The following is a 144,179-nucleotide window of genomic DNA, read 5'->3' on the forward strand; positions in this document are numbered from 1 at the left end:
TTTGAGATTAAATTTTGAATAATTTCAATTATATTTTTTTAAATATAAATTAATTTTAAAAATGATTAACAATTACAATTTTTTTAATATTTTCAACGTAAAAGGAGTTGGAGGTTCTAAGTTCAAACTTGAGCATAATCTAACAAACTATTTACTAACATTTGTCATTTTAAAAAAATCGAATTTAGTTTAATCTTATATGTTTTTGGTGAGTAAAAGAAAGTGGAACACTATCCTTATTTTATATCTTCTATATAAAAATCATTCGCAAGACAAATACATGCCTTTTAAGAATCACTAAAATTATTTTTTTTAAATTATTTTTGGTGAGTAATTCTTTTTTTCTTCCTAAAAAAAAAGAATTACTAAAAATAAGTGTGTTTTTTAATATCTTTGACATAAAAAGAAGAACAATTATAATACACAGATTATAATTTTCACATACTTTATTATTTCCACTAAAGCATTACTAAAAATTGTTTTTTTTTTTATATTAATCAATGGAAATATATATATATATATATATATATATATATATATATATATATCACATATTTCCTTATTTATCAATTACAAATAGTTTTTAGTACGAGATAAATATATTTGTCACATATTTTCTTATTTATCAATTACAAATAGTTTTTAGTACGTGAAAAAATATATACCACATATTTGTCATCGATAAATATAAATATTTAGCTTCTTAAAGAAATATTTAAAAAACAAGTCTTCTATTTTTAATTTCGACTATATGAAGAAAAAAAATTAGCTGAATTAAGATGAGGACATGCATTAGGTAGGACCGCAGACATCCTAACTAGTTTGGCACCCTTGAGAAACCCCCATCCTTTGCCGCTAGGCCTGACCCTCAAAACAAAAGAAAAGAAAACAAGAAAAACTAAGGTAAACCATACATGGGCAATCCAAAATGGTCCCTAAAGAAGTCCTTCCTAAGGAAATCGGGTAAGCTAGTTGACCACCAAGAGCCTTGAACAGAGTGACCACGGTTGGCAAGCTTGTTTGTGCACCCATTGCCTTCACGAAAAATATGCGATGAAATGACTTGAACACCAGAATGAAGACAATTATGCCATCTGTTACGGAGACGAACAAGAACAGAGTTAAATGCAGAAAAATCTTAGATCAGGTTCTAGGAAACCGCCAAAAATAATCATCTTAGCTAAATGAGAAAAACAGGTTGCACAATATTGCTTGATGTTTGCTGAACTCTGCAAATAATACAAGACAGAAATCTCAACAATGGCTGGGAGGCGACTACTACGTGATGCAGTGAAGACGCTACGAAGTAGTCACAAAGATTTTGAAAACATTCATGTTGTTATAGCAGTGTTGAGCAATGCTTATTCTCAGCGCACGTCTACATATGAAGAATACCAGGTGATATGAGGTCATTTCTACTATATCTTTTCTCTGTCATGTAACTTTCTTAATTTTCTTGTTTTCAGGGAGCTTCCACACTATGCGGCCCGCACATGCTAAGCGCATACATTGAAGAGTTTAAGAAGCTTGCAAAGGCTCTAATCAGCGGGCAGACAGTAGAATCCGGTCCGCTACCCCCTGATTTTCTGGATAAGCAAGTAAACTTACATGATTTCATTCTCCTAACAAATCACCCAAATCCTATCAATCCAAGTAACCAACACAACTTAATGGATTAAATTTAACTTGAGAGAATTGTACCAATTGGTTTTTTGGATTCTGGTTTATAGAAAATGATTTTAGTGCTGAAATTGGCTTAAAACCAACATTTTGTCTAGAAAAACTAGTTTTAGTTCTATAAAATTGCCTAATAAACCAGTCTCTAAACAAGTATAACATTATGAAGAATTTAGATACCATAATCACATTAATTATTCAAAGAATTTAGATGATCAAACTATGAAGCAATTGGTTATACCGTTAAAATTCAAACCCTATGGAAATTGTAAACTAAATGGTAGGTTTAACAAAATGATGCAGATGCTACATTTGATTGACAGCACAACAAACCCACTCCCCATTGTATTTTACTAAGACTTAAAAGCTAAAATGAAACAACAATATCATTATGTGGACTTCCAGCGTCATCAAAACAATTAAATAGCTGAATGTTTATATGAAACTTTATTAGTGAATTGAAGATCCATGATCTGCATACTCAACCTCATAATAGTCACACTGGTCGTCTGGTGTAGCAGAGTGATGGTCTTAATGTAAATGCACTCCTGCACACAACTGGTCAGTATAGTATTCACACCTCATAAGAATAAGGCTTATTTTAAGTTTGACTATACTTTGGTGCAATCTTTGCATGGTGAATCACACTGAACCCAAGTGAGGTCACTCCCTGAGACAATGTAAGGTCATGAAGCTTTGGGGGTGAGTGGGGGGATAGCACCTGTTGAGAGACACGGTACAATACCTGCATAAAAGGAACTCCAGATCATTTTTTTCATAGAATCAATATAATTTTAAACTTGACAATAAAAACTGATTCACTTCAGAAATTCATCAATCATGTTTCTTTTTCTTCCAAAGCTTGTATAATAAAAAGAGTGACTGATCATGTGAGAAAAAAGTATCCAATTTGTGAAGCTTAAGAATGAGAAATAGCCAAGAAGGACCCAAACAAACAGTTCAAAGGCTTAGAATAACAACTTGGATAGGAGCTACTGCTAAAATTCATCAAGGAAAATAATCAGTAGTTGTTTTTGCAAAGGTGTAGTATTGACCCTTTTTCTTGCATTGAGCTAAAATTTAAATGAAGAGAAAGGAGAATCCTCAAGTTTCTACCTTAATTTGAAGTTGTAAAAACTTTACATATTGGACACCTTCCTCAACCATGATGCTGATATCCACCTGCAGTTCACCAAGGAAGCAAAAAACTTGTGAGTTTTTACTTCAGCATATTAAAAAGTGTAAATGCCATCGAAAAAGAAAGCTGTGTTAGTTCCATTGGGAACAAGTTTTAGTAGAAATCTCAACCTTTCATTTATTCTTTCTCTTGTTTTCTATACAATGCAAAATGAAAACATGGTAAGAGCTAATCCTTCACAATCACATTGCATGGACAAGAACAGAATATCCTTCACAAAACATAAACTGTGCAGGGAAAGGAAATGCATAATTAAAAACTTCAACTCATGCACAAATGTCATGGAGAAATATCACACCTCGAATAATTATTTTTTACAAACATAATTGGAGCATGGCTGTCAGCCTAAAGATTAAAAAACTCTTAATCTTTCCAGAAAGAAATACTAAAGCAAGTGGAAATGTGAAAAACAACATTAACACATGCAGAAGGAAAATCTGAAAACTAATCATCAATGGAACAAACAAAAGAAAAATCCTTGCTAATTTCAGATATGGGAGCTTGTACAAGTTGAAAAGACAAAGCTATGTGCAGAAAAATCTAACAGTGCCTATGTGCAGAAAAATCTAACAATAAGTGCAAGGAGACCTCCAAAAAGAATCATCTCGGCGATATGAGAAAAACAGGTTGCATAATGTGGCTTCAGGTTTGCTGAACTCTGCAAATAATACATGTATTAACTACCATTTTTTGAAACAGTTGCAATGAATTGTAAATTCTCCACGCTCCTTAAGTACAATCATAAACAAGTTATTAAATCCCTAAATAGTGAGAAAAGAAAAACATGAGTTGCCAAAAATACATGAAAAATGACCAGATAAGTGAATGAGAAGCAGGTAAAAGGAATGATTTAGTCCTAAAATTGTAGGTTTCAGACAAATCTAGTCTCTTAAATTACCGAAATTCAAAAATGAGATTAGCCTTAAGATAATTGAAAATCTAGTCCTGGTAATTGACAATCATTGACACCGTAAGGCCTTTTGGATCGGTCAATCTAGTAATCGATATCTAATATGGTTGAGAATTTTTAATTTCAGGGATATATCGAAATTTTGTTAATTGCAGGACAAATCTTCCTAATCCCTTGCCATTTCGTGAAATCCATATTGGTTTTACGAGGTGTATGGACTTTGATGACATATTAGTCTAATAGCAACGGGAAATCCACACATGTTAAGTAAAAGTGATGTGTTTTTTAATTGAACACTAATGACGCTACTGTTCATCATATCATAGAGTTCGCCCACAAAATTAAAAGTAGGCATAGTGGTTATGGTCTTCACTGGATCTTTTAGTTGTTGCATTGAAATTAATTAGATTCCATTTAATTCTAAAGAAGGATTCGTTCGCTGTGTATCATCTGTGATCAACTCCATCCTCTTTACAACAAATTCCTAAGCTAAGATTTGATTCTAATTGTGTTTTTTTTTTTTCCCCTATTGAGATCAACTTTAGCAACAAGATAGTAAGTAAGTAAGTAAGTAAGTAAGTAATTGTTTGAGATTTCCTGCAGTAGATGTGATATGGCATAGACAATTATCATGTCACCCTCAGGTAGCTTGCATTGTAAGATTTTGCTTCTTTGAATCGAAAGATGATAGCAAAATCACAAAGCCCAAAATTTTGTCAATTATTACACATATACACCCCCTATGTCCCTTTTTCAATGTTGTGTCCTCGAACTTACTCTATTTGGATGGACAGAAGTAATTAAGAAGAAACGGAAATGTACAAACTCAACTAACCCAAACCACATGAATGTTAGACCTGAGATGCTTCCTGTGGTTCCGAATTTGGAGGCGGGGGAACAATAGCAGAGTTTGAATGTTTAGAAAGGAAGGAGAGGTCTTTCTGAATTAATATATTATATAATTTAAAGAAGAGGTCTAGTGTACGGCATGAAAGTTTACGAACCAACTTGATGCCGTTGGTGTGACAGACAAAAGTAACCACTAAAATGAATGAGTTGATGATACACCAATTCGAGAACTGAGAGAGGATAATCCACAAAAGTGTCTCGACCCCAACAACACCAGAAATGTGAAATATATATATAGTAGTTGGGAAGCTCATATCAGCTGTGGATGAAACTGCGTGACAACATAGAGATGTCAAAAACAGCAACATAGTTGGGGATAGTGGTTGAAATGGGTTAGTGTTTAAAGCTTCATACTTAGTTGAAGCTAAAGTCACCAACAAACCCATCAGAATAAAATAAGCTTTGTAATTATGCGTAATCATTCTGTTTTGATTGAACAAATAACAAAAAGAGCAAAGAATGATTAACAAAAAGATATGAAAATAGTATCTATATGTAGGAGATCCGATGCACCGCTTTCCATTGGTCCCGGCAGTTAAGAGAACTTTCTCTGCTCTGCTAAATCTAATATACATTTTTTTTTTTTTTTTTTTGCATTCACCACTAACGATGACACGTTTAGTGTGGGAAGGTTTGATAAAAGCACAAAGAAAGATGAAGTCAGTTAATTATTTGAATAATCATCATGGTCATGGTTGGTTGGTTGACATGAGCCGAGGATATTAATGTCATCATCATGCATTGGATTGAGAATAAACACATAAAAATATATATGTTAAACGTGGTTCTTTGCAAGGACTCAAGCGGCACAGTTATCTATTATCCAATAGATAGAAACTAGTTATATAACCCCAGTGTTGCACGGGTTTGATAAAGAGATCGAGTGAGGAAGGGGCTTCAATTTCAGAGTTATAAAGAAACAAAGAAATAAATAGGTAACACATTCGGGTTCGGTTGGCCACACACGGAGTATTAAATATCCTAGTGTAATTTAGTGTACACTATACTGCAACCACTCACTCTTCTCACTCAAGTTTGTCAATATATTTAGAGGAGTGATATTTGTACAACCAATTGTTGTACAACTTTTGCGACAACCACTTTTTCTCTCTTCTTATTGGATAAAGAATAGAGAGAGAATGAAGAAGAGAGAATAAAAACACATGTGAGTATGAGAGAGAGAGGGTTGTCACAAAAGTTGTCAAAAATTGGTCGTACATATATCATTTCTCATATTTATTCAGATAAAAATGTTTACTAATATACTAACAATGTTATTTTTTTCTAAATATATATGAAAAGTGAAACTGTAAAAATGGGGGGTGAACGCCCTTTTATACTTCGACTGAGTCCGGAATATGTAATCCGGACCGGAAGTTAATATTCCGGAATATGTATTCCGGAGGGTAATTTAGTCATTTTTCCAGGGCGCGTGAGAAGGGCACAGGGTGGGAAAAGTAAATCTCTAAAAAGAGTGACTTATCATGGCAGAAAAAAGTATCCAAATTGTGAAGCTTAAGAATGAGAAATAGCCAAGAAGGACCCAAACAAACGTTCAAAGGCTTAGAATAACAACTTGGATAGGAGCTACTGCTACAAATTCATCAAGGAAAATAATTAGTAGTTCTTTTTTCAAAAATGTAGTATTGACCTTTTTTCTTGCATTGAGCTAAAATTTAAATGAAGAGAAAGGAGAATCCTCAAGTTTCTACCTTAAATTGAAGTTGTAAAAAATTTACATATTGGACACCTTCCTCAACCATGGTGGTGATATCCTCTGCAGTTCACCAAGGAAGTAAAAAACTAGTGAATTTTTAGCATATTAAACAGTGTAAATGCCATCGAAAAAGAAAGCTATGTTAGTTCCATTGGGGACATGTTTTAGTAGAAATCTCGACCTTTCATTTAATCTTTCTCTTGTTTTCTATACAATGCAAAATGAAAACATGGTTAGAGCTAATCCTTCACAATCATAGAATATCATAATAAATTACTAGAAACTATAACTTGATTAAGTTCTTTTCTTCCAAAAAGGACTTACTCTTGCATAGAGGCTCTGTGGATCAGTAGCAGAACCTCTACTAGATATTGATTTTCCGCTTAACTTCAAAACTGTAGAATTGTTCTAACTCAAACTTGAAGATGCCCCTCTGCATAGCTCATGGGAAGAATATGATTCATCCTTTGAACAACAACTGCTTATAGAATCACATCCCATATTCGTCCTACATTTAACATTCCTCATGTTACTTGGAACCTATAAAATTAAATAACCAGGAGAATCACTCAAACACAAAACATAAACTGTGCAAGGAAAGGAAATGCATAATTAAAAACTTCAACTCATGCATAAATGTCATGGAGAAATATCACACCCCGAATAATTATTTTTTACAAACATAATTGGAGCATGTTCTGGAGAAAGCTTTAGGAAACCTTGTTTGATGTCACTACAGTCATTCATAACGAGGCTGCCCAGCTCCAATATTTAGCTTTATCTTTATAGAAGGAAATATGTATAAGCATGAGTCTAAAGTTAACAGAAGCAGAAAGAGATGTGTTTATCTTGATAGATGGAAAGATCTATGAACATGAGACGATTATTTAGCTTCATCCTAAAAGCCATGAGCTTAAAATCTACAGAAGAATAACTGATTGGCAAGTCACACAGGTTCACCGTAAAGTTCAGCAAAAATGAACAAGATGATGTTTTTTCTTAAAAAAGTGAATGAAACTGAATGCGATCACTTATAACATTTATATTAAGTGAGAAGAAATGCCTTAGAGAAAAAACTTAGCAGCATGGTTGTCAGCCTAACCACCCAATATGTATCTGTTGCTTGCACACTTAATTACCATTCCACGGCAAGTGTTTCCAAAATGTGTTAATAATCATAAAAAAAAAACTCTTGATCTTTCCAGAAATAAATACTAAAGCAAGTGGAAACATGAAAAACAACATTAAGATATGCAGAAGGAAAACCTGGAAACTAATCATAAATGGAACAAACAACAAGAAAAATTCTTGCTAATTTCAGATATGAGAGCTTGTACAAGTTGAAAAGACAGCTAAGTGCATAAAAATCTTACAATTACTGCAAGTGCAAGGAGACCTCTAAAAAGAATCATCCCAGCGATATGACAAAAACAGGTTGCATAATGCGGCTTCAGGTTTGCCAAATTCTGCAAATAATACAAGTATTAACTACCATATTTCTTCGTCAAAAAAAAAAAAACTACCATATTTCGAAGCAGTTGCAATGAATTGTAATTTCTCCACGCTCCTTAAGTACAATGACAAACATTGTATTAAATCCCTAAATTGTGAGAAAAGAAAAACATGAATTGCAAAATATACATGAAAAATGACCAGATAAGTGAATGAGAAGCAGGTAAAAGGAATGATTTAGTACTAAAATTGTAGGTTTCAGACAAATCTAGTCTCTTAAATTACCGAAATTCAAAAGTGAGATTAGCCTTAAGGTAATTGAAAATCTAGTCCTGGTAATTGAAAATCATCGATGCCGTAAGGCATTTTGGATCTGTCAATCTAGTCATTGATATCTAACATGATCGAAAAATTTTAATTTCACGATATATCAAAATCTTGTTAGTTGCAGAACAAATCTTCTTAATCCCTTGCCATTTCGTGAAATCCATATTGGTTTTACGAGGTGCATGGACTTTGATGACATCTTGGTCTAATAGCATGGGAAATTCACGCATGTTAAGTAAAAGTGATGTGTTTTTTAATTGAACACTAATGACGCTACTGGCTGTCAAATTTATATGTATAGAATCTTCTTATCACACTTCCCTCTCTCCCATCTTTTGTGAGCCGTCGGCTGAAACCCTAATTTCTTCTCCTTCATCAACCAAAGAGGGGTGGTTTAGGGTCAAATTTTGACCCCAAATCACCCCTCTAAATCGTTTTTCTCCTTCCCTTCTATTTAAATAAGTGATTTTCACATCGAATTAGGTTTTCCTTTTGTGATTTTGTCGTCTTAGTGCGACACTGTTTTGTTTGTCGTCTTTGTGCGACGTTGTTTGTCTCTTCCCTTGTTCAGGTATTTGTTCGATTCAGATTGTCAGATCAACTTTGATCCAGTGCAGATCCAACCAATGACTTTGGCGTCATCAACGTTGCAGATCCGGAGACATGATTATTCCGGAGATTTTAATATAGTCATATTTGTAGGCTTATGTACTTTGCCGTTTTATGCTATTAACATGGATGTCGTGAGTTTGTTCACGGATTCATCCTTTTTGTTTTTAGCGAATTTGTATTGCATCGATGTACTCTATCAATTTAGATGAATGAATGTCGTTTGTTTTGTGTCAAAAAAAAAAAAAAAACTAATGACGCTACTGTTCATCGTATCATAGAGTTCGCCCACATGATTAAAAGTAGGCATAGTGGTCATGTTCTTCACTGGATTATTTATTTGTGGCATTGAACTTATCAGATTCCATTTAATTCTAAAGAAGGATTTGTTCGCTATGTATCATATGTGATCAATCCATCCTCTTCCCAACAAATTCCTAAGCTAAGACTTGATTCTACTTGTTTTTTTCCCTATTGAGATTAGCTTTAGCAACAAGAAATCACAACCATAGTCACATAATTCGCGGTTCGTTCCGGTACGCGGTACGGGTACGACCATAGTCACATAATTCGCGGTTCGTTCCGGTACGCGGTACGGGTACGGGTTCGCGGTACGCGACAGGAGAAGAATTCGGTACGTATAGGGGTATACAGCTTCGGTACGCTCCGGTTCGTAGTAGTAATAATACCTAAATAAATATAGTGAGCTATAAAAAAAAAGTATTTTTTTTACCTAATTTTTTCTACCAAGTTTCTCACTCTCCACTCTTTGTTCATGTTCTTCTCACTCAGTCCTCAACTCATGGTGATTCATTTTATATTTACTTTGTAGTCTAAACCTTTTTTTCAACCAATCAGCGGTAACCATGCTTTGGTATGCTTGGTTCGCTGGTTTGTGTGTACCAATACGCCGAAGTACCCGAATTCGGTACTCACGTACCAATTCGCAATTCTCCCTTGATTACACGAATTATGTGACTATGATCACAACTAGCAAATAAGTAATTGTTTGAGATTTCCTGCAGTAGATGCGATATGGCATAGACAATTATCATATCACTCTGAGGTAGCTTTTTTTGTTGAGTTAGGCTCAAACTCAAATTCAAAAGTAAAAATAAAATCTTGCATTGATTTTCCATATATAAATAAACCGTTGAAACATACACAGCATTCAGCTGAATTAATAAGGAAAAGTCAACAGAATTGCATTATATTTTTAGGCAAAGTAATAAAATTTAGGCTTGTATTCCTTTTTCAATTTTAATGCCTATAGATTTAATTTATTTTGGTGGATCAAGTACCCCTTGTAAGGTTGTCAGAATCAATTTTGCTTCTTTGAATCAAAAGATGATAGCAAAATCACAAAGCCCAATATTTTGTCAATTATTACAGATATACACTATGTCCATTTTTCAATATTGTGTCCTCGAACTTGCTCTGTTTGGATGAACAATTGTTATACGTGTACTACTACTAAACACCAAAATAAGGAGAAACATAAATGTACAATGTCAACTAAACCAAACCACATGAATGTTAGACCTGAGATGCTTCCTGTGGTTCGGAATTTGGAGGCGGGGGAACAATAGCAGAGTTTGAATGTTTAGAAAGGAAGAAGAGGTCTTTCTCAATTAATATATTATATAATTTAAAGAAGAGGTCTAGTGTACGGCATGAAAGTTTACGAACCAACTTGATGCCGTTGGTGTGACAGACAAAAGTAACCACTAAAATGAATGAGTTGATGATACACCAATTCGAGAACTGAGAGATGATAATCCACAAAAGCGTCTCACATCCAACAACACCAGAAATGTGAAAGATATATATAGTAGCTGGCAAGCTCATATCAGCTGTGGATGAAACTGCGTGACAACATAGAGATGTCGAAAACAGCAACATAGTTGGGGATAGATGTTGAAATGGGTTAGTGTTTAAAGCTTCATACTTAGTTGAAGCTAAAGTCACCAACAAACCCATCAGAATAAAGTAAGCTTTGTAATTATGTGTAATCATTCTGTTTTGATTGAACAAAAAACAAAAGGAGCAAAGAATGATGAACAAAAAGGTATGAAAATAGTAGTATTTAAAGAAAGATAAATAGTAGTATTTAAAGAAAGATACTAAATGTCGACCGTCGACAAGTAAAAAAAAAGGAAGATACTAGGGAAATTAATTAATAGCTGATAAGTTGGATGGACCCACGTAACTTCTCAACAATGAGAAATTCTAATTGTCGTACCATTCAGTATTTTCCTAATTTTTATATGACTAAAAATGATTCATTCATGTCCTGGTTTATTTTTTTACTAGAAATTACAAGTTACAAATAACTAGTTTGTGTTTTCTCTTGCAACTAGTTACAAACCCGTGCTTCGCACGGGGTGGATTGCTTTTTTTTTCGGGATAATTTTGTTTGCAGACACATATTTGTTAACGCTTAAAAGTAAACTGATTGCAAATATAAATATTACATGCATATAGATATAAAAAACCATGATCCATAACATATCAAATCCTAGACAGGTCTATCATAAACGAAACCAAAACAGAAGTTATACAACATAGATTCTAAAGTAGTTGTGTTTGATGGATTACAAAGTTAAATTTCCAAAACGGCCCCATTATCTTCAATCCCAAAAGTAACCACTACCTTTCGTTGTTTACTGGTCGCGGATGTGTCTGACATACATTTTGGTTGGTGGATCTTCCAAATCAAAGATCAACCTGTCACTCTCTTGTAAGTCGCGGTCTCTGACGAAGTTAAACCATTCACCACCCAAAGATTTCTCAGCATTCCCCCTGCCAGCAGTTGTTACCTTGCAATTATATGTCTTGTGTGTCTCTACATCCTCTAAAGTCATACTTAGATACTTCCTCTTCAAGACTCTCTTGGATATTTGATTAGGAAAATGCTATTTGAAATCAAAAATGACTTATCCACATGTACCAGCTATACTATTATGCTTATACACATCAACTTAGTTGTAAATAGAATACTACTAATACAGTAGTAACATTATAATAACTTACCAAATTTAAGATGGGTCCACCATGATGGTTAATTTTGAGTACAAAATATGGTTGGAAACTAAACCAAATTATCCAGATTTTGTGATCAAAACACAAGCTCTACAATACAGATTTTAAAGTACTCATGCACTATGGTTGAATTACGTACTTTTTAAAAAATTTACTCTAAAGGAGAGATGTTTAAATAACGAAATATTGTCATTCTTCGTGAATTTGAGAATGAAGGTCGCATTATCCGAATATTTGTGATGCATGGTCTAAAGCATGACATAAAAGATAACATAACAATCATTGTCATTACAAACATAATTTAGTCTAAACTTAAATTTAGTCTAAACTTATCATTCTCATTACAAAGCGCATGACACCAAAATTTAAATAAAAAAATCCAATGACACCAAAACTTAAAATTGAGTTTTAAACTTCAGGGAACAAATTTATACATTATAGGAACCTTTATAACTTCAAAGAATAATTGATGAAGCAGAAAGGGTTAACAATCAATCGTATTTCACTTCTAGAGTGACTATTTCTACGTGCTTTTCTAAAGGATAGCCTGCTGGAGATATATTAAAGCTTTCCGATAATTAAAGAAACCCATAAACCAGAAGTTGAAACCATCCACAGTGACCATTTCTATGTACTTTTCTGAAGCTTTCTTCACATTTTGACTTAGGTTGACTTGCTGAATCTTTTCGTGTGGAATAGAGACCTAAAATAGTTATAAAAAAATAAAAATAAATAACGTTTAAGCAAAGTAAGTGTGGAGAAATAGAGAGCGTTAACATGAACATTTAAGCAAAAAAAATCACTTATAGTGGACTCTTCTGATTTCTCACTACAAAAAGCAACTTTGTAAGTGGAAATGAAAAGCATGCCAGCAATAGGACCTGATGTTTTTGAAATACTTTGTTACACATGAAAAATGAGCAGATTAAGAAAAATAGCTGTATTTTTCAAAGAAATAGCTGCATTTTTCACATTCTAACAAATTAAGGGAAAGAGCATAATAGGAGTGAAAATGCAAACTGCCACAACAAAATTGGCTCATATACATATGTAAAAGGATTCTATAGAGACGAAACTACTGAGGAGCTGGCAACCAAACCAAAGAGGAGAGCAACCAAAAGTGCAATACTGTAAGTGGTAGATTCAGCCAGCATTGAGTTGTTCCTGAAATCATTATGTCTCATTGAAGAAGGGGCCACCTACTATAACTCCAAATGCCACATTAGGATTTGGTTGAGGTGATAAATTTGTTCTATACAAGTGTTTAACATTGAATGCACGGGTTGAAATAACATTCGGTAATAAATTTGTTCGAAATGATAAATGTCCAAATTACGGAATATTGCTATTCGTCCTTGATGTTACTTGATGCTATTCGCTTTTATTTGCTTAAGTTGTTGTTATTGTTGTTGTTATACTATTGCACATTCTCTTGCTCAAGTGTTATGAATGAAACACTTTTAAATCAAGAAAGGGTTTCTATGAGCTCATTTCTTCATTGAATGAATCAATCGACCTTTCATACCAGCTTCCCTTACTGTTGTTGGTAATCACCTATATATTATTTGAAAAATCCCTCATCTTTTTTTTTTTCTTCTAAAGCGGTGAAGTTCAAACTCACCGTAAATATATAAAATTGAATGGTTGGAATTAGAAACATGACCCCGCATTTCTTTTCCAACATGATATAATCAAGTTAGAGAGTACCAGCAAAATAAAATAAGATAGTGCTTTATTTAGAAAACTCCTATATTTGGGTGGAGACATTAGATAACCTTTCTTAAAAAGATGTGGATCCTCTACTGGTGTTTTTCTATACCAATGTCTACAATGCCACTCTCACCTGTCCAATCCAGTAGTAGTAACATACGAACATAAATTTTTTGACATTGTATACATACACTATATAAAAGTACACTCAACACCATGTTAGTTTGATTAAAAGAGAGAGAAAAAAATTGGATTTGAATTAGATGAAGGTTTACAACCTAATCATCAACATTGCTAGTAGAGTCAAGCCTTACAAAAAATAATCTTATATCATCTTAAAACAAATGGTAGGGAATTGTATATGAATACAAAAGATAAAGAAAAAACTATTGGCAGTCACTTGTATAATTAAGGGAACAATATTTTATGCGCTCATCCTTACCGCCCTTGCAAAAGAAAGAAAAACAGGCAATTGCAGTAGAAAAACAGGCAGCAGAGGATCTCTTGCCCCCCTGCAATACTAACATCCATGAGCTTAAATTATGTTGTCCTCACAAACTCCTACTGACGTAGCAAAACACATCTGATCTATTATTGTCTTTTATCCAATGTTTAATGGCAGTAAATTAATATAATGACTTTCTGATGCATCAAAACATCAGAACTTTACTTCCAACATATCTAGTTTTATTTCATGTTAAAATAGTATATGTGCTAAAATAAAAATAAAATAAAAAATATGATTGTTATCTGGAAATCAGCTATATATACAGGGACCTGTTACATATTTTTGCTATGTATTGTTAAAATTTGAAATATTATCATCAAGAAGAAGCAACATGAGGCCTCATCTTAAACTTTCTAATAGTTTATAATTACCACATATGAAATAACTCAAATTCCATATCCTGTGAAAAATCTTCCTATATCAATTGAGTAAGGATCCTGCATTAAAAAGAATAACACAAGTGAGTAATGTAATAATTCTTTTGCATTTTGTAACATTCTATTTTTCTTAGGTAAATATTGTGTAGAAGATATGGACCTTAAAGTGTGTGAGATTAAGAGTTCAAAGCAAAAAGTTTTTATAAGTTTAAAATCGTTAATAGCAGGATGACATTTGACTATCCAAAAAAATTGATGGCAGGATGAGGATCCCACAATGACTCTAGGTGTATGTATATTAGCCTACCAGTCACTTCTACACAAATAAAACTTTGACAGTATAAACATCCAATTCTTGCACAAAACTAACATTTTTCGTTTTATCATAAATTCGTAGTCATAGGGCACCTATGATTAAAACATGCATGTTGATTGCACAATTAAGGATGGACTTTGAATTTTAAAAAATAAATAAACAGTACACATACCCTCATCTGCCCTCTGATCAAAGGTTGGCTTTCCAATCCAAAGTAGCGACGATTCTCACCGCCATCTAGCAAATGGCGTCCCGTCCAAGCGGGCATATCTTTGATCAGTTCAATCACCACATCTGTAAATTCAAAACACAAAGGGAATGGAATTAAAGAAAAACCCTTCCTTTCACAAATCCCTAAATGGAACAAAACCAACCTCCAAATCTGTTGTTTAAAAATTAAGAAACTGTAGAGCAAGACAAAAGTTATTGAAAACATACTCTTTTTCTTTTTCTTAATGGTCCCAGCAACATGCGTACTCTTCATTTTTAGAGTAACCTTCACATAAAGAATTTTGAAAGGTAAATATAAATATTGTAAGATAGCAAAGTTATGCATTCACCTTATCATACTAAAGGTGCCCCCACTTCATAACTGTTTCATGATCAAATTTACACTTGTGATTAACGCTAATTGATGCCCAAATAATTAAGTGACTGATTATTGAGTACTAAAGGTGCATAAAAGCACAATGTTATTATGGAATAGATTAAAAAGAACACACCTGATTCCTTTTGTTTATATATACAAATACAACTTTGAAATAAAAAGTAGTATAACATTTGCTCAAACTCTAATCTATATTATTAAAAATATCAAGTAACTCATCATGGAATTCTCCATCTTACCGTTCAAGACATTGCTCAAAGATCCCCTAAATATATTTTAACATCACACTGCCTCAATGATAGGAATATGGACTACTCTTCATTTCTTAATTGATTTAAAATTGGATTTTGAGGAATGAGGAGGGGAGATTTTATTATACATCTCACATTTGAGATGAAAATGGACAAACATGAATGCATGCACCCTATATTTGGAAGCCTTTAAAAACTCAGTACCGAATAGCAATGGACAAATACGATGTTTAGCAGAAAATAACTGTGATTAGATAACAGGAAGATAGCCAATACAACCGACCAACTCGATCAGACCTTTCTAGCCTTTTATTAAGAGCAGCTAGCTACACATATACAAATATACATATACTATATGATTAACTTAGCATTAATTGGAAGAAGAGGTTGCAGAAGGGTGCTGCAGCGGCCATTCATTGGAATACACTAAAACTTTCGACATAAAAATCACGTTTTAGCTTATAATCATGTTAAGAATTATAGCCTTAACCACACACACTATAACTTTACACTATAACTTGTAATTTTCTTAATTACAATAGAACTAATTGACTATTGGTGACACAAAAAATTAAGATATGACTTTCCATTTAATCTAAAACCATCAATTAGTAAGTATTGATATCTGGCTAAGGAAAGAAAGAATAAGTGAAGTTTTACATAGAACAAAATTTTATTTAGAAGAACGAAGACAGAAATGGTTAAAAGCGATTTATTAGAATTCGGACTAGTGCAAAACAGATGATGAAATAAATGGACACTCACACAATTTTAATTTCCGCAATTTCAGAAAGATTTAAAGAGTTTGCTTTTGATAGGTATCTAGAGTGAAGAGAATATTCTTCGGCAGCAGACAATGGAGGCCCGTCAATGTCGCCATATCCAAGTAATTTAGCACAATTAAAGCCTCTTTGTGCTTCAGCAGTTTTCTCCCACTGTTCCAGACGCCTTTGATCAGGGTCTTTAATCAAGGACATGAAGGCAGGATCCAAAAATGAATCTAAATTTGATGAATTCCTATAACACATGGATCAAGAAATTTTTACCAGAAGTAAGATTGAAAAAAGTGTGATGTTCTATTCAGTCAAATACAACAAAAACACTTAAGCGCCATACAACTAAATTGCAAGCAAATGAATCTTAGTATGCTCATACACATTCTCAAAGGCTTGTAAACTTGTAATAGAAACTGTTAAATATATTATCTGGACATGTAAACCAACATTTATATATATGCTTGGATTGATGATGCATCCTGACTCTCTGGACTCCTAGTATATATTTTCACAATGAAACATGCTGAGAAATAAAAAAAATGAAAATTAAAAAAAAATTACTGACTTTCGAACCAGGCTAATATCGCTGACAGGAATATCAACTGCAGCATCAGGTGATCTTGAAACACTCTTTTTAGGTAAAGGCTTTATTCTGATTTTACGCTCATCTATGATGGTCTCACCATTTTCATCCGCAAATCTGCAGGAAGTTTTGACAAAGCAACTTGCTCCTCATGTTTATCCTGAGGAAAGTAAAGTGGAAGCAGCCTACATGAAACAACTTGCATGGTAAAAATAAATAACACCAAGTCCAAAGCCATGTTGAAAAGAATATCAACCATACTTGTATAACGATAAGAAAGTTTGTGTCAACAAAGAAAATTGCAGATATCAAATAAAGGAAAATAATGCTGAAAATACCTTTTATATATTTCAGTGACCAAATCACATTGTTATTAAGAATTTTATGGAGCGGCATGCTGAATTTTATGGAGACATGAAATGTTACATTTTTTAATTAAAATCAAAGGCATCTATATTCAGGTCAACTGGAGCAAACACTAATCTACAATGGTGTGCAGTAGGGAGATTGAAATTAAACAGGATAGTAATAAAAGCAAATGCAGCCTAGCTGAAAAAACATAGTCCAGCACATGGGTGAAGAAATGAGGAGTAGAAAAACTAAACCTTGAAGGAGGAACTCTCAAATATGTGATAGGTGAAATCTTCCACACCAAGATTAAGAAGAGGTAAGCCAACCTGCACACACAACAAATGTTCATATATAATTAAATGTCAATAAATTTTCAAAATAGATGAAAATGCAGGGAAATTTCATGGCACAAAAGGCAAAATCCAAAGTATATTCAGAAATGCACATGTAGCAAACAAAATCTGATTGAAGCGTTGGTTCATGACACAAAACACAACCACAAAATTCACAATCACTTACTTTAAAGACCAAAATCGAACCGTCACAGTTACATTCTCTTTAGTTTTATGAGAATCCAATGGCACAACCTCTAGATAAAACTGTTACGGCTTCCTACGCATTGACGAAGACGTATTTTGTTCCAAAGGACTGTACTTCCCTTAGTTTATTTCCACCCTTCTTCAATAGTTTTGTACCTCTTATCTTGAAGAACCTTCTTTATAGCCACAGTTTCTCCAGTCTCCAAACACTTTGCCTGTCACAGCAAAAGCAGAAAAACAAATCAAAATCAAAGCAGAGTATACACAAAAAAACATCAAACCTACTCAAAATCAAAGATACCAAATAGGGATTACATAAAAGACTAACCTGAAAAACTACTCCAAAAGATCCATGTCCAACAACACGCTCAACAATGCTACCATATAAGTTTATAGATTCTATAGCTGTCCAATAATTATCAGAAATGATAAATCAAACACACACACCTGCTTTGGCTGGCCATTTTTACCACCAATGGTTGTGACAATTATATGTCCGGTTTCGGTACCATTTCCATCTACAATGCTAGCGGCTTTCATTTCCTGCATATAGATTTAGATCAGCAATTTTGACATAAATAGGCTGCAAATTTATTCAACCAAAATGCTTATTCAAGATCAAGAACAAAAATTGCAGAAAAAGTATACACAAAGTTAAAAAAAATAAACGAAAAAAATTGTTGACTTATCATCCCTAATTTTCATGTCATTAATATCTTCAGGCAACTTTTCAATACCAACTGAACTTGCATTCTTGTCTATAAATCCAGAAGCAGGCGCAACACCACCTGATGCCATCATCTCTTCTTAAAAAAAGTACAAAACACTTTACTTAACTATTTCCTTTCAGATCATACACGACTTCAAAACTGGAATAAATTGTAGTCAAATAGTTCCAATGAATAATATTTCAAAGTAAATTCACTCAAAGGTAATTATCTCTGCAGTTTCATTGTACCAGGATCAGACCTGAAGTCAATCAAGTGTACACATACTGAGTCCAAATATGAAATATGTTGTTCCACCAAAACTATGCTATTGGTATTATGATTACTACTATCACTGTCACTGCCAACACTACCATCACTACTACTTCTCAGTAGTTATTGCTAAATCCAAAATTTGTGATTTTGCGATAAGTGGTAGTAACAATTACTGCCAGATGAAGTTATTAACAGCTTCGAGTTCAATCAAAGAAAGCTTCTCAAAAGGAAAATTGTGAAGGAAAGGAAACTCAATATACTGTATTAACAAAAAACAATTTCTTAATCTCTAACCTGTTTTTTGATGTCTCAACCATAGGAGCAACACTCTCTGATCCCATATCAACAAAACCAGCTATCCTTGTCATCCTCATGAAAGATCAAAGTTAGCAATCTAGATGAAATATTTTCCCAAGTAACATAATTTCCACCTCATTAAAAATCGAAATTTTTGGCCACACCCTCATAAAGAATCTCATATCTGGTCTCATCTAAATTTTGAAGATTCATCAACCAAAGTCACCAAAATCCAAGATAACTTATCACTAACAAAACCAGTCAATCAACATTCTTAAATCTTTCAAACTGTAATTGTCACAACACATATACAAAACATGTATTTTAACCAAGCATAAAAACTTGTTTTGAACACTTTTGAAGCAAAGCAGATTCCTAGCACCACCTTATTTTATAGACTACAAAAAGATAAACTTGTTTGGAATTTGAAAATTCATCTCTTGGGAGATAACAGGCACAAATTTGAAGAAATCTCTATAGCATAAAGAAAACTTCTATATCAAAACCATTTCACCAACTCATAAAAAGATATCTTAAATGGACATTATATTTAATCTCAAACCAGCTATGAAAAACAACTTTCTTCCCAAACCAAACCTATTAAAAATAAACATATCAAGATGTATTTAATCCTAAACCAGCTAATGATAACAAATTTCTCATGATTTTAACATTGTTATCAAAATTAGCCAAAATGATCATGACTTTACCAACATTCATCCAACTTCATAGAAAAACCAAACCTTTTAGAATGACCTCACAACATCATAAATTATACTAAACATGAATACCAGAAAATCAAGATATTAGAATTTCAAGTCATTTTCCACCAATGATTCACCCAAACACTATCTTTCACCCAAATTTTGTATCAAACACTATCATTATAACCTCATTCTGAGACAAACTTTATCTTTCACCAAAATTTTATATCAACAGACTATATCAGTTTTTAACAACTTAGACACATCATGCAGAATCCTTATCAGCAGATTTTCCAAAATAGCTTAATCACAACTTATTGCTTTTGTCTCAAGATTTTGCAATTGTCTCAAACATGCAACCAAAATCAAATAAAAAAAGACTCAAAAACACCATAATACAATTTTAAAAAACATTATCAGAATCACACACATAGCAGAATCACACAAACATAGCAGAATCACACAAAAACAAAACAAAACATCAATAAGCAATTAACATAAACAGCATCAACTCCCAGGATCACAAACCTTTGTGCTTGATGACCAAGAAACCTGCAGAAGAACAATCAAAAGCAAAGATATCAACATTCATTAAAAAAAAAGAACAAAATCACAGAAAAATTTAAAAAATCTAACAAAAAAAGGACATGCAAAGCAATTAAAAGCAAAACACAAACCTTTATGCTTGATGACAAAAAAACCTGAAGAAGAAGAAGAAAAACAAACTTAGAACAAAACCAAAACAAAGAGAAATGAAAAAAAAAAAAAAACAGAGACATGCAAAACAGGAGAAGAAACAGATTTTTTTTTTTTTTTTTATATATACAGGAGAAGAAGAAACCGGAGAGGAAAGGGAAAAGCAACGATGAAGTGAGAAGAAGGAGGTAGTGGAAATGAGGAAGAGAATTGAAATCATATGCCTCCATATATATAGAGAAACACTCCCCAATTACCAAATGACAAAAATACCCCCACAAGGGCAAAATGGTAAAAAAAATGGACATGGATTTTTCTATATAGTTTAGTAGACTTCTCCAAATCCATCCTGTTTGTGTTTATTCTTGTCTCATATTTGTATTATAGTAACTAGTACTGTTTTAGCATGTGAGCTTCAGCATGTGATTATGATAAGTAGACAATCCAATAATTAATGGAGTTAGTTTTGAGTTGGAGTTAGAGAGTTTTGACCATTACATGTTGAAATATTTTATTATTTAATTATATTCTAATATTATGTGAGCAAATATTGTAATAATAATTATATTAGTTATTTATCAATTGTGAGCTTTACTTGATTAGTTATCAAATTAAGCGATATGACTATTAGATTTCTAATTCGATAATTAATTAAAATATTTAATTAATTGATATATGGACTCAATGAGTAGATGTATGGATGACTCATTAACGGAATAATGGAAACCCTAATGATCGTCCGTAAAAAGAGGATATGGTCCCTAAAACACCGTATATGGCAAAACTCTCTCTTCTGCCCATAAGAGAAATTGAGGCAGGTACCGGTTGAGGAAGAACCAAATCAACCGCCGCTAACTTTGTTGTTTGTTTCAGATCACCTCATCTCTGTTTATGTTGTTGTTGAGAGGGCTGTCATCAAAGCTTCAATTCAGGTATTCCTAATACCTAATTATTACTATCTTGATAAATCAAACATGTCGTATGTTCAATGTTTTGTTTTCTTCCGTCATTAATTCATAATTTTTAAACATGTTTCATGAAATCTGTTTTTTATTAAGACCTAAATTTCTAACATTACAGTCTTTGATTTTCTTTTTATGAGCAAATTGCATGTTGATCAAGCATTCGTGCATATTTTTGTGTCATATCATATGTGTCGCGCTATATACAGGGATGGATTCATTCATATAGGCTATGTGTGGCTAAAGCCACACATCCAACTTCACTGTTTTTTAATTATGAATAGGGGTAATAGTTATTTTAGTCCCTAAATGTGTAACGAGTAGTTACAATTGTCTTTTAATGTATTAAAATTTTAAAATAGTATGTGATTTTACACTTTGATAAGCAAAATAGTCCATGATGTGACAATAAGTAAGTATATTGAATGACTAATATGACAATATTAACTAAGTATTTTAATGTTAGAGACTACTTTGATTAACGAAGTGCACAATCAGGGACTATTTTGAAATTTTGATACATTGAGTGACTATTATAGCCACTCTTTACACATTCAGGGATCAAAATGACTATTACTCCTTATAAATAAAACACAATGTTTCTTTGAAATTTTAGTCCCACATACCAAAAGTCTAGATCCGCCCCTGTCTATATAGCATATCTCTAAAAATCAAAAGAGAAGCAGATTAGTAGTGTCATACAAGAAAAAGATTACCATATCATTCAATATTTTCCTTTCTTGATTATATCTCTCTTTTCTCCTTTCCAAACCTTAGTCGTCACCTCTTTCTTCTTCTTGTTTATTGAAGAGGGGTGATTTAGAGTCAATTTTGACCCAAAATCACCCTTTCGAATTGTTTTTCCTTCTTTTCTAATTGAATACGTGATTTTCTCGTATTTTTAGTTTTCTTTCTTTTGTTTTTGTGATTTCGTCATCTCTGCACGACTCTGTTTGTTTTGATTTTCCATCTTTGTGCAGAGTGTTTTTTATTTCTCGACTGTGTTTTGATTTCCCGTCTTTGTGTTGTGTGTTTTTTATTTCTCGTCTTAGCGCGGTGTTTATTTGATTCAGATTGAAAGATTAGCTTGTTTTGGAGACTTAAATATAGTCATATTTATAGGTATGTGTACTTTGACGTGTTATGCTGTTAACATTGATGATGTGAGTTTGTTCCCAGATTCGTTCTTTTTGCTTTTAACGATTTTGAATTTGTATTGAATTGATTTACTATCTCAATTTTAATGAATTGATAACATTTAATTTTTTTTAAAAAAAAAAGAAAAGTTGAGTAGACCCACAGCCACAACTCTTTCACTTCAAAAAAAAAAAAAAAACTTAAATGAACCCATAAACAGTTTTGTTCTCAAGAAGTTGATGCTTTTTTTAGTTTGGTCAACGAGAAGTTGATGCTTTTACCCCTTATAAAAATCAACAATTATTTAAGAACCATCCATGCACAATAGAAAAATTCATTTTTAATATGTAAATAGGTCATTTATTTAATATTTTTTTATAGTAATATATGATAAGTACTTAATTATTTCAATTCAAATCTTATACAAATTTCTTAAACAAGATTTAGTTAATCACCTACCAATAATTCCATATCATTACATTATAATTTTTTAATATTAGAAAAGTGTGGAGCCTACAAATAAGGAGAGTGCTTATTTGAGACTTAACTCATTTGGCACAAAAAACAAAAACAAAAATCCCCAATGGTGGTACATAATATGTACTAATACTTATGGTGATAGCTAGAGTAAATATATAGACAAATATATTTCCGAAATTCTAAAATCATGAAACACCCCACTAAAATTTTATATTTATGTGCAAAATCTCGCTTAAAATTGATAATAATCAAGCAAATTGGTCTATGTGACAAACATTTTTTCTTGTGTTCTCTTGGAAGATTTTTCTGGTATATATAATTTAATTTCAATTAAAAAAAAACCATCACGGATGGGATGTTGGAGAAGAAGTCACAGGAAGATGGAGAAGTGAGATATGAAGGTGAGAACTAATAAAGTAGTAAGTTTATCGTTCTCCACAGGGATTGTCATTCAACTTATCAATTAGCCAAGCTTATTTTAACGAGTGAAATTAAAAGAGATTTGAATAGGTTTGTAGGGTTTAATTGTCTTGTCTAATGTAAGATTAGGTTTGTGATTCAGATGATTAACGACGATTAGGGAATCTCTCTTCGTCTTTGTTTGAATTAACTTAGAAAACAATCAGTTATGTGGTGTCTAGTTATGATTTAAGAAACTAAATTTAGAAGTCCTATTAACCATAACAATAACATGTCTGGTAAGATAACCTAATTATAATTATGGCATTACCGAAGGAAGATTTAGAAATTATGAAGTTTCTTACCTAATTTCATTAATTATAATTAAGAATTAAGCAATTGGAACTGACATGAACAAAGTAAATTTGGGTTTTCAGTCCTACTAATTCCTTACGGATCAATTTTCAAGATTACCGATACAGATTCTCAATTGAAAAAGCATTAAGAACATGCAAGAACATATTAAATCGGACACAAGAAAAATCATAACTGAATATAAACTTTATTAATTTAATCCAACAAATAAGAAGGGGTGAATCTTAGAATCCTAATCAAAGAGGTTTAGTGGCTCGTCGCAAGATACATCTTAACAAAACAGTAGAAAAACATACCCCAGAGAGAACAAGAGGATGATGGAGATCCTCTGCCTTGGAGCTTTGTTGCTAGACCTTTGTCTTGAACCGCTAGCTTTATGAATGAATAATAATGTGTGCAAGAGTCTCTATTTATAGAAAATAATTACTTACGGTTTAATACAAGGAAATTGCGCTTTTTCCATAGTAAAATTGAAGGTTTACTATGCAATGTTAAGCATGAGTCAGTATTCACACTTTAGAATTACGCCTAATTTAAGTTTGACTTTACCTTGGTGAATCACATTGAACTTAAACTAGTGTGGTCACAAACTGAATCAATGTCAAGGTCATAAAGCTTGGGAGCATAGCCAATGATGAGAGGCACTGCATAAAAATGAACAAATAATTCATGTATTAACTAATGTTTTTCGAAACCCTTGCAATGAATTGTAAATTCTTCATGCTTGTGGAGAACAATGATAAACCAATTATTAAATCCTTAAATTGTGGGTAAAGAAAAATATGAATAGGCAACAAAAATGAAGAGATAAGATAAAAAAAGTGTAAAAGAAACCCAGCCGGCCCTAGTTGTCGAGTGAGAGAAACTCTAACTTCTCTCTAAACTTTCTTTCTCCTCCGTTCATCGAAGAGGGGTGGTTTTAGGTCATTTTTTGACCTAGAATCACCCCTCTACATCTTTTTTTTCCCTTTTCTTTCAATCTAAATAAATGGTTTTCACATATATCAAGTTTTTCCTGTTGTGTTTTTTGTGATTTTGTCGTCTAAGTGCGGCGTTGTATTGTTCGTCGTCTTGTGCGGCTTTTGATTTTGCGTCTTGTCGCGGTGTTCGTTTATTTTCTATTGAAAGATCTACATCAGTCAATTACAAATTCAACGTTGCAGATCTGGAAGCATAGGTATTTCGGTGACTTAGGTTTTATCATATTATTTGTAGGCATTTTGCCGTTGTATGCTATTAACTTGGGTGTTGTGAGTTTGTTCGCAGATTCACCCTTTACGTTTTTAGCAATGTTTATATATGATGTACTCTATCGATTTGAATGAATGAATATCGTTTTGTTCTTATAAAAAAAATGAAGAGATAAGTGAATGAGAAGAAGATAAATATTTTTAAGGAAAACAAAAGGAATGAATAATCAACTTTCATCCTAAAATTGCAGTTTTCATACAATCTAGTCCTAATATTACCGAAATTTCAAAATGACTTGTGAAATTGAAAATCCTCAACAGTGTAAGGCCTTATGTGATATGAGATCCCAATCTCATATCCATTTAGATTGGCGTATGTAGTCTCTGATATCTAATGTTCTAAAGAATTTTCATATGATGGAATTTTCTAATTGCAGGACCAAATTTCCTACATTGGTGATTTGTGTCATTAAACTTTAGCGGAGTCCATAGTCATATGTGGACCAACTCATCTGGTATCAACTAAATCCTCTTCTCTTTTCAACAAATTCACAATCTAACATTTGATTCTAATTGTGCTTTCCCCCTATTGAGATTAGCTTTAGTATAAGTTCTTTAAGGCCATTGTTTAAGCAATCTATTAAAAGAAAATTTGTCATAGAAATATAAGTGAAAATTTGTCAAAGTCATAAATACACTACTTTAAAAAAAAGTTACCTATTTTGATTACTTAAACAATGTTTGTGCGCCTGTTTGGAACAACTTATAAAAACAGCTGATGAAATTTTTCTTCACCTTTTTTCAACTTATTTTCATAAAACAATTTATTATAGTTTTTATCCTTTGCTATCTAAATAGTTTATTTTAACTTATACACAAGTGTTTGTCCAAAAGCTCTAATAAGTTGTTTATCCAAAAAGAGTCTAAATCTGTGATTCAGTCAAAACCAAAGTCACTATTGAGTTCCAGTACCATGTGGAAGCAAAGCAGATAACCATATCCAATGCCACACCTTGTAAGAAATCTGTTATAAATTCCATAGTCCATCCGCTTAACCCCGACAAATTCCCCAAGTTAATCTTTTATTTTATTTTTCATTGAGATTAGTTTTAGCAACAATAAAAAAATCCAATCAGTTAATTAAGTTTTTATTAAAAATTAGGACAACATTCAGAAAGATGTGAAGAAAAGAAAGATAGAGGGAATAATCATATTCAACAGAGGAATTGAACTACTTAATACTCGTCTACAGTGTACTACAAGCGATGGAAAGACTTCTATACTAAGGTTAGAGAATATGAACTATAAATACCCTATGTATGCAATAAATAGTGTAGAAACACAAATCAAATCAAAACCTACTCTACGAAGTATCAATACATACACTGAGACTAACACGTCAACACTCATCGTTACTAGGTAGTTGTCTGACACTAGACACGCCTTCATCTAATCAAGCCTTACGCCTGAACTTCTCGTGGTTCCAAATCTGGATTTCAAAGTGTTCCACGGAAGAGTCTAATGATATTATCCATAGCCATCATGAAGTTTAAGAAGCACAATGAGGTGACCACTAAAAGGAACATGTTGAAGAAATACCACTTCCAAAACTCAGGGAGGAGAATCCACAATAGTGTCTCACATCCAACTACACCAGATAAGTGGAATACGATTATCGTAGTTAGGAAGCTCAAGCCAGGCATGGTTGCAACTGCATGACAAAACAAAGCAGTCAAAAACATGAAGAATGTTGGGGAGGATTGTTGGAATAGGTTGTTAGTGTTTGAATCTTTATCCTTAATCCCAATTGAAGCCAACTCCAAACTCATGAGAATAAAATAAGCTTTATGCATAATCATTTTGTGTTTGTGATTGGAGAATAACAAGTTTTTGAAATTCTAAGCGCTGAGGGCTAGTGTTCCAAATGGTGGGGCCCCTTCTCGGACCCTGCGGAGGGCTAGTGTTTAGGACGGTAGAGGTCTAGTGTACGACATGAGAGTTGATACGCCAATTCAATGCAGCTGGTGTGGCAGATTAACGTAGTCACTACAACAAATCAGTTGATAATACACCATTTCGAGAACTGCGAGAGGATAATCCACAAAAGCAAGGTTGTCAAAATCGGGACTTTTCTTCAAGTCGAAAGAGAGTAGCAAAATCGGGACTCGTAAAATCGCAATAAAAATCGAAGGATTTTACCCAAGGACTTTTGTAGAATCGATATAGGATAGCAAAGTCGGGACTCGTAAAATCGCAATCAAAGTCGAGGATTCTACCAAAACAAAATAATGCTAAATATATGTTATGACTAAAGTCCACACACACACACACGCACACGCACGCACGCATGCACGCGCACACACACACACACAACCTAGACAAAATACTTAAAGGCAAATCCTAGATGCCTGGCAAAATACTTGAGCACAAGTGAGTAAGGCTATCAGTGTGAAGAAGAAATGGAAAAGATGACGGATGATGGATTGAAGATGAAACAATGATGGATTGAAGGAAAGGATGATGGATTGAAGGAAGAAGGAAAACTAGTTAGGTTTAGTTCATCTTTAACTAGATGAACGTGTAACTATTGAGGAAGTGTGGGGGAAGTAAAAGAATGGAAATTATTGGCCTTTTGAGTATTTATAGAACCGGGTCATGGATTCAATCGGGTCAATTCACAAATTGGATAAAACAAAATTGATCCTTTTCAAAAAATGAACAAAATCCTTCAAAATCCATCAAAATCCTGCGATTTTGAACGGATTTCACGATTTTGTGTGATTTCGTGCGATTTTGATAGGATTTTGCCTGTGTTTGGGACTTTGCTAGGGATTTGAGTCGTTGAGGCTATGCAAAGTCGCAGAAACCTGGATTTTGGGACTTAAGTCGCGTTTTTTATAACAATGCACAAAAGTGTGTCGACCCCAACAACACCGAAAATACAAAAGATATATATAGTTGTTGGGAAGCTCATGTCAGCTGTGAATGCAACTGCATGACAAAATAGAGATGTCAAAAACAGTAACATTGTTATGGGTGGTGGTTGGAATGGGTTAGTGTTTAAACCTTGATATTTCATTGCAGCTAAAGGCACTAACAAACCCATCAGAATAAAATAAGATTTGTAATTATGCGTGGTCATTATGTATTGATTGGAGAAAACAAAAAGAGAAGAAAAGTGTATAGTATTTTATTTTTTGTGGTCATTATGTCTTGATTGGAGAAAAGAAAAAGAGAAGAAAAGTGTATTGTATTTTATTTTTTGGAAAGAAACCGGATCAAGATCAAGATCATAAACAACAGAAAAGAATAGGGTAAAGAGAGTGTAGGGTGTTTGGGAGTTTATATAGATTGGTCGATTATTGGTCGTTATTAGGATTGGTAAGTTGCTTACATGTTTTCTTGGGGATACTTTTTTTTCGAAATAAAAAAAAAAGTATCCCCAAGGAAATATTTCAAAAAAAAATTATCCCCAAGAAAACATGTAAGCAACTTACCAATCCTAATAACTACCAATAATCAACCAATCCTTGGGATACTATTGGTTGCTACTTTTGTAAAATGGGCCAAAATATTATTAGTTGCGACCAAAATATTATTGGTTTGTTACTTTTGTAAAAAAAAAGGTTTGTTACTTTTGTTTAATTCATTAATTCAAAATAAAAATAATAATGTATTGTTTGTCAATTTTGCATTCTTTTTGATATGTCACTTCATTGTTTTCACATTATGGAATGAGTCACTAAAGAGTATCATTAAAATCAGGGTAAGCAATTTAGAGACCTCGTTATAATTTAAGATATTGGCCCCCAAAAAGAAGCACACAAAAAATTGATGGTCTAAAAAAAAATTGGGGTACAAAAAACAAAGGGTTTGGATTTGGCTATATTATTATATTATATAGGAAAATATTATATTATTATATTATATAGGAAAATATGAAAATATTATATTATTATATTATATAGGAAAATATAAGACTAAATTTATTTTTATTAAAGAGGAGCCTGCTGGGGCTTGAACCCAGGTCAAAAAACCCAAGTCAAAGAAGCTAAAATTCACGGAGTAAGCCGCTGAACTGTGGCACTTGTTTGGTATTTTACCCAACATTTAACCTATTAACTCATTTTTCATGGCCTTGTATATAAAAAAAAAACATTTTGGGCCCAAAAAAAAATCACAGATCTAGGTAGAGTAGATTGAGGGCAACTATTCCCACTACTCTTCCGGTTATATTTGTTAAACCTTTGATATTTTAATGATTGCCTCCTCTTAAAATAACATGTTGCCTTTATTAAATAGAAATTTATACTATAAAAAAGAGTTTTGCTCATTAATTTTATAAACTCAAATGTGTAAATGCATTTGAGATGAAATTTTGAATATAAAAATATTTTTTTTAAATATAAATACACATAAAGAACAATTTTAATTTGTAGATGTTAGCGAGTCTTTAATTTTTCTAATATATAATAAGATAATGTTTATAATCTCGAGTATTTTTCTCAATAATAATGATGTTATTATTATATCACTTTTTTGCATCGCTAAAAATTTCTATAAATATCTATTGTACAAAATTTTACCCCTGCAAGTCAACATTTCTGAATCCGTCACCGCATGCACAAGGCAATTTTTTGTCACTAACTAATTAATTATATTTAATTTTTTATATCTTTTAATTAAATACGTTAATAATTATACTACAGAAATTATAATTCACTATTACAATCATGCACGGGCCACATGCATATGTCATTTAAAAATGATTAACAATTACAATTTTTTTAATATTTTCAACGTAAAAGGAGTTGGAGGTCCTAAGTTCAAACTTGAGCATAATCTAACAAACTAATTACTAACATTTGTCATTTAAAAAAAAATCGAATTTAGTTTAATCTTATATGTTTTTGGTGAGTAAAAGAAAGTGGAACATTATCCTTATTTTTATATCTTCTATATAAAAATCATTAGCGAGACAAATACATGCCTTTTAAGAATTAATCTTGTCTTGTCAAAAAAATTACTAAAATTACTTTTCTTAAAATTATTTTTGGTGAGTAATTATTTTTTTCTTCCTAAAAAAAAATTACTAAAAATAAGTGTTTTTTTTAATATCTTTGACATAAAAAGAAGAACAAATATAATACACAGATTATAATTTTCACATACTCTATTATTTCCATATTGTTTTTCTCTAAATGAAACATACATATACCACTAAAGCATTACTAAAAATTGTTTTTTTTTTTTATATTAATCAATGGAAAATATATATCACATAGTTTTCAGTACGAGATAAATATATTTGTCACATATTTTCTTATTTATCAATTACAAATAGTTTTTAGTACGTGAAAAAATATATACCACATATTTGTCATCGATAAATATAATTATTTAGCTTCTTAAAGAAATATTTAAAAATCACGGGATTAATATTTGTCACTTATACATAAGAAAAACAAGATACAAATATTTGAACCACGAATTTGTAAAAACTAATCATGACAATTTGGTAGACGTATCAAAACACAAGTCTTCTATTTTTAATTTCGACTATATGAAGAAAAAAAAATTAGCTGAATTAAGATGAGGACATGCATTAGGGAGGACCGCAGACATCCTAACTAGGTTGGCACCCTTGAGAAACCCCCATCCTTTGCCACTAGGCCTGACCCTCAAAACAAAAGAAAAGAAAACAAGAAAAACTAAGAAAAACGATACATGGGCAATCCAAAATGGTGCCTAAAGAAGTCCTTCCTAAGGAAATCGGGTAAGCTAGGTGACCACCAAGAGCCTTGAACAAAGTGACCATGGTTGGCAAGCTTGTTTGTGCTCCCATTACCATCACGAAAAATATGCGATGAAATGACTTGAACACCAGAATGAAGACAATTATGCCATCTGTTACGGAGATGAACAAGAACCGAGTTAAATGCAGAAAAATCTTAGATCGGGTTAAATAATCATCTTAGCGAAATGAGAAAAACAGATCGCATAATATTGCTTGATGTTTGCTGAACTCTGCAAATAATCAAGACAGAAATCTCAACAATGGCTGGGAGGTGACTACTACGTGATGCAGTGAAGACGCTACGAAGTAGTCACAAAGATTTTGAAAACATTCATGTTGTTACAGCAGTGTTGAGCAATGCTTATTCTCAGCGCACGTCTACATATGAAGAATACTAGGTGCAAAGATATGAGGTCATTTCTACTATATCTTTTCTCTGTCATGTAACTTTCTTAATTTTCTTGTTTTCAGGGAGCTTCCACACTATGCTGCCCGCACATGCTAAGCGCATACATTGAAGAGTTTAAGAAGCTTGCAAAGGCTCTAATCAGCTGGAAGACAGTAGAATCCGGTCCGCTACCCCCGGATTTTCTGGATAAGCAAGTAAACTTGCTACAACCTGTTGTGCTGTATGGAACTCCTTTTGAAGTAAATTTTGGCGATGTTTGCTCTGACATACCTCAGAACTCCACCTTTAAGAGTGGTGACAATGTGACAGTTTTATTCTGGTCTGCATGCCTTCAAAATGACCTTATGACGGAACACACCTTTGCCTTGGTAGAGTTTCTCAAAGGAAAAGATAAGTGGTCAGGGAGTTTAAAACTCAGTCCTACAAGTAAAGCAACCACGGAATGGAGGATACCACAGGGTGTGACTCCTGGTTGGTACAGAATAAGTCATTTTGGTGCTGCAAAGGGCTTGTTTGGATCGATAAATAACTTTGCAGATTCATCCAATGCATTTGTTGTAGTAGCATGAATTCATTAGTCCACAGGCCACAGCCATTACTATATTAATGATTTGTGGTGCTGAACCTTTCCAAATTCATTCCATCCTAAAGAAGGATGTTTCCAATACCTAGGGAAGCTTGAATTTTGTGATATATGGTTGTGTCTTACAATTTAAGGGATTGTAATCAATCATTGTGTTCATATTATTATTACTAATTTTTAGAGATGATAACTATTTACATATAGGAATTGTCTATTATTTGTTTACTTTAAATTTCTCTATTTGCCGTACGTATGCACAGCTAGATTAGATAAATAACAAGTAGAGTAGAAATAATTTTCATTACTATAATCTTATGGTATCAAAGTCAACCCTTCATCTTCGAAGTCACAGTTGATGCGAAATCGGTTTTTTGGATTCTGGTTTATAGAAAATGATTTTAGTGCTGAAATTAGTTTAAAACCAACATTTTGTCTAGAAAAACTAGTTTTAGTTCTATAAAATTGCCTAATAAACCAGTCTCTAAACAAATATAACATTATGAAGAATTTAGATACCATAATCACATTAATTATTCAAAGAATTTAGATGATCAAACTATGAAGCAATTGGTTATACCATTAAAATTCAAACCCTATGGAAATTGTAAACTAAATGGTAGGTTTAACAAAATGATGCAGATGCTACATTTGATTGACAGCACAACAAACCCACTCGCCATTGTATTTTAGTAAGACTTAAAAGCTAAAATGAAACAACAATATCATTATGTGGACTTCCAGCGTCATCAAAACAATTAAATAGCTGAATTTTTATAAGAAACTTTATTAGTGAATTGAAGATCCATGATCTGCATAATCAACCTCATAATAGTCACACTGGTCGTCTGGTGTCGCAGAGTGATGGTGGATTTGCTCCTGTACACAACTGGTCAGTATAGTATTCACACCTCATAAGAATAAGGCTTATTTTAAGTTTGACTATACTTTGGTGCAATCTTTGCATGGTGAATCACACTGAACCCAAGTGAGGTCACTACCCGAGACAATGTGAGTTCATGAAGCTTTGGGGGTGGATGGCAAGATAGCACCCGTTAGGAGACCCTAATACCTGCATAAAAGGAACTCCAGATCACTTTTTTCATGGAATTAATATAATTTAAACTTGACAGTAATTGACTTCAGATATTCAACAATCATGTTTCTTTTTCTTCCTAAGCTTGTATTATAAAAAGTTACTTATTGTATGAGAAAAAAGTATCGAATTTGTAAAGCTTAAGAATGAGAAACAGCCAAAAAGGACCCAAAATTACAGTTCAAATGTTTCAAACAAATAGTTCAAAGGGTTAAAATAACAACTTGGATAGGAGCTAATGCTACAAATTCATCAAGGAAAATGATCAGTAATTGTCTTTGCAAAGGTGTCGTACATTGGAATTTCGCTAATGCAAGGACGGAATTGCATAAACTCTTATCATTTGGTGAAATCCATATTGCATTTTACAAGGTGCGTGGGATTTGATCGGGTTATTTGTTTCGCTTCCACATACCACTCAAACTCAAGCATCATGTATTAGTCTTATCTACCAAATACATGGCCAATTGATAAATGCTTAGTAAAAAGGGCGTGCTAAAAAAACAGTTTAATTGAACACTAATGACAACCTGATAAGGCAAGTGGCTTTGGCATTTGGAAGTTTCATAATTGCTAATTGCAAGGATAGCGGGGAATATACGGACCAATTCATCATTTTTACAGGTTTCATCCATAGGATTAAAAGTAGGCACAGTAAACATAGCCACTACTAGATTTGTGATTTGTGACAGTGAACTTTAGCAGAGTCCATTCAATTCTAAAGAAGGATATGTTGGCTATGATTCATCTGTGATCAACTCCATCCTCTTCCCAATAAATTCCCAAGCTAATATTTGTTTCTAACTGTGTTTTTCCCCTATATATTGAGATTAGTTGTAGCAACAATAAATCACAACCAAAAATTAAGTCTTTACATGGCTGACAATTACTATTACCAAAAAATCTCACTTTCTAACATATAATTAAAACTTTGACAATTTTAGGCGTTTGAGATTCTCAATATAGCTGTGATATAGCCTAGACAATTATTTGAAAAATGCTATTGCTCGTGAATAGAAAGCTCTCAAATTCATGGCGACTGTGTATTTTGGTCAACATTTTATCATTGACTTTGCCTTTTCTCCCAAAACCCCCCATGATTTCCGGCAAAAGCTTACTGTTCATTGGTTAGTTGGTGTTTCGCGATAGATTCTTGATGATTTGTACGCTATATATAGCATAACTGAATTATTAGATGGGGTAGCTTTTGGTTCATTAAGGTTCACACTAAAATTCTAAAATAAAAATAAACACAAGTCACTAAGGTTTTTTTCAATTACTTGGCAGGCAGCCTTAAAAACAATATGTTGCCGATTGCGGATAGAAGAAAATACCGGTCTGTATTCTGTACAAATTTTGACAACATTTTGCACTAAATTATGTATCACAGACAATAGTGGTTTGTTAAAATTCAGATACGTACTATAGTGCTATATGACACCACTATTTGACAACACTGATTATAAAGCAGACTATTTTACGTTGACTTTCCATCATATAAATTAACTATGGAAATATACATACCCTAAATTCCTTTTAAAACTTTAGACCCTGGAGCTTTATTTGGATGAACATTTACATATATACAACAAATTATGAAGAAATGCAAACAAAAAACAAAAAATTTCCAAACTAAGCCATATGGCATGTACTTTATAATGTTTTCATTGCAGGTTAAAATCTTAGGCTTGAGCTTCCTGTGGTTCTAGATTTGGAAGCTTAGTAGCACTTGAATGTGTAGGAAGGTAGAACATGGTTATATTATGGATGCAGTTGAAGAAACAGAATGAAGTGGCCACTAAAAGGAATAGGTTGATGATGTACCACTTCCAGAACTCAGGGAGAAGGATCCAGAGAAGTGTCTCACATCCAACTAAACCGGAAAAGTGGAATATGATGATAGTAGCTGGCAAGCTCATGTCAGCTGCGGATGCAACGACATGACAAAATAGAGCAGTAAAAAACAGCAACATAACTGGGGATGATTGTTGGAAGGGGTTGGTGTTTAAACCTTGATACTTTATTCCAATTGAAGCTAACTCTAAGGTCATAAGAATAGTATATGCTTTATGAATTTTCATTTGGTTAATGATTTTGAGAGCTAGTTTTACACAATGTCAAGTAAATCCTGGTGGCGCTATTTTTCTGCTGTGATATATTTATATATACAAGTTTGGATGAGTCCATATCGGAACCATACTTTTATTTTAGGAAAAGATAGTACAAACGGTAGGGTGTTTGAAGTCGCTCAGTTCCGTCCAAAAAAGCCAACCATGATCTTTGGAATTGTTTGTAGTCGAATAAACAAAGGGATGAAAGTGCAACAATTATCAGCAGTGGCTCTTAGGTAGAAACTTACCTATTTCTTTTAAAAAAAGAAAACATTATAAATTTTTAATTAAAACAATCTAGTACTAATCCACTTGCCTCGTACTGTACGAATTAAGTATGAATTTGCTCAAATATTTTTTTTTTTTTTGAAGAAAAAATTTGCTCAAATATTTGAAAATCTATTTCGGAAAGAGACAAAGGCCGGCCAAGAGGTGTTGGAAACGTATACAAGGCTTAGGTCTCCTTTTGTTTTACTAGTCGTATTATTACTAATTAATTGTCAAAAAAAATAATGTTTGCTGAAAAAATAGACTTTATGTTTGTGCGTGTAACCGTTGAAAAAATGCCTCATTGACAATCAAGTTTTACTGTTCTAACATTTTTCTATTTAGTCTTGATTGCTTTTTTTTTTTTAAGGGAAATCTTGATTGATATTATTTTAATACTTTATCTTCATCTTTGGTAAAAAAAATATATTTTATCTTCATCTACTGTCACTGTCAAATATGTTTAAAGGTTTTAGATCAATCGTGTTTTAATAAATATTAAATTAATTAACTTTTTTATTATTATTGATTGAAATACAAAAGTTAAACAAAATAAATCACAATATATAATATATTAACAGATTTTGCATCCAAAAAATTCAAAAAATGATAAATTTTAAATATTTGTTTTGCAACAAATAAGGAGAGTGTTTATTTGAGACTTTTAACTCATTAAGCACAAAAAACAAAAACAAAAATCCCCAATGGTGGTACATATTATGTACTAATACTTATGGTGATAACTAGAGTAAATAGACAAATATCGTTCCGAAATTGTAAAATCATGAAACAGGTATTGTAATTTCAAAAAAGAAATCGAAAATTTTGTCAAAAAGAAATAGAATACCTTGGATTTATATTAAAAGAAAATGGCGAACTCAATTTAGCTCCACATACTCAAGAAAAGATCTAAGCTTTTCCTGATCAACTAATGGACAGAAAACAAATTCAAAGATTCTTGGGATTTTGAATTATATTACTAATGAAGGATTTTTCAAAGATTTAGCAAAAGGAAGAAATTTTTTATAGAAGAAGATATCTGAAAAGGTCCCTTGGAAATGGACTGAGGCAGATACTGAAGTTGTTAAAAGTATTAAAGAAAAAACAAAAGTTTTGCCCAGCTTATACAATCCAACAGAAAAAGTTTTTTTATTTGTTGAGATTGATGCTGATAAAACCACCTCGGGTGGATGCATGAGAGCTTTACCTAATGGGAGTATTACCCCTGACCTATTTTGACACCGCATACAATCTTCCTATATATAAAAGTTAACCCGGGTGATTATTTTAGCCCTAATTTTAACCTAAAACCTAAGCTAACTTTTACTGTATTACCCCTGACCTATTTTGAGACCCCATACATCTTCTTATATATAAAAGTTAACCCTGGTGATTATTTTAGCCCTAATTTTAACCTAAAACATAAGCTAACTTTTACTGTATTACCACTGACCTATTTTGAGACCCCATACAATCTTCCTATATATAAAAGTTAACCCGGATGATTATTTTAGCCCTAATTTTAACCTAAAACCTAAACTAACTTTTAGTGTATTACCCTTGACCTATTTTGAGACCCCATACAATCTTCTTATATATAAAAGTTAACCCGGGTGATTATTTTAGCCCTAATTTTAACCAAAAATCTAAGCTAACTTTTACTGTATTACCCCTGACCTATTTTGAGACCACATACAATCTTCTTATATATAAAAGTTAAGCCGGGTGATTATTTTAGCCCTAATTTTAACCTAAAACCTAAGCTAACTTTTACAGTATTGCCCCTGACCTATTTTGAGACCACATACAATCTTCGTATATATAAAAGTTAACCCGGGTGATTATTTTAGCCCTAATTTTAAACTAAAACCTAAGCTAACTTTTACTGTATTGCCCCTGACCTATTTTGAGACCCCATACAATCTTCGTATATATAAAAGTTAACCCGAGTGATTATTTTAGCCCTAATTTTAATCTAAAACCTAAGCTAACTTTTACTGTATTACCCCTGACCTATTTTGAGACCCCATATAATCTTCCTATATATAAAAGTTAACCCGGGTGATTATTTTAGTCTTAATTTTAATCTAAAACTTAAGCTAACTTTTACTGTATTACCCCTGACCTATTTTGAGACCCCATACAATCTTCTTATATATAAAAGTTAACCCGGGTGATTATTTTAGCCCTAATTTTAACCTAAAATCTAAGCTAACTTTTACTGTACTACCCCTGACCTATTTTGAGACCCCATACATCTTCTTATATATAAAAGTTAACCCGAGTGATTATTTTAGCCCTAATTTTAACCGAAACCCTATTGCTTAGATTTACTATTTTAACTCTAATGCTTATTTTCTAATTTAACCTTATCTGCTTCCTTATATATCTTCTTATATCTTCTTATATATAAAAGTTAACCCGGGTGAATATTTTAGCTCTAATTTTAACCTAAAACATAAGCTAACTTTTACTGTATTAACCCCTGACCTATTTTGAGACCCCATACAATCTTCCTATATATAAAAGTTAACCCGGGTGATTATTTTAGCCCTAATTTTAACCTAAAACCTAAGCTAACTTTTACTGTATTAACCCTGACCTATTTTGAGACCCCATACAATCTTCCTATATATAAAAGTTAATCATAAAAGTTAAGCCGGGTGATTATTTTAGCCCTAATTTTAACCTAAAACCTAAGCTAACTTTTACAGTATTGCCCCTGACCTATTTTGAGACCACATACAATCTTCGTATATATAAAAGTTAACCCGGGTGATTATTTTAGCCCTAATTTTAAACTAAAACCTAAGCTAACTTTTACTGTATTGCCCCTGACCTATTTTGAGACCCCATACAATCTTCGTATATATAAAAGTTAACCCGAGTGATTATTTTAGCCCTAATTTTAATCTAAAACCTAAGCTAACTTTTACTGTATTACCCCTGACCTATTTTGAGACCCCATATAATCTTCCTATATATAAAAGTTAACCCGGGTGATTATTTTAGTCTTAATTTTAATCTAAAACTTAAGCTAACTTTTACTGTATTACCCCTGACCTATTTTGAGACCCCATACAATCTTCTTATATATAAAAGTTAACCCGGGTGATTATTTTAGCCCTAATTTTAACCTAAAATCTAAGCTAACTTTTATTGTACTACCCCCGACCTATTTTGAGACCCCATACATCTTCTTATATATAAAAGTTAACCCGAGTGATTATTTTAGCCCTAATTTTAACCGAAACCCTATTGCTTAGATTTACTATTTTAACTCTAATGCTTATTTTCTAATTTAACCTTATCTGCTTCCTTATATATCTTCTTATATCTTCTTATATATAAAAGTTAACCCGGGTGAATATTTTAGCTCTAATTTTAACCTAAAACATAAGCTAACTTTTACTGTATTAACCCCTGACCTATTTTGAGACCCCATACAATCTTCCTATATATAAAAGTTAACCCGGGTGATTATTTTAGCCTTAATTTTAACCTAAAACCTAAGCTAACTTTTACTGTATTAACCCTGACCTGTTTTGAGACCCCATACAATCTTCCTATATATAAAAGTTTATCATAAAAGTTAAGCCGGGTGATTATTTTAGCCCTAATTTTAACCTAAAACCTAAGCTAACTTTTACAGTATTGCCCCTGACCTATTTTGAGACCACATACAATCTTCGTATATATAAAAGTTAACCCGGGTGATTATTTTAGCCCTAATTTTAAACTAAAACCTAAGCTAACTTTTACTGTATTGCCCCTGACCTATTTTGAGACCCCATACAATCTTCGTATATATAAAAGTTAACCCGAGTGATTATTTTAGCCCTAATTTTAATCTAAAACCTAAGCTAACTTTTACTGTATTACCCCTGACCTATTTTGAGACCCCATATAATCTTCCTATATATAAAAGTTAACCCGGGTGATTATTTTAGTCTTAATTTTAATCTAAAACTTAAGCTAACTTTTACTGTATTACCCCTGACCTATTTTGAGACCTCATACAATCTTCTTATATATAAAAGTTAACCCGGGTGATTATTTTAGCCCTAATTTTAACCTAAAATCTAAGCTAACTTTTACTGTACTACCCCTGACCTATTTTGAGACCCCATACATCTTCTTATATATAAAAGTTAACCCGAGTGATTATTTTAGCCCTAATTTTAACCGAAACCCTATTGCTTAGATTTACTATTTTAACTCTAATGCTTATTTTCTAATTTAACCTTATCTGCTTCCTTATATATCTTCTTATATCTTCTTATATATAAAAGTTAACCCGGGTGAATATTTTAGCCCTAATTTTAACCTAAAACATAAGCTAACTTTTACTGTATTAACCCCTGACCTATTTTGAGACCCCATACAATCTTCCTATATATAAAAGTTAACCCGAGTGATTATTTTAGCCCTAATTTTAACCTAAAACCTAAGCTAACTTTTACTGTATTAACCCTGACCTATTTTGAGACCCCATACAATCTTCCTATATATAAAAGTTAATCGGGGTGATTATTTTAGCCCTAATTTTAACCTAAAACCTAAGCTAACTTTTACTGTATTACCCCTGACCTATTTTGAGACCCCATACAATCTTCTTATATATAAAAGTTAACCCGGGTGATTATTTTAGCCCTAATTTTAACCTAAAACCTAAGCTAACTTTTACTGTATTACCCCTGACCTATTTTGAGACCCCATACAATCTTCCTATATGTAAAAGTTAACCCAGGTGATTATTTTAGCCTTAATTTTAACCTAAAACTTAAGCTAACTTTTACTGTATTACCCCTGACCTATTTTGAGACCCCATACAATCTTCTTATATATAAAAGTTAACCCGGGTGATTATTTTAGCCCTAATTTTAACCTAAAACCTAAGCTAACTTTTACTGTACTACCCCTAACTTATTTTGAGACCCCATACATCTTCTTATATATAAAAGTTAACCCGGGTGATTATTTTAGCCCTAATTTTAACCTAAAACCTAAGCTAACTTTTACTGTATTACCCCTGACCTATTTTGAGACCCCATACAATCTTCTTATATATAAAAGTTATCCCGGGTGATTATTTTAGCCCTAATTTTAACCTAAAACCTAAATACAATCTTCTTATATATAAAAGTTAGCCCGGGTGATTATTTTAGCCCTAATTTTAACCTAAAACCTAAGCTAACTTTTACTGTATTACCCCTGACCTATTTTGAGACCCCATACAATCTTCTTATATATAAAAGTTATCCCGGGTGATTATTTTAGCCCTAATTTTAACCTAAAACCTAAATACAATCTTCTTATATATAAAAGTTAACCCGGGTGATTATTTAAGCCCTAATTTTAACCTAAAATCTAAGCTAACTTTTACTGGGAGGAAAGAGAACGTGGTGAAAGAGAAGGAGAAGGATAGGAAGGTCAAAGAAGCTAAAATTGAGGAATATGTTGATGCTGATCAAGAACACCGTTCATCCTAGCATGAGGTTGAAAATAATGGTATGAATTTGATAACTTGGATTCATTCATTTGTGGTATTTTTGTGATCATTGTTCTTGAATTTATTGTATCATAATTTGATTGTTTTGAACTGAAATTCAGCATATTTTGCATTCTTATTAAAAATGATTATAATCACCATAGAATTGGTACCAAGTTGAATAGGAATAAACACCAAGTTTTTAAGAGTTCTGCAATTGTTTGTGGCCGATTTGTGTTGCCGCTACTTTCAATATCAAATACCAATTTTTGATGATGACTTGAGTAACATACCTTTTGATATACATGTTGTATAAGCTGATTGAATTTCCCAACCACGTTTTTCAATCTATTACTCCTTACTCCTCTGCTTCTTCCCTAACTGCCGTAACTGCACTTTTTTCTTTGGATCTATATCGTACCATCACAGGAAAATTGCCGGCAAGTGGAAACGAAAGATAGTTGTGCGCTGAATTTGTGAAGCTGCACAAATCAAGTTGGGTGCTCTGATGGTTGGCCGAAAAACAAAGTGACAACAACTAATCCACACACCCGCAAAAACACAAAATCAGCCGATCCTAACAAAAGCACGACTCTGCTACACAGAAACAGCAGCAAAAATGCTGTCAAAACAGAAAAATGTAGACAGAAAAAACCCAGCCAGCAAAACTGTTGCAAAACTTGCATTGATATAACTTGCTTCTATTACGACATATAAGATAAAGTGTAATCATTGTTCATCTGTGGTATAACAGGACTCTCTTTTGAAGGAATTGGTCTCAACTTGCTCCAATCAAAGAGGATATGAAGTGTTCAAACATCTTAGTTAGGAGCGTTTTTGTCTCTCTATTTTTACTCAAATGCGGAAATGATCCCCCATTCAAAAATACTCACTTTTAGTCGTTCTTAAAGATTTTTAAACTTAAAAAATGGTACGACTTATATGTGAACTATCTTTTATTTTGGAATAATATGTTTTTCTTGACAAGTATTAAAAACAGACGAATTGGTGTCTAGTTATGTACTAATACTTATGGTGATAACTAGAGTAAATAGACAAATATCTTTCCGAAATTGTAAAATCATGAAACAGGTATTGTAATATCAAAAAAGAAATCGAAAATTTTGTCAAAAAGAAATAGAATACCTTGGATTTATATTAAAAGAAAATGGCGAACTCAATTTAGCTCCACATACTCAAGAAAAGATCTAAGCTTTTCCTGATCAAATAATGGACAGAAAACAAATTCAAAGATTCTTGGGATGTTTGAATTATATTACTAATGAAGGATTTTTCAAAGATTTAGCAAAAGGAAGAAATTTTTTATAGAAGAAGATATCTGAAAAGGTCCGTTGGAAGAAGAAAATTTTTATAGAAGAAGATATCTGAAAAGGTCCCTTGGAAGAAATTTTTTATAGAAGAAGATATCTGAAGCTGTTAAAAGTATTAAAGAAAAAACAAAAGTTTTGCCCAGCTTATACAATCCAACAGAAAAAGTTTTTTTAGTTGTTGAGATTGATGCTGATAAAACCACCTGGGTGGATGCATGAGAGCTTTACCTAATGGTAAAGAAAAACTAGGTCTTAATGACTCTGGTTACGTTGTCAGCGAAACCTAGCAGCAAAAGTCTGATATCTCTAAAGAGCGATCGGATATATCTGATTTATCAGATAATAAATTGGTCTCGACAGATTCCAAGCTAGACTATTCTAGCACAAAAATCCATATTGTGGATAAAGAGTTATTACTCTGTAAATACATTTCAGGTTCCTTTACGGATACTTAAACAAGATACCATATTTCTGAACTTGAAACACTATCCTGTGTAAAAATATTAGAAAAATGGAAAATTGAATTACTTCCATCAAGATTTTTATTACGAACAGATTCCAAGTATCTTACAGGTTTCTGGAAATACAAAATTAAAGCTGACCATAGACAAGGCAGACTAATTAGATGACAAATGAAGTAACAACTATTCCAGCCATACATTCAATACATAAAATCTGAACAAAACAGTTTTGCAGATACACTCACTCAAGAATGGAGCAAACAATAAGGATGCTTCAAAACAACTTAAAACAGAAGGACTAACAGATCCTGGTTGCAGATTTAAAGCTCAAAACTCTCACTAATGAGAGGGGAGAGATGGTAAAAATGATCGAAAGTCTGACAAAGATCATGAAAAGCGAAATTTCATCAGAAGAAACAACTGATTCCAGTTTATCAAAATCCTGGGCAGATAAAGTAGAAGAAGATGATTCAAAAAACAAATCAGAAGATCAAAACGTTGTCGTCGATCCTATTGATGAACAACTTGGTAAAAGGGTATATGTTATCTTTGATGGTCCACTGGCAGGTATCTACCAAAAATGGGCAATAGCAAAAACTTTCATTGAAGGAAAGAAAGTTAAACACAAATCCTACTCAACAATGGAGGAACCAAAAGCAGCATTCAGGGCAGCATACAAAGAGGTCACCATGGCCAAAAATATTCAAAAGTCACCAAGCATGGAGACTAAGAAAAAAGTATCAGTTGATACAATCCTCAATCTAGAACGAATGAGAAAGAAAGAAAGAACATTTGTTGACTTCATCAACAAATGGAAATGGCTAAACAACTATTCCAAAGAATTTGCTAAGGAATGTTTTTACCCAGTAAACAACAACCAGTGTGCAAAAGCAATAATTGTGCCTGGAATTTCAAAAGAACTCATGAAAGACTTCTATGACAATGGATTGTTAAAAACAATCTATCTTGAAGAACGAGAAGGAAAAGATTTGAAGAACTCAGTCTTTTACCTAAAGAAATTGGTGATATTGCTAAAAGATTCAACGATATCTATGCTAAAGAAAAGAGATCTTTTTACAAATAGATCAAACATATCCTTGGTTTGATATAGAAAACAATTCTATGGCAACAAAGCCAAGAACAGTCATAAAGATGGGAACATCCAACAAAACCTATGTTGGAACAAAATGTGTTTAACAATGAACCTTAAAGAGTTTTGATGATAACAAGGTATTAAAAATTGTAAATTGGACTAGCTAATATTTGTTCAAGTGTACAGTGTAACACCCCATTCTCCCAACTTCGTAATATTAAATATAATATACATCAGAGTCAACAAATAATGAGGTATTACACTACATATCAAAATTTCATGCATAAATAGAAATAGTACTATTTATTTAAACAACCATCAATCTCATAATTATCGCAGCGGAATTAATTCTTTTTAACATAATCCAACGTCAACATAACTTGGCACAAGGGCCTCAACAAAATCATAATATTCCTCAGCATTATTCTTCAACATTAATAAACCTCCAACAATAAGATACTTGCATAAGTACGATACATAAAGAATAAGGAAAACATTTTCGACGATCCCCATCCTAATATGTATCAGAGCCCTAGACACTTGAGCCAACCAACCTACAAGCCATCATTACCTGCAAGTTACCCATACGAAGGGCAACATTTTCAAGCAGAAGGGATGAGAAACTTATCCAATAATAATAATATATAATTCATCAAATTAATGAAAACAACAACGTATCACAACAGGCATCACTTATTAATGAAACTTGTCTTCTAACTGCACAATGTCGTATATTGGAGGGGCAGATCATGAGAGATACATTTGAAAAGGACCTTCTTCGGTTTTTACCTCATAGATTTGATTTTTGTATAGAAGGGCATAAGAGTGACACTTTTGATTGTTATGTCCCACCACCAGAAGGTGAAGATCTATTGGTTTTGGAAGCACAAGATGAGTTTCTCACGGAAAAAATTAATTGGGAGCAAATGCTACCTATTCAAATTCTTCCCAACGAATCATATGACAGGAAATTTCACATCAAGAATATTTTGATTGAATTCATGAATAATAATCAAGGTTCAATTGAAAGATTTGAGAGTCAATGTGAAAGGTTATATGTGTTGGAACAAAATGTGTTTAACAATGAACCTTAAAGAGTTTTGATGATAACAAGGTATTAAAAATTGTAAATTGGACTAGCTAATATTTGTTCAAGTGTACAGGACCATAATTATAAAGTTACATCATCATTGGTTCTGAATGAGCAAATAAAGAGCAAAAGAAAATGAAGCTTAGATGATTCTGAAGGCAAAGCGCTCCTGAAGTAAGCTGCTCCTGAAGAATAGTGCTTCTGAAGACAAGAGGTCCAGAAGCCACATCATCAGAAGCTGCGTCATCAGAAGCGGCAGAAGTCATATCATCAGAAGCTGCATCATCAGAAGCTGCCTCATCAGAAGCTATTTCACCAGAAGCTGAATCTCAACTGGATTTGCAAAAGATTCAAGAATTGAAGAATTATCAATGCAAAAGCTGTCTATTGGATTCGAAAACACAAACAAAGGATTAGTGGAATTTTGCAACGGTCATTTCAAAGGTGTTTGAAGGTGTATGTTTGCAATTTGGACGAAAGCGTTGACATTGTACCCTGTACGAATTGTACAACCACGTTCTCCACTACTCTGTTTTGTGTCCGCGCTTCAAGACAAGAAAAACAGCTCCAGAATACGGTCTCGCCTGCATATATGTTCCTTTGGATAAGGAATGGATTTCAAATTGGTTCTTCATAGGACAACAACCAAATCAGGCAAAAGATCATTGGTGAAAGATCAAGCTTCAACTAACGACTCTTTGGTGTGCTGGCAATTTCACAACGTCTCTTTCACACCTCTATATAAAGGAGTGAAGACCTAGAGAATTTGTAATGCAAGAACGCTGAACGAAAGACTCACAAGATTTTCACAAGTACCAAACCTCTGCTGAAATTGTTCTGCATTCACTTAGAATTTCTGTGTCTTAAAGTCATATCTTAGAAATTCTTAAGTCCATTGAGTCTGTATCTGATTTGTATTGTGAGCACCTCTGATTGTATATCAAGTGTTCAAACTTAAACAATTTTCTGTGTAATTTTGTTTAGTTAGGAAGTCTCTTGCAATTGTGCTTGAGCAGGAAGTCTCTTGATTGTGTTCTTGAGCAAAGGAAGTCTCTTGCTTGTGTGCTTGAGCATTGGAAGTCTCTTGCTTGTGTGCTTGAGCATTTGTAATCAGATATTACTCATAGTGAAATCTCCTTGGAAGTGCAAGGGGGACTGGACTACTTCCGGATTGTGGAAGGAACCAGTATAATTGCTTTGTGTCGTTCTTCTTCTCTCTCTCTGTTTTATTCCGCTGCATTTAGATTCTGATTATCACTTCAGAAGCTGTCTCACCTAGCTTCTGATCAGTGTGTTCAGTTTTTAGGAGAAACGAAGAATTTTTCAAAACACAATTCAACCCCCCTTCTTGTGTTTTTCTCACCTTCAATTGGTATCCAGAGCCTGGGTCTGTTGTGTAACACTTAACCGTGCAACAGTTAAAGATCTGAGAAAAACATGACTACTCCTCCTCCAAATGGTTCTGGTTCTAGTGATACTAGCTATAAAAATGTCTCACATGATTATAGTGATAGTAAGAAAACCAGTGTTGGAAAAGTTCCAAAGTTCAATGGAGATGCTGAAGAGTTCTCTTGGTGGAAGACCAATTTTTACAGTTACATCATGAGCCTGGATGAAGAATTATGGGATATTCTGGAAGATGGTGTTGGTGATTTAGTCCTTGATGAAGAAGGAGCTGCTGTGGATAGAAAGAAACATACTCCAGAACTGAGGAAACTCTACAAGAAGCATCATATTATCAGAGGAGCTCTTGTCACTGCCATACCCAAAGCAGAGTACATGAAGATGAGTGACAAATCCACTGCTAAAGCTATGTTTGCTTCTCTCTGTTCAAATTATGAAGGGAGCAAGAAGGTCAAAGAAGCAAAGGCTCTTCTGCTTGTACATCAGTATGAGCTATTCAAGATGAAGGATGATGAAACTATTGAGGATATGTACTCAAGGTTTCAAACCTTAGTTTCTGGGCTACAGATTCTAAAGAAGAGCTATGTTGCTTCTGATCATGTAAGCAAGATTCTCAGAAGCTTACCTGCCAGATGGAGACCCAAGGTGACTGCCATTGAGGAAGTTAAAGATTTAAACACTTTAAGTGTCGAAGATCTTGTTAGTTCTCTCAAAGTTCATGAGTTAAGTCTTAATGAACATGAGTCTACTAAGAAGAGTAAATCAATAGCTCTTCCATCCAAAGGCAAGTCATCAAAAGCTCTCAAAGTGGTTGAATCTGAAGAGGAAGAACAGTCAAGTTCAGATTCTGAACCAGATGCTGCTGAAATGGCCATGCTCTCAAACAGACTTCAATATCTGGCCAAGAAGAACAGAAAGTTTCTCGCCAAAAGGGGTAACTCCAGAAGCTCAAGGAAAGAAGATCAGAAGGGATGCTTCAACTGTAAGAAGCCTGGACACTTCATTGCTGAATGCCCTGATCTTCAAAGAGAAAAGTCAAAGGACAAATCAAAGAGGTCTACATTTAAACCAAGCAAATTCAAGAAGCAGATTAAGCAGAGTTTAATGGCAACCTGGGATGACTTGGGTAGTGAATCTGGATCTGATAAAGAGGAAGCTGATGAAGATGCAAAGGTAGCTGTTGGGTTGGTAGCAACAGCAACTTCAGAAGCTGGATCAGATTCAGACTCAGAAGATGAAAACGAGGTATATTCCAAAATTCCCAGAGATGAACTTGTTGAGTCACTTAAAGAACTTCTTACACATTTTGAAGTAAGAACCAATGAGTTGAAGGATTTAAAAGAAAAATATGCTGATTTGGTACAACAGCAAAAATCAACTCTATTGGATCTGAAAGCTTCTGAACAAGGACTTAGGGGCTTTGACTTCATGTGTAAAACATATGAAGATCAGCTCAGGTTCTTATGTCAGAAGCTACAAGAAAAGTGTAATGAAAAACCTTTAAGTAATCATGAAATTGCTCTTGAAGATTTCATTATATCTGGCATTGACAGAAGCAGAGTAGCTTCTATGATTTATAGCATTTACAAGAACAATGGCAGAGGAATTGGTTTTCCAGAAGTGAAACTTGATAAAACCAATCTAAAGTCTTGTTGTGAATGCATCAAGGAAGGTCTGAAAACATTCTTTGTACCAGAAGGGGCTGAGTTGGAAACTGTTGTTCAATCAGAACCTGAAGCTTCTAGTTCTAAGGCTAAGATTACTTCAAAGCCAAAGAACTCTAAGTCAAAGGCTATGATCAAATCTGATTCCAAGACTTCAAAGGTTAGGATCCTGAAAAGATCAGAACCTATTCCTCAGAGTCTGGTGAAACCAAAATCTGGGGTTCTGAAGTCTAAGTTTCAGAAGAAGACAGTTACTGCTTCTGAAGTACCAAAACCTAAGGTGATGGTTAATCAGAAGCAACCCAACTCACAGCACAAGGTACAAGAAGTGAAGAGTAAAGCCTTAAGTACTAACCTTCCAGGACCCATAGAACAATGGGTACCTAAAACTAAAAATGTCAATGATGCAGGTATGTCTAAGAGCAGTGCCAAAGCAAAGATCATGGTACCTAGACAGCAGTTGCTCAAGACACATGACAGGAGACAAAACCTCAGAAAAGGCCTCTGAAACAACTCCAGAAGCAGCTGCTTCTGAAAATGTTGTTTCAGAAAACCCTCATCAACAAACACCTGAACCACATAAACCCACAACACCCCCACAATCACCAATAGCTACCATTGACCCCCAACTCAACACTCAAACAACAAATTCACCACAACAACCACCAACTGAAACTGAATTTCAACCTTTACCTGAACACTCTCCAGAACCAACTCCCATGGATGTTGACATCTCTCTAGTCAATGTTCAAGCCTCAACCTCCACCACACACATTGTTTCTGACCAGCCTTCATCTTCACACACACAGACACACCTTACCATTCCAGTTCCTAACCCAGTTCAAGACTTGGAAATCAGTGATTCTGATCTTGAAACCCTTGAACAACCACCCACAAACATCCTGGAATCTGGATATATTAATTCTGAGCTTCTGACAATCCTGAGTCAGATGCATAATCTTGTGGATCAACGAAGGACAATTGATCTCACAAGTGCATATGAAGACTCCTGGGCATCTCTTCAGAACCGGGCAACTGAGCTTATCGAAGAAATCAAGGCTAAATGCATCAGAGTCAAGCAAGCATCAGTCAGAAGGCTAATGGAGCATGTGAATCAGAGTCTTAGAGTAAGAAGTTCTACACTGCTCCTGGCAAACCAGCCTTTCTTCTTTGAAACGGATTACTTGACCAGAGAAGCCAGGTTGTGTAAGCTTCTGAAGAAACAGATGGCAGAACAGCAGCAAGAAGCTAAGGAAAGGGAACAAGCTCTTCTCCAGAGGCAACAACAACTTGAAGAACTGTTGCAGAAGAAGATTGAAGAAATGGAGGAGATGAAGAAACAACAACAAACCAACCCTTAGTTGCACACCCTTGTGTTTTACTTTTTGTTTGTTGTTTGTTTTATTTTCTTAGTCCTTGCTTCTGAAACCATCTTGTCTTATTTCTCTTGCTTCTGAATGCTTACTGATTCTGACTGTTTAGCTGCTTCTGACAATTGAATATACATGTTCATATATTTTGCTCTGATTTATTTAGTTCATTGCTTAGTATACTCTCTCATGTTTGAGTTTTTCTCATATCTTTTTGTCTTTTATGCTTATATATATTTCAATTTTTTTGATAATGACAAAAGGGGGAGTATATGTGACAAGTATTTAAAGGCTCTGAGCCCCATTAATGGCATTTGAAATTTTTTGAAAAACTTCTATCATTTTTTTTACCTTATTGGTATAAGCTATGAACGAACGAAGGAGTATCAAAATTCAAGTAAAATTAATTGAACCATTCTTCTTATCTATAAGTTAATTCTTTCAATGATTCAATTTTGTTTTTAAGCTCTGATAATATTATTGTGCGAAAAATGAATTTAATTAACCTGGATAGAACTTAGGGGGAGCTTACAAACCTCACCTTAAAGACTATCAGACTCAGGGGGAGTTTAAGCTTACAAACCTCAGATTCTGAGCTTACAAACCTCAGAACCCCAAAGTCAACTTGTTAATTAGATTAACAACAATTGATCAATTTTAAATACTTTTGTTTGTCATCATCAAAAAGGGGGAGATTGTTGGAACAAAATGTGTTTAACAATGAACCTTAAAGAGTTTTGATGATAACAAGGTATTAAAAATTGTAAATTGGACTAGCTAATATTTGTTCAAGTGTACAGGACCATAATTATAAAGTTACATCATCATTGGTTCTGAATGAGCAAATAAAGAGCAAAAGAAAATGAAGCTTAGATGATTCTGAAGGCAAAGCGCTCCTGAAGTCAAGCTGCTCCTGAAGAAATAGCGCTCCTGAAGTAAGCTGCTCCTGAAGAATAGTGCTTCTGAAGACAAGAGGTCCAGAAGCCACATCATCAGAAGCTGCGTCATCAGAAGCGGCAGAAGTCATATCATCAGAAGCTGCATCATCAGAAGCTGCCTCATCAGAAGCTATTTAGCCAGAAGCTGAATCTCAACTGGATTTGCAAAAGATTCAAGAATTGAAGAATTATCAATGCAAAAGCTGTCTATTGGATTCGAAAACACAAACAAAGGATTAGTGGAATTTTGCAACGGTCATTTCAAAGGTGTTTGAAGGTGTATGTTTGCAATTTGGACGAAAGCGTTGACATTGTACCCTGTACGAATTGTACAACCACGTTCTCCACTACTCTGTTTTGTGTTCGCGCTTCAAGACAAGAAAAACAGCTCCAGAATACGGTCTCGCCTGCATATATGTTCCTTTGGATAAGGAATGGATTTCAAATTGGTTCTTCATAGGACAACAACCAAATCAGGCAAAAGATCATTGGTGAAAGATCAAGCTTCAACTAACGACTCTTTGGTGTGCTGGCAATTTCACAACGTCTCTTTCACACCTCTATATAAAGGAGTGAAGACCTAGAGAATTTGTAATGCAAGAACGCTGAACGAAAGACTCACAAGATTTTCACAAGTACCAAACCTCTGCTGAAATTGTTCTGCATTCACTTAGAATTTCTGTGTCTTAAAGTCATATCTTAGAAATTCTTAAGTCCATTGAGTCTGTATCTGATTTGTATTGTGAGCACCTCTGATTGTATATCAAGTGTTCAAACTTAAACAATTTTTTGTGTAATTTTGTTTAGTTAGGAAGTCTCTTGCAATTGTGCTTGAGCAGGAAGTCTCTTGATTGTGTTCTTGAGCAAAGGAAGTCTCTTGCTTGTGTGCTTGAGCATTGGAAGTCTCTTGCTTGTGTGCTTGAGCATTTGTAATCAGATATTACTCATAGTGAAATCTCCTTGGAAGTGCAAGGGGGACTGGACTACTTCCGGATTGTGGAAGGAACCAGTATAATTGCTTTGTGTCGTTCTTCTTCTCTCTCTCTGTTTTATTCCGCTGCATTTAGATTCTGATTATCACTTCAGAAGCTGTCTCACCTAGCTTCTGATCAGTGTGTTCAGTTTTTAGGAGAAACGAAGAATTTTTCAAAACACAATTCAACCCCCCTTCTTGTGTTTTTCTCACCTTCAATTGGTATCCAGAGCCTGGGTCTGTTGTGTAACACTTAACCGTGCAACAGTTAAAGATCTGAGAAAAACATGACTACTCCTCCTCCAAATGGTTCTGGTTCTAGTGATACTAGCTATAAAAATGTCTCACATGATTATAGTGATAGTAAGAAAACCAGTGTTGGAAAAGTTCCAAAGTTCAATGGAGATGCTGAAGAGTTCTCTTGGTGGAAGACCAATTTTTACAGTTACATCATGAGCCTGGATGAAGAATTATGGGATATTCTGGAAGATGGTGTTGGTGATTTAGTCCTTGATGAAGAAGGAGCTGCTGTGGATAGAAAGAAACATACTCCAGAACTGAGGAAACTCTACAAGAAGCATCATATTATCAGAGGAGCTCTTGTCACTGCCATACCCAAAGCAGAGTACATGAAGATGAGTGACAAATCCACTGCTAAAGCTATGTTTGCTTCTCTCTGTTCAAATTATGAAGGGAGCAAGAAGGTCAAAGAAGCAAAGGCTCTTCTGCTTGTACATCAGTATGAGCTATTCAAGATGAAGGATGATGAAACTATTGAGGATATGTACTCAAGGTTTCAAACCTTAGTTTCTGGGCTACAGATTCTAAAGAAGAGCTATGTTGCTTCTGATCATGTAAGCAAGATTCTCAGAAGCTTACCTGCCAGATGGAGACCCAAGGTGACTGCCATTGAGGAAGTTAAAGATTTAAACACTTTAAGTGTCGAAGATCTTGTTAGTTCTCTCAAAGTTCATGAGTTAAGTCTTAATGAACATGAGTCTACTAAGAAGAGTAAATCAATAGCTCTTCCATCCAAAGGCAAGTCATCAAAAGCTCTCAAAGTGGTTGAATCTGAAGAGGAAGAACAGTCAAGTTCAGATTCTGAACCAGATGCTGCTGAAATGGCCATGCTCTCAAACAGACTTCAATATCTGGCCAAGAAGAACAGAAAGTTTCTCGCCAAAAGGGGTAACTCCAGAAGCTCAAGGAAAGAAGATCAGAAGGGATGCTTCAACTGTAAGAAGCCTGGACACTTCATTGCTGAATGCCCTGATCTTCAAAGAGAAAAGTCAAAGGACAAATCAAAGAGGTCTACATTTAAACCAAGCAAATTCAAGAAGCAGATTAAGCAGAGTTTAATGGCAACCTGGGATGACTTGGGTAGTGAATCTGGATCTGATAAAGAGGAAGCTGATGAAGATGCAAAGGTAGCTGTTGGGTTGGTAGCAACAGCAACTTCAGAAGCTGGATCAGATTCAGACTCAGAAGATGAAAACGAGGTATATTCCAAAATTCCCAGAGATGAACTTGTTGAGTCACTTAAAGAACTTCTTACACATTTTGAAGTAAGAACCAATGAGTTGAAGGATTTAAAAGAAAAATATGCTGATTTGGTACAACAGCAAAAATCAACTCTATTGGATCTGAAAGCTTCTGAACAAGGACTTAGGGGCTTTGACTTCATGTGTAAAACATATGAAGATCAGCTCAGGTTCTTATGTCAGAAGCTACAAGAAAAGTGTAATGAAAAACCTTTAAGTAATCATGAAATTGCTCTTGAAGATTTCATTATATCTGGCATTGACAGAAGCAGAGTAGCTTCTATGATTTATAGCATTTACAAGAACAATGGCAGAGGAATTGGTTTTCCAGAAGTGAAACTTGATAAAACCAATCTAAAGTCTTGTTGTGAATGCATCAAGGAAGGTCTGAAAACATTCTTTGTACCAGAAGGGGCTGAGTTGGAAACTGTTGTTCAATCAGAACCTGAAGCTTCTAGTTCTAAGGCTAAGATTACTTCAAAGCCAAAGAACTCTAAGTCAAAGGCTATGATCAAATCTGATTCCAAGACTTCAAAGGTTAGGATCCTGAAAAGATCAGAACCTATTCCTCAGAGTCTGGTGAAACCAAAATCTGGGGTTCTGAAGTCTAAGTTTCAGAAGAAGACAGTTACTGCTTCTGAAGTACCAAAACCTAAGGTGATGGTTAATCAGAAGCAACCCAACTCACAGCACAAGGTACAAGAAGTGAAGAGTAAAGCCTTAAGTACTAACCTTCCAGGACCCATAGAACAATGGGTACCTAAAACTAAAAATGTCAATGATGCAGGTATGTCTAAGAGCAGTGCCAAAGCAAAGATCATGGTACCTAGACAGCAGTTGCTCAAGACACATGACAGGAGACAAAACCTCAGAAAAGGCCTCTGAAACAACTCCAGAAGCAGCTGCTTCTGAAAATGTTGTTTCAGAAAACCCTCATCAACAAACACCTGAACCACATAAACCCACAACACCCCCACAATCACCAATAGCTACCATTGACCCCCAACTCAACACTCAAACAACAAATTCACCACAACAACCACCAACTGAAACTGAATTTCAACCTTTACCTGAACACTCTCCAGAACCAACTCCCATGGATGTTGACATCTCTCTAGTCAATGTTCAAGCCTCAACCTCCACCACACACATTGTTTCTGACCAGCCTTCATCTTCACACACACAGACACACCTTACCATTCCAGTTCCTAACCCAGTTCAAGACTTGGAAATCAGTGATTCTGATCTTGAAACCCTTGAACAACCACCCACAAACATCCTGGAATCTGGATATATTAATTCTGAGCTTCTGACAATCCTGAGTCAGATGCATAATCTTGTGGATCAACGAAGGACAATTGATCTCACAAGTGCATATGAAGACTCCTGGGCATCTCTTCAGAACCGGGCAACTGAGCTTATCGAAGAAATCAAGGCTAAATGCATCAGAGTCAAGCAAGCATCAGTCAGAAGGCTAATGGAGCATGTGAATCAGAGTCTTAGAGTAAGAAGTTCTACACTGCTCCTGGCAAACCAGCCTTTCTTCTTTGAAACGGATTACTTGACCAGAGAAGCCAGGTTGTGTAAGCTTCTGAAGAAACAGATGGCAGAACAGCAGCAAGAAGCTAAGGAAAGGGAACAAGCTCTTCTCCAGAGGCAACAACAACTTGAAGAACTGTTGCAGAAGAAGATTGAAGAAATGGAGGAGATGAAGAAACAACAACAAACCAACCCTTAGTTGCACACCCTTGTGTTTTACTTTTTGTTTGTTGTTTGTTTTATTTTCTTAGTCCTTGCTTCTGAAACCATCTTGTCTTATTTCTCTTGCTTCTGAATGCTTACTGATTCTGACTGTTTAGCTGCTTCTGACAATTGAATATACATGTTCATATATTTTGCTCTGATTTATTTAGTTCATTGCTTAGTATACTCTCTCATGTTTGAGTTTTTCTCATATCTTTTTGTCTTTTATGCTTATATATATTTCAATTTTTTTGATAATGACAAAAGGGGGAGTATATGTGACAAGTATTTAAAGGCTCTGAGCCCCATTAATGGCATTTGAAATTTTTTGAAAAACTTCTATCATTTTTTTTACCTTATTGGTATAAGCTATGAACGAACGAAGGAGTATCAAAATTCAAGTAAAATTAATTGAACCATTCTTCTTATCTATAAGTTAATTCTTTCAATGATTCAATTTTGTTTTTAAGCTCTGATAATATTATTGTGCGAAAAATGAATTTAATTAACCTGGATAGAACTTAGGGGGAGCTTACAAACCTCACCTTAAAGACTATCAGACTCAGGGGGAGTTTAAGCTTACAAACCTCAGATTCTGAGCTTACAAACCTCAGAACCCCAAAGTCAACTTGTTAATTAGATTAACAACAATTGATCAATTTTAAATACTTTTGTTTGTCATCATCAAAAAGGGGGAGATTGTTGGAACAAAATGTGTTTAACAATGAACCTTAAAGAGTTTTGATGATAACAAGGTATTAAAAATTGTAAATTGGACTAGCTAATATTTGTTCAAGTGTACAGGACCATAATTATAAAGTTACATCATCATTGGTTCTGAATGAGCAAATAAAGAGCAAAAGAAAATGAAGCTTAGATGATTCTGAAGGCAAAGCGCTCCTGAAGTCAAGCTGCTCCTGAAGAAATAGCGCTCCTGAAGTAAGCTGCTCCTGAAGAATAGTGCTTCTGAAGACAAGAGGTCCAGAAGCCACATCATCAGAAGCTGCGTCATCAGAAGCGGCAGAAGTCATATCATCAGAAGCTGCATCATCAGAAGCTGCCTCATCAGAAGCTATTTAGCCAGAAGCTGAATCTCAACTGGATTTGCAAAAGATTCAAGAATTGAAGAATTATCAATGCAAAAGCTGTCTATTGGATTCGAAAACACAAACAAAGGATTAGTGGAATTTTGCAACGGTCATTTCAAAGGTGTTTGAAGGTGTATGTTTGCAATTTGGACGAAAGCGTTGACATTGTACCCTGTACGAATTGTACAACCACGTTCTCCACTACTCTGTTTTGTGTTCGCGCTTCAAGACAAGAAAAACAGCTCCAGAATACGGTCTCGCCTGCATATATGTTCCTTTGGATAAGGAATGGATTTCAAATTGGTTCTTCATAGGACAACAACCAAATCAGGCAAAAGATCATTGGTGAAAGATCAAGCTTCAACTAACGACTCTTTGGTGTGCTGGCAATTTCACAACGTCTCTTTCACACCTCTATATAAAGGAGTGAAGACCTAGAGAATTTGTAATGCAAGAACGCTGAACGAAAGACTCACAAGATTTTCACAAGTACCAAACCTCTGCTGAAATTGTTCTGCATTCACTTAGAATTTCTGTGTCTTAAAGTCATATCTTAGAAATTCTTAAGTCCATTGAGTCTGTATCTGATTTGTATTGTGAGCACCTCTGATTGTATATCAAGTGTTCAAACTTAAACAATTTTTTGTGTAATTTTGTTTAGTTAGGAAGTCTCTTGCAATTGTGCTTGAGCAGGAAGTCTCTTGATTGTGTTCTTGAGCAAAGGAAGTCTCTTGCTTGTGTGCTTGAGCATTGGAAGTCTCTTGCTTGTGTGCTTGAGCATTTGTAATCAGATATTACTCATAGTGAAATCTCCTTGGAAGTGCAAGGGGGACTGGACTACTTCCGGATTGTGGAAGGAACCAGTATAATTGCTTTGTGTCGTTCTTCTTCTCTCTCTCTGTTTTATTCCGCTGCATTTAGATTCTGATTATCACTTCAGAAGCTGTCTCACCTAGCTTCTGATCAGTGTGTTCAGTTTTTAGGAGAAACGAAGAATTTTTCAAAACACAATTCAACCCCCCTTCTTGTGTTTTTCTCACCTTCAATATGAGCAAGTGGTTGAGTTTGAGAAGCTGAAGATTGAAGATAAATTCAGTGTTGTGGAAAAGAAAGAAGATGAGGGGGAATCGGTAAACATTAAGGATGATCTTGTTGGTAAGGAAACTCAAAAGTCCCAACTTTGGAGAGATTTAGGTGTCCAACCAAAAATTCCTCAACAAAACATTTCTCCAATTTTTTTTAGCAACAAGGCAGGGAAAAAGGAAGAGATTGATGAAGTCCTAGATGCCATTTATGCCTTGTTCATTGTTCTCCACTTGAAAATGATATGGAAGCAACATCATCTATTGCTCACGTTCATGGAGTTCTTACCCAACAAAAGGAAGAAGAATGATGATGTGTACTTTGTATCATATATGCCACCTTAACAGTGGTTGATGCGTCAAGCTAATGACATTAAAAAAGCGCTTTGTGGGAGGCAACCCACGTCAGTAAGCAATTTTCTAGTATTTTTTTTGTTATGTCAGTTATTTGCTTCTGTACGTTGCTTCAGTTGTATTTGAGTCAAACTTGAGTAGTGTCCCTTATTTGTACTTGTTCTTGAACTTGTTTATTATCAATGAATTTGTTTGTTTCAGGTGACCTATTCCAGTTTAGTAACAGTGAGTTGATGAAATGATATTCTGAAAGTTCAAAAAGGAGGAGTGACTTGGTTCTTCAAAGGCGAAGTGTACGGCGTTGCTAGGTAGTCACAACTCCCAGAAATCTCAGCCATAAGGTTCATTGCCAAACTTTGTTTTCCAATTTACTTATATGTTAGATTAGATTTCCATGCAACTACATTTCTAGAACTTGCATTGTTTCTCTACTATTGATTGGTCTTTGTCATTTACACACTGAGGCAAAAGTGCTTGGTCTTGTGAGCCTTTTTGAAGCCTACCCTATTTTGTTTACTTTTGCTTTATCCATTTTAAGCCAATTTGAGCCAGTAGGTTTAGAACTTTTCGTTCGGTAACAAACTACAAATGAAGCCTAGAGCCTTTTAGGATGATTAACCCGAAGTTTTATTTTTGAGTTAGGCTATGTAGAATGTTGCTAAATGATAAGTTTGGGGTTGCCTTTGGAATTTGCAACCCAATAAGTTTGGGGTGGGGGTACTAGAGAACAAGAAAGAAAGAAAAAGAAAGAAAAATACACACAAAATGGTGTATCAAAAAAATTTGAAAAAAAAAAGAATGAAAAAAAAAAGGGACACACATTGCTATATCCGAGTAAAACTTCAAACTCGAAGTGTCCCAAGTTTTGAAAATGTTCTCTAGGTACCTAGAATTATTTCAAAGGGGAATTGGGGGATTGAATTTTGTTTATCACTTGTAGGAATGCCTAACTCAAATTTTGTGTAGCCTACTTATCCAAATATATCCCACCTTTTACCTAAGCCCCGTTACAACCCTAAAGACCTCAAAAGTGTGTAATGACTTTGACTTTGATTGATGTTTAGAAACTTTTCAAGCGTATGGTAATATGTAGACCTGCATGTCAACTGGTAAAACACTATTTCATATGTTTGCGTGGAGTTGTGAATCGGTGGATGCGAACAAGTCAAACTAGCTCATCTTTAGCTAGAGGAGATTGAACTTTTAGGTACTATCATTTCATCAGGTACCTGTTATTTTACTGTCGTTTGTCACTGTTGCAAGTAAATTCCTTGAGGACAAGGAATAGTTCAAGTTTGGGGTTGTGATGACACTCTGTCATCCTAGTTTTTCTTAGGCATTTTTATGTCATTTTGGGTCATATTCATTGCAATGCATGGAGTTATAAGCTACAAAAGGAAAGAAATTGAAGATTTTGAAAACTGGAAATTGGCCACCGATTTGTAAAATCGGCCACCGATTTTTGCTGCAGTTTTAGGCCATCAGCTAAGGAAAAAATCGGCCACCGATAAGGGAAAATCGGCCACCGATTTTGGCACTTCTGGCACGCGTTTTGGAAAATCGGCCACCGATTTCTGGAGCACGGTGGCCGATTTTTAGCTTCTTATAAATAGAAAAGAGGTGTTTCTGAATGAATATACGATTTTTGGAGATCAAAAGGCCTAGAAACACATAGGAGAGCGATTTGGAGCAACTTGGAACATCATTGAAGGAGTTTTAACAAGGTTTATTCATGAATTCATCTTGTAATTCTTCTTTTATTGTTTATTGCTCAATTATGTGTAACTAAACCCTCCTTTGTTGGGGATGAATAGACCTAGATGAACATGTTTGTTATGACCTAGTTTATATTATTGATTGAAATTCATATGATTGTTTCTCTTATTTCCGTTCTTAATGCTTTTTATTGTGTCGGCCGCCTTTAAATTGATTTACGGTTTATTTTGTGATACGGAAGTGGAATTGATAAACGCTTTGAAATAAGAGATCCTTGCCTTTGTAATCTAGGAATAGATACAAACCCTTGGAATCATTAAGAGAATTCTCGTTCGTTAATGCTTAACCCTAATCTTCAAATTCACTAAGGAATTAGGGATTATTTTTAGGATTAAAGATTTTGTCACTAAGGAATTAGGGCAAGAATAAATTAGATAATTCGGTAACAATCATATGAGTCGATTCAATAGTTGAGACTAAGTTATTAGCTTTTCATGGTTATCTAGTGAAATTCATCCCTAGCATCTTTCTCCAATTAATCTTAATCACTTTATTTTCCGTTATTTTCATTATTGCACTAAAAACAAATCTCGTACCTTTTTGTTCAATTAAGTCTTAAATATAATTCAATAGTATAACGCGATCCTCGAGTTCGACACTCGGTCTTACCGTTTTAACTTTACTACTTGAACGGTTTCGTACACTTGCGAAATACGCCATCACTTCTCTAACCCTAACCTCAAGAACAACAATTCACCAATTTTCAGAATTACATATCAAGATTATTGAAAGGAATCCCACCCTTACCTTAGTTTAGATGAATCAAAAGCTTACAGAATTGTTCCTCCTCTTCTCTTTGCCTCTTCTAGGTTTTCCCTTCTTCTCCCAAAAACTTATGTTTTCTTTTGTACGTGAAAAATGTTTCTGCCTTCTCTCTATTCTATTTCCCAATAAACATAACATCTCCTTTATTTTTCTTAACTCCCTTAAACTAACATAATTACTAATTAACTCCCATTAACCAAAATATTAATTTTTTACTCCTATTTTTATTTCTCCTAATATTTCCACAAATAATAAAGTCATATTCATTTAAATAATATACAACTACATAAATCATATATTTCACATAAAATCACATATAGATATAACAAATAAAATCATATAAAAATACTCACACATCTACTAAAATATTAGAACAAAAATGGGGCGTTACATACAGGACCATAGTTAAAAAGTTACATCATTTATTGGTTCTGAATGAGCAAATAAAGAGCAAAAGGAATCAACAAAATTGAAGCTTAGTGCTCCTGAAGGCAAAGCGCTCCTGAAGTAAAGCCGCTTCTGAAGTTAGTAAAGTGCTCCTGAAGAATAGTGCTCCTGAAGAAAAGAGGTCCAGAAGTGCCACATCATCAGAAGTTGTGTTATCAGAAGCTGCATCATCAAAAGCTGCGTTATCAGAAGCTGCCTCATCAGAAGCCATTTCACCAGAAGCTGAAGATCAACTGAATTTGAGGAATTCAAGGATTCAAGAGTTGTGTCATGGATCTAAATTCATCAAAGGACAACAAAAGATCAGTGGAATTTTGCAACGGTCATTTCAAAGGTGTTTGAAGACATGTGCTTGCAATTTTGGACGAAAGCGTTGACATTGTACTTTGTACGAACTGTACAACCACCTTCTCCACTACTCTGTTTTGTGTCCACGCTACAAGACAAGAAAACAGCTCCAGAATACAGCTTCGCCTGCATAGATGTTCCTTTGGATAAGGAATGGATTTCAAATTGGTTCTTCATAGGACAACAACCAAATCAAGCAAAAGATCATTGGTGAAAGATCAAGCTTCAACAACGACTCTTTGATGTGCTGGCAATTTCACAACGTCTCTTTCACACCTCTATATAAAGGAATGAAGACTTAGAGATTTGGCAATGCAAGAACGCAAATGTTGAACAACAGACTCTCAACATTTGTACAAGTGCCAAACCTCTGCTGAAATTGTTCTGCATTCACTTAGAATTTCTGTGTCTCAAAGTCATATCTTAGAAATTCTTAAGTCATTGAGTCTGTATCTGATTTGTATTGTGAGTACCTCTGATTGTATATCAAGTGTTCAACCTTAAACAATTTTCTGTGTAATTTTGTTTAGTTAGAAGTCTCTTGCAGTTGTGCTTGAGCAGGAAGTCTCTTGATTGTGTTCTTGAGCAAAGGAAGTCTCTTGATTGTGTTCTTGAGCAAAGGAAGTCTCTTGCTTGTGTGCTTGAGCAAAGGAAGTCTCTTGCTTGTGTGCTTGAGCAATTGTAATCAGATATTACTCTTAGTGAAAGGGGGACTGGACTACTTCCGGTTGTGTAAGGGGGACTGGACTACTTCCGGTTGTGGAAGGAACCAGTATAATTGCTTTGTGTCGTTCTTCTTCTCTCTCTCTCTCTCTTTTATTCCGCTGCATTTAGATTCTGATTACCACTTCAGAAGCTGTCTCAATTAGCTTCTGACCAGTGTGTTCAGTTTGTAGGATACACGAAGAATTTTCCAAAACACAATTCAACACCCCTTCTTGTGTTTTTCTCACCTTCAATTGGTATCTAGAGCCTTGGTCTGTTGTGTAACACTTAACCGTGCAACAGTCAAAGATCTGAGAAAAACATGTCTGGTCTTATTCCTACACCTCCTCCTGGTCAAACTAGCTATAATAATGTCTCACATGATTATAGTGATAGTAAAAGATCCAGTGTTGGAAAAGTTCCAAAGTTCAATGGAGATGTTGAAGAATTTTCTTGGTGGAAAACCAACTTCTATAGTTATATCATGAGCTTAGATGAAGAATTATGGGATATACTAGAAGATGGTGTTGGTGACTTAGTCCTTGATGAAGAAGGAGCTGATGTGGATAGAAAGAAACATACCCCTGAGCTGAAGAAACTCTACAAGAAGCATCATATTATCAGAGGAGCTCTTGTCACTGCTATTCCTAAAGCAGAGTACATGAAGATGAGTGACAAATCCACTGCTAAAGCTATGTTTGCTTCTCTCTGTTCAAACTACGAAGGCAGCAAGAAGGTCAAAGAAGCAAAGGCTCTCATGCTTGTATATCAGTATGAGTTATTCAAGATGAAGGATGATGAAACTATTGAGGAGATGTACTCAAGGTTTCAAACCTTAGTCTCTGGGCTACAGATTCTAAAGAAGAGTTATGTTGCTTCTGACCATGTGAGCAAGATACTCAGAAGCTTGCCTGCCAGATGGAGACCAAAGGTGACTGCCATTGAGGAAGCTAAAGATTTAAACACTTTAAGTGTCGAAGATCTTGTTAGTTCTCTAAAAGTTCATGAGTTAAGTCTTAATTAACATGAGTCTACTAAGAAGAGTAAATCAATAGCTCTTCCATCCAAAGGCAAGTCATCAAAAGCTCTCAAAGTGGTTGAATCTGAAGAAGAAGAAGAAGAACAGTCAAGTTCAAATTCTGAACCAGATGCTGCTGAGATGGCTATGCTCTCCAACAGGCTTCAGTATCTGGCCAAGAAGAACAGGAAGTTTCTTGCCAGAAAGGGAAACTCCAGAAGCTCAAGGAAAGAAGATCAGAAGGGATGCTTCAACTGTAAGAAGCCTGGACACTTCATTGCTGAATGCCCTGATCTTCAGAAGGAGAAATCTAAGGACAAGTCAAAGAAGTCAACATTTAAACCAAGCAAATACAAGAAGCAGATTAAGCAGAGTTTAATGGCAACCTGGGATGATTTGGGAAGTGAATCTGGATCTGATAAAGAGGAAGCTGATGAAGATGCAAAGGTAGCTGTTGGGTTGGTAGCAACAGCAACTTCAGAAGCTGGATCAGATTCAGACTCAGAAGATGAAAACGAGGTATATTCCAAAATTCCCAGAGATGAACTTGTTGAGTCACTTAAAGAACTTCTTACACATTTTGAAGTAAGAACCAATGAGTTGAAGGATTTAAAAGAAAAATATGCTGATTTGGTAAAACAGCAAAAATCAACTCTATTGGATCTGAAAGCTTCTGAACAAGGACTTAGGGGCTTTGACTTCATGTGTAAAACGTATGAAGATCAGTTCAGGTTCTTATGTCAGAAGCTACAAAAAAAGTGTAATGAAAAACCTTTAAGTAACCATGAAATTGCTCTTGAAGATTTTATTATATCTGGCATTGACAGAAGCATAGTGGCTTCTATGATTTATAGCATTTACAAGAACAATGGCAGAGGAATTGGTTTTCCAGAAGTGAAACTTGAGAAAACCAATCTAAAATCTTGTTGTGAATGCATCAAGGAAGGTCTGAAAACCTTCTTTGTAGCAGAAGGTGCTGAGTTGGAAACTGTTGTTCAATCAGAACCTGAAGCTTCTAGTTCTAAGGCTAAGATTACTTCAAAGTCAAAGAACTCTAAGTCAAAGGCTATGATCAAATCAACTTCCAAGACTTCAAGGGTTAGGATCCTGAAAAGATCAGAACCTATTCCTCAGAGTCTGGTGAAACCAAAATCTGAGGTTCTAAATTCTAAGTTTCAGAAGAAGACAGTTACTGCTTCTGAAGTACCAAAACCTAAGGTGATGGTTAATCAGAAGCAACCCAACTCACAGCACAAGGTACAAGAAGTGAAGAGTAAAGCCTTAAGTACTAACCTTCCAGGACCCATAGGACAATGGGTACCTAAATCTAAAAATGTCAATAATGCAGGTATGTCTAAGAGCAGTGCCAAAGCAAAGATCATGGTACCTAGACAGCGGTTGCTCAAGACACATGACAGGAGAGAAGTCCAGTTTCCTCAGCCTAACAATGAAAGATGGAGGAAATGTGAAATTTGGAGGCAACCAGTCAGGCAAGATCATAGGTACAGGAACTATTGGTAATTCCTCTACCTCAATTAATAATGTATGGTTGGTAGATGGTCTTGAACATAACCTTTTGAGCATTAGTCAATTTTGTGATAATGGTTATGATGTGCTTTTTGAGAAAACCAACTGTATTGTAATCAACAAGGAAGATAAATCCATTGTGTTCAAGGGAAAGAGAGTTGACAATGTTTACAAAATCAATTTTTCTGAACTGGTTGATCAGAAGGTGATTTGCCTTCTATCAGTGAATGATAAGAAGTGGATGTGGCACAGAAGGTTGGGACATGCTAACTGGAGATTAATCTCTAAGCTTAGTAAGTTACAACTTGTCAAAGGTCTACCAGACATTGACTATCATTCAGATGCACTCTGTGGTGCATGTCAGAGAGGGAAAATTGTGAAATCATCTTTTAAAACCAAAGACATTGTTTCAACCTCCAGACCCTTAGAACTACTTGAAAGAGAGTTGACAATGTTTACAAAATCAATTTTTCTGAACTGGTTGATCAGAAGGAGATTTGCCTTCTATCAGTGAATGATAAGAAGTGGATGTGGCACAGAAGGTTGGGACATGCTAACTGGAGATTAATCTCTAAGCTTAGTAAGTTACAACTTGTCAAAGGTCTACCAGACATTGGCTATCATTCAGATGCACTCTGTGGTGCATGTCAGAGAGGAAAAATTGTGAAATCATCTTTTAAAACCAAAGACATTGTTTCAACCTCCAGACCCTTAGAACTACTCCATATTGATTTGTTTGGACCAGTTAGTACTGCATCCTTATATGGAAGTAAATATGGATTAGTCATTGTTGATGATTACAGCAGATGGACTTGGATGAAATTCATAAAGAGTAAAGATGTTGCGTGTGATGTATTCAGTAGTTTCTGCACTCAAATTCAATCTGAAAAAGAATCAAAAATTTTGAAAGTCAGAAGTGATCATGGTGGAGAGTTTGAAAATGAGTCATTTGAAGCTTTTTGTGAAAAACATGGAATTGTCCATGAATTCTCTTCTCCTAGAACTCCACAACAAAATGGGGTTGTAGAGAGAAAGAATAGAACTTTACAAGAAATGGCCAGAACCATGATCCATGAAAACAATTTACCAAAACATTTTTGGGCAGAAGCAGTGAATACAGCATGTTATGTCCAAAACAGGATCTATATCAGACCTATTTTGGAGAAAACAGCATATGAACTCTTTAAAGGAAGAAAACCCAATATCTCTTACTTTCATCAATTTGGATGTACATGTTACATTTTGAATAACAAGCTCTACCTAAAGAAATTTGATGCCAAGGCCCAAAGAGGAATCTTTGTAGGTTACTCTGAAAGGTCAAAGGCATACAGAGTGTACAATTCAAAAACACTTTGTGTTGAAGAATCTATGCACGTTACATTTGATGACAAAGAGCTTGAAGATAAAACTTCAAAGCAAGATGAAAGTTTTGCAGAGATACAGGTTCCTGAAGCTACTCCAGAACCTGATCAGATAGCTGAATCTGAAGAAAGTCCAGAAGCTGAACCCACATCAGAAGCGCAAGATGAAGCTGCTTCTGATGAAGCACAAGATGGCTCACATCAAGCAGATCCTCCCAGAAACACATTCAAGCACAAGTCTTCACATCCTGAGGAGCTAATCATTGGAAACAAATATAGTCCAAGAAGAACAAGATCTTACTTTAGACAAGAAGAATCAATGATTGGACTGATCTCAATGATTGAACCTACAAAAGTTGAAGAAGCACTATCAGATGATGGATGGATCTTAGCAATGCAAGAAGAGTTGAATCAATTTCAAAGAAATGATGTGTGGGATCTGGTACCCAAACCTCAGCACAAGAACATTATTGGAACAAAATGGGTATTCAGAAACAAGTTGAATGAGCAAGGAGAAGTAACAAGAAACAAAGCCAGACTTGTTGCACAAGGGTATAGTCAACAAGAAGGCATTGATTACACTGAAACATTTGCTCCAGTTGCAAGATTGGAAGCAATCAGGTTACTTCTTTCCTATGCAGTTAATCATGGCATAATATTATATCAAATGGATGTCAAGAGTGCATTTCTCAATGGTGTCATAGAAGAAGAAGTGTATGTCAAGCAACCTCCTGGATTTGAGGATATTAAATATCCTGACCATGTTTTTAAATTGAAGAAATCACTATATGGCTTGAAACAAGCTCCCAGAGCTTGGTATGATAGACTAAGTAATTTCTTAATCAAAAATGATTTTAAACGAGGACAGGTTGATACAACACTCTTCAGAAGGACCGTTGGGAAAGATATTCTTGTTGTGCAAATATATGTTGATGATATAATATTTGGTTCTACTGATGCATCTCTTTGTAAGGAATTTTCTAAGTTGATGCAGGATGAATTTGAAATGAGCATGATGGGAGAGCTGAAGTTCTTCCTTGGCACTCAAATTAATCAATGCAAAGATGGAGTCTATGTTCATCAATCAAAGTATACAAAGGAGCTTCTGAAGAAGTTCAAGCTTAAAGATTGCAAAGTGATGAACACTCCAATGCACCCTACGTGCACCTTAAGCAAAGAAGATGAAGGAGCTAAAGTAGATCAGAAGCTGTACAGAGGTATGATTGGTTCTTTGTTATACCTCACTGCATATAGGCCAGATATTTTATTCAGTGTATGCTTGTGTGCAAGATTCCAATCAGATCCTAGAGAATCTCATATGACTGTTGTCAAGAGAATCTTCAGGTATTTGAAAGGAACAACTAATCTTGGACTCCTTTATAGGAAATCCTTAGATTATAAGCTAATTGGATTCTGTGATGCTGATTATGCTGGTGATAGCATTGAAAGAAGGTCAACCAGTGGCAATTGTCAATTTCTGGGTGATAATCTTATATCCTGGGCTAGCAAAAGACAAACAACTATTGCTATGTCTACAGCAGAAGCAGAATACATTTCAGCTGCAAGTTGCTGTACACAACTACTTTGGATGAAACATCAGTTGGAAGACTATCAGATAATTGCTAACAGTATTCCCATTTATTGTGATAATACTGCTGCTATTTGTTTGTCTAAAAATCCAATTTTGCATTCAAGAGCTAAGCACATTGAAATCAAACACCATTTTATCAGAGACTATGTTCAAAAAGGAATTTTAGATATACAATTCATTGATACTGAAAATCAATGGGCTGATATATTTACTAAGCCTTTAACTGTTGAAAGGTTTGATTTTATAAAGAAAAATTTGAACATGCACTTTGTGTCTGATTAAATGTTTGCTTGCTCCTGAATAGGATTTTAGGTTCTGAAGTTAGTTCAGAGGCAGTAGTCCATCAAAAGCTCTTTATTGAGGTTCTGAGGAAAACTCGCTTCTGATGATGACGTCAGCATCTGAAGTCCAGAAGCTGGATTTTATGCTTCTGAATAGTAGAGTTAGTGGAAACGTTGGGAGTTACTTTTTATGGTAACTTCTGGCCCACTAACTTGGCAGTTACTCTGAGAATGTCTGACGTGGCCTGTCTGTATTGCTGTATAACTTAAAAGGGCAATGATGATTCACTAGCTTTGAAAGTACTTTCACGCGCCCCCAATTAGTCATTAATGTTATGTTTGTTTGTCTCTTTTGAATTGCAATCGTTTTACTCTTAACACTTTGTCAATTCACACACTACTCACTCACAACAAACACATCTGTTCTCAAACCTATTGTGAAGTAAGCGCATTCTCTCAACCCTAGAACCCTAAACTCATCATCTTCTTCAATCATCATCAATGGCATCATCAAGCTCAAAAGTGTCAGAATCTACATCAAGCATGCAAGGCGCTTCAGAATCTGGGTCCGTTTACAAAGAAAAGACTATGGATATTCCATGGAAATCCTTAATCGTCCAAATAGAATCACCAGTGGACTTCGCCTCACTTAAGAAGTGTGAAGTTGACATGGAGGGTTTGGTAGAAACTCAGAAGTTGTCTGAGTACTTCAAAATGCTGAATGGGCCAACGTATGTGAACTTGGTCAAAGACTTCTGGTTAAGAGCTGAGGTGTACAATGAAAAGCTTACGAAGGTCGTAGGTAAACAAGCTGGGTCAAAGAAAGGGAAGACGACGGTGGAAACGAATCCTACCTCTTTTGATAGCTTAGAAATAAGGTCTGAAGTGATGGGCATTCCTATAACCATCACTGAGGATGTTATAGCTAAAGCGTGTAGAGTGGATGCAGAGGGAAGATTCCAAGAAATCGTAAAGAAGGAAGATGTCCTGCTGAAAAGTTACTACAACTTGCTTCTGGGTGGAGACTCAGATGGCAAGCCTACAGAAATGGAGATTCACAACAGGATGTTGGTGAAATTTTGCACTGACTGCTTCTTTCTAAGAGCAGGAGGGTCTGATCAACCAAATCATCAACAGAAGCTGGCAATACTTCATGGCCATGCTTGAGAAGATTAACTTCCCTAGATATGTCTTGGATTATCTCTGCTGGGCTATTAATGAAGGCACTGTCAAAGGAAGGAAACAAGTGCACTGTGGAAGATTGTTATCTGAGATCTTTTATCAAGGAAGAGTGCTGGATTTCTTGAAAAAGACAAGGGATGCTTCTGATAAATGCTTCGAAGTTTCTACTGCTGAAAGGACTATCAGTAGCAGGAGCTTATTTTCTATGAAGTTTATCAAGGAAGCCCCTAAAGATGAGAAGTGGTTGGAGATGACCACAGAAGAAACTGAGATTATCAGAGACTTTCCTTCCATCTTTAAAGAAAGCAATCCTGAAATCTTAGCTAAATCAGTAGCTGAGTACGTCCTGGAGGAAGATGCGAGCCCTCAGGAGGAAGCTGCTCCTGGTAAAGGAAAGAAAGTTAAGGGTACTACTGCATCAGGAACTGCTACTGATAAGGGCAAGCAACATAAGGTTGCTAAGAGAAAGAGAGGGAAAGCTGAAACTGTTTTCCATAAAGAAAGGTTGGAAGAAGCTCTGGACGAGCTAGAGAAAGAAGAAGCTGAACCCAAGCTGAAGAAGAAGAAGGCACCTTTACAGATGGAATCTTCTATGGTTAAAGTGACTCCAGCCATGAAAAGAATGGCTAAGGAACGGTCTGATGATTTTTTAGCCAATAGGCGAGAAGTGAAAGCCATGAAAGAATTTGAAAGAGATGAGGAAGGAGAAATCATGATATTTGTGGAAGAAGCTGGTGTTGACAACATAGAGCAAGGTCAGATGGGTCAGAATGAGAATCTTAGAACTCCAGAAGCTAATGCTTCAGGATCTGTTCCTCCAGCTGGTGCACCAGATGCTACCACTTCAGAAGCTGACTCTACAGTCAAGGTAAATCAGATTCCAGTCACCTCTACCCCCATTTCACCCTCTTCACCACCAGCACCTGAACCAACAGAAGACACTTCTGTCTTAGAAAATCTTGCTCTCCACTACTCAGGTGAGTTACCCAAAGACAAGTCTACCTCAGAAAAAGCCTCTGAGACAACTCCAGAAGCAGCTGCTTCTGAAAAAGTTGTTTCAGAAAGCCCCCATCAACAACCACCTGAACCACACAAACCCACATCACCCCCACAACAACAATCACCAGTAGCTAATATTGACCCCCAACTCAACACTCAAACATCAACTTCACCACATCAACCACCAACCGAAACTGAAATTGTCTCCCAATTTAACCAACAACCAGAGCATTCACCAAAACTAACTCCCATGGATATTGACAATCCTCAAGTCAATGTCTAAGCCTCAACCTCAACCGCACACATTGCTTCTGACCAGCCATCATCCTCAACTCCATCTCAACACATCACCATTCCAGTATCTAGCCCTGTTCAAGACCTTGTACTTAGTGATTCTGACCTTGAAACTCTTGAACAACCACCCCCAGACATCCTGGAATCTGAATATATTGACGTTGAGCTACTCAAGATCCTCTCTGAAATGCATGATCTGGTGGATCAAAGAAGGACAATTGATCTCACCAATGCATATGAAGAAGCATGGGCATCACTTCAAGAGAGAGCTAATGAGGTGATAAGGGCTGTAAAGGACAAGTGCATCAGAATCAAGGGATTCACTGTCAGAAGATTGCTAAGGGATCTGAAGCAAAGACTAAGAGTTAGAAGTCCTAGACTGCTTCTGGCAAACAAGCCATTCTTCTCAGAAATGGACTACTTGACCAGAGACGCAAGGATGTTCAAGCTTCTGAGGCAGCAGATGGCACAACAACAGCATGAAGCTAAGACAAGGGAATTGGCTCTTCTCCAGAAGCAACAACTTCTTGAAGAACAGTTGAAGAAGCAAGCTGAAGAAATGGAGAAGATGAGGAAACAACTGCAAACCAAACCTTAGTTGCACACCTTAGTGTTTAATTTTTGTTTGTTGTTTGTTTTAATCCTTTTCTATTTCTTGCTTCTGAATGCTTCTTGTCTTTACGTTTCATATTGCTTCTGAATACTTAATGGTTCTGACTAACAATGCCTGGATATTTGTTTACACTCATTGCTCTGACTTTATGATTTATTCATTACTTTGATTTATTTAGTCATTTATGCTCTGATTATATTGTTGATAAGAATATATGCTCTGATTTTACTTATTATACTCTTTTCTTGTTTGAGTTTTTCTCAAATCTTTTTGTCTTTTATGTCTATTTGTTATTTTTTTTTTATAATGACAAAAGGAGGAGTATATGTGATAGTATTTAAAGGCTCTGAGCCCCATTAATGATATTTGAAAATTATTTTGAAAAACTTCTATCATTTTTACCTTAAAGGTACAAGCTATGAACGAAAGAAGGAGTATCAAATTTCAAATAAAATTAATTGAACCATTCTTCTTATCTATAAGTTAATTCTTTCAATTTTGCTCTGATATTTTTTGTTACGCGCTAAAATGAATTTAATTAACCTGGATAGAACTTAGGGGGAGCTTACAAACCTCACCTTAAAGACTATCAGACTCAGGAAGAGTTTGAGCTTACAAACCTCAGATTCTAAGCTTACAAACCTCAGAACCCCAAAGTCAACTTGTTAATTAGATTAACAACAATTGATCAATTTTAAATACTATTGTTTGTCATCATCAAAAAGGGGGAGATTGTTTGAACAAAATGTGTTTAACAATGAACCTTAAAGAGTTTTGATGATAACAAGGTATTAAAAATTGTAAATTGGACTAGCTAATATTTGTTCAAGTGTATAGGACCATAGTTAAATAGTTACATCATTTATTGGTTCTGAATGAGCAAATAAAGAGCAAAAGGAATCAACAAAATTGAAGCTTAGTGCTCCTGAATGCAAAGCGCTCCTGAAGTAAAGCCGCTCCTGAAGTTAGTAAAGTGCTCCTGAAGAATAGTGCTCCTGAAGAAAAGAGGTCCAGAAGTGCCACATCATCAGAAGTTGTGTTATCAGAAGCTGCATCATCAGAAACTGCGTTATCAGAAGCTGCCTCATCAGAAGCCATTTCACCAGAAGCTGAAGATCAACTGAATTTGAGGAATTCAAGGATTCAAGAGCTGTGTCATGGATCGAAATTCATCAAAGGACAACAAAAGATCAGTGGAATTTTGCAACGGTCATTTCAAAGGTGTTTAAAGACATGTGCTTGCAATTTTGGACGAAAGCGTTGACATTGTACTTTGTACGAACTGTACAACCACCTTCTCCACTACTCTGTTTTGTGTCCACGCTACAAGACAAGAAAACAGCTCCAGAATACGGCTTCGTTTGCATAGATGTTCCTTTGGATAAGGAATGGATTTCAAATTGGTTCTTCATAGGACAACAACCAAATCAGGCAAAAGATCATTGGTGAAAGATCAAGCTTAAACAACGACTCTTTGATGTGCTGGCAATTTCACAACGTCTCTTTCACACCTCTATATAAAGGAGTGAAGACTTAGAGATTTGGTAATGCAAGAACGCAAATGCTGAACAACAGACTCTCAACATTTGTACAAGTGTCAAACCTCTGCTGAAATTGTTCTGCATTCACTTAGAATTTCTGTGTCTCAAAGTCATATCTTAGAAATTCTTAAGTCATTGAGTCTGTATCTGATTTGTATTGTGAGTACCTCTGATTGTATATCAAGTGTTCAACCTTAAACAATTTTCTGTGTAATTTTGTTTAGTTAGAAGTCTCTTGCAGTTGTGCTTGAGCAGGAAGTCTCTTGATTGTGTTCTTGAGCAAAGGAAGTCTCTTGATTGTGTTCTTGAGCAAAGGAAGTCTCTTGCTTGTGTGCTTGAGCAAAGGAAGTCTCTTGCTTGTGTGCTTGAGCAATTGTAATCAGATATTACTCTTAGTGAAAGGGGGACTGGACTACTTCCGGTTGTGTAAGGGGGACTGGACTACTTCCGGTTGTGGAAGGAACCAGTATAATTGCTTTGTGTCGTTCTTCTTCTCTCTCTCTCTCTCTTTTATTCCGCTGCATTTAGATTCTGATTACCACTTCAGAAGCTGTCTCAATTAGCTTCTGACCAGTGTGTTCAGTTTGTAGGATACACGAAGAATTTTCCAAAACACAATTCAACACCCCTTCTTGTGTTTTTCTCACCTTCAATTGGTATCTAGAGCCTTGGTCTGTTGTGTAACACTTAACCGTGCAACAGTCAAAGATCTGAGAAAAACATGTCTGGTCTTATTCCTACACCTCCTCCTGGTCAAACTAGCTATAATAATGTCTCACATGATTATAGTGATAGTAAAAGATCCAGTGTTGGAAAAGTTCCAAAGTTCAATGGAGATGTTGAAGAATTTTCTTGGTGGAAAACCAACTTCTATAGTTATATCATGAGCTTAGATGAAGAATTATGGGATATACTAGAAGATGGTGTTGGTGACTTAGTCCTTGATGAAGAAGGAGCTGATGTGGATAGAAAGAAACATACCCCTGAGCTGAAGAAACTCTACAAGAAGCATCATATTATCAGAGGAGCTCTTGTCACTGCTATTCCTAAAGCAGAGTACATGAAGATGAGTGACAAATCCACTGCTAAAGCTATGTTTGCTTCTCTCTGTTCAAACTACGAAGGCAGCAAGAAGGTCAAAGAAGCAAAGGCTCTCATGCTTGTATATCAGTATGAGTTATTCAAGATGAAGGATGATGAAACTATTGAGGAGATGTACTCAAGGTTTCAAACCTTAGTCTCTGGGCTACAGATTCTAAAGAAGAGTTATGTTGCTTCTGACCATGTGAGCAAGATACTCAGAAGCTTGCCTGCCAGATGGAGACCAAAGGTGACTGCCATTGAGGAAGCTAAAGATTTAAACACTTTAAGTGTCAAAGATCTTGTTAGTTCTCTAAAAGTTCATGAGTTAAGTCTTAATTAACATGAGTCTACTAAGAAGAGTAAATCAATAGCTCTTCCATCCAAAGGCAAGTCATCAAAAGCTCTCAAAGTGGTTGAATCTGAAGAAGAAGAAGAAGAAGAACAGTCAAGTTCAAATTCTGAACCAGATGCTGCTGAGATGGCTATGCTCTCCAACAGGCTTCAGTATCTGGCCAAGAAGAACAGGAAGTTTCTTGCCAGAAAGGGAAACTCCAGAAGCTCAAGGAAAGAAGATCAGAAGGGATGCTTCAACTGTAAGAAGCCTGGACACTTCATTGCTGAATGCCCTGATCTTCAGAAGGAGAAATCTAAGGACAAGTCAAAGAAGTCAACATTTAAACCAAGCAAATACAAGAAGCAGATTAAGCAGAGTTTAATGGCAACCTGGGATGATTTGGGAAGTGAATCTGGATCTGATAAAGAGGAAGCTGATGAAGATGCAAAGGTAGCTGTTGGGTTGGTAGCAACAGCAACTTCAGAAGCTGGATCAGATTCAGACTCAGAAGATGAAAACGAGGTATATTCCAAAATTCCCAGAGATGAACTTGTTGAGTCACTTAAAGAACTTCTTACACATTTTGAAGTAAGAACCAATGAGTTGAAGGATTTAAAAGAAAAATATGCTGATTTGGTAAAACAGCAAAAATCAACTCTATTGGATCTGAAAGCTTCTGAACAAGGACTTAGGGGCTTTGACTTCATGTGTAAAACGTATGAAGATCAGTTCAGGTTCTTATGTCAGAAGCTACAAAAAAAGTGTAATGAAAAACCTTTAAGTAACCATGAAATTGCTCTTGAAGATTTTATTATATCTGGCATTGACAGAAGCATAGTGGCTTCTATGATTTATAGCATTTACAAGAACAATGGCAGAGGAATTGGTTTTCCAGAAGTGAAACTTGAGAAAACCAATCTAAAATCTTGTTGTGAATGCATCAAGGAAGGTCTGAAAACCTTCTTTGTAGCAGAAGGTGCTGAGTTGGAAACTGTTGTTCAATCAGAACCTGAAGCTTCTAGTTCTAAGGCTAAGATTACTTCAAAGTCAAAGAACTCTAAGTCAAAGGCTATGATCAAATCAACTTCCAAGACTTCAAGGGTTAGGATCCTGAAAAGATCAGAACCTATTCCTCAGAGTCTGGTGAAACCAAAATCTGAGGTTCTAAATTCTAAGTTTCAGAAGAAGACAGTTACTGCTTCTGAAGTACCAAAACCTAAGGTGATGGTTAATCAGAAGCAACCCAACTCACAGCACAAGGTACAAGAAGTGAAGAGTAAAGCCTTAAGTACTAACCTTCCAGGACCCATAGGACAATGGGTACCTAAATCTAAAAATGTCAATAATGCAGGTATGTCTAAGAGCAGTGCCAAAGCAAAGATCATGGTACCTAGACAGCGGTTGCTCAAGACACATGACAGGAGAGAAGTCCAGTTTCCTCAGCCTAACAATGAAAGATGGAGGAAATGTGAAATTTGGAGGCAACCAGTCAGGCAAGATCATAGGTACAGGAACTATTGGTAATTCCTCTACCTCAATTAATAATGTATGGTTGGTAGATGGTCTTGAACATAACCTTTTGAGCATTAGTCAATTTTGTGATAATGGTTATGATGTGCTTTTTGAGAAAACCAACTGTACTGTAATCAACAAGGAAGATAAATCCATTGTGTTCAAGGGAAAGAGAGTTGACAATGTTTACAAAATCAATTTTTCTGAACTGGTTGATCAGAAGGTGATTTGCCTTCTATCAGTGAATGATAAGAAGTGGATGTGGCACAGAAGGTTGGGACATGCTAACTGGAGATTAATCTCTAAGCTTAGTAAGTTACAACTTGTCAAAGGTCTACCAGACATTGACTATCATTCAGATGCACTCTGTGGTGCATGTCAGAGAGGGAAAATTGTGAAATCATCTTTTAAAACCAAAGACATTGTTTCAACCTCCAGACCCTTAGAACTACTTGAAAGAGAGTTGACAATGTTTACAAAATCAATTTTTCTGAACTGGTTGATCAGAAGGTGATTTGCCTTCTATCAGTGAATGATAAGAAGTGGATGTGGCACAGAAGGTTGGGACATGCTAACTGGAGATTAATCTCTAAGCTTAGTAAGTTACAACTTGTCAAAGGTCTACCAGACATTGGCTATCATTCAGATGCACTCTGTGGTGCATGTCAGAGAGGAAAAATTGTGAAATCATCTTTTAAAACCAAAGACATTGTTTCAACCTCCAGACCCTTAGAACTACTCCATATTGATTTGTTTGGACCAGTTAGTACTGCATCCTTATATGGAAGTAAATATGGATTAGTCATTGTTGATGATTATAGCAGATGGACTTGGATGAAATTCATAAAGAGTAAAGATGTTGCGTGTGATGTATTCAGTAGTTTCTGCACTCAAATTCAATCTGAAAAAGAATCAAAAATTTTGAAAGTCAGAAGTGATCATGGTGGAGAGTTTGAAAATGAGTCATTTGAAGCTTTTTGTGAAAAACATGGAATTGTCCATGAATTCTCTTCTCCTAGAACTCCACAACAAAATGGGGTTGTAGAGAGAAAGAATAGAACTTTACAAGAAATGGCCAGAACCATGATCCATGAAAACAATTTACCAAAACATTTTTGGGCAGAAGCAGTGAATACAGCATGTTATGTCCAAAACAGGATCTATATCAGACCTATTTTGGAGAAAACAGCATATGAACTCTTTAAAGGAAGAAAACCCAATATCTCTTACTTTCATCAATTTGGATGTACATGTTACATTTTGAATAACAAGCTCTACCTAAAGAAATTTGATGCCAAGGCCCAAAGAGGAATCTTTGTAGGTTACTCTGAAAGGTCAAAGGCATACAGAGTGTACAATTCAAAAACACTTTGTGTTGAAGAATCTATGCACGTTACATTTGATGACAAAGAGCTTGAAGATAAAACTTCAAAGCAAGATGAAAGTTTTGCAGAGATACAGGTTCCTGAAGCTACTCCAGAACCTGATCAGATAGCTGAATCTGAAGAAAGTCCAGAAGCTGAACCCACATCAGAAGCGCAAGATGAAGCTGCTTCTGATGAAGCACAAGATGGCTCACATCAAGCAGATCCTCCCAGAAACACATTCAAGCACAAGTCTTCACATCCTGAGGAGCTAATCATTGGAAACAAATATAGTCCAAGAAGAACAAGATCTTACTTTAGACAAGAAGAATCAATGATTGGACTGATCTCAATGATTGAACCTACAAAAGTTGAAGAAGCACTATCAGATGATGGATGGATCTTAGCAATGCAAGAAGAGTTGAATCAATTTCAAAGAAATGATGTGTGGGATCTGGTACCCAAACCTCAGCACAAGAACATTATTGGAACAAAATGGGTATTCAGAAACAAGTTGAATGAGCAAGGAGAAGTAACAAGAAACAAAGCCAGACTTGTTGCACAAGGGTATAGTCAACAAGAAGGCATTGATTACACTGAAACATTTGCTCCAGTTGCAAGATTGGAAGCAATCAGGTTACTTCTTTCCTATGCAGTTAATCATGGCATAATATTATATCAAATGGATGTCAAGAGTGCATTTCTCAATGGTGTCATAGAAGAAGAAGTGTATGTCAAGCAACCTCCTGGATTTGAGGATATTAAATATCCTGACCATGTTTTTAAATTGAAGAAATCACTATATGGCTTGAAACAAGCTCCCAGAGCTTGGTATGATAGACTAAGTAATTTCTTAATCAAAAATGATTTTAAACGAGGACAGGTTGATACAACACTCTTCAGAAGGACCGTTGGGAAAGATATTCTTGTTGTGCAAATATATGTTGATGATATAATATTTGGTTCTACTGATGCATCTCTTTGTAAGGAATTTTCTAAGTTGATGCAGGATGAATTTGAAATGAGCATGATGGGAGAGCTGAAGTTCTTCCTTGGCACTCAAATTAATCAATGCAAAAATGGAGTCTATGTTCATCAATCAAAGTATACAAAGGAGCTTCTGAAGAAGTTCAAGCTTAAAGATTGCAAAGTGATGAACACTCCAATGCACCCTACGTGCACCTTAAGCAAAGAAGATGAAGGAGCTAAAGTAGATCAGAAGCTGTACAGAGGTATGATTGGTTCTTTGTTATACCTCACTGCATATAGGCCAGATATTTTATTCAGTGTATGCTTGTGTGCAAGATTCCAATCAGATCCTAGAGAATCTCATATGACTGTTGTCAAGAGAATCTTCAGGTATTTGAAAGGAACAACTAATCTTGGACTCCTTTATAGGAAATCCTTAGATTATAAGCTAATTGGATTCTGTGATGCTGATTATGCTGGTGATAGCATTGAAAGAAGGTCAACCAGTGGCAATTGTCAATTTCTGGGTGATAATCTTATATCCTGGGCTAGCAAAAGACAAACAACTATTGCTATGTCTACAGCAGAAGCAGAATACATTTCAGCTGCAAGTTGCTGTACACAACTACTTTGGATGAAACATCAGTTGGAAGACTATCAGATAATTGCTAACAGTATTCCCATTTATTGTGATAATACTGCTGCTATTTGTTTGTCTAAAAATCCAATTTTGCATTCAAGAGCTAAGCACATTGAAATCAAACACCATTTTATCAGAGACTATGTTCAAAAAGGAATTTTAGATATACAATTCATTGATACTGAAAATCAATGGGCTGATATATTTACTAAGCCTTTAACTGTTGAAAGGTTTGATTTTATAAAGAAAAATTTGAACATGCACTTTGTGTCTGATTAAATGTTTGCTTGCTCCTGAATAGGATTTTAGGTTCTGAAGTTAGTTCAGAGGCAGTAGTCCATCAAAAGCTCTTTATTGAGGTTCTGAGGAAAACTCGCTTCTGATGATGACGTCAGCATCTGAAGTCCAGAAGCTGGATTTTATGCTTCTGAATAGTAGAGTTAGTGGAAACGTTGGGAGTTACTTTTTATGGTAACTTCTGGCCCACTAACTTGGCAGTTACTCTGAGAATGTCTGACGTGGCCTGTCTGTATTGCTGTATAACTTAAAAGGGCAATGATGATTCACTAGCTTTGAAAGTACTTTCACGCGCCCCCAATTAGTCATTAATGTTATGTTTGTTTGTCTCTTTTGAATTGCAATCGTTTTACTCTTAACACTTTGTCAATTCACACACTACTCACTCACAACAAACACATCTGTTCTCAAACCTATTGTGAAGTAAGCGCATTCTCTCAACCCTAGAACCCTAAACTCATCATCTTCTTCAATCATCATCAATGGCATCATCAAGCTCAAAAGTGTCAGAATCTACATCAAGCATGCAAGGCGCTTCAGAATCTGGGTCCGTTTACAAAGAAAAGACTATGGATATTCCATGGAAATCCTTAATCGTCCAAATAGAATCACCAGTGGACTTCGCCTCACTTAAGAAGTGTGAAGTTGACATGGAGGGTTTGGTAGAAACTCAGAAGTTGTCTGAGTACTTCAAAATGCTGAATGGGCCAACGTATGTGAACTTGGTCAAAGACTTCTGGTTAAGAGCTGAGGTGTACAATGAAAAGCTTACGAAGGTCGTAGGTAAACAAGCTGGGTCAAAGAAAGGGAAGACGACGGTGGAAACGAATCCTACCTCTTTTGATAGCTTAGAAATAAGGTCTGAAGTGATGGGCATTCCTATAACCATCACTGAGGATGTTATAGCTAAAGCGTGTAGAGTGGATGCAGAGGGAAGATTCCAAGAAATCGTAAAGAAGGAAGATGTCCTGCTGAAAAGTTACTACAACTTGCTTCTGGGTGGAGACTCAGATGGCAAGCCTACAGAAATGGAGATTCACAACAGGATGTTGGTGAAATTTTGCACTGACTGCTTCTTTCTAAGAGCAGGAGGGTCTGATCAACCAAATCATCAACAGAAGCTGGCAATACTTCATGGCCATGCTTGAGAAGATTAACTTCCCTAGATATGTCTTGGATTATCTCTGCTGGGCTATTAATGAAGGCACTGTCAAAGGAAGGAAACAAGTGCCCTGTGGAAGATTGTTATCTGAGATCTTTTATCAAGGAAGAGTGCTGGATTTCTTGAAAAAGACAAGGGATGCTTCTGATAAATGCTTCGAAGTTTCTACTGCTGAAAGGACTATCAGTAGCAGGAGCTTATTTTCTATGAAGTTTATCAAGGAAGCCCCTAAAGATGAGAAGTGGTTGGAGATGACCACAGAAGAAACTGAGATTATCAGAGACTTTCCTTCCATCTTTAAAGAAAGCAATCCTGAAATCTTAGCTAAATCAGTAGCTGAGTACGTCCTGGAGGAAGATGCGAGCCCTCAGGAGGAAGCTGCTCCTGGTAAAGGAAAGAAAGTTAAGGGTACTACTGCATCAGGAACTGCTACTGATAAGGGCAAGCAACATAAGGTTGCTAAGAGAAAGAGAGGGAAAGCTGAAACTGTTTTCCATAAAGAAAGGTTGGAAGAAGCTCTGGACGAGCTAGAGAAAGAAGAAGCTGAACCCAAGCTGAAGAAGAAGAAGGCACCTTTACAGATGGAATCTTCTATGGTTAAAGTGACTCCAGCCATGAAAAGAATGGCTAAGGAACGGTCTGATGATTTTTTAGCCAATAGGCGAGAAGTGAAAGCCATGAAAGAATTTGAAAGAGATGAGGAAGGAGAAATCATGATATTTGTGGAAGAAGCTGGTGTTGACAACATAGAGCAAGGTCAGATGGGTCAGAATGAGAATCTTAGAACTCCAGAAGCTAATGCTTCAGGATCTGTTCCTCCAGCTGGTGCACCAGATGCTACCACTTCAGAAGCTGACTCTACAGTCAAGGTAAATCAGATTCCAGTCACCTCTACCCCCATTTCACCCTCTTCACCACCAGCACCTGAACCAACAGAAGACACTTCTGTCTTAGAAAATCTTGCTCTCCACTACTCAGGTGAGTTACCCAAAGACAAGTCTACCTCAGAAAAAGCCTCTGAGACAACTCCAGAAGCAGCTGCTTCTGAAAAAGTTGTTTCAGAAAGCCCCCATCAACAACCACCTGAACCACACAAACCCACATCACCCCCACAACAACAATCACCAGTAGCTAATATTGACCCCCAACTCAACACTCAAACATCAACTTCACCACATCAACCACCAACCGAAACTGAAATTGTCTCCCAATTTAACCAACAACCAGAGCATTCACCAAAACTAACTCCCATGGATATTGACAATCCTCAAGTCAATGTCTAAGCATCAACCTCAACCGCACACATTGCTTCTGACCAGCCATCATCCTCAACTCCATCTCAACACATCACCATTCCAGTATCTAGCCATGTTCAAGACCTTGTACTTAGTGATTCTGACCTTGAAACTCTTGAACAACCACCCCCAGACATCCTGGAATCTGAATATATTGACGTTGAGCTACTCAAGATCCTCTCTGAAATGCATGATCTGGTGGATCAAAGAAGGACAATTGATCTCACCAATGCATATGAAGAAGCATGGGCATCACTTCAAGAGAGAGCTAATGAGGTGATAAGGGCTGTAAAGGACAAGTGCATCAGAATCAAGGGATTCACTGTCAGAAGATTGCTAAGGGATCTGAAGCAAAGACTAAGAGTTAGAAGTCCTAGACTGCTTCTGGCAAACAAGCCATTCTTCTCAGAAATGGACTACTTGACCAGAGACGCAAGGATGTTCAAGCTTCTGAGGCAGCAGATGGCACAACAACAGCATGAAGCTAAGACAAGGGAATTGGCTCTTCTCCAGAAGCAACAACTTCTTGAAGAACAGTTGAAGAAGCAAGCTGAAGAAATGGAGAAGATGAGGAAACAACTGCAAACCAAACCTTAGTTGCACACCTTAGTGTTTAATTTTTGTTTGTTGTTTGTTTTAATCCTTTTCTATTTCTTGCTTCTGAATGCTTCTTGTCTTTACGTTTCATATTGCTTCTGAATACTTAATGGTTCTGACTAACAATGCCTGGATATTTGTTTACACTCATTGCTCTGACTTTATGATTTATTCATTACTTTGATTTATTTAGTCATTTATGCTCTGATTATATTGTTGATAAGAATATATGCTCTGATTTTACTTATTATACTCTTTTCTTGTTTGAGTTTTTCTCAAATCTTTTTGTCTTTTATGTCTATTTGTTATTTTTTTTTTATAATGACAAAAGGAGGAGTATATGTGATAGTATTTAAAGGCTCTGAGCCCCATTAATGATATTTGAAAATTATTTTGAAAAACTTCTATCATTTTTACCTTAAAGGTACAAGCTATGAACGAAAGAAGGAGTATCAAATTTCAAATAAAATTAATTGAACCATTCTTCTTATCTATAAGTTAATTCTTTCAATTTTGCTCTGATATTTTTTGTTACGCGCTAAAATGAATTTAATTAACCTGGATAGAACTTAGGGGGAGCTTACAAACCTCACCTTAAAGACTATCAGACTCAGGAAGAGTTTGAGCTTACAAACCTCAGATTCTAAGCTTACAAACCTCAGAACCCCAAAGTCAACTTGTTAATTAGATTAACAACAATTGATCAATTTTAAATACTATTGTTTGTCATCATCAAAAAGGGGGAGATTGTTTGAACAAAATGTGTTTAACAATGAACCTTAAAAAGTTTTGATGATAACAAGGTATTAAAAATTGTAAATTGGACTAGCTAATATTTGTTCAAGTGTATAGGACCATAGTTAAATAGTTACATCATTTATTGGTTCTGAATGAGCAAATAAAGAGCAAAAGGAATCAACAAAATTGAAGCTTAGTGCTCCTGAATGCAAAGCGCTCCTGAAGTAAAGCCGCTCCTGAAGTTAGTAAAGTGCTCCTGAAGAATAGTGCTCCTGAAGAAAAGAGGTCCAGAAGTGCCACATCATCAGAAGTTGTGTTATCAGAAGCTGCATCATCAGAAACTGCGTTATCAGAAGCTGCCTCATCAGAAGCCATTTCACCAGAAGCTGAAGATCAACTGAATTTGAGGAATTCAAGGATTCAAGAGCTGTGTCATGGATCGAAATTCATCAAAGGATAACAAAAGATCAGTGGAATTTTGCAACGGTCATTTCAAAGGTGTTTAAAGACATGTGCTTGCAATTTTGGACGAAAGCGTTGACATTGTACTTTGTACGAACTGTACAACCACCTTCTCCACTACTCTGTTTTGTGTCCACGCTACAAGACAAGAAAACAGCTCCAGAATACGGCTTCGTTTGCATAGATGTTCCTTTGGATAAGGAATGGATTTCAAATTGGTTCTTCATAGGACAACAACCAAATCAGGCAAAAGATCATTGGTGAAAGATCAAGCTTAAACAACGACTCTTTGATGTGCTGGCAATTTCACAACGTCTCTTTCACACCTCTATATAAAGGAGTGAAGACTTAGAGATTTGGTAATGCAAGAACGCAAATGCTGAACAACAGACTCTCAACATTTGTACAAGTGTCAAACCTCTGCTGAAATTGTTCTGCATTCACTTAGAATTTCTGTGTCTCAAAGTCATATCTTAGAAATTCTTAAGTCATTGAGTCTGTATCTGATTTGTATTGTGAGCATCTCTGATTGTATATCAAGTGTTCAACCTTAAACAATTTTCTGTGTAATTTTGTTTAGTTAGAAGTCTTTTGCAGTTGTGCTTGAGCAGGAAGTCTCTTGATTGTGTTCTTGAGCAAAGGAAGTCTCTTGCTTGTGTGCTTGAGCAAAGGAAGTCTCTTGCTTGTGTGTTTGAGCAATTGTAATCAGATATTACTCTTAGTGAAAATCTCCTTGGAAGTGCAAGGGGGACTAGACTACTTCCGGATTGTGGAAGGAACCAGTATAATTGCTTTGTGTCGTTCTTCTTCTCTCTCTATTTTATTCCGCTGCATTTAGATTCTGATTACCACTTCAGAAGCTGTCTCAATTAGCTTCTGACCAGTGTGTTCAGTTTGTAGGAGAAACGAAGAATTTTCCAAAACACAATTCAACCCCCCTTCTTGTGTTTTTCTCACCTTCAACCTATCTACCTGTAAATCTGGAACAAAGTGATTGGATGGTCTATTCATTCATTTTTTCAGATGAAAAGATTTTATGATAATCTATTAAAGTATAGATCATCCAAAACAAATTTCAAAGTATTATTCGCATTTGTATGTGATTCCAGGAAAAAGGTGTCTGAAGAACATCTTGGACAAGTTCTCCACTTCAAAGAACTATTCTCAGGATTTGAAAATGGTCTCTACAGGATACCAGAAGAAATCCAGAAGGAATGTTGCTTGTATTTTCAAAAATACAAGGGACACATGTGCAAATGGTGTGCGACAAAACTGTCGGCACTAGCAGACAAAGCTACCGAGAAGACTTAAAACACGCATCATGTAACACCCCGTTTTTCCCGACTTGAAAATTTCGCAATTAAATCAGAATTAATCATCATAAACGGAGCATCACATTCATCAAAACATCATTTCCAACATTAATAGTAATATCATTTATTAAATCAACCTGTCTTATAAAATTCGAGGATCAAATACAGCGGAATTTATTACATCATCACATAAAATACTTAGCACAAAGGCTACAACTTAACAGCTTCAATAATAGTCTTCACCAAATACTTCAACAATTTTATTTACTAATACGTAACAAGGAAACAAAACAACAGACAATTCCCATCCCGTTACGTATCAGAGCATCCTAGACGACACAACGGACCACTTGTACAAATGCACTAATCTTCGTTACCTGCACATTACCCACGGTCGAGGCAACATATACGCAGAAGGGGTGAGATTTCACAATCATTATCAGCAAATAATAATTCATAAAGAATAATCAACCATATATAATTAACCATAATATCAATTGCATCATCAACAGCAACAACATCTCAATAGTCATTAATATCTCAACAGTCATCATTTATTTAATATATTATAACAACTCCACATCACAACAACAACGGCTCAATCACAACAACAAAACGACTCACATGACTCAGACCACTCAGCATGCTTGTGGTACCACCAGGGCATAAAGCCGCCATCAATAAGGTCAATTTTTGGACCTGTCAGGCATAAAGCCCCCATCACTAAGATCATAAAGGATCTGTCAGGCATAAAGCCCCCATCACTACCACAACAACGACAATGACGACAGCGATGACAACGACGACGACAATGTCAACAACAACAGCAACAATCCCCAACAATCAACAAAATCAACCACAATCAACAACAATCATCAACAATCAACCACAATCAACAACAATCAACAACAACTTCATTTTTAATGTTAAATTCATTAACAATTATTCAACAATAATTCATCACATCCAACCAAATTAAATTCATCACAACATAGGTTAAATACTATTAAACATCTTAATTGAACTCAGAGTACACAAGCTTTGAGGTATGGAGACAATCCATAAGTTTTGGTATAACTTAGAACAGTTATGCTGGATTTTCATAAAATTTCACTAAGACCTTCTTGGAGTATTTTCATCATAACTCAAAATCTATACATCATTTTCACGTCAAACCAAAGCCATTGGAAAGCTAACAAAATTATCTACAACTTCCATGTTTACACCGAAAGCCAATTCAAAAAGAAAAAGGGAAAAAAAATAGTTTTTATTTGTCAAGTTGAGCTGACAAAATCGGAGCCCGAAGTCCCTAAATCGGGGCCCGATTTTTACCGAACCAAAATACTCAAAAACCAGTTCTGCATAATTGTTCTTACGGGTTTGAACCATTTTTCACCAAAAACCCACTTTTTGATCTCCCAACACCCTGATATGTTTCCAAAGATTGTTTACAGGTCAATAAACTCAAAAGGGCTTTCAAAAACACAATAAGCATGAAATCAAACATCAAATTATCACAATTTATCAAATCAACCCATTTTTACAAAAACCCTCAACAACAACTTAATTCTCACTACCCAAGCCCCATATTCATCATAAATCAACATCTAAATGTTTTCTATAACTAATTAACATCTTTCTATATCAAATTATACCAAAATTCACTTAGATCTACCATTTTTAATGATTTTTGACCTAACCCCCAAATCCTAAAACTACCCCAATTGATTGAACTTCATGAATCAAAACTTGATAAAAATGAGAGTTAGTCTCACCCTTACCTTAATTGACAAGATCTCAGGCAAAAACCTTCAATTTCCTCTTCTCCTCTATCTCTTCTTTTCCTTCTTCTTCTCTTTTCTTTTTCTTCTTCCCGTGTTTTCTTCTTTCTTTCCTATTCTTTCCTTCTTATAATATTATTTCCTTATAATAATATTTCTTTATTCTACAGTCTACTCCCAACAGGGCTACCCACTTAACGGTAAAATGTCTAATTAAAACCCTCCAAACACCGAATTATAATATTCTATATCCAAAAACACACATAAAAGCACATAAAACACATCACAATTATTTAAATAATTAAATAATTACAACGAGCGTTACACGTCATGTAGATGATTAAAGTGTACATTGAACCTTATCAACTGAGTCAGATGGGGTCCACTTAGAGATAAGAATCTTATTACTTAGGTGATAATGCATTTTCTTTTTCTTTGCGTGTAATAATTGTTTTCTCTTTTTAGCTGGCATAAGACAGAGACATGTGAACTACTTTCAGTCTCGCCTGCCTATAAATAAGGGCATTTAGCTCATTTGTAAGATAAGAGTTAATGAATTGAAGTATTCTCTTCGTAGAAAGTTTATTCTTTCTCTTCCTATGTTTAATTACTTAGTAGGATTCTTGAGCTTTGCTCTGGAGGAATCAGATCCTTGAGGTGATACTCTAGAGGGATCACTCAAATCAAAATATAATCATTCAGAAGATTATATCTAACTACAACAAAACCAAAAATATCAACAAAATCTCAAAGAAGATCAAATCAAGTATGAATATATCTTTATTAAATTCTAAATTTACTTTTCAATATCATATTATTAACATAATAAACATTATAGAATATGACTGAAGTTTCATACTTTGAAGGAACATCTAGTTATTATGCTGATGACATAATAGATAATAAGATAGAAGAAGCAGATTTACTTTTAACTGCTGAAGAAAACTTCAAAAGAAAGTTTAGTATGTTCAAAGAACTTTTCTCAAGAAAAAATATCTTTATTAAATTCTAAATTTACTTTTCAATATCATATTATTAACATAATAAACATTATAGAATATGACTGAAGTTTCATACTTTGAAGGAACATCTAGTTATTATGCTGATGGCATAATAGATAATAAGATAGAAGAAGCAGATTTACTTTTAACTGCTGAAGAAAACTTCAAAAGAAAGTTTAGTATGTTCAAAGAACTTTTCTCAAGAAAAAATATTTTCAAATTTGGAATAATGATCGGAGAAGAAGCAATTTCAATTGAAACAACTCAAAGAAACATAGTCATATCTACCATAGATAAGACACAAATTGAAAAAAGACTTAAAACATTTTCTGAAAAAGATAGAAGAAAAATTGGTTATATTCATATATCAACAATTCAAATTTTAATCAAAAGTACTTTTATGAAAGGTATTGATTCACCTCTAGAAATAGCCCTAGAAGACTCTAGGATTTTAGACAAAAGACAAGCAACAATTGCACAAGGAAAGTGTAATTTAAAATATGGAAAGATAAAATTTGATATAAATTTACAAATGGGATTATCCCTAAAAGATAAAGATTTAGATAGATCTATAGTTTTTCATTATAAGCTGGAAAACTCGAATTTTATGAAAAAGGGTAATCATCCTTTTACAATATGTTATAGAATTAGTTATGCTTTGAGTAATTCACATCATAGCATAGAATTTATAGGAAAAGATATGATTCATATTGATGAATTATTTACACCTTTAGTTACTTTAAAGTCACCTATATTTAGAAATTTAGCAAGAAATAGCTTTTCTTTAATAGAAGCTGAAAAAGATCTGTTTGACGAAACAGAAAAACCATTGATCAGGAGTCAAAGCCTTAGAATAGCACCACCCAAAAGAGATTTTGAAATCTCAGAACAAAAAGAGCTAAGTAAATTACAGAGTTCAGTAGAAGGATTGTCTCTACAACTCGAAAAATTAGACAAAAGAATTTAAGTTTGTCTATAAGAAAAGTTTTCTTACTCTGCTCAAACTCTGTAAATTATAGAGCTCAGTAGAAGGATTGTCTCTACAACTCGAAAAATTAGACAAAAGAATTTAAATTTGTATATAAGAAAAGTTTTCGTACTCTGCTCAAACTTTGGTATCAGAGTCAACCTCGATCATAAAACTAAAATAAATAATAATGATTTCATGTGGCAATCTCCCGTTAGGCTACGTAAATGACTTTACCAAAAAAGTCATATGATTGACTTCAGCCCCAAACTCAAATCAGCTGTGGATGAAACTGCGTGACAAAATACTGCTATCAAAAACAGCAACATAGCTAGGTTTGGCGGTTGAAATGGGTTACTGTTTAAGGCTTCATACTTTGTTGCGGCTAAAGGCACCAACAACCCTACCAGAATAAAATAAGGTTTGTAGTTATGCGTAATCATTCCGTTTTGATTGGAGAAAACAAAAGAGAAGAAAAGTGTATATTTTTGGAAACAAACAAAAGCAAAAAATGATAAACAAAAAGGTTAAAAAGAGAATGTGTGTGTATTGTATAGTGTGAGTGTGTTTCGAGTGTTTGATTTGATCACAAAATAGTCGATTTGGCTATATAAAGTATAAACTATGGGTAACTATATATAGTATCTGTTTCAATATTTTTTTCCTTTCTTTGCACATTTTTTATTTTTTTTTTGGATTAGCATTGTTCCTTAATTTTTTTCTTCTCTAAATTATTTTCTTTCAATGGACATTTTTTTTTTCAGTTTTTAACGGTACTTGATTTTTTTTTTTTAGTAAAATTAACGGTACTTGATTTAATATGTATATGATTGAAAGATTAGTATATTTTTATTCACCTCAAGCATTGGAGAATAAAAGCTAATTATGAAATTGATTTGAGTGAGATTAAAACGATAGATTTTGAAGTTCAATAGAAAAAAAGTGATAATAATAGCGACAAAAAAGTGATAATGATAATAATAGCAATAACATTGAATGATGGCATAATAGATGAGGTGAATAATAGCTCCAATTGTGGGAGATCCTCTACTAATAAAGTTTTTTTATTAAAATTAATTGTAAATGACATGGAAAATTCTTGGAAGTTTGTTCTCTTCTTCCTTTGTTGTTGTCCTAGTGTCCGAACCCGTGCAACGCACGGCTGGAACATCCTAGTTAGTTTTATTTTTTGGGTAGCGTTTTTGATACACGTTAGTTTGATAACAAAGAGCAAATTAATTTTTAATTAAAGTTGAAAACGACAATAACAAACTAACTCTACACCACCGTATATATCATGTCATAATTTGATTATTTACTGTCATCGTTGATTCGGAACAAATATCATTACTCAGTAATAGCTGCAAGAATACTAAACCTACAACAACACACAAACACATTAAAGTCACCAAAAGTCATAAAATATTTGTCACAATATTCAATGAGTCTTCTAAGCCAAAAAAAACAAATGACGTATTTACTGTGTTATATGTATATTTCATAATACATGTAGTTCACAAGTAAGCAAGCATAAAGGTGATATATATCAAGTAGATGAACTCTGGTTTGAGTTAGAGTTGCAAACAAAACGAAGTTAAAAAAAAGTAAAAATTGTTTACACAAGGCATTGTCAGCCCCAGAAAACATACTCTAAGTCAAAGAAATACAAAGGCCAAATACCTCCCTAGGTTCTTTAAGTTTCGAGTTTGTTTCGGATATGTCCTTTAAGTTTCTAAGTTTCGGATAGGTCCTTTAAGTTTCAAGTTTGTTTCAGATAGGTCCTTTAAGTTTCTAAGGTTTCAGATAGGTCCTTTAAGTTTCTAAGGTTTCAGATAGGTCATTTCTATCAACCTCTGTTAAGCCAAAATTGATCTGTCTATTAAGCCAAAGTTGATCTAGTCGGGGAAAAAATTGATGCCAAGTGTCAGAGAGAACCACCTCACCCACTTAACGGACATATCAACTTTGCTTAATGGACAGAACAACTTTGGCTTAACGGAGGTTGACAGAAAGGACCTATCCGAAACAAACTCGAAACTTAAAGGACCTATCTGAAACCTTAGAGACTTAAAACACCTATCTGAAACCTTAGAAACTTAAAGGACCTATCTGAAACAAACGTGAAACTTAAAAGGCCCAGGGATGTATTTGGCCAAATACAAATTACAAACATCATACCAAAAAAATAATAATGACATCCAAAACCTACGTTCAACGTAGAATAAACATTCAATTAAAAACATTACATGTTTTAACACGACTAAAAACAAAAAAAAAATTCTTTTTTTTTTGTATTGTAAAAAATAAAAATTTAGGTTCAAAAATGAGCTACAAAAACTAAATTAACCGGACTTAAGTGATTAATGAGCTTCAATAAATTATGAATTGTCCGAGAGAACCCGAGTTTGATTATTGGATCAAATAATTTTTGGTCAAACTATATTTGCTTCACAATCCGACTCCAAATTACCAATAGGCATGGCAATTAGGCGAGGTGGGAACGGATTTTACCTTTCCCATCCCCGTCCCCGAGTATCATATACTTACATGTTACCCTACTCATATCCAACAGGGATGAGAAATTGAATTTTGTCTCTGTCTCCGGCGGATTCAGGTATCCCCACCCCATCCCCGTATCCAAAGCGAATCAATACCATATAGTGTTGTAGACTTCTTTTTTTTGACAAGTTGTTGTACACTTATTTAATACGTTTACAAACTCGGCTACCCTAATTTCCATGCAAACTCAGATATATATAGCAAACCCTAAACCGTGTTTCTCTAAAAAAAGGGGGTAAATTTTTTATTTATTATTATTATTATTATTATTATTATTATTATTATTATTATTATTATTATTATTATTATTATTATTATTATTATTATTATTATTATTATTATTATTATTATTATTATTAAAACTGACATTATATAGATTTTTTTGTTCTTTTTAAATATAATCCTACATTTTAATTCTAATTACTTATTTGTTTTCCAATTTTATCCTTCATTAAATTTTAGTTTAAATTTTATTAAACTCATCATACGTTTTATCAAATTTAATACATAATTTTTAATGAAGGTTGACTCAATTGATAATGAGTTGAATCACGCGCAAAATTGTGGATGTGATTCGTAAGTAGTTTTTTAATGCTCTTTTAACTCGAGGTTTGCCATGACCCTGGTGAACACCTAGAGGTTACCTAAATTTTTTGTAACCAAATTTTTTTAATAGATAATTTATTTTTTAAATAATATGGATAGAGAAAACTTTAAATAATTATTTCATTAAAATTAAATTAGTTATTTAATCAATTTTATATATACGAAATTTTGTTCTTACATGTGTCCATTATATATATTCATTCTAAACACATACTCTTGATTATCATTTCAACTTATACAATTAGGACCTTTTTTATTTTATATTTTAGATAGATGTTAATAAATCATTTAATTAACTTTGTAAAAAAAAATCATTTTATTATTATCTATGAGACATATGAATTTTAAATAAATATTATACATAACCTAAATAATAATGTGATACTATATATGTAACCCGGGCAACGCCGGGTAAATACACTAGTAATAATAAAAATAGTTCACATACATATTTAAAAATCCACAAATAGTTTAAGAATATACATATTTTTTTTTTAAGAAATATCCGCAAAGTGATTAAACCTTTATTCTAACCCACTCAAGTTTGCTTAGTCATATTTGCTTAAGACCTTGGAGTATGATCTCGAGGTTTTATATTCGATTTCACCTGATGTCAACTTCGATGGGCAAGTTCACATTGAACTTTAAGTGAGGCCCACGAGTGAATGATGTGATTGTATCCCTCAGATTAATCGGTCCTTGAATCGTTGAGTTGGATATAAAGTTTGAAAAAAAAAAACAATTAAACCTTTTATTCTAATTTTCAAAAAAGAAATGAACAAACTTTTATTCTATAATAATAAATTTTCCTTTTACTCGTAGAGTATTTTATTAAAATTTTTAGAAAGTAAAATCTTGCAAAATAGAAAAATTGAAGGTGTAGGTAACAAATAAATATTCAAAGAAATAACAATGGATCTAAATAATCGGGCTTACACCTCACTATTTGTTGACAAGCCCATTACTACAAAACCCTACTTATTCACAAACCTGCCTACAGCGAAAACCCTTTGCATCTGCAGTGTCCTTCACTTCCTCCCTCGGTATGTAACCCTAATTTCTTTCACTCTTTCACATCGTTTTCTTTTTTCCTGAATCTTTGATCCGACATTTGTATGTTTTCCATTTTCATTATGATTTTCAACTTGTTAACCCTCAACCTTGTATTCTCTCCCTCATTTCCTGATACCGAAACCCTTGATCAGAAACACGCTCCCGTTTTCCTTCTCGCCGCCGCCGGATTTGATCCCTCAACCACCGTCAATCTCAGCCTTTTGTGGCAAAAAAAACCTACCTTTCTTCTTTTCTTCAACCTTTTTCTATCTTTATATCCGAATAGATTGATTTAATGAGATTGAAAAATTAACAATACTTTTTGAGGGTGTTTTCCGAGCAACTCCGGCCCCGATTCATCAATCGAACTTGATGTAGTTTTCCCAGCAATAATCACATCAAACTTCTCTAAAATGTAAATCTAAATCCTTTCCCTTTTCTTACTGATTTTGCAGGAGCAGTGAATAAGCTTAATAATATATTGAGAAATATTTGGGTATTGTTGTTGGATTGGATTTGAAGAGAGAGGAACCTAGCAATGAAGGTGATTTCTATTTAAGATTTACTGATTGAAGTTTTTAGTAAGAGATTTTGAGTTTTCATCTGTTGCATTTTGATATTGCTATCTTTGTTTTCTGAATCAATAGTTTTTTGGTTTTAAAAATTATATAAGAGTAAAACATGTTTTGATTTAGGGCCTCTTTGAATGAGTTTTCATAAACAGTTATATTTAAAAATTGTTTGAGCATAGTGTTTTTGAAATATTGTTTTTGAAAATTGTTTTCATTTTTTTTGTTGTTTTTAAAATTATGAAACTGAGAACTGTTTTATCTTGGTTTTTGGGTGTCAAACATTGATTACGTTTGAACCTTTTTATCCGGTGATATCTTATTTTTTCTTGGGAAGGGAAAAAGTAAGCAAAACCCTTGAGAATCGAGGTCCGGGAGTTGTTTTCGCTACGGGAAGGTGTTAGGCACCCATAACGACTATAGTATCCTATAGGAATCGTCTTTAATTTCTACGCGCGCGCTTTATTTTTAAATGCTATTTTGAAAGTGTTTATTAGGCCTAAAGGTATTCTAAGTGAAGAATGGGAGGGAGAAGAATGTTTTTGAATTTTTATTTTATTTGAATTGAAGGAATTTTGTTCCTTGCCTACGTACCCGTTTAAGGGATCAAATCCACCGTAGTTCTCTTCAAAAGATGTTTTTTGTTTTTTGTTGGTTGATTTTAAGTTTGAAAATGGGATTTTGAAGAATGGAGATTGAGAGGCCTTAAAGGCATGAGAATTAAGAAAAAGTGGGGTTTGATTAGTCAATTTGCAAAAGAAAGTCAAAGTGTGATTAAAGTTCATTGAAATTTGATTAAGAAAATAAAAGGGAAAATTACAATGGGATTTGGATCCCAAGGTTTATTTAGAAAATGATTTGAGTGAAGTTTGTTCATATTTTTTTGGAAAATGATTTTTCTAAGTGTAAATCCTAGGCATTCATCTAAACATACAATCCTAAACATACATCTAAACATGCATATTCTAGCTATATACCTAAAGTGATGTGTGTGCATGTGTCGGTGCTTGTGTCGGTGTACATTATTAGAGTTCATAGTCCTTTACATCATTGGCCTAGATACATTCTATGGTCTTGCAAGGAATTAAAAGGCATAAGAAAAATATTACAAAATTCCTAAGTCTTTACATGCTAAGTCTTGGCAAAATTTAAAGTGCATGAAATAAAACTAAGGCCAAAGGATGAGATATGCTTATGAAACATGAAACAAAAGGGTTAGTAGAACCAATGATATAGAAACAAAATGAAAAATGCATAGTAAAACAAATATAACTTGCAAGTAAAGTAAACTAACAATTTTAGTAAAAAAAGTGACAAAGGGACTTGAAATTCAATATACTTCTAAAGCAAGTTTGAGACCTAAATTCTCACAACATTGGAAATTTTAGATGACTTATTTCAAGGAAAGAAATATGAGAATCAAGGAAAATCGACATGCCAAAGATTATAAGATTTTCAAGTCCTTTATGCACTTTATTTCACAAGAGCATTTCACATTATTTACAACACAAAGTCCACAAAAATCTAACTCAAAACAGCAAGCACATGCCACATTTAATAGGCAAATTCACTCCAAGAAATCACATGTTCAAAGCCACAATTATGTAACAAAATTTCAAGTTCAAAACCACATCAAAACTTCACAAAAATGTTAACAAAAAGTGGCAAAAATGGCAAAAACAAGCACACATTATTTTTGAAGTAGGTTTGAACATGTAACTACATTCCAAAGAACAAGTATCAAGTGCTAAAAATTGACCATATCGACATTCCAAAACACTTAGAAATTTTTATCAAGATTCGAGTAAAAATGAATACAAAGTACTAATCAAGAATCAAGATAAAAAATTATATATTGTGATCAAGATTTGGCATGTAGGATACATCAAGAACTATCAAAAAATGCGTCAAGAAACTACTAGAATTTTTGTGGAATTTTTAGAGAGGTTTTGAGCATAAGCAGGGGCGTAAAAAGCACTAGGCAGTGTGGAACTAGCAAAAAAAAACATGGAGGAAAACGAATTTGCAAGGGACAAGCCCAGGCCCAAGGTTAATATGGGTCGGTTTGCACATGGGTTGTGGGTCAAAGAAAACCCAGGTTTGGCTTAATGTATGAGCACGTGAACAACAACTCCTTCATAAAAATTAATTCCTCTTTCTATTGTAAAACAAGAATAGTCTTCTTCCTCAACTCTCACGTTTCAAACCAACAATCACACAGTCCCCTCCTTATTTCTTCCCCTTTCTTCATTCTTTTTAATTATACTCTCAAAAATTAAAGCTCAAATTCCAAAAGATCTAACAAATCAATATCAAAACGAAAATCAGGAACAATACCTCTCTGTTCTTTGTTCGGATCTTTACCGTTCATGCGACCTTGAATTCAACAATGGCGGATCCTTCTTCGATCTGGACGGTACGTGATGAACAGCGGTGATTCCTTCCCTGAGCTCGGATTTGGATCCGATTCGAAGAAGAAGGAACTTTGATTTACGGTTCGAAGCTACGAATTGATTACGCCGTGTGAGTTAAAGCCGATTCCATTCTTCTCCCTCTTGCTGCTGCGATTCTGGTCTTTTGTGAAATTCGATCGGAGCTTGGACTCGACTTGATTCTGCTCACCATCTTCTTTCACGTGTTCCTGCCTCCAATTCGTGGATGTTGTTGCTCGTTATTGTTGTTGTACAGGTTCGGTTCTCTTGTTCCTTACGAGTCCAATTTACTTTCTTTGCTTTCAACCTCAATTCTGGATTCGGTTTGCTTGCTACGATTGAGGACGAGACTGATTCGCTTTCGTTCGTCTTCTTCACCACTTCGGCTTGATAAAGCTTTGAACGATTCGATGTTGCCGTATGAAGAAAACGAATTCGAGAACAGTCATGGTTCAGTCACCGATTGGAGTATATGTGTGTGTCTCGTTCTTGAATCTTGTGTTATTGATGGTTGAGGTTTGATCGATTCAAGAAGGAAAGGAAATTTTTGAGGATTGTTGATTGGATTTGTGAAAAAGTTTTTGAAGCTTTTTGGTTATGGAGGAATGTTATGGATGAAGATGATGATTGTGGTGGTTAGGGATGAAGATTGAAGGTGGTTAAAGGTTGTTGTGGTGGTTGAAGGTGGTGGAAGGAGTTAGTTAGGGTGGTGGAAGTTTGTTAGGGGAGAGGAAAAATTGAGAGAAAATAAATATGAACTTTTTTGATTTTTTATGGAATGATTGAAAAAAATTAGTTAGTTTCTTTGACCATGACCTTGACTTATTTATAGGTGATGTGGGAATGCTTGGACCAATGACGTGATGCCGTGTGGCGCTTGACTTGTAACAAACTTTGACCAACTTTGACCTGCAAAAATAACAAACTAAAAGGACCAAAATGCAAATAACAAGACTTTAAGGACTAAAATGCAATTAAAACTAAAAATTGATTAAAAAAAGTAAAAATGGAAAATAACGTAAAGTGAAACGATTAAAAACAACAAAGCAAATTAAAATGAATCAGGGATTTTATGTGAAATGACCAAAATGCCCCTGGGGACTAAACTGACTTAAAACGACTCAGATGCAATTTTAAAATGGATTTTTAACAGAAAATTGAAACAAAAGTTTATTTAAACCAATTTGAAAGACTCAGAGACAATTTTTAGAATTTAAACAGGGCTTTGACACATGAAAAGACTAAAATGCCCCTAGGGGCAAAACTGACTCAAAATGACTTCAAATGCAATTTTTGAAATGGATTTTGACATAGGATTGAAACAAAGACTTATTCAGACTACTTGAAAGGACTCAAACAAAATTTTGAAAGACTGAAAGAAATTTTATCATAGGAAATGACTAAAATGCCCCTAGGGGCTAAACTGACTAAAAAAAAGACCCAACTGATATTTTTGAAATGAATTTTGACATGAGATCGAAACAAGGACTTATACAAACCAATTTAAAAGACTCAAACAATTTTCAAGGATTAAAATGAGTTGAATGCAGGAAATGACTAAAATACCCTTCTATGTGAATTTTGCAAATAACATTGAAATAAAATGCAAGGAAAGATGCAATGGATCAGAGACTGTTCAAATGACTTACAATGCAAGAAAAGAAGAATTGAATAAGTATTTTTAGGTCCAAAATTAGGGTATAACAAGAACTAAAACATGTTTTTCAGTTTTAGTTTTCTCTTTTTGCAATTTAAATTTGGATTTAAAAAAAACGCACAATACATAGTTTTCATTAATGGCATATATCTAATAATTTAGAACTCTATTGTTTTCTTAAACTAATTTGAATGCAAGGAGCATAATATTTTAACAAATTTGAACAAAAATGTAACCGACAAGTTATTTTTATTTTCTACTCTCCAATTCAGTCTCCGAAATCGAAACTACCAACCAATTTTTCTTCTTATTTTCTCTTCAACAACAGATTTTCTTAAGAGTGTCTGTATTTTGTAGAAGTTCCAATTTGTTTCCCTTAAAAATAATAAAATTTTCAAACAACAATAATCACTTTCTACCAGCAATTGATTATAGATAAAAAAGATTGCGTGGCTTTGTAATTTTTTTAATTCATTAATTACACATGTGGCCTGCCACATAGGCGTTGAATAAGTGAATAAGTCATGAGTCAAAATTGTCCAAAAGGATGAATATTGCAAAGGGGCTAATTTATAGGGTGCTAAATTGTCATTTTTTTAACAGGGATCAAAAGTACACTTAAGCCTTTGTTAAAATATCAATCTATGAATGTGATTTGACTCAATTACAGTTTGCAAAGTTTTTTTTGTTGTTTGTTAGGCTAGTGATAACATTTATTACATGATGTTTTTCCCTTCTGTTATGAGTTATGTGAACAGCTCGTTTTTTACTTTATTGATTCATTCATTAGAAGGCCTTATTTATATTTATAATTAATAGAATTAATGTCTTTTCCTTGTCATTTGGTTCATATGGCTTACCAAGGTGCCATTAGAAAATTTGTGTTAGTTTTGGTATTTGGAAAGTACTTATAGACTCCTTTGAAATGGCGCACTCTTGATGTTTGATAGACACCAATCTGAAGCATGCCTGTTAGTGTACTATATCCTGTATGGTGCTCAGTCAACATAATGAAAACCACAAGTCGTGTATAATTTAAGATATATATGTTATCGTAATCTGAAAGATCCTGTGTAACAAATTGATTTTAGACAATACTCTGGTTTTGGTTATTCAGGCGATTGAAATAATTTGGACTGTTCCGGTCATATTTTGATATATAGTCTGAGTAGTACTGATTATTTTGCTGCAGGGAAAAAGGTGAGCAAAGCTCCTAAGATACAAAGACTGGTTACTCCTCTTACATTCCAAAGAAAGAGAGCAAGGATTGCCGATAAGAAGAAGAGAATTGCGAAGGAAAAATCAGAGTCAGCTGAGAACCGGAAGCTTCCTGCTTTCCGGTTGAAGGAGCAGAGAGTGTCGAAGTGCGAGTTTGGCAAAAAAGAGATCCAGGATTTCCAATGCTTCAAAGGCAGCTGTCACCACCTACTCCACTGTCATACCGTCACCGCAGTCTTGGTATTGTTATTTTTCCTTGGCTCTGCTGTCATGACAAATATAAATGGAGTTGAGTACTCTATTTGAAACCTAGACACCGTCACCGGTGAGTATTTAATTTTCCGATTACATTATTTCACATTCCTCTTTCTATATTTTGATGTTCTCTTCTAAGTGTTGATGATATCTTTTTCTAATGTTTCAGTCTGTTACCGTCGCTGGAGCTCGAAGAACACCTTACTTTCTCCTCCGATTGAAACTTGGGACCTCCACATGCAGAGATGAGATCTGTAAGGGAAAAAGATGGTATAAGTTATTAGCAGCAAATATAAAGTCTTTTGTGGTCTTTTTCACTGTTTTTTTAGATATACCATTTTGTGTATCTTAAAAAACATATGATAAATTTATCTATAACAAAGTCTCATTTCTTGTCAATAAAAAAAATCTCACATTTATATGTATATGTGTAGAAAAAATTAGTCACATTTTTTAATGAAAAATTCCTTTCTCTGTCTTGTTTTTAAATCTGCCAATTTTCTTTTTAATTGCAAATTTGGCTATAAGAAAGTCTCAACTCCATTTCATATTCTAGTGATGTATAATTTGTTTGAATAAAAATGGTCTTTTTTCTTGCTATTTCTGTGATTTAGTATTTTTGAAGAATTTTTTTTTTAAATTTGTCTACAACACGATTCCTTTATTCTCATTATGTTTCTAATGGCATGTTAATGAAATGAATTATTAGATTTTGGCACCTTAGCCTATTGGGTTCTTGGTGGTGCACTTGGCCACTATCCTAATCACTGGAAACGTATCAACTCTGTTAGGAGTCTTCATATAGGCTTTTATATTTTTTAGTGTGCTTCCTTTGTCTCCACATTGATTATTGTAATTTATCGTGCATTCACCTCTTGGATTAATTTCCTACAGAAAGTATTTAAAAGGAGTTGGAACCGGCACATGGAAGTCCAGTGCAATGCCTTCATACATGCATAAGATAGGTGAAGCTCCTCAACTTGTTTCAAGTACTTGTATTAAGTACTGTAGTTTTTAACACTTCTTTTATCTTATTGTTTATGTTTTTTTGTAGCGATGTTATTTTTTACTTTGGTAATACATCTTGCATTTTTGAAATTAATCTGAATTGCAAAGTCGTCAATCTTCTACGACTATTGAGTATATAGCATTAACAACATAGACATACACCCATTCACAAATTAAATTTCCAACTCTGTGTAACAACTAACAACAAACTCACCTTACATGCATATATGGAATATATATGTTTTAGTATCAAGCTTTTACTAACTTCTTAATTTTTCTTTACTGTTGATTTCACAGCCAAGATAATCAACAACATCGTGCAGACCAAAACAATGTAGCTATGGATTTAATAAATAACATTGTGGGTGTTGATGAAGAGCACTGGTTCCAGCAATAGACTCTTACATTTGCTTCCAAAAGGTATTACAATCACTATCTGATTGGTAGCTAATTGGCATCTTTCACTATCATATCCTAAATCTGACCAGAAAGCCTACCTAGGCATAACTTTAATGTTCAAAGAACTTGATCATATAGACCTTCAAGCTTCCTTTTACACCACCTCTACTTTTCATATATGATCAGAGCAATTGATTTCATGTTTGGCTGGTTTGTGCTTTTATGTTATTATAGATAATAGGTTCTGTTTGTGCTTTTTTAATTACCAAAAAGGTCACACTTTAAGACGATGACTCAAGCTTATTTTAAAACAAAATCAACAACTCAAAGTAATACCTTTTAAGAAATTTTCCTTCATATTGAAAATTTAGCTTTTTCTTTCTGAAAAAGTTATTCACATAATCATGGCAGTAGTATTATGCAACAACCTTAGACTATCCACTTTAGTTGCATACAAAACCTAGAAGTCCCAATTTTTCCGACTCATTTAATAAATCATAAATTCCCAAAGACTCATTCATGTATTAACCACATTCTCAATTTCTGTTTTGAAATCCAATTCCTTCAGAATTCATATCTAAAATTTTATTTTGGTGATAGATTGGACTTTTATTTGGTTCAAAATTTCATCTAAGCTTCTAAATATGTTGGACAATTTAACGCACTTTGTTGTTTCTTGAAGGCCTAAGACTGTTTGTGTAATTTTGCTGTCATTGTTGGGTAAAGTTGGTGTACTACTGTAGTTTGTTGTGTTTAGACCATGTTCACAAGCTCACCAACACACCAAAGTGGATTTGGTTCCTCTAAAATGAGGGACTGAATGGTGCATATTAGAAGATAAAATGTGGAATTGCAAGAATTGATTAGAAAAATCATTACCGACATTTTACTTTCTAATATGTACCTCTTAGTTTAGAGGAACAAAATTTCTTGAATCATCCTTTGCGTTTTTTCATTCCAGAACTTAGTTTATGAGGTATGGTTTTTTATTTACTTTGTTTGGTCATTTGGTGTTCTACAATAATCTCTGTAAATTTTGCAAATTTATGAGATTTAAAATCTATATTTCTACAATAATCAATCATGATTCTAATCCTATCATTTGTAGTGGGCGCTGATAAGTGAGAAATTGGCGATTAAAAGAAAATTTGAGTTACCTTCTTACTTGCATTGAAGCTAGTCTTTTTGTTTCCTTTCTTGTGTTCTTCAATTATGTCTTAATGATGCTTTTTGTTTCTTTGAAATCAAGGAGGATTGCCTTAGAATGTCTTACACAGATGTGGAAGACTGGTATTCGGCAAGTGCTTCATGCATCTTCGTAAGTACTGATTGTAAGTATTTTGCCTTGAGCTTCAATTCTAAATGTTTCTGCACCTGATGAAATCATGTTCCAAATTGGTTAACTTATCTTATGCATAAGTTGGAATAGAGATAGGAGTGGTATTTTTCATCATTTATAAATACTGTTGGAATTTCTATAATCCTCCTTAGTTTAGTCTATTAATAGAGCTTAATGTTCTTTCAATAATTTAATTTGAAACTGCATTTTTCCAAATTAGAATTTGAGTGTATTTGGTTATGCCTGGCTCAAAGATTTAGTTATGTAATTAGTGGTAAACTGATAATAAGCTGACATTTCCAGCTTTACATGATAATTTCTTGAGTTTGAGTGTAACTTTTGTATGATTTACTGAAAAAAAAAAATCAAACTCTGCATCAGGATTTCTTGGAGTTTAACTATAACTTTTGTATGATTTTGTGATTTATAGAAAAAAAAACCAGCTTTAAACTTTAATTTCTTGAGTTTGAATTTCAGTTTAAGTTTCGTATGATTTGGTGAAAAGAACACTTTTTATGTTTTAAACACCATAAAATGATGTATAGCAGAAATTTTATTAATACTTTGCATACATGAAATTAAAGCCTTGCTATACACTTCATTAGGAGTATGAATTTATAAATTCAGGCACACTACGGTTTAGAAATTTTATAAAGAAAGTTTAGATGTGACTTGTGAGCATCACAATGGTGAATGGACAGGGAAAACTTTAAACTAAAGTATATTATTTAAAAAAAGTTGACAAAATGCAGATATGTTTTCCTCAAATTATATTATGAATAATGAACACAATTTAGTCCCCAAGGACATAGTCTCTTATAATTTATTAGACACTTGCCAACATGGTTACAACTGTCATTAGCTATATTAGTACTTTAAACATAGTTCCATCTGCAAAAAGTTATTGAAAGCCATAAAAGGATGTATATTACCTTTGTATAACTGAAAAGCAAAAAATGAAGAGGTCAACCACTATGATTTGGAGTAGTAGTACACAATTTATCTCGTGTTCCTTCATATTTGCTGTTTCTCATTCATCACCTTTCTGATGTAACAATTTTTCTAATAATTTTATCTTCAAATATTCTGCAGGGAATACAAAATAAAAGAACAAATGAGATGTCATTGAAGAATATAAGGATAAAGGTTGAATATTATTGAACCATCAAAATCTGGACCTAAACATGTGGAAGGAAATGGGAAATTGAATGTGTAGAACACTTAGATTATGGGCAAAGGGATGAAGATTTCAATGACAAAGCAATATAGAGGTGGAAGGAAATGAAAAGGGATGACCCTGCAACAAAGGCATTATATATATGGAAAAATAAATTCAAATAAGACAAGACTTTCAACTTGTCTTCATAGTGTATAAAATATTTATTTATTTTTGCTTTATTGGGGGCGCTTCTATAAGTTCAATTGTTTATAAAATTGGATGTGTGTAGTCTAATAGGCTTTTTGACTTTCTTATGCCTGTTAAATTATTAAAAATTAAAACTGAATTAAATGTGTGCTATAAAACATCTCACCTAGGCAATGAAAAAATCAAATCAGTCCATAACCCACCTAACCACTACTCACGTCAGCATTAATTGCTCACCCTAATGATGTCATTACCTAGATGAACCTAATTACAACCCACACTAAGCGGGCCATCCCCTATAAAAATTATTTTTAACACAAAAATAATTGAAAATTCTGAGAAAATTCATTTAACAGTGAACAGTTCTGAACCAATAATGGCTAAACATGTGGAAGGAAATGGGAAATTGAATGTGTAGAACACTTAGATTATGGGCAAAGGGATGAAGATTTCAATGACAAAGCAATATAGAGGTGGAAGGAAATGAAAAGGGATGACCCTGCAACAAAGGCATTATATATATGGAAAAATAAATTCAAATAAGACAAGACTTTCAACTTGTCTTCATAGTGTATAAAATATTTATTTATTTTTGCTTTATTGGGGGCGCTTCTATAAGTTCAATTGTTTATAAAATTGGATGTGTGTAGTCTAATAGGCTTTTTGACTTTCTTATGTTTGTTAAATTATTACTCCCTCCGTCCCATAATACATGACATAGTTGACCATATTACGCATACCAATGCATAATTTTGAGCTTAAATATCTTGAATAATATGTTAGAAAAAATTATGAAAATTTGATATTTTGAAAATACTCATCGAGACGAATCTAACGACATCTTATATGATATTATTTATCTTTGTATATTAGTAGAAAAATATGGTCAAAGTAAGATAGGTCAAAATTGCAAATTTTCAAATGGGTCATCTATTGCGGGACGGAGGGAGTAAAAATTAAAACTGAATTAAATGTGTGCTGTAAAACATCTCACCTAGGCAATAAAAAAATCAAATCAGTCCATAACCCACCTAACCACTACTCATGTCAGCATTAATTGCTCATCCTAATGATGTCATTACCTAGATGAACCTATAAATAGAAGAAGATAGATAGATAGATTCACAGGATTATGAAACAACTCACTTAAAAGTCATGTGTCTGTCGGCTCTGTCTAGCTTGCGCTACTGCCTCCCTTGTCCTGTGTTGTCCTTAGTTGTTGACATTTGTTAAAGTTGTTGATTATTTTAGTATTTTTAAGGAATCTTAACTGTTTTGTCGTGTGTTAAAGACCACGCGCACAGCGTCAGCGCAGTGATATATGTATAGACTTTTCTTTATTCTGTCCTGTGTTTCGAATTATTATTATTTTGGGTCATCTGGGTCAGCGCAGTGACCATATACATAACCCTATCAGCCTTTAGATTAAAATACATGGTTCAGATTAAAAGCCTTATTTTAAATAACACATATGTCTCTCCACACTCTATCCAATCTTATGAAACGTTCCCCTTCTCCAATCCAACAGTTTCAAACCTTTCCGATTCATCTTTGCCATCAGAATCATGAGATCTGATTTTTTTTTTCCTTCTTCTTTTCAGCTGTTAGAAATCGTAAATAGCTTCAAAGTACACAATTTTGCTTCTTAGCCTTCAACTCTTCGTCTGCCATACCCAGATACTCACCCCTTTCGTCTTCTTCTCCGGCCGGCCACAACAACAAATTTAAGGATTTGAAATCCATGGTTCAAGCACAAGAAGAAAATTTACGGTGCACAGAGAAAAGGAAAGAATAGATGCAATGAATCATTAAAATAAAATCCAACAATCAAATCCAACTTGTCACTCTCCAACAATCAAATCCAACTTGTCACTCTACAACAATTAAAAATTCTAAATGGACATTGTTATTTTTTTCAAAACTTGTCACTCTCCAACAATCAAATCCAACTTCTCCCCTATTTTTAACAGCTCTATTTTGTCACGCAGTTACAACCATGGCTGACTTCAGCCTCCCAACATCACAGCTCTATTTTGTCACGCAGTTACAACCATGACTGACTTCAGCCTCCCAACAATTATGATCATATTTCAAAACACAAAGTTTTGTTCGAAGTTGGACCACACTTCCTACGTCTCATATTTTCCATCAGAAAAAAAAAAACTATTTATGGACAACCTTTTTTATTTTTTTCAAAACTCATTCTCCAATCACAGGATCAAGGGAAACACAAAATGAGTATGCATAAAGCTTATACTATTCTGATGAGCATGGAATTGGCTTCGATTGGAATTAAGTATCAAGGATCAAATACAAACCCCTTCCAACAATCAAATCCAACTTTTCCCCTATTTTTAACAGCTCTATTTTGTCACGCAGTTACAACCATGGCTGACTTCAGCCTCCCAAGTACTATGATCATATTCCACTTTTCTGGGCTTGTTGCATGTGAGACACTTTTGTGGATTCTCCTCCCTCAGTTCTGGAATTGGTATATCATCAACCTATTCCTTTTACTTGTTACTTCATTCTGTTTCTTCGACTGCATCCATGATATCATCAAGCCCTACCTTCCTTCACTTTCAAATGCTGTTCAGACTCCAAACTTAGAACCACAGGAAACATCTCAGGAGTATGATTTGTAACATGCATGCAATGCATATGAAGCCATGTGGGTTGGTTTTGTAGATTTTTTGCATGTGCGTTTCATCTTAGTTTTCTAGTACATATGTGTATTTATTGTTCATCTAAATTTAGATTTAGGGGCTATAGTTGAAAAAGGAATACGGGTTATTTTACCTGTTGATGTCAAGTCGGTCAGTAATTTTTTTTAGGCTTAAACGCACTTTTCACCCCCTAACTTTGCATAAGTTGCAATTTTGGCCCCTTATTAAAAAAAATAGCAATTTTGGCCCCTTTCGTCCAAAAACTGCTGAGAAGACGCCACGTGTCCCCAAAAAGGGGCCATAATTGCAATTTTTTCTAAAGATAAGGGGTCAAAAAGCATATTTCCCTTATGTTAGAGGGTCAAAAGAGCATATTTCCCTAAACATGGGGGATCACTTTTGCCATTTTTTTTAATAGGGGACCAAAATTGCAACTTATACAAAGTTAGGGGGTGAAAAGTGCGTTTAAGCCTTTTTTTTATTACTTTGTCTAAACAGAAAAGGAACATATAATTGACCTATATGCTTTGCTTATCCTATATCATGCACTACTTGAATTTAAAATAACAAATACCTATATGCTTTGTCTATCCTCGACTTGTTTGATTGATTCCTGCAATATGGTTCAAAACAAAGACCTTTGATGATGATCATGATAAAGATAAAAAAATTGGGAGCAAAAGAATATTTTTGTCACATGGATCAATTTGCTTGATTATTATAAATTTCATGGGGCATTTTGCACATAAGTGCACAATTTTGAGGGGTATTTGCACATAACGTAAAAAAAATCCGGTTTTTGTGTTTTAAAAAAAAATTGGGAATTTTTTTACCCCTGTGACGTGGCATGACACGTCAAACACGTGATAGTGCCACGTAGACAGTCAAGTGGCACGTCATGTTGACTAACAGAGAAAATTGATAGAGGAGGCAAATTAACTAACATATTACAATTTCAAGGGGTAATTAAAATTTTGTTAATGTCAGGGGGTAATTGACGAAACTCACAATTTTAGAGAGTAATTGTCTATTTATTCAATAATTGCCTATATATATATATATATATATGAGTTTTTGCTAGAAGCCACCCATGAAGCTGTCTTTTAGCAACCCACACCTCAAGGTGTGATTTCCACTTTTTAGTTATAACTTTGCTAAAAGACACCTTCATAAAAATTAGTTGGTATCTTTTAACAAATGCTCATAGAATAACTTGTTAAAAGACACCTTCATATATATATATATATGAAGAGTGACATGTTGGATTTGATTTCCACGCTATCAATTTAGAATTTTGGTTTGGTCACACACAAAGAGAGAAGAGAGAGAAAATGTAGAAGAGATAAGAGAAGAGAGAGAAGGAGAAAATTTTGTGTGTGTGACCAAACCAAAATTCTTGGTCCTAATCCACACAAGATTTTCTCGACGAGCAGTGCTGATGTATTATCTTTTTTTTTTGGTAACAAGTGCTGATGTATTATCAACATTATTTTTCTTATTCGTGTAATTCTTTTCAAATTCATGTACTTTGAACATTTATTTCGCGTACGGCAGTGCTGGAATTGTCAACGATATCGCTTCGGGCTGGTGTGCTATATGGCAGGTGAGGCCATATAGCACACGGCATTTGCATGGTATATTGATTTTGGCCATGTAAAATCTGTAGATAATCAATTCGTTGAAGTTATTTATTGTTTTAATTTTCTTCTTTTTTAAATCCATTAATTTTTTTGGATTTATTTTGATCATATGAAAAAGGCTAAATACATCAGAGTTCTTTAAATTTAACATTTAAATCATATTAGTCATTTTAGTTTTAATTTGATCATTTATGTCAATAAAAGTGTGCACTTAATCCTTTAAGCCGTATGCATGCAGTATTAACCTATTTTCATCAAACTTAGTTAAAAAGTGCTTTTGTGAACGTTTATTGATAAGTTTGTAACTCTAAATTCATCACTCTCAAAATTAGAATTCATAAATGTAATTATTCCATCTTAATTTAAAACAAATTCAATTGATTAAATTGATTTATAATGTTGTTGATGAAATATTTATCTATAAAATTAAGACTGAACTTGAAAAGTAAAAAAATTAAACAAATTTATTTGATACAAACAATAGATTTAAAAGACCCCAACATTTATTTATCTTATAAAAAACATTCAAACGAAAAATAAAAGTTAAAAACTAGTCATCGTGAGCTTAACTCAGTTGGTATGGGCAATGCATAAAATATGCAAGGTACGAGGGTTCAAACCCCAACCACCGTAAAAAAAAAAAATTTAAAACTAAAAAAAACCAAACTAAAAAAGAAATCACATAATTGTAGCATTCATGCGTGTGTGACGACAAACACTGTCGTCCACTTTAACATTTTTCTTTTTCTATGCCCTTTTACGCTTTGATTTATGTTGAGTTACTAGGAGCAGATCACCCGCATTACTCCCACAACTATTACATAAACGAGTATTTAGTAAAAACATTATATTAACGTCAATAACTTTCCTTTAATATCTTCAAACATTTTACTCCCTCCGTCCCTAAATATAAGAAAAAAACACAATTTTGTTGTCCCAAATTATAAGAAAAAAAACTCAACTTTGACCTATTTAAACATGTTTACCAAAAACACCGTGCAATTGTTTAGTAGTTCCAGGATTACTGATACTCCATCTCACAAGCTAATTGGATGGGGCAATTAAACATGGTTGGCTTTTGCATTTTCCAAAACACTTAAGTACGGTTATTATCACTTTAGAGGAAGAATAATCGTGATACTTTTTTTTTTGAAGAGGCTAGAATAATCGTGATACTTATTAACATTCAATATTAACAAGGGTAATTCTGGAAACACGTCTAGAAACACGTCTATTTTGTTAGGAGTATTAAATAAGAACTAGTCGAAATACCCGTGCTACAGCACGGGTAGCGCGGCTTCTCCGCGCTATATGGTCGCGGCTCCGCCGCATGTCGCGTCTTTGCTGCGCTTGGCATAGTGATTTTTTTTGTCCATGGTGAAAATATGTAAAGTATTCAAAGCATAATAATGTATATATTGATCGGTAGTAATGAAAAATTATAAAATAATTAAATTTTAATATGAACAAATATATATTAAATTTTAGTATTGACGATATTAAAAAAGCTAATAAATAAAAATAATAGTTTTTATTTACTAATATATTTTTTAGTGTGAAAAATACTAATAAGCATACCGTGAAAAATCATAATTAATGTATTATATAATATTGTTATCGTAAAATATATTTCATAAATAAACATATGCTAACATATTCCCGTAAAAAAATATAGTGAGATATATTTTTGTTAATATATATTCCATACACTCATATATATTTTATCAATATATAGTTCACATTAGATTTTAGAAATAAGAACATACTAATATATTCCCGTAAAACAAACATATACTCATATATATTTTTATTAATATATAGTCCATACACCCACATATACTTTATTAATATATTAATAAAACTTAGGCAGTCGCGGTGTTTAAATAGAGATATTAAAAAATACTAATTTTCTTTTGAAAGATTAAAAAATACTAATTAAAACTGATCACTCGTTATAGTTACTAAAAGGGGTCCCGTGTTACAATTGTACACTCCAACGGGTTTTTTATTGATACATTTTAAAAAAAAAAACACAGAAAAAATTGAAGTATGATTAATCATAGTATATTATAATTTTTTTGTTTGTTTTAGTATTGACGATATTAAAAAAATGAAAATACATTTCACAAATAAACATATACTAACATATTCCCGTACAAAAACATATAGTGAGATATATTTTTATTAATATATAGTCCATACACTCATATATATTTATCAAAATATAGTTCTGATTAGATTTCAGAAATAAGAATATACTAATATATCCCGTAAAACAAACATAAACTCACATTTTTTTTTATTAATATATAGTTCATACACCCACATATATTTTTTGAAAATATTAATAAAACTTAGGCAGTCGCGGTGTTTAAATATAGATATTAAAAAATACTAATTAAAACCGATTACTCGTTGTAGTTACTAAAATGGGTCCCTTGTTACAATTGTACACTCCAATGATTTTTTTAGTGATACATTTTCATAAAAACAAATAACGGAAAAAATTGAAGTATGATTAATCATAGTATATTGTACTATTGATCTTGTTTTAGTATTGACGATATTAAAAAAGCTAATAAATGAAAATACATTTCATAAATAAATATAAACTAACATATTGCCATAAATAAAACATATAGTGAGATATATTTTTGTTAATATATAGTTTATATACTCATTTGTATTTTATCAATATCTAGGTCCCATTAAATTTCAGAAATAAGAATATATTAATATATTCCTATAAAACAAACATATACTCATATATATTTTTATTAATATATAGTCCATACACCCACATATATATTATTAATATATTAATAAAACTTAGGAAATCCCGGTATTTAATTAGATATATTAAAAAAATAGTAATTAAAACTGATCCCTCGTCGTAGTTACTAAAATGGGTCTCGTGTTACAATTGTACACTCCAACGGGTTTTTTAGTGATACATTTTAAAAAAAAACAGAAAAAATTGAAGTATGATTAATCATAGTATATTATAATATTGTTCTTGTTTTAGTATTGACGATATAAAAAAAACTAATAAATAAAAATAATCATAGATTTTTTTTTGACAAAAAAATAATCATAGGTTTCATTTACTAATATGTTTGAGTGTGAAAAATATTAATATGCGTCCCGTGAAAAATATAATTAACGTATTATATAATAGTGTTATCGTAAAATACAAAATCATATTCTGCTATAACAACAACACTTGTTAGTTTCCTCTAAAAAAAACTTGTTAGTAAAATCGAATTGAAAATTAGTAGAGAAAATGGAGTTGAAAATGAAAAGAGAAAATGAAAAATGAAGAAAGTTGGTAAGAAAAAGATAAGAGAGGAGAGTGAGATTGAGAGAGAAAAGTTTATTATTAAAAAATAAAGGTGAGATATTAAAAAAAATAGAGATATTAAAAAAATAGTAATTAAAACCGATCACTCGTTGTAGTTACTAAAATGAGTCCCGTGTTACAATTGTACACTCTAATGATTTTTTTAGTGATACATTTTCATAAAAAAAACAACGGATTAAATTGAAGTATGATTAATCATAGTATATTGTAATATTGTTCTTGTTTTAGCATTGACAATATTAAAAAAGCTAATAGATGAAAATACATTTCATCAATAAATATATACTAACATATTGCCGTAAAAAAACATATAGTGAGATATATTTTTGTTAATATATAGTTCATATACTCATTTGTATTTTATCAATATATAGTTCCCATTAAATTTCAGAAATAAGAATATATTAATATATTCCCATAAAACAAACATATACTCATATATATTTTCATTAATATATAGTCCATACACCCACATATATATTATTAATATATTAATAAAACTTAGGAAATCGCGCTGTTTAATTAGAGATATTAGAAAAATAGTAATTAAAACCGATCCCTCGTCGTAGTTACTAAAATGGGTCTCGTTCATAGTATATTGTAATATTGTTCTTGTTTTAGTATTGACGATATTAAAAAAGCTAATAAATAAAAATACATTTCAAAAATAAATATATATTAACATATTGCCGTAAAAAAAATATAGTGAGATATATTTTTGTTAATATATAGTTCATATACTCATTTGTATTTTATCAATATATATTTCCCATTAAATTTTACAAATAAGAATATATTAATATATTCCCATAAAACAAACATATACTCATATATATTTTTATTAATATATAGTCCATACACCCACATATATATTATTAATATATTAATAAAACTTAGGAAATCGCGGTGTTTAATTAGAGATATTAAAAAAAATACTAATTAAAACTGATCACTCGTTGTAGTTACTGAAATGGGTCTCGTGTTACAACTGTACACTCCAACGGTTTTTTAAGTGATACATTTAAAAAAAAACAACAGAAAAAATTGAAGTATGATTAATCATAGTATATTATAATATTGTTCTTGTTTTAGTATTGAGGATATGAAAAAACCTAATAAATAAAAATAATCATAGATTTTATTTATTAATATGTTTGAGTGTGAAAAATATTAATATGTGTCCCGTGAAAAAACATAATTAACGTATTATATAATAGTATTATCGTAAAATACAAAAGCATAAGCTGCTATAACAACAACACTTGTTAGTTTCCTCTAAAAAAACTTGTTAGTAAAATCGAATTGAAAATTAGTAGAGAAAATGGAGTTGAAAATGAAGAGAGAAAATGAAAAATGAAGAAAGTTGGTAAGAAAAAGATAAGAGAGGAGAGTGAGATTGAGAGAGAAAAGTTTATTATTAAAAAATAAAGATGAGAGAAAAGTTTATTATTAAATAAATAAAGATGAAAGAGAAAAGATTATTATTATTATAAATAAAGAAAGATGAGAGAGAAAAGTTTATTATTAAATAAAGAAATGTGAGAAAATGGGTTTTAGTAAAGTGAGTTTTGATAGTGGGAAAGTGGTGTTTAGTAAAGTGGATTTTGATAGTGGATTTGACAAAAATAACCCTAAAGTTGTAAAGGAAAAAATTTGGAAGAAAATTAGGAATAAGTAGTTAAGTAATTTTGGTAGAGTGTTGTTTTAATATAGTATATAATATAATAAGTAGAGTAGATAGATAGAAAGTAGAAGTAGAAGTAGAAGTAGAAGTAGAAGTAGATGATTGGATTTCTTAATAAATGTGATATTTTTTTTTTTGCTTATATTATGGGACGGAGGAAATACATTGATTTCATCTAATAAAAGAGTATTTAAAAATTAGTGTTGCACATTCCTCTACCTCGCCGGGCTCTTTAGCTGAGAATTTGAGAGTTACACCAATTTTTTTAGAAGGTCCAAACCAACCATCGAGATAAGGAACGTTCTTAGGTGTACGTCCCAGCCACAAGGCATATTTTGCACGCTGTATGTCCTTATGAAAAAGGTAAACGGCACATTCCAAACGTGTCCCACCCTATATTGGCACCAACTTGGTTCTACCAAAGTTCAATCGCAGTTTAGTCAACCGATAATTAAAAAATTTCTATGATATCTCAAGGAAGCAAAACTTCAGGGAGGGGAGTGGCGGTATCCTATGGAAAGTGTGGTGCACTTGATCTCTCATAAGTATAGCAAATGGATGATTAAATATATTTTTTTTTGACACAGGATGATTAAAATTTTAAGGCGTCAATAATTTTTTTAAAATTGCAATTTTTATTCCTTTTCTCAAGCATTTTCCACTTGTTTCCATAAGCAAATTTAAGTTTTATATATGTGTTACGAAGAAGAGAAAGGTTAACGAGCACTCTTTATATCTTAAATGGTATAAATTTTTATGTAAAGTTGTTTTTAGTATTGAAAATCGTTGTATTTGACTTTTCAAAGAATAATTTCTTTATTTGAAAACAAGTCTAATGTCCCAAGACACTCCTTAATTAGTAAGACTCTATGCATAAATATAAATTTCTGCTTGCTATGTAATGTAACAAAAGACTAGCCCCTTTCTTTGGTCGAAGTTGGGTAGGTTTCAATTTAATATTCCACACAACACTATTATAATAGTCTTGTGTAGCAAAAGTCTGTTATTTTTCTTATGATAGCTTTGTGTTGCAACTTTAGGAGCACCAGTAGGATTTTTCTTAGGGTATTTTAGTTTCTCATGTCAGGTATATGGAAAATCAATTTAAAATTACCTGCTTTCTAATGTTGGCTACTTATGTCTATTTTTATTTTTGAATTTAAGCTTAACTCAACAAAAAAGCTACCTCATAACGTGATATAACGATTGTCTAGGCCATATCACGTCTACTGCAAGAAACTAAAACAGTTAATTATTTAAGGGTCTTGCTAACAAGTGCCCTAAGGGCATTGTTTAAGGAACCCACAAAAAGAAACTATGTCTTGAAAATACAAGTCCAACACATGTTAAAGTCATAACCGTACAATTTCCAATGCAAAAGTTGCTACTTTTAGATGCTTAAACAATGTCCTTAGGGCACTTGTTAGCATTTTCCAATGGTTGTGATTTGTTGTTAGCTTGTTGCTAAAGCTAGTCTCAATGGGAAAAAGCACAATGATAATACTAGGCCTACTTTTGATCCATTGGTTTGGGTGAACCCTATAAAAGGATGAAGTGATCCATGTATACCAACTTCCTATGCAAGAACACAATTTAATTCATAGTCGTAGTAACCAAGGAGTTTGGTGAGCCATCCTTGCTACGAAGGAGATTGAACGACTTGATTGAGGTCTTAAGCACGTATTAATTCATACACCCTCCGGTCACTATTATAAGCAAAAGACCACATTTTAGATTCATTCATTAAATGTTGTATGTGGTCTTTATTATAAACCACATACATCATTTAATGAATGAATCTAAAATGTGATTTTTTACTTATAATAGTGACCGGAGGGTGTACAACCGTAATCACAAAAATGTAGATATCTGGATCTTGGATGAAACTTTGAAGGAATCATATTTTAAGTTGTATTTTAAAATCAATACGTTGAAGTTAGAATATGAACCGTCCAATTCCAATCTTATTCCAACAACCGAGATCTCTTAACTACGTGATTATATGTTTTCCTTGATGGTTACACTGTTAAAATTATAAACTAAATTGCAGATGCTACATTTGCTTTACAGCATAAAAAACCCAGCCGAATTCACATTGCATTCTCTATTATATTGAACAAACTTTAAAACTGAAGTGAAACAACAATACGCGGACTTCCAGAGTCGTCAAAATAAATAAATAAATAAGTGAATATTCAAATGCAATTTTCTTCGTGAGTTGAAGATCCATTATCTGCATACTCAACCTTGTCGTAGTAGTCACATTGGACATCTGAGGTAGCAGAGTGATGGTCATATGTGGTCTAATGATATGCCTTAAACTTGACAATAAATTCTAATTCACTTCAGAAATTCAACAATCATGTTTCTTTTTCTTCCAGAGCTTGTATATTAAAATGTGACTTATTGTGTGAGAAAAAAAATATCCAATTTGTGAAGCTTTAGAAGGAGAAACAACCGAAAAATACCTAAAGTAACAGTTCAAATGTTTCAAACAAAAGGTTCAAAGGCCTACTATAACGCTTGGATAGCAGCTACTGCAACAAATTCATGAGGGAAAATGATCCGTAGCTGTCTTCGCAAAGGTGCAGTATCGACCTTTTTTCTTGTGAGCTAAGTTTAAATGCAGAGAAAGGTGAATCCTCAAGTTGCTACCTTAACTTTAAGCTGTATAAACTTTACATATCGGACGATTGTTGTCAAAATCCCGACTTCAATCCTAAAATCCAGGATTTTGCGACTTTCTTCACCTTCAACGACTCAAATCCATAGTAGAATCCTAAAATAGACAAAATTCATCGATTTTGATTGCGATTTTACGATTTCTTATAAATTAAGTCATTTATGACTATATACCATTTATAACATATATTTATATATTTAGTATTAATTTTTTTGGGTAAAATCCATCGATTTTGATTGCGATTTTACAATTTCCTATATCGATTCTACAAAAGTCCTTGAGTAAAATCCTTCGATTTTGATTGCGATTTTACGAGTACCAATTTTGCTATATTCTCTTTCGACCCGAAGTAAAGTCCCGATTTTGACAACCTTGTATTAGACAGCTTCCTCAAGCATGGTGCTGATATCCACCACCTGCAGTTCACCGAGAAAGCAAAAACTTCATGAATGCACCAAACACTTGGAAATTGACTGCCATACAGTAAGGGAAAAGCTTCAATCTGGGATCCTCAAGCTTCTTCCAGTTTCTTCTTAAGATCAAATAGTTGATTTCTTCACTAAGGCTCTCCATCCTCAACCTTTTAATTTGTTACTATCCAAGATGGGCTTGATAGATATCTATCAACCTCCACCTTGTGGGGGGCTATTAGATAGTACACACAAAGAGGATATTACCTGCATCTCAAGCAACTAAGATTAGAGTGTTTAGTAGTGATATAGTGAGCTTAGCTCACCTTAGTTTACTGTGTTCCTACACTTGTATATAAAAACTCATTGTACCTTCATTCAGAAGTAATAATAATATCACAATTTACATTCATTCTTCTTCTCTTGATAGACTCCACATTGGAGGAAAAGAAAATAGAATTGCATTACGTGTTTAGACAAAGTAACAAAAGAATACTTTTCTTTTTCAATTTGGTCTCCTAGACCTTGCTATATTTGGATGGACAATTACAAATATACTACTACTAAACAACAAATTCGGAAGAAACATAAATGCAAAATATGAACTAAACCAAGCCACATGAATGTTACACCTGAGCTGCTTCACGTAGTTCCTAATTTGGAGGCAGGGGAGCGATGGCAGCAGCGTTTGAATGTGTAAAACGGAAGAGGTCTAGGGTAGGACGTGAGAGTTGATACGCCAATTCAATGCAGTTGGTATGGCAGACTAAAGTAATCACTAAAACGAATGAGTTGATGATACACCAATATATTGGAGATCTGAGAAAGGATTATCCACAAAAGCGTTTCAACCCCAACAACACCAGAAATGTGAAATATATATATAGTACCTGGTAAACTCAAATCAGCTGTGGATGAAACTGCGTGACAAAATACTGCTATCAAAAACAGCAACATAGCTAGGTTTGGCGGTTGAAATGGGTTACTGTTTAAAGCTTCATACTTTGTTGCGGCTAAAGGCACCAACAACCCTACCAGAATAAAATAAGGTTTGGAGTTATGCGTAATCATTCCGTTTTGATTGGAGAAAACAAAGAGAAGAAAAGTGTATATTTTTGGAAACAAACAAAAGCAAAAAATGATAAACAAAAAGGTTAAAGAAGAGATTGTGTGTATACTGTATAGTTTGAGTGTGTTTCGAGTATTGTTTGATTTGATCACAAAATATAGACACTAAGACATCTATCTATTTAGAAAGGCAACCTGACCCAGATGACCCAAAATAATAATAATTCGAAACACAGGACAGAATAAAGAAAAGTCTATATATCAAGTTGTATATTCTTTTTTGTTTCATGTTCAGACCCAATTATCTGAGGCAGTTTGTTTTGTTCAGACAACTCCCAAGTCCAATTGGTATAATTTTTTTGTTCTATATTCGATGAACAAAAAATATTATTACTGGAAGTTAAGTTCCAATAGATCGGCTCCGATCGGGCCCACTACGCTGACGCTGAGCACGTGGTATTTAACACACGACAAGACAACTAGTCAAAAGATTCCTTAAAAAAAAAATAATCGACAACTTTATCCAAAAACAAATAATGTCAACAAAAGGTCTTTAACACAGGACAAAGGGAGGCCGTAGCGCAAGCTAGACGGAGCCGAGAAACGCATGACTTTTAGGCCTTTGTTTGGATGAGAGAAGAAAGTGGAAGGATAGATTGTATGAGGAAAGATTGATGAAGGAATGAAAGTGAGTAGAAAGTGAGTGAAAAGTGTGATGATTTTTTAGTTGTTTGGTATTAGTGAAAGTGAAAAGAAAATGAGAGGAAAGAAAGATGAATATTTAGTAAATGACATAAATATCCTTATGATAAAATGAGTTATGTATTTGTTATTTATTTAATATAATATGTTCATATTTACATATTAACAAATAAAAATCAATATGTTAATATATATATATATATATATATATATATATATGAGAATCAATATAAATTATTAATGTCTGAAACCATGATTTACTATATGAGAGAAGCAAAACTAATTTGATAAAAAACAATATGTAATCATTAAAAAAAAGTATTAAAAAAAATGCTTCAACCAAGGATTTATTTGTCATTTTATTAATTTTGATGTATATTCCATGTTTCCTTGCTGTTTTGGGCGGAAAGCTTTCTGCATGTGGGGTCCACTAAAAGCAAGGTTTCTTTCCTCACTGACATAGCAACCAAACCATGGAAAGATCACATTTCCATAAACTTTCCATTCTCTCTACTATCTATCCACCCCCTTTCCCTGGAAACAAACAGGCCCTTAGGCTGTGTTTGGAACAGCAGAAAGATGAAGGAAAGAAGGCACAAGGGATATAAAGTTTCTTCAAAAACGTGTTTCCATCGTTTGGTTCCTTGTCAGTGAGGAAAGAAAGTCTGATTTTGGTGGGCCCCATGCGCAAAAACATTTCCTCCCCAAAATGCGAAGAAACATGGGGGAATGGAAGCCAGTGTGATAAAATTACAAAATGGCCATTGAAGTATTATCTATATGCTATTTTTCTTCCTTTAAATAATATACGCTTTCCTGAACGTCACTTCCGTCTACCATTTTTTTTATTCTAATTAATAATGTAATATATTTATAAGTTACTTGTTTTTTAGAACGTTGCTTATTTATGTCTTTTTATTTATTTATGTCTATAAATTATATAAATAATACTTAAAATATTATATTTATTTTGTAGGGATATTTATGTCAACTTACTAAATATATAACTATCTTTCCTTTCACTTTCTTCATACTATCACTCAAACCAAACAACTAAATAATCATCTCACTTTTCACTCACTTTCTACTCACTTTCATTCCTTCAACAATCTTTCCTTTTACAGTCTTTCCTTTCACTTTCTTTGATCATCCAAACAGAGCCTTAAGTGAGTTGTTTCATAATCCTGTGAATCTATCTCCAGTTAAAACTCTCTAAGTTAATAATGTCAGGACCGGAGAAATTTATTAATTTAAAGAGTTATTAATTTATCGATAAATTAATAATTATTAATTTAAAGAGTTTTTAAATAATTATACTGTACATACCAAACAAAAAGACAAATTAGTCTATGTCTCTTAGAATTACGTTGCAGCGAACTTTGGGACTCAACGTAAATTAGTAACTACTGTGTTCATATGCATTGAAAATCAATAATGACTTTTGAAGTTCAGTAAATTAGTAATATACTCCCTCCGTTTCAAAATGAGTGTCGTTTTAGGTGTTTACACACATATTAAGAAATGCAATGATTAAATGAAAGAGAATGTTTATTTTACCAAATTATCCTTATTAACTATTGGTTAGTTTTAAAAGTAATACTTTGGAAGTAGTGTGCTGAGTAATAATTGGAGGGTATAATTGAAAAGAAAAAGTTATTATTGCATTAAAAACTGAAAGTGACATTCATTTTGAAACAATTTTTTTTTTGCTAAAGGGACACTCATTTTGAAACGGAGGGAGTATTTTTTTTCAGTTTCTATGAATTATTAATTTATGATTTTCTTGGGACCGAAAATTATAAAGGGATCTCCCAAAAAATTATTATCTCATTATTTTATCGAGTTTTTCAATTTTTTACATTAGTCCAAGTCGGGACCGGACAAATTTATTATTTTAGAGAGTTTATTAATTTACCGAGTATTAATTTGAAGCGTTTCTACTGTATCTATCTTCTTCTATTACAACAACAAAGGAAGAAGAGAACAAACTTCCAAGAATTTTCCATGTCATTTACAATTAATTTTAATCAAAAAACTTTATTAGTAGAGGATCTCCCACAATTGGAGCTATTATTCACCTCATCTATTATGTCATCATTCAATGTTATTGCTATTATTATCATTATCACTTTTTCGTCGCTATTATTATCGCTTTTTTTCTATTGAACTTCAAAATCTATCGTTTTAATCTCACTCAAATCAATTTCATAATTAGCTTTTAGTTTTCTCCAATGCTTGAGGTGAATAAAAATGTACTAATCTTTCAATCATATACATATTAAGTACCGTTATACCAAAAAAAAAATCAAGTACCGTTAAAAACTGGAAAAAAAAAAATGTCCATTGAAAGAAAATGATTTAGAGAAGAAAAAAATTAAGAAACAATGCTAATCCAATAAAAAAATGTGCAAAGAAAGGAAAAAAAACAGTGAAACAGATATGTATTTTTTCTTTTTTTAGCATGCGTTAGCCCGTGCAATAGTGCAACACATGAACGACACTTAATAGTCCAAGCAGCAAGCTGCTAGGCGGATTCTATCTTTTAAAAAAGAAGTAATTTAATATTGTGTGACCATTTTCCCACATACAAGATATTAAACTAATAAGAACAGGAACTACACTTGATCTTAGTCAAAAGACCGAGAAAGATATTTATTTATTGAAATATGGAGGATAAAAATCAACAAACAAACCAGAAATTTGCTGTTGACACATACCATATGGCTGGGACACACATGTAAATGACCTTTTTGCCCCCTCGGCAGTTAACTGCCGAGGAATTTGAAATCCGGCTGCAGTTAACTGCCGAGGAATTCCTCGGTAGTTAACTGCCGAGGATTATGTTTCTTCAGATGAAACAGGAAACCTGCTCCCCCTACACACTATTTTCTCATCACCTTCATACCACTCCAATCCACCCCAAAATTCTATAATTTTTTTCATCAAATCTTGCTCCAAAATGATTCAAGCATCAAGCATAGGATGATTCAACACACTTTTGACGTAAAAAAACAGGTATTGTGCATTTTATTCGGTTTATTTTTTGGTATTTTTGGATATGTCAGGGTAGTTTTACAACGTCAGCTACGTAACACTGTCATGGGGAATATCGGCAGTTTACTGCCGAGGAAATCCTCGGTACCTTACTGCCGAGGAAAACCTCGGTAGTTAACTACCGAGGAACTCTTGGGAAAAATTTTCAGGACGAAAAAATGGCAGCTACTGCCATTTTTTCAATTTTTTTTTTTTTGTTTTTTTTGTTTTGGTTCATTATGACATTGATGTTTATGCATTAGTAAGTTGTTAATTTATATTTTTGTGTTGTTTAATTATAGTAATGACCGAGAACGCGGAAGATGTTTCGGGAGAGACAAAACGTAATTTTGTCCAAATTTCCGGAGATGTCAAACCGCCTAAGGTTGAAGTCAAACCAAACATTGATGGAGCTTCCGTCCATGTTGAAGCTTCTAAATATGTTAGCCCCGGTGTCGTCCCATTTCAAGCCCACGAAGTTGACACGGCTAGGTTTTTTTCTGACGACATTAAGTTTCAAGATAGAGAAGAATTGCTTGGGTGGGTACGTTGTCAAGCAAACAAGGCGGGATTTACAATTGTTACACAAAGATCAAGCTTGATCCATCCAATATTGCGCCTAGTGTGTGAAAGGAGTGGAGCTCACAAAGTGCCTAAAAAAAACCGAAGCATGCGACAACGGGCTCAAGAAAATGCGGGTGCTTGTTCATGATTAGTGGATATCAAAGTACGCAAACAAAGGAATGGGGATTGAACATTCTTAATGGAGTTCACAACCGTGCGATGGAGCCGGCTTTAGAAGGACACATTCTTGCCGGTAGGAGACACATTGTGTGTGTGTGTGTGTGTATATATATATATATATATAGGGTTTTGCTAGAAGACACATTTTATGAAGGTGTCTTATAGCAAATTATTCTATGAGCATTTGTTAAAAGACACCAACTAATTTTTATGAAAGTGTCTTTTAGCAAAGTTATAACTAAAAGTGGAAATCACACCTTGAGATGTGAGTTGCTAAAAGACACCTTCATGGATGGCTTCCAGCAAAACCCATATATATATATAGGCAATTAATGAGTAAATAGGCAATTACTCTCTAAAATTGTAAGTTTCGTCAATTACCCCTTGAAATTGTAATATGTTAGTCAATTTGCCTCCTCTATCAATTTCCTCTATTAGTCAACATGACGTGGCACTTGACTGTCTACCTGGCACTGCCACGTGTCTGACGTGTCATATGCCACGTCACAAGGGTAAAAAAAATTCCCAATTTTTTTTTAAAAAAAAAAACTGGATTTTTTTACGTATGTGCAAATACCCCTCAAAATTGTGCACTTATGTGCAAAATGCACCCTGAAATTTATAATAATCAAGCAAATTGATCCATGTGACAAAAAAAAATATTCTTTTGCTCCCAATTTTTTTTATCTTTATCATGATCATCATCAAAGGTCTTTGTTTTGAACCATATTGCAGGAATCAATCAAACAAGTCGAGGATAGACAAAGCATATAGGTATTTGTTATTTTAAATTCAAGTAGTGCATGATATAGGATAAGCAAAGCATATAGGTCAATTATATGTTCCTTTTCTGTTTAGACAAAGTAATAAAAAAATTACTGACCGACTTGACATCAACAGGTAAAATAACCCGTATTCCTTTTTCAACTACAGCCCCTAAATATAAATTTAGATGAACAATAAATACACATATGGTACTAGGTAGAAAACTAAGAAGAAACGCAGATGCAAAAAATCTACAAAGCCAAGCCACATGGCTTCATATGCATAGCAAATCACAAATCATACTCTTGAGATGTTTCCTGATGTGGTTCTAAGTTTGGAGGCTGAACAGCATTTGAAAGTGAAGGAAGGTAGGGCTTGATGATATTATGGATGCAGTCGAAGAAACAGAATGAAGTAACAAGTAAAAGGAATAGGTTGATGATATACCAATTCCAGAACTGAGGGAGGAGAATCCACAAAAGTGTCTCACATGCAACAAGCCCGGAAACGTGGAACATGATCATAGTACTTGGGAGGCTGAAGTCAGCCATGGTTGTAACTGCGTGACAAAATAGAGCAGTTAAAAATAGGGGAAAAGTTGGATTTGATTGTTGGAAGGGGTTTGTATTTGAACCTTGATACTTAATTCCAATCGAAGCCAATTCCATGCTCATCAGAATAGTATAAGCTTTATGCATACTAATTTTGTGTTTCCCTTGATCTTGTGATTGGAGTGTTTCTGTTGATCTTGTGACTGGAGAATGACAAGGTTTGAAAAACATAAAAAAGGTTGTCTATAAATAGTAACAAAATTGTGTTGGTTTAATGTAACAAGTAGCTTGTGTCAAAAACGTAACAAGTAGCTGCCGCGAAACTCCCGAGCATTCGTTCTTATTTTAAAATGACTAATTTGTGTATGAGCAAATTTGATTTTAATTACTTGAGTGAAGGATATTTATGTAATTACATAACATTAATTCACGTCTTCTAGCAGAGTGCTGATATTATCAACATTTCTTTTCTTTTTTTTTTTTTTTTGAAAGGAACATTTCTTTTCTTTTGATATAATATTATCAAATTTTGCTGCTTGGAAACATTTATTTCTGCTTAGGACAGGCAGTGCTGGAATTGTCAACATTTTCTGCGTCGGGCTGGTATTTTTCTATGCCCTTTTACGCTTTGATTTATGTTAAGTTACTAGGAGCAGATTTCTTCAAAAAAAAAAAAAAGTTACTAGGAGCAGATCGTCCGCATTTAGACCGAAAATAAGTCGAATCGAATCTAGCTCGTCTGAATTCGGTTCGACTCGATAAAAATTAGTTCGACTCAAAACTTGGCTCGACTTCAAAAAAACTTATTTTTAAGTTTAAATTTAGCTCGTTTAACATTCACAAACAACTCGATTTGTCTCGTTAGATTGATCTCAAATAATATAATTCAAAAATCTTAATCGTAAGCTCAAACAATAAATATTTAATACTAGCATTCTGCATTGGTAAGTGGTTGCAGCCTCTTGAAAGCAATCAACCTCATGTCCCAATGGTACATTCTGTTTTACTACCGATTTCATTTTTATGAATTCTGTCTTTTTAACAATATAAAATTTAAATATTTAACACTCAATACTCAATTGACACGAACATTGAGATTTTTTTCTAACTTATATATATATATATATATATATATATATATATATATATATATATATATATATATATATATATATAATCAAGTCAACTTATGACCAAATGAGTTGAACTATATATAGTTCAAGTTCAGCTCATTTGGTTCATTAACTAAGTCCAACAAACTAATTGTCGAGTCGAGTTCCGAACTATGTTTGAGTTGACTCGGTTCATTGCCAACCTACCCACATTACTCCCACAACAATCATATAAGTAAGTTTGACATCAAAGTTTTACTTAAAATAAATGTTAATTTTATGAATCAATTCACTTATAAAGTCTTTAACATTAACTTTTTTAAGTAATATAGAATTTCTAACTTATATTCGGCTACACAACAATTTATTATTTTCATTGTTTTATTTACTAAATTTATTTTTTATTGTTACGTTGAAAGATGTAACACCCACGGCTGACGAGAGCATGGGAGTGATCGCCGGTGCACAAGGCACGACAATGAGCGGCTCCCGACAGCTTATAGAGGAACCGAATCACATCGGAATGAGAGGGATCCTGAGGCCGTGTAGGTATGGGACTACATGGTTGAAGGAAGACTTATAAGAATTGTTTGGTACTACCTATATCAACAAGATGCATCTTCTTTTTGGTAGCTCATTCCATAAGAACTCCACAGTTAAGCGTGCTTGACTTGGAGCAGTCTTATGATATGTGACCTACCGGGAAGTTTCCCGGTAAGCGTGCGAGTGAGGACAAAACACGCTGGAAAGACTCATGTTGGTTTGTAGGGTCAGTCGGCAATGTTTAAAGTCGTCTAGGATGTTACAAAAGATTTCCAAAAATAAATGTAATGTTCTTTTTATACAACAGAAAGAAATAAATATGATGATTGTGATATTTTGTGTTAAGGCATGTATTGGTGGGGACTTGACCAAGCAATGCTTAAAGTCGTATAAGATGTTACAAAAGATTTCCAAAAATAAATGTAATGTTCTTTTTATACAACAGAAAGAAATAAATATGATGATTGTGATATTTTGTGTTAAGGCATATGTATTGGTGGGGACTTGACCAAGCAATGCTTAAAGTCCTATAGGATGTTACAAAAGATTTCCAAAAATAAATGTAATGTTCTTTTTATACAAAAGAAAGAAATAAATATGATGATTGTTATATTTTGTGTTAAGGCATGTATTGGTGGGGACTTGACCAAGCAATGCTTAAAGTCCTATAGGATGTTACAAAAGATTTCCAAAAATAAATGTAATGTTCTTTTTATACAAAAGAAAGAAATAAATATGATGATTGTGATATTTTGTGTTAAGGCCATGTATTGGTGGGGACTTGACCAATTACGTGCGCGTTCTATATTTGTAAGGCAAATGATGGATGTTTCCAACGAACCGGATATATGTATAGGAAAATGCTTTATGGTACGACAAAATGTGTCGCACCAATTGCACGAATTCCTCAATTCTCAATTTTCTCTCTTTTTAAAGTCTAATTCCAGTCATATCTACCTTTCTTATTTTCCATTTAATTAACTTTATCATTTCAACGTCTAATTCCAGTCATATCTCCCTTTCTTATTTTCCAGTCATATCTCCCTTTCTTTTTAAAGTCTAAATAACTTTGTGGTGTCTATATATATATTTCAACCACACGACAAAAAACAACGAACCGGATTGTTATTGACTTGCTATTATCTTTTTGTCCATGGTTGATTTTCTATTTCACCAAAGTACCCACGTATGGTAAGTTATTTAGACTGTCGTCAAATTTCGTAAGGCATATTGCATCAAAGCATGCCTCGTTTTTTAATTCTAAAAAAAAAAAAAAAAGAGGATTTTGGCCTGTTTCCATCCGTTCAGAAGATATAAATCAATATATATGTAGGATGAGGGAGAAGTCTAGGGGGAGAAGAAAGAGTCGTGAAATAATGATGGTTTGATAGTTTTTTTTTAAGGTATAATATGGTTTGATAGGTTTTTTTAGAGCAATGATGGTTTGATAGTTTTTTTTTTGGTAACAAATGATGGTTTGATAGTTGATGCTGGATTTTATTTTAATTTCTTTCTTTTGATATAAATTTTTTGTACGCACCCATGTAGGTACGAGAAATGATATATTTTCTACAATCATTCGATGATAACTTTTGCGATTATTTTTTTTTCTCTATTTTTTCATTGGTAAAAAATAATGGAGAGATAAAAAAAAAAAGAGAAGATAAGAACATCATATGAGAATGAGAGCGAAAGTTGTTTAAAAGTTGTCATAAAATAGTTATACAAATATCATTTCTCTATACACATGTGAATTATGTATTTTTTTTTAATGAATGATGTTAGTGATCTGAACTTCCCTGCGGCATATGCTCGCATCAGTCCAAAGTCCAATACATACGCACAATTAATCATTGAACCAATTACTTAGTTCAAACTCCCCCAGCGGGGAGAGGATGCTCGCAGCAATTTGGGGCAACGATTCAAACCATTGAATCATAACCGCTCCCAATCATTTGTAAACTATAACACCATACATTTACAAGTCTTGCATACGTAACTGCCATGCAATGGCTAAGAACGACGTAACTACATAGTCCCTAAAGGCCCCCAGCTCAAAATATCGGACCAGCCGATTCAACTGGTTCGAGTGTGAACCGGGGCTAGTACTAGTCCGTGCAGCCAAAGAAATCCAGAAGTCCATATAACCGGTAAAGGACCGGAAGTACCGTTGAACCCGCACCGGTTTTGAGCAACCGTGTGGTTCAAAATTATAAGTTTTGGTTCCAAAAATGTGAACAAATTTTTCTTTCTATCGAGAGAAAACGAGGACGTAATGGATACTGGAAAATCTTCCTATCAAGTTCTATTTTATTCAGGATGTGGACGAGGCATATGGAGTGGATTAATAGATATGAAGAAGAAAAACAAAGTGAAAGTACTGTGCGGCGGAACAACAACTTTGACTCTCTAGTGTATAGTGGTAGAATTATGCTCTTCTCCCAACAAGTTTTGCTCCCACCCAACCAAACTGACCGAAATACCCCTGCGTGAGTTAAGAAACGCATGTGTAAAATTCTGCGTTAGTTAACTCACGCAAGTGTAAAACACTGTGTGAGTTAACTCACGCTGAGTATTAACACCTGTGTGAGTTAACTCACGCTTACTGATATATCAGTACATCATTAAATGTTGTACTGGTGTGCATTCAATGCAAACAATGTCATTAATGATCCGTAATCTTTACACACTCATAATTGAACCGAATAACGTCGGTTTAACAACAAAATCACATAATCGCACGTAAACGATCAAAATTACACAAAATCATAGTTTTTCAGACAATCACATAATCACACATAAACGATCTAAATGATCCAGATTACACAAATTCGTCGGTAATGACCCGTAATCACTTAATCAGACTTAACGATACGTAAACGATCCAAATTACATGAATTTGTACTTAAATTTTGAAAATCACATAACGGTGCAAATAATCAAAATTCATCGTTTTTCTCAAAATCACATAATCACATATAAACAATCCAAGTTACACAAATTCGTCGTTGATGACGCGTATCACTTAATCTCACATAATGACACATAAACGATTCAAATTACATCAATTTGTCCTTAAATTCTAAAAATCACAAAATCTCACATAAACGATCCAAATTACACATAAACACAAATTCATTAAAGGGTTAATAGTGCTTTTCACCCTTGTAATATAGACCATTTTCGGTTTTAGCCCCTATAGAATTTTCGGTTTGATTTGCATCCTTGTAAAACTTTTTTTTCCAAAAAACACCCTTCCTCCATCCACTCATCAAATGCGCATATGTGGCGTTGACTTGGCTTTTTATTTATTTTTAATTGTCCACATCAGATTTTATTTTTAAAATATCTGAAAATTAATTTTCAAAGATAAAAAAATCAGAAAAATATTCAGATTTTTTTCCAAAAAAAATTAAAATCGAAATATTTTTTTTCAAATATTAAAAAATCAGAAAAACGATAAGATTTTTTTTGAAATTAAAATATTAAAAAAATCATAAAAAATATTCGGTTTTTTTGAAATTATTTTTTTTTAAAGATTATGGAGTTTAATTTTCAAAATAAAAGAAATTTAAAATTAGAAACAAACAAATTCAAAAATTTTAAAAAAAGTCAGATATTTTTACCGAAATTTTTTTTAAAAAAAATATTCTGGAAAATATTTTATTTTTAAAAATCTGGATACAAATTCTTTTAAAAAATTCAGATTTTTTTCGAAAATTTTATTCCAGATTTTTATGAAATTAAAATTTTAAAAAAAAAATCATTTTTTTACGAAATTTTCAAAATTAAAAAGTTCAATTTTTATTTTTAACAAAAAATATAAAATTTGGAAAAAAAATTGGTAATAATTTTTTTGTTGAATATGAAAAAAAAATCCGAAAATAAAAAATTTCCTGAATTTTTTTATTTTCAAAATTTTTAAATCATTTTTATTTCAAAATTAATATAAATGAATTTATATTATAATTTTTTTAAAAAAATAGGCACAAATGCCATGTGTACCCTTAAAAAAATAAAATAAAGATAATTATACAGTCAGCACGCCACATAAGCATATATGCACAGTCAGCATGCCACACAGTGTACCACGTTAGCAAATATGCACAGTCATATGGGGAGGGGTGTTTTTCGGAAAAAAAATAATTTTACGAGGACGGAATCCAAACCGAAAATTTTATAGGGGCGAAAACCGAAAATGGGATATATTACAGGGGTGAAAAACCATATTAACCCTTCGTTAAAATTCAACAACACGAACACAAATTTGAACAAATTACAATATTACACGTTAATAAATATTACACTTCAATGGATCGGACGTAAAGATGTAAAGTGTTATTTTCAACCATCACGTGAAACATGTAATCAACGTCGCTATCATCTTTGACAAGTTATGGAAAATAAACGGTCTTCCAAAAGTCATCTTCCTTATCCTCCCCCAAGTCCACGCTTGACACATCTACTATTACATCACATGTTCTTTGAATAGAACCAATATGGATAAAGAAGTTGCCAAGTTTTGCCTTCAACTCGTCCAACTTGTCGGTGGGGTTTACAAAGAACCTAGCCCTCTTTTTCACATCTACATAACGAACATGAAATTTAACTGGATCTTGTGCATCTTCAGACATGTTTCACTTCACAAAATTAATGAAAAGCAAATATGAGAGAAATGAGATAAAATAAATAGTTGAATAATTAGAGACCAAAAAATGCGAGCAATAATTATAACCGGCCACAAAAAAAAAATCACTTCATATATTTATATAATATTAGTTACATATTGGCCACTATCCAAAATTTCCAAATTACATATCCGGCCACCAAAAAATACGTCGGTGTGATATCGTGCCAAAAATAAGACAAACACCGACCAAAAAATCTCATAACCTATAACCTATCTAAGTAGTCTAGTGATATAGTGCTAAACTTCCATCTTCTTCCATGACTTCAAATTCTTGTTTCTTTTTTTCTGGAGTGGGAGTATCATCACAAATAATTGGATTGTGTTCATTTGTTGGTTTCTTTGGCGGCTTCGGCTCCGTGGACATCAGTTCATGAATGCGTCGTGTTTATCCAAAAAAATCAAAATGTCATTTCTCCGCCTCACCAATCTTGTTGTTCATCCACTCCATACAACTCGGTGGTAACAGACAACCTTCTCTCAAAATAACATGAAGATAGTGGTCGGGAATTAAGCAAAGACACATAATGTTGGATTGTGGCTTAAGTGGTGAAGCACTTCAGATTGGAAAATATGTCTCACATATACCTTTTTCGGGCAAAGTCAATAGAACAACGGGTCTATTGAAGCAAGTAGCAATAGTGTGACCCATATCCGGAGTGGTCAACAACTTATCTACATGCACAATACCACTTCTACTTTTTGGAGGGTGTAAACCATTCAAGATTTTGTTATAATGGTCCTTCATGTCATATATCGACATGTAGTCACTCTTATGATTTCTCAACTCATGAATAAGTGATTCACGAACCAATACATGATCTTCCTCATCCATCCCCAAGTGCCTAGCTATGATCCGGAATCCACAATTATCATCCCTTTAACATTCACAATTTCTTCAACAAAAGGTCTCATGATATTTGGAATTTGTGAAATGTATCGGATATTCCCAAAAGGTTTTGAAGTAGACGATGAAGCTTGTGAGTGGGAGTAAGTGCCAATCCATGCATCTTTCCTCTTTGGAAATCACTTCCTGGGTTGTGAAGGTTGACTATCCGGATTTTGAGAATCAATAACCTTCCATTTAGAGGGGATTTGACCCGTAGATGACACTTTGAGTGTAGACCTCTTCCTTTTAGGTGCTCCCTTGGTTACCACCTTTTTTGGGGGTGGAGACAAATTTGTGGCTTCCGAAAATGCTAGTTGACGCATCATCTCTTTGATGTAGAGTTTCATCTTGTAAGGGCATTTCTTGAGACGTTCTTGAATGCCATTCCACTCCTCCATCACGGAAAAATCATCATCAACCTCTTCTTCTTGTACACTTAACATTTTCCAACGAGGGTATATATCATCTAATACAAGAGGCAATTTTTTCTTACTCTTCATGGCAATAATACACACACAAGGTAACCCGTACGATGTCTTTTGCACACAACCACAATCTTCCTTACCAAAGCCGAATGTCTTGAAGCGTTTGAATTCATCATAGATAAATTTCAATGCGCGTCTAGATAAATAACCCTCCAACTCTCCCATCATCTTGATTTTTTTGTATTTGTGTTCTAAGACCGTTTTGTTCCTCCCAAAACTTCCTTGTATCTCACCAAATTATACGGCCAACATCTTCTCAATTTCATCCCAACATGATGCCAAATCACCCACACTAGTCCTTAAATATTTTTTTCAACACTCCATGAGCCGATTCAACAATGTTGGTGGTTCTACACCCTAGATGCAAGACTTTATTCATCCATGACCTCACAAATTTTTCCTTAAGGTTCAAAACTGTGGTTTCAACATATACAATGAATTCAGGAAATGGCATGTGTACTTCTTTGAATTTCAATAAAGCACTTGCATATGATTCCTCCGTAGGAGATTCGACCAACTCTTTCCAAGCGCTCACGATTTTCTCAACAATATCTCTATTCTTCTCCTTATCCTTCCTCACTTGTTTCTTGTCAACTTTTGCATCCTTAGGAAGCTTTGGTTTAACTCTACAATTTGTGATGCACTTAGCCTTACATTCTCCCCAATATAAAAAAACAAAGCATTGTGTTTGTTTCAGGGAAAACTGTGGCAGCGACATTCATCAAAGCACTATCCCTGTCGGTGACAATCACCTTATGCATGTTGTCTTTTGAGGACAAAAGACATTTCACCATCTTAAGTTCCCAAGTAAAGTTATCCTCTCGTTCAAAGTGAAGAAAGGCAAAACCAAAGGAATACATCATTTTGGTAGAGGTGCAACCAACTATCTCAAATAACGACATTCGATGGTTGTTGGTTTTGCAAGTAGAGTCCATGACCAAAACGGCCGAAAAAATATTGAGCAATTTAATTGACTCCGGATGAGCAAAAAATATGTCTTCAAGATTGGTTTCCTCACTATCGTATCTTGTGTAATAGACGTATTGATGCTCCACCAACTTCGAAACCAAGTATTACAACTCCGTCATGTCACCTCTTTACCCCTTTGCGCCATCTTGTTCGCACATTGTACACTTGCTTGATAGTTGTCACACTTTCCTTGTTATTTTGCTTCAAATTGGTGAGAATATTCAGAGGCACCGTCAAGCTTTTTGTCATGTTGATAACTTTTTTCTTCACCTCCGCATTAAGTCTACCCGCAAGAAGGTGCCTTGTAATTTTTCCTCCAAGTCATGGTTGTGCATTCCACAAAGCATTGCAATCCACCAAACATTTGTATCCTTATCAAAGAAACCTTTCAACCTAAACGGACATTGACATTTCCTTGAGCCGATGCCTTCAAGGTTCGGTTTCTTCATCGTCTTAGGTGGCTTGTATATCCCACTCTTTTCACATTGCGTCATCAAGTATGGCCTTTTTAAACTTGATTTATCTATACAAAGAGTAAATCCGGCCCTTGCCTCTTGTCGACGAACTCAATCAAGTAACTCGCCTCGCTCTCTCCATCTTGCATTTGTTGTAAAATATGAGGCGGTGTCGTGAACTTTGCAAACAACACCGATAAGTACCAGTTTAGGTTCTTCAATTTTACCAATGTTAGCTTGAAAGGAATTTTGACTTTAAACGGTTTCACATTAACGGTTGGTTTGACATCGCCGGAAGCTTCAATTTTGGCCGATTTCGGTTCAACGTCATCACCCGCCACATTGTCAACCATCTCACTCTATGTCTATTGAATAGAAAAATAACAAAGAAAAAATAAATAAGTTACTTGTGGAACAAGCTAACCAAGAACAAAAGTGGCGCAAAAAACTGGTCTACACACAGTAGCGTGACTTAAGTCACGCAACACTTAACTCCTGCGTCACTTAAGTCACGTAAACCATACCTCCTACGCAAGTTAACTTGCGCTGACCCCTAATGTCCTACGAAAGCCAGACGAACCAGCACCAAAAACCAGCAAAATGAGATGAGTTTAGATGATACATTATCTGATATTGGATGTTTGATGAGCATAGAAACTTGCTTCCTGACGATTTGCAATGATTTGGAATGAAGATTTTGACCCAAAATTTCGCACTTTTTGGGTTTTAGAAGATGGAGGGAAAGAAAATGGTGTTTGGAGTATGGACTGATGAGTTTTGTACAAAAACAGTAACTCTGCATGACTTAACTCACGCTATGTGAGTTAAGTAACGCAGCCTTACTTAAGTAACGCATGGGTAATTTAGTAAATTCAGTTGGCGCGCGGGTGTTTTCTGTTGGAAGAAGAGCATAATTCATTTGACAAAGACTACAACCTATTTATATTTTTGGGCTTGGTTCTCTCACATTTAATGGGCTTAGTTTCTATTCATTCTCTACAAATAAAACAGTACTCTTTTACTTCAATTAAACCTCTTATTTACTCATACACCTCTATTTCCTTAATTCCTCATAATTTCTATTAACTTCACAAAAATACCTTTCACTCCTAAATTACCAAAATACCCTTCATTCTTAAATTACCAAAATATCATTATCTTCTAAAAGTCAACTAACCCATCAATTCAACCACAATAAAATAAATAAATAATTATAATAATACTAATAATAAAAATCGGCTTTGCTCAAAAAAAAAAAAAATAATAACAATCGGTGTGTTACAATTGCTACTTCTAGTTATGGCATGTACTTTACAATGTTTGCATTGCGGGTTACAATCTTAGGCCTAAGCTTCCCATGGTTCTAAATTTGGAGGCTGAGTAGCACTTGAATGTTTAGGAAGGTAGAGCAGGGTGATATTATGGATGCAGTTCAAGAAACAGAATGAAGCGACCACTAAAAAGGAATAGGTTGATGATGTACCACTTCCAGAATTCAGGGAGGAGAATCCACATAAGTGTCTCACATCCAACTAAATTGGAAAAGTGGAATATGATCATAGTAGTTGGCCAGCTCATGTCAGTCAAAGAAGTGCATGAAAAAAAAAAAGTGTTATATGAACATATAGGTTCAAATTTAAATGATAGAGGATCTCTTAACCAATGGTTTACCGTCCAAGACATTCATTTACCTTGTCGAAAGGATGGGTCTTATTCGGGATAAGTCTTTGTTAACATTATAGTGTGATCTATGTATATACGTGTATGGTTTTAATGCTCGTAGTGCAAGACACTTGTGAATTAAATTAAAGTTATTTTTTCTGCTTATTTTCTTGTTATCCACATTATAAGATACACATTATGGTTTTGTTGTGATAAGATGTGTCTTTGAAAATACATGGAAGACATAAATTAAAGTATCCCTTAAAGTTATTTGAATTGAATTGATTTGCGATACATGGAAGGAATAAAGTTGGTAGATAAATTGAAACCACCATGAATCCATGATCCAATCATTTTAATTAAATTAAAGATGATTACTTGATAATTTGAACGTATGATGTGCAATTATGGCTTAAAGTTAAATCTTCAAGTCTTGACACGAATCAACGAAAGATTGTTAAGATTATTTTAATAATATGTTACTAATAGACTGACTTCAAATAAAGGACAACTAATGTGATGGTTATTTGGTCTAATGGTAATTAAAGTGAATAGGGGTTTTATTTTGAAATCTGAGAAAACTAATGACACTAGTGTTCTTGTACAGATAAGGGGTAGTATATATTATCAAACCATCATTAGATAGTTAATCTCATGTTTGTCACACATAATAAGCCAACATGGAGACATTCTTGTGTATATACAACTTGTACTATATCTCAATTAATTAATGAGAAATCTATTTTCATTCATTTTTTTCTATTCATAATATGTATGGATCAATTCATCATATTATACAGGATTTGGTGAAAGGATTAAAAGTAGGAATGGTGGTCATAGTCATTCCTGGATTTAATCAGATTTCATTTAATTGTAAAGAAGGTCTTGTCCGCTATGGATCATCTGTGATCAATTCCATCCTCTTCCCAACAAATTCCTAAGCTATGATTTGATTCTAATTGTGTTTTTTCCATTTTGAGATTAGCTTTAGCAACAGCAAATCAGTAAATCACAACCAGTAAATAAGTAATTCTTTGATATTTCCTGCAGTAGATCGATGTGATATGGCATAGACAATTATCATATCACTCTGAGGTAGCTTTTTTGTTGAGTTAGACTCAAACTCAAATTCAAAAGTAAAAATAAAAATAAACCATAAGCAACCAGCATTTAAAAGTAATTAAAATAAACCATTGAAACATACACAGCATTATGCTGAATTAATAAGGAAAAGAAAACAGAATTGCCCTACATATTTTTAGTCAAAGTAATTAAAATTTACCTGCTGATCATGTCCTATATGGAGCTTTTTGCCTTAATGCCTAGATAGTCTTAATACTATTCACTATTTGTACTTATCACCACTTGGTAAAGATCGAATACTATTTGTACTTCTCTCATTTACTAATATAATTCATTTGCAAAATATGAACTAAACCAAGCCACATGAATGTTACAACTAAGCTGCTTCCTGTGGTTCCGAATTTGGAGGCAGAGGAGCAATAGTAGCAGCATTTGAATGTTTAGGATGGAAGAGGTCTAGTGTACGACGTGAGAGTTGAAACGCCAATTCAATGCAGTTGGTGTGGCAGGCTAACGTAATCACTAAAACAAATGAGTTGATGATACACCAATTCGAGAACTGAGAGAGGATAATCCACAGAAGCGTGTCGACCCCAACAACACCAGAAATGTGAAAGATATATATAGTAGTTGGGAAGCTCATGTCAGCTGTGGATGCAACTGCGTGACAAAATAGAGCTATCAAAAACAGCAACATAGTTGGAGGTGGTGGTTGGAATGGGTTAGTGTTTAAACCTTGATATTTCATTGCAGCTAAAGGAACTAACAAACCCATCAGAATAAAATAAGATTTGTAATTATGCGTAGTCATTATGTCTTGATTGGAGAAAACAAAAAGAGAAGAAAAGTGTGTCGTATTTTATTTTTTAGAAAGAAACAGGATCAAGATCAAGATCATAAACAACACGAAAGAATAGGGTAAAGAGAGTGTAGGGTGTTTGGGAGGTTATATAGATTGGTCGTTATTAGGATTGGTCGATTATCGGTCGTTATTAGAATTGGTAAGTTGCTTGCATGTTTCCTTGGGGATACTATTGGTTGATATTTTTGTACAATGGACCAAAATATTATTAGTTGCTACTTTTGTCAAATGGACCAACATATTATTGGTTTGTTACTTTTGTAAAAATAAAAGGTTTGTTACTTTTGTGAAAAAAAAAAAAGGTTTGTTACTTTTGTTTGATTCATTAATCTACTTACAATATATTAAATATTAATCCCCATGATTTTACCATTTTACCCTTTAGAGGGGCATTTTTGTAATTTCCTATTTGGTGAGATTTGATTGTTGCCACTTCACATGTTTTAGGGTGCATTTCCCATTTCGCCCCTAACTTTTTTTTTAAATTATTTTATAATTTTTTTAAATTATTTTATAATTTTTATATTTTTAATAACTTTTAACTATTTTCCAATTTTTATGTTTTTAACTATTTTTCAATTTTTTCTCTCAAATTCAGTTGCTTCTACATTGCCGTTGTGGGAGATTAAGGTATCGTTTGACCTGACTTTTTTCCAAATTCTCTACATTTTTAAGGAGAAGTTAGGCCAAACACAGTATCAATTAAGTACTTACTAAAAAAAGTAATTTTTTTGAATGTATAAAATTGAATGGAATGAGCTTTGGCCAAAAGTTTTTGAATGTTACTTTTTTTTTTGGTGACATTTTGAATGTTACTTTAAAAAACTATTTCTCGACAACTTATTTCACGAGCACCTCTTTTTAACTCACGTTGAGAACCTTTTCTTTTATTTTTTAATATTAAATTTCAATATGTTTTTTTTCTTCCATTTAACTTAATTTTTTTTTGAACTGTTCCATTTAATTTTTTAAGGAGGTTCCATTTTATTTTATTATCTTTTTTTTAAAGGAATTTTATTATCTTTTATATATTTAATTTCAATATTGTTTAATCATCACAACCTCACAAATATTTTTATTCATGCTGTCATTTAATGAAACCAAATATTTTTATTTCCTTTCTTCAACCTCACGAATATATACACACACACATTAACGTTTAGAGTAATATTTTATGTTCGTCTGTCTGTTTTTTTGTTACGCTAATGCATATAATTTTTTTTAGTGTTGCTTGGTTGAGTGCTACCTCACCAATTTTTTTAAAACTATTTTCCAATTTTTATATTTTTAAAACCTTTTAACTATTTTCAAATTTTTTTATTTTTAATTATTTTTCAATTTTTTTCTCCCAAATTCAGTTGCTTCTACACTGCCTTGTGGGAGATTAAGATACCATTTGACCCGTTTTTTTTTTCAACTTCTCTATATTTTTAAGGAGAAGTTAGACCAAATACAATATCAATTAAGTACTTACTAAAAAAGATACTTTTTTTTTCTCCTTCAAAAAAAAAAGATACTTTTTTTAATGCATAAAATTGAATGTAATGAGCATTGGCCAAAAGTTGTTGAATGCTACTTCAAAAAACTACTTCTCGACAATTTATTTCACAAGCATCTCTCTTCAATTCACATTGGGAACCTTTTCTTTTATTTTTTAATATTATATTTCAATATGTTTTTTTTTCTTCCAATTAATTTTTCTTGAACAGTTCCATTTAATTTTGTTTAAGGAGGTTCCATTTAATTTTATTACCTTTTTTTTCAAAGGAATTTTATTATCTTTTTATCACTTATATATTTAATTTAAATGTCGTTTAATCATCACAACCTCACAAATGATACCAAATATTTTTATTTTCTTTCTTTAACCTCGTAAATATATATACACACACATTAGCGTTTAGAGTAATACTTTATGTGTGTCTGTTTTTTTGTTACGCTAATGCGTATAATTTTTTTGTCGTTGCATAATAGGTATGATTAATTTTATAAAATTTTGATTTTAATTAAAAGTAAAATTGTAGATGTCTTTTCTTCAAAAATGGTATAGATGCCTAAAAAAATTATATATATATATATATATATATATATATATATATATATATATATATATTGCACCATTATATTGTAACAAATTATGCATATCTTTATACAAAAAAATTAAACATATATGTTTCCATGAAACCAACAATGTAACAAATATAATATCATATAATAAAAGTTCTTATCTTTATGAAAGACACCAAAAATATGGTATTCTTATAACGAAATTTATTATAGAGTATAATTGAAATAGAAAAAACCAACTGTTTTGATATTAGTTATGTTATTATTCCAGGCTCCTTAAACTGTTTCTTCTATTCAAATATTTAACAAGTCATTTATATGATGATACAAATTTGTATTCATGTTACACAAAATAAACGTTACTGAGTAAATATAGTATTTGTAAAAAAAATATCTTTTATTTTAAACATTTATTTATTTATTATGTTAATTCATAATAAATTCAAAGTTTTGTCCTCGTGAGTTTAGCTCAGTTGATAGAAACAATGCATAAATATATGCCAAGTCCGGGATTCGAACCGCGGACACCATAAAAAAAATAAGAAATTCAAAGTTTGTACAATATTTTGCCAAACAACATTTAACTTAAAAATAACTTTAAAACTAAAAAAACAAAGAAAGCAAACAACTTTAGCTTCTTTCTTAAAGGCCTTTATTTTAACTTTGTTTTGAAGTAACTTTTAGACCGTAAAAAACTTTGGCCAAACGGTATCTAAGTTCAGATGGGAACACTGTTCACTTTCTTCTTCATAAGAGGTCATTTTCTTCCTTTTTTCATGGTTCTGAGATCATGCATGACTTGAGTTGACTGATTTTTGTGGCTTGAGGTGTTCATTTTTCGACATTGTTTTTGTTTTTGCTTCATCATACATGGTTTTCTTCCTTTTTTCACGATTCTGCATTTTAAGGGTTTTTTTTTTGTTTTTTTTTTCTTCCAGTTGTTAGTGGATTATGTACCAGAAATTGTTATGTTGCATGGCGGTAGAAAAATCTTCCTTTGTTATGTGGAGTATAGAAGAGCTCATGATGATTGAATTTTAGCTCATGGTAAGGTTTTGACACAATTTTTATTTTAGCTTCTGGTACTGTAGGTGAAAACAAATTGATGCATGTGGGTTATTTTAGTTTTTATGCGTAATCCTAAAGGTGTAACAATTTTCATATTTGGTTTATTCTTTCCTATATGATTAAGTCGTATGAAAGTTGATTGGTGTAAATTTGTTTTGGTCATATCATTGAAGTCCAGAAAGTTGATGATACGGAAATTTATCCATTTAAGATCAGGTTGATTTGATAATACAAAAATTGATCACATAGAAATATGTTAGCTTCTTTCGATATCAGAATGAACAAAGGGAATACAATTAAATGATGTATTATTGTATTTCTATACAGAACTTTCAATGTCAAGGGATTATGACTACATTAAGGATCTCAAAAATGATTTGGACATTTGGAAAATAGGATTTGGAGGATTCTTGGATTGTGACTGGTAGTAATGAGAATCAACATATGAAGCTCTTTTTTGTGATGCAAAGGTTAGATGAGTTAGTTAAGATTTGTTGTAATTTCCTTTATGATTTATCAATGTTACTTATTAGTGTACATTTTGATTTATTTATATTTTTTGGTTTCTTTCTTGGATTTAGGGTGATCGAGTTCATGTAATAACTCGATATAGAGAATTGGTGCATTGGAAGGCTTTGATCGAGGAAAACAAGACTTATACTTTGTATAATTGACATGTGTTTGATAATGACATTGTATTTAATCCCTTTAAGGTTGTTTTTGGTTCTGGTACAAAGGTGCAGAAGTATGACAAGTTAACTAATGTTCTTACTCATGAATTTCGCTTTAAGTCATTTAGGGAAATTCAAGATGGAAAAATTCAAAATTGACGTTTTATATGGTATAGTTATGTGCTTTAATTTATTTCTGTGTTTTCGCCGATTATAATGTTCTTATATATGTAAAAAAAAAGTTTAAGAAATCATCGGGCTTCTTCATGAGATTGTCAAGACAACGCCAATTGGGACTGAAAAGAAACCGTGTACGAACATTGTGTTGAAAGATAAAATGTATTATTTTCTAATTTGTCAGCATCAAATGATAGGATTTTGTATAAGTTTGATAATGTCCTGAAAGATGTCTTTCCTTATGCAATGAGAATATAATTGATGTAACACTATGGAAAAAATACTCCGTAGCTTTATCATTTACAATCTATTTACCTTGAGTTCTTTGCTTCCATTTTGTAGTCTATGACAACCCAAATAGATGTAACAATTGGTCAGGATCGAGGCTGCTCATCAACCTACATCATCCGGTTGTTAAGAAGTTTAAGACTTAGTAAGTTTGCATTATGATTTCACAATACAGTGTTAGAGTAACTTATTATTTAACAATCTGTTTGACTGTTTTTTGACAATGTTTCTTGAATTGTTGTCGTGACCTTAACACTTCTCAAGCTCAGAGTCAAAACTTCAGTCAGAACTTAAGTCAGAGTTCGGCTTCTTCTCAACGTACTTCGTACAACAATTTTTCCTATCTGTCTCAAGTTAGGCCAATTGCTGAATTTATAAACTTAGTCAAGGTCTGCTTTATTTATGCACAAACATGCTTTGAGTTTTTTTACGCACAAATTAAAAATACATATTGCATTATTATTTATTTCATGTGCATAATTTGTGTTAGGATACATACCGCATCACTATTTGAAAAACAACTAAATTCAATCCTAACCAGTTTGGATGGTATTATGAGAGTTGCACCAAATGTTTGAAGACATCAATGTCAAATGGTGCTAGCTATAGATGCACATGCAGGAGTTATGCTTAATTTCCATTTGTTTCAACAATGTTAATTGGTCAACGAGGTACATATAATGCATATGCATGCATTTATCTAGACTTTATAGGAAGATAAATTAGAAGTCATGGTACATTTTCTTTAGCTTAAAATCAGTTATGCTACCTTCATTTTATAAATTATATGTAACTATATTCGCATACATCTTATCCATGTTAATATGCATTAGACTAATATTGCAGTTATTTCCTTGTTTAGCATTTCCCAAACGAGGTGTCAAGAACAATTCTGAAAGGAAAGCGCAAAACAATCACTCTCATTGATGACCAGACACAGAGAAAGTATAAGTGTCGCCTCTATGCAATTAGAATCCATTGATTATAGGTATTTAATATGCTTGCTTTTTTTGTTTGCTTGATCACTATAGCCAAATATGATTTAATTTTTGATGATGCCGTTTATTTGTTTATAGTGTTTCTTCAATAATTTTCGTGAATTTTGCAGTTTTCAAACTCAGAGTCATAGCTTCAAGCCTGATAAAAAAAATTAGAGAGAAACTCAACGAAGTCCAATATTTTTTTTAGGCCTAAAGTGTAACAAAAATAAGTTTAAACAAATTTTTAATTCTTTAATAAATTTATTTCTATACCCTTTACCCTTTTTAATTATTTTATTAATCATCACAATTTCACAAATATTAATCTCTATTCAAGACTTGGTAAAACTTTCATAAATATCTTGATAAAGATTTATAATGTTTGTAAAATATTCATTAATTTGCTCATTTTTCTTTTGAAACAATTTTTTTTACAAGATACGTTATTAAACCCGTGCGAAGCACGGGTTTGTAACTAGTTCATAATAATAATAATAATAATAATAATGTATTGTTTGTCAAATTTGTATTATTTTAGATATGTTACTTCATTGTTTTCACATTAAGCAAATGAATCGTTAAAGAATATCATTAAAATCAGGGTTAGAGACCCCGTTATAATTTAAGATTTTGGCCTCCAAAAAGAAGCACACAAAAAATTGATGGTCTAAAAAAAAATTGGGGTACAAAAAACAAAGGGTTTGGATTGGGCTATATAGGAAAATATAAGACTAAACTTATTAAAAAAAAAATTGAGGGAAAGCCTGTTGGGGCTTGAACCCAGGTCAAAGAAGCTAAAACTCACAGAGTAAGCCCCTGGACTGTGGCACTTGTTTTGTATTTTACCCAACTGAACCTGTATAACTCATTTTTCATGGCCTTGTATATATAAAAAAAAAAAAAAACATTTTGGGCCCCAAAAAAATCGTGGCCCGGTGTCATAGCTCAGCCTCGACGGGCTATGGGCCAGCCCTGATTAAAATATGCAGTTCAAACACACAGACACGGATCTAGGTAGAGTAGATTGAGGGCAACTGCCCCCACTACTCTTCCGGTTATATTTGTTAAATCTTTGATATTTTAATGATTGTCTCCTCTTAAAATAATATATTGCCTTTATTAAATAGAAATTTATACCATAAAAAAGAGTTTTGCTCATTAATTTTATAAACTCAAATGTGTAAATGCATTTGAGATTAAATTTTGAATAATTTCAATTATATTTTTTTAAATATAAATTAATTTTAAAAATGATTAACAATTACAATTTTTTTAATATTTTCAACGTAAAAGGAGTTGGAGGCTCTAAGTTCAAACTTGAGCATAATCTAACAAACTATTTACTAACATTTGTCATTTTAAAAAAATCGAATTTAGTTTAATCTTATATGTTTTTGGTGAGTAAAAGAAAGTGGAACACTATCCTTATTTTATATCTTCTATATAAAAATCATTCGCAAGACAAATACATGCCTTTTAAGAATCACTAAAATTATTTTTTTTAAATTATTTTTGGTGAGTAATTCTTTTTTTCTTCCTAAAAAAAAAGAATTACTAAAAATAAGTGTGTTTTTTAATATCTTTGACACAAAAAGAAGAACAATTATAATACACAGATTATAATTTTCACATACTTTATTATTTCCACTAAAGCATTACTAAAAATTGTTTTTTTTTTTTATATTAATCAATGGAAATATATATATATATATATATATATATATATATATATATATATCACATATTTCCTTATTTATCAATTACAAATAGTTTTTAGTACGAGATAAATATATTTGTCACATATTTTCTTATTTATCAATTACAAATAGTTTTTAGTACGTGAAAAAATATATACCACATATTTGTCATCGATAAATATAAATATTTAGCTTCTTAAAGAAATATTTAAAAAACAAGTCTTCTATTTTTAATTTCGACTATATGAAGAAAAAAAATTAGCTGAATTAAGATGAGGACATGCATTAGGTAGGACCGCAGACATCCTAACTAGTTTGGCACCCTTGAGAAACCCACATCCTTTGCCGCTAGGCCTGACCCTCAAAACAAAAGAAAAGAAAACAAGAAAAACTAAGGTAAACCATACATGGGCAATCCAAAATGGTCCCTAAAGAAGTCCTTCCTAAGGAAATCGGGTAAGCTAGTTGACCACCAAGAGCCTTGAACAGAGTGACCACGGTTGGCAAGCTTGTTTGTGCACCCATTGCCTTCACGAAAAATATGCGATGAAATGACTTGAACACCAGAATGAAGACAATTATGCCATCTGTTGCGGAGACGAACAAGAACAGAGTTAAATGCAGAAAAATCTTAGATCAGGTTCTAGGAAACCGCCAAAAATAATCATCTTAGCTAAATGAGAAAAACAGGTTGCACAATATTGCTTGATGTTTGCTGAACTCTGCAAATAATACAAGACAGAAATCTCAACAATGGCTGGGAGGCGACTACTACGTGATGCAGTGAAGACGCTACGAAGTAGTCACAAAGATTTTGAAAACATTCATGTTGTTATAGCAGTGTTGAGCAATGCTTATTCTCAGCGCACGTCTACATATGAAGAATACCAGGTGATATGAGGTCATTTCTACTATATCTTTTCTCTGTCATGTAACTTTCTTAATTTTCTTGTTTTCAGGGAGCTTCCACACTATGCGGCCCGCACATGCTAAGCGCATACATTGAAGAGTTTAAGAAGCTTGCAAAGGCTCTAATCAGCGGGCAGACAGTAGAATCCGGTCCGCTACCCCCTGATTTTCTGGATAAGCAAGTAAACTTACATGATTTCATTCTCCTAACAAATCACCCAAATCCTATCAATCCAAGTAACCAACACAACTTAATGGATTAAATTTAACTTGAGAGAATTGTACCAATTGGTTTTTTGGATTCTGGTTTATAGAAAATGATTTTAGTGCTGAAATTGGCTTAAAACCAACATTTTGTCTAGAAAAACTAGTTTTAGTTCTATAAAATTGCCTAATAAACCAGTCTCTAAACAAGTATAACATTATGAAGAATTTAGATACCATAATCACATTAATTATTCAAAGAATTTAGATGATCAAACTATGAAGCAATTGGTTATACCGTTAAAATTCAAACCCTATGGAAATTGTAAACTAAATGGTAGGTTTAACAAAATGATGCAGATGCTACATTTGATTGACAGCACAACAAACCCACTCCCCATTGTATTTTACTAAGACTTAAAAGCTAAAATGAAACAACAATATCATTATGTGGACTTCCAGCGTCATCAAAACAATTAAATAGCTGAATGTTTATATGAAACTTTATTAGTGAATTGAAGATCCATGATCTGCATACTCAACCTCATAATAGTCACACTGGTCGTCTGGTGTAGCAGAGTGATGGTCTTAATGTAAATGCACTCCTGCACACAACTGGTCAGTATAGTATTCACACCTCATAAGAATAATAAGGCTTATTTTAAGTTTGACTATACTTTGGTGCAATCTTTGCATGGTGAATCACACTGAACCCAAGTGAGGTCACTCCCTGAGACAATGTAAGGTCATGAAGCTTTGGGGGTGAGTGGGGGGATAGCACCTGTTGAGAGACACGGTACAATACCTGCATAAAAGGAACTCCAGATCATTTTTTTCATAGAATCAATATAATTTTAAACTTGACAATAAAAACTGATTCACTTCAGAAATTCATCAATCATGTTTCTTTTTCTTCCAAAGCTTGTATAATAAAAAGAGTGACTGATCATGTGAGAAAAAAGTATCCAATTTGTGAAGCTTAAGAATGAGAAATAGCCAAGAAGGACCCAAACAAACAGTTCAAAGGCTTAGAATAACAACTTGGATAGGAGCTACTGCTAAAATTCATCAAGGAAAATAATCAGTAGTTGTTTTTGCAAAGGTGTAGTATTGACCCTTTTTCTTGCATTGAGCTAAAATTTAAATGAAGAGAAAGGAGAATCCTCAAGTTTCTACCTTAATTTGAAGTTGTAAAAACTTTACATATTGGACACCTTCCTCAACCATGATGCTGATATCCACCTGCAGTTCACCAAGGAAGCAAAAAACTTGTGAGTTTTTACTTTAGCATATTAAAAAGTGTAAATGCCATCGAAAAAGAAAGCTGTGTTAGTTCCATTGGGAACAAGTTTTAGTAGAAATCTCAACCTTTCATTTATTCTTTCTCTTGTTTTCTATACAATGCAAAATGAAAACATGGTAAGAGCTAATCCTTCACAATCACATTGCATGGACAAGAACAGAATATCCTTCACAAAACATAAACTGTGCAGGGAAAGGAAATGCATAATTAAAAACTTCAACTCATGCACAAATGTCATGGAGAAATATCACACCTCGAATAATTATTTTTTACAAACATAATTGGAGCATGGCTGTCAGCCTAAAGATTAAAAAACTCTTAATCTTTCCAGAAAGAAATACTAAAGCAAGTGGAAATGTGAAAAACAACATTAACACATGCAGAAGGAAAATCTGAAAACTAATCATCAATGGAACAAACAAAAGAAAAATCCTTGCTAATTTCAGATATGGGAGCTTGTACAAGTTGAAAAGACAAAGCTATGTGCAGAAAAATCTAACAATGCCTATGTGCAGAAAAATCTAACAATAAGTGCAAGGAGACCTCCAAAAAGAATCATCTCGGCGATATGAGAAAAACAGGTTGCATAATGTGGCTTCAGGTTTGCTGAACTCTGCAAATAATACATGTATTAACTACCATTTTTTGAAACAGTTGCAATGAATTGTAAATTCTCCACGCTCCTTAAGTACAATCATAAACAAGTTATTAAATCCCTAAATAGTGAGAAAAGAAAAACATGAGTTGCCAAAAATACATGAAAAATGACCAGATAAGTGAATGAGAAGCAGGTAAAAGGAATGATTTAGTCCTAAAATTGTAGGTTTCAGACAAATCTAGTCTCCTAAATTACCGAAATTCAAAAATGAGATTAGCCTTAAGATAATTGAAAATCTAGTCCTGGTAATTGACAATCATTGACACCGTAAGGCCTTTTGGATCGGTCAATCTAGTAATCGATATCTAATATGGTCGAGAATTTTTAATTTCAGGGATATATCGAAATTTTGTTAATTGCAGGACAAATCTTCCTAATCCCTTGCCATTTCGTGAAATCCATATTGGTTTTACGAGGTGTATGGACTTTGATGACATATTAGTCTAATAGCAACGGGAAATCCACACATGTTAAGTAAAAGTGATGTGTTTTTTAATTGAACACTAATGACGCTACTGTTCATCATATCATAGAGTTCGCCCACAAAATTAAAAGTAGGCATAGTGGTTATGGTTTTCACTGGATCTTTTATTTGTTGCATTGAAATTAATTAGATTCCATTTAATTCTAAAGAAGGATTCGTTCGCTGTGTATCATCTGTGATCAACTCCATCCTCTTTACAACAAATTCCTAAGCTAAGATTTGATTCTAAT

The 144,179-nt window shown here is 33.6% G+C and overlaps 1 protein-coding gene, 6 long non-coding RNA genes, 1 other non-coding gene and 1 pseudogene across 10 annotated transcripts; 4 read left to right on the forward strand and 5 right to left on the reverse strand.

Annotated features, from left to right (window-relative positions):
* Positions 1-16,375: 16,375 nt before the first annotated feature.
* Positions 16,376-17,565, reverse strand: LOC146938854 (uncharacterized). Its single transcript, XR_015031432.1, has 3 exons — positions 17,308-17,565; positions 16,952-17,154; positions 16,376-16,627 (listed from the first exon to the last, which is right to left on the reverse strand). It is a non-coding gene; the product is annotated as an uncharacterized LOC146938854 (long non-coding RNA).
* Positions 17,566-18,306: 741 nt separating this feature from the next.
* LOC146938855 (uncharacterized) lies at positions 18,307-20,769 on the reverse strand. Its single transcript, XR_015030000.1, has 5 exons — positions 20,685-20,769; positions 20,521-20,544; positions 20,372-20,395; positions 19,137-19,197; positions 18,307-18,662 (listed from the first exon to the last, which is right to left on the reverse strand). It is a non-coding gene; the product is annotated as an uncharacterized LOC146938855 (long non-coding RNA).
* Positions 20,770-21,314: 545 nt separating this feature from the next.
* LOC146938856 (neutral ceramidase 2 pseudogene) lies at positions 21,315-32,062 on the forward strand (annotated as a pseudogene).
* An 11,980-nt stretch (positions 32,063-44,042) lies between these two features.
* On the reverse strand, positions 44,043-59,586 carry LOC146938857 (uncharacterized). Its single transcript, XR_015033404.1, has 2 exons — positions 59,489-59,586; positions 44,043-44,289 (listed from the first exon to the last, which is right to left on the reverse strand). It is a non-coding gene; the product is annotated as an uncharacterized LOC146938857 (long non-coding RNA).
* Positions 59,587-83,309: 23,723 nt separating this feature from the next.
* Positions 83,310-85,065, reverse strand: LOC146938858 (uncharacterized). Its single transcript, XR_015033405.1, has 2 exons — positions 84,961-85,065; positions 83,310-83,556 (listed from the first exon to the last, which is right to left on the reverse strand). It is a non-coding gene; the product is annotated as an uncharacterized LOC146938858 (long non-coding RNA).
* Positions 85,066-86,019: 954 nt separating this feature from the next.
* Positions 86,020-86,928, forward strand: LOC146938859 (uncharacterized). The gene has a single exon (XM_085757877.1). It carries the CDS (start codon positions 86,020-86,022, stop codon positions 86,926-86,928), a length of 909 nt encoding a protein of 302 aa, XP_085614003.1.
* A 4,130-nt stretch (positions 86,929-91,058) lies between these two features.
* On the forward strand, positions 91,059-101,457 carry LOC146938860 (uncharacterized). 3 transcript variants are annotated; one of them, XR_015031434.1, is made up of 5 exons: positions 91,059-91,136; positions 91,602-91,690; positions 98,176-98,242; positions 98,583-98,705; positions 101,116-101,457. It is a non-coding gene; the product is annotated as an uncharacterized LOC146938860 (long non-coding RNA). The 3 variants fall into 3 exon arrangements; XR_015031435.1 differs by lacking the exon at positions 91,059-91,136 and adding an exon at positions 91,281-91,352; XR_015031433.1 differs by lacking the exon at positions 91,059-91,136 and having other exon boundaries at positions 91,281-91,690.
* A 16,602-nt stretch (positions 101,458-118,059) lies between these two features.
* On the reverse strand, positions 118,060-118,255 carry LOC146938861 (U2 spliceosomal RNA). Its single transcript, XR_015033585.1, has one exon. It is a non-coding gene; the product is annotated as a U2 spliceosomal RNA (small nuclear RNA).
* An 18,682-nt stretch (positions 118,256-136,937) lies between these two features.
* LOC146938862 (uncharacterized) lies at positions 136,938-137,441 on the forward strand. The gene is made up of 2 exons (XR_015033407.1): positions 136,938-137,048; positions 137,160-137,441. It is a non-coding gene; the product is annotated as an uncharacterized LOC146938862 (long non-coding RNA).
* The last annotated feature ends 6,738 nt before the right edge of the window (positions 137,442-144,179 follow it).

The sequence above is a fragment of the Medicago sativa genome, chromosome 3, assembly GCF_051527215.1.
Source record: "Medicago sativa cultivar Bolivia chromosome 3, Bolivia_mono, whole genome shotgun sequence".
Lineage (NCBI taxonomy): Eukaryota > Viridiplantae > Streptophyta > Magnoliopsida > Fabales > Fabaceae > Medicago > Medicago sativa.

What these genes read in the sequence shown, in the direction of transcription:
- LOC146938859 (XM_085757877.1), top strand. Translation starts at nt 86,020, where the DNA reads ATGACTGAAGTTTCATACTTTGAAGGAACATCTAGTTATTATGCTGAT.